Below are 144,179 nucleotides of genomic sequence, written 5' to 3' on the forward strand. Positions count from 1 at the left end.
TGTATTGGATATTTGCCATGCATTTCTCATTCAGTCCTCATAACCCTAAAAAGCAGAGAGTGCTATCTTCCCTATTTTACAGAAACAGGAACTAAAGTTTAGAGAGCATGAAAGGTTTGTCCAAGGTAAGATTTGTTTTTTAAATAGTACATAAGAAGGACAAAACAAAATAAAAAAAATAATATATTGACTTCATCAAATTTAAAAATGCTTGCTCTAAACAACAACATTAAGAAAATGAAAAGACAAGGTAAAGACTGGGAGAAAATATTTTAAAAATATATACCTGACAAAGGACTCGCAGGAAGACTAGGTTTTAAGAACCAATATTACTAATAGTAAGACAAAAAAATTAAGAAATGATTTAAAGATTTGAAAATGCTTTTCACAAAAGAAGATATACTAGCAGACAATAAGCGTATTAAAAATGCTCAACACTACTACCCATCAGAGAAATGCAAAATAAAACCACGATAAGATGCCACTTACGCATCCATAAGAATGGCTATCGTTACAAATGACTGACAATACTAGGTGTTGGCAAGGATGTGGAGCAAATGGAATCTCACACATTGCTGACAGGAAAATAAAATGGTAGTCACTTTGGGAAACAGTTTGACACTTTCTTATAAGATTCAACATACCCCTTCCATATGACCCAGCAGTTCTACTAAGTATTTAACTAAAAGAACAGAAAACATGTCCACACAAAGGTTTCTATGTGAATGTCTATGACATCTTTTTCATAAACAATCTAAATATCTATTAACAGGTGAACAGATAAATTAGGGTATGTCTACACAATGGAATACTATCTGACAACCAAAAGGAATGAACTTCTGATACAGCTTACAGCAAGGATGTGTTTCAAAAGATGCCACATGAAGAAAGCCAACACTGAAGAGTACATACTACATAATTCCATTTATATAACATGCTGAGAAAAGATTGTAGAGGAACAAGAGTATAAGCAGGGAGACCTATTAGGAGGCTGCTGTAATAATCCAAGCAAAAGATCATGGTGGCTTAGACCATGTTGCCCACAAAAGAACTGATAAGAAGTAGTCCAATTCTGCATGTATTTTGAAGATGACACCAACAAAGCTTTCTGAAGAATTGAAAGTCAGCAAAGAATTCTGAAGAATTGAATGCAGGGTATGTGAGAAAAAGAAATCAAAGGGATGACTCTGTGATATTGGACCTGAACAAATGGAAGGATGAAATTGACTTTAATTGAGATGGTGAGGCAGGTGGGTAGAGTAGGTTGGGAGAGAGGGTGAGGACCAGCAGGCCTCTACAATTTGAAATGTCCAGCAGGTGTACAGATGAATATAACAAGTCAGCAGTTGGGTATATGGGAAGAGTTCCAGGCTGTAGGGAGAAATTTGCAAGTTTGAACCCCCTATTTCTGAAGAAAGGGTTGAGGATAGATAGGAAGAATTCAAAAAGAAATAAAAGAAAATGTCTGGACAAATCTTTCTACCATATAAAATTAAAGATCCATTTTTTTTTAAAGGTTGGAGGTCATCAATGACTAGGAAAACAAACTTATTCAAATTTTGGTAGTAAAAATCTTCAGTACTGTTATCAAGACCCCATACACCCAAGTAAGGTTCAGGGTCGCGAAGCGCCTCTGATCTTGCCCAATATTGTGTGACTTGCAACCAAACTGGCAAGGTCTGTGCAACCCACTGCACACCCCAAAGACACAGAGAGAAGAGAGGCTTCCACCTGACAGCCTGTCTCTTGCACTATCTACCACCTTCCCCACAGCAGGAAAAGGAATGGTTCGTCTTCCTCCCACCTTCTGCCTCCAGCTCTGGGTCAAAGCCTTTACTTAATATATTCAGTTTGCACATTGTCTTATTAATGAAATTGTATTTGGCTCTTTGGTTTCTTACTTCTAAGTAAGTAAGTGCCTTAAAAGCAAACTATTAATCTGATTTTAGAGTTGGAACCTTCAGAGATTAAATGCAATCATTGTGGTATGATTTGAAGAAGCCAGGAAAAAAAAATTTTTTTTCTCTCCAGATGCCTGAAATTCCACCATTAGTATCAAAGGTGAAAGTGAAATGCCCAACTTTGAATGGCCAGTACTGGAGACTCCCACAAGGGAACCAGTGGAGAGAAGTAAGGCAGTAGGTGAGAAAAGGGGTCCATAAAAAAGGGAGGTTTGAGAGGCCAAAAAATAAACCCCACCTCACATTTTTGTTCGTGTGAGTTCTACTTGGCTCATTCCCAACACCTGGAACATAGTAGGTCAAAATATTTGTTGAATGAATTCATTCATTCAAAATTAGAGGAAGCAGACCTTCCTTCCTTCACTCCAACAAGCAAAAAGCGTCTGAAAGAAAAGACAAAAGAATCGGTTCTATTAATGCGATTAATTTATTTTAATTCACTAATGGCGGGGAGGCGGGGAATTAAGCAGTTTCCCAGGACTCTTAGAAACTCTCCTCCGGAGATGTTTTCCCCTCCACAGGCACCAGAAATTGCCCGGGAGGCTGAGCATCCATCCCCAAGGCTGATTCAAACCCCAGGCAGCCTACCCCAAACGTGCCGTCTTGGGCCTGGGGCTCCGGCGTGTGTGGGAACTGGGTAAGAAAGGCTGGCAAAGTAGGGCAGGTGGTGAGGACGCGAGAAACCTAGTGGAGCGGCGCGGACCAGCCGCGCGGCGCGCTCTCCCGCTGGGCTTGCAGTGCTAGGCTCAGCCCACGCGCCTCCCTCGGCCCTCTCCTCCGCCCCCCTTTGCCCTCCCCTTTCCCTCCCTTTCTCCTCCTCCTCCTCCTGCCGCCACGGTCGCTGCCAGACCTCGCCAGTTCAGACCCACGGGGCTGCCCTCCCCTGCGCTCTCCCCTCGCTGCCCGGGCCCGGAGCGCAGCGCGGCCGCGCAGGTAGGAGCCCCCGACGCGGGGGTCACACCATTGCGCCCGGTGCTAGCTGGGCCGCGCGCTGGCGAGTAACTGGGGTGACCTGCGGGGTGCAGTGTACCCAAGAACTGCCCCAGACTGTGCAGGATGTCTCAGGCAGAGAGGGAGGTGGAGGTGTGCGGTCTCGGAATGCGATCTGTCAGCATGTGCGAGTACCAGGGTGACATCTGTTTGTATGGGCATGTGTGTGCGCGCCAACAATCATCAGACAGGGCTTTGCCCATAAACGTAGTTTTGAAAATCTCAAGGGGCCAATGTGCGAGATTTAAGACGCACCTGGATTCCAAAGGCGCTGGTTAGAAGCTGGAGCGCTGAGCAGCTCCCGGGACTGCCGCCTGTTAGCCTACTGCTAAGAAAAGAGACCTCACTTCCCTGAGGGCGCCAGGCTGGCCACTTCGAAACTGGTACCTCTGGCTTCGGTGTGGTCCCCTGGTTCCGGCCCTAGGCAGCCCCAGTCCTGAAGGTAGCATGTCGGAAACCGAGGGACTAATAAGGCGCAAGGGTATCAGGCGCTCCTCAACACAACCTGATTCTTTTAAACAAAGCTGCGCGCAGAGGACGGCGTGGAAATACCACTTTGAGAGTTTGTGCTGGGGATGTGAGAAGGAGCTCTGAGGCGCAGGTATTCTACCAGAACTGAGAGGAGATTCCCGCGCCCCCCCCCCCCCCCCCCCCAGGTTTGTTTTAGTGTTTTCTTTCGTTTTTTAAAGTGTGAGACCAAGGTAATTCACATTGGTTCGCAGATATTTCTATTGAGCTGTGCAAAGAACTTTATTATCTGGAGGTGAGCTTATAAAGGGAAAGCTTTAACGTTCAAGGGAATAGGAGATTGGCTGCCCCACCTCCACTCTCGATCAATAAATAAAAACAAATAAATAAGCAAGCCCCATCTTTTTTGAAATTAGTTACCCCCTATTTTTTTACTTCCGCCCCGTTCTGGAGCCTGTTGTGTAGGTGTGGTTATAAAAGGTTGGTTGCATGTCTTTTTTTATATTTTGAGCACAGCCAGATGGAGTGAAATGAAATGTAATTCTGCAGCCCTGTTACCGACTTTGGTGCCTCGTTTGGCCGCGGGAAGGTTGAGAGGGGGGAGGGGAAATGAGAAAGTAGATTGGAAGTTGGTTATGGTGGAGCCTCAGCTTCCCCCGCCCTCCCTTACTCGCTTGTTACTTCACAGCTCGAGTTTTGGTGTTTATCCTGCAGCTGATACTAAGCATCATCCGTTCGTCCTGTGTTTTCTTTGAGATCCACGATGTTGAAAACCCTCTTCCTAACTATGCTGACTCTGGCTCTGGTCAAGTCACAGGACACCGAGGAAACCATCACGTACACGGTAAGGGTTGATGGTATTTGAGATAAGTTCGGTTCAGCGGGATTCTGTGACCCAAGGGGGACTTTATCCACTTCTGTCCGGGTGTGTGGGCTGCACTCTGTAGAGGGTAGTAAGTTAAACAACGTTGTTAGCGTGGCGCACGTTTAAGATTCCTTGTGAATTGCCGGTGGTACTTTAAATAAAGTTCAGTTGGGTTACCAGCTGAGATAGGGACAAAAATGTAATGATTTGTGCAAGGCCCAAAAGCAGGAAACCCTTTTAAAACAAAAACCAAAGTAAGCTACAGGTTTCCAACGCATTCGGTAAATTAATGGGTGTCAGGAGTTGGGAAACCTGGCTTCCTGTATACATGCAGATGAAACCAAAACCTGCGGAGTAAGGTTCAAATCAAAAAGGAAAGTTAAACATCACAAAAGCACTTGGCCTCCTTTGTGCATGCTGCTTATGTTCTCAGGTAAGTGGCCTTTACTGAGTTTTAAAGGCTCATTTTCCTTTATAGTATAACTGATAACTTGTATAAATGCCCTTGAGATAGACTTCATGTGTTACCAGGACATGGTGTTTGCTTGAGTGGTTTCAAAATACATTGTGTGAAACTTGATTTTGCATTTTCTAATTAGTATATCAGATATATCCAAATAATATTTGATTAATTAGTTAATTTAATGTTTACTAAAATATTGAAAACATCATCTGACCTCTCCCACTGCCAGGAATGGATGTGGTGAGAACAGAGGGCATTTCTAGTGAGTTTGCACCTCTGGTTTGTGTTTTCTGCTCTTTAATCAGTGTTGTGAGGCAAATGACATTTGTCCTGGATCAGAGTATGAAAGACATATTTTTTTACTTGTTTCCAATTTAAAATTAAGTAATCCTACTTAAAAGAATGTGAAACATTCTTAAAAATAAAACTCAAAAATGAGCTAATTTCAATTACTGATAATAAACATTATCTCACTTTTTTGGTACCATATGATCCCTAGAATGTTAGGTATTCATCTGGCAAATGTTCCTTGTTATTGTTCAGGTCAACTATAAATCAAATAGTGTTTAATATAAATACTTTGTTAACTTAATGCTAAATGTAATTACTTCCTCTGCTGAAGAGAAATGAATACATGTGTTGTTTATCTTCCAATGAAAATGTTTTGTTATTCAGGCTAAACTTACTACCTTCTTAGGGAGCTAAAATTAAATTAGTGACCCACTTTCATATTCATCTAATAAAAGATTTTATTGCTTTTATAATTGCTTATCTTATAACCTCTTCCCTTTGCTAATCACCTAAATCTTACTCATCTTTAGCAGAGAAAGTTCCCTGTGGATTAAACACTATTGTTTTAAAACTACCAACAAGGGTTCACTATTATGACAAACAGATTTCCCAGATATAACATCCTGCTAAGACTAGGTCTATTCTCTTTTGAATAGTGTGTGCCTAATAATCCATGGTTAAAAGATAAGATGTAACTATTTTTTTAAGTACCCTACTGTGGAGACATTATCTCCTTTCATTCTCACAGCCAAGTATGAGGTAAGCGGCATCATCTTCCTTCTACTAATAGTAGAATTGAAGATCTGAGTATCTCACTTGCTTAAGGTTACACAGTCAGCAAGTGGTTAAACTTAATTCACTCTAGGCTTGTATAATAGTAGATCCGTGTTAAAGGTACTGGAACTAAATACCTAATACATACTTGAGGTCTTTTCTATTAGCATACAGGTTATCCAAGTGAACTGTCATTGAAAGAAACTTTTTAGAAGGATGGGCTCATATCCACAATATAGCATTCCCTGTCTATATTAAAGAGAGGGTACATTCAGTTATTTATTTGCCAAGTATCTGCCATGTGCAGGGAAAAAGAAAAAAAAAGCAGTTCTCATTACTATCAAAAGAGTTTATTTGTTTACTAAGAAAATTCAGACAATAACCTCAGGGAATTTACCCTGGGAAGATACAGTCGAGAACTACAAAGTTCCTAAGGAAGTACGAATAATATTATTATACAGATTATTCAAGTTGCTAAGGCAGTAGAAATGCAAGGAGGTAATTAATGTCAGTGCTGGCATATTGGAGGAGCTAGAACTCTGTACTGGTTCTTGAAGGAAGTAATGATTTCAGATTAATCTAGAAAGGCTGAAGAGGCACCTGAATCAGAAAAAAAAAGTGGCATAATCAAAGTCTGGAAGCGAAAACAACCAAGACAAGTCCAAGAAGTGACAAGGTCAGGTGGCTGGAGCTGGGTTGTAGGGAGAACAAGAGATGATGATAATGGGAGATTAGAGGACTGCAGGCCACTGCCATTGATCTCTTGGATGGAAGAACAGTAGAACCAGGAGAGCAAGAAAGGTTGCCGTGGAGGCCGTGTGCAACCATGTGGAGATACGGAGACCAGCTCAGAAGTCTTGCCTACTCATGGGACCAGGAAGGCCTATACTAATTGGTAGATATAAAAGTGACACAAAGCCAGCATAACTGAAGGAAAATAATTGGGAAAGTCCATGCTGATGGCAAAATTGTAATCCTGGGTCCTGAGAATGGTGGTAGTGCCTTGAACAGTGTTGGGAAACTGTGATGAATAAGTTGGGGAGATAAAGTGAGTTTAGTGTTTACCCTGCTAAGTTTCACATATCAGTAAAATATCTACACTGACCTCTCTGTCTCCATTCAGCCATTTACTTGCCAAGTATCTGTTGTGTGCATAAGCAACTCTCAGCTCTATTAAACAAATTTGTTTATTTCTTTGTTTACTTTATACTTCCTGAAGCATCTTTCTTCTTTTCTCAAGAAGTAGCCCATGCTAAATGAAATAAGCCAATCACAGAAAGACAAACACCATATGATTTCACTTACATTTGGAATCTAGTGGACAAAATAAACTAACAAACAAAATAGAAACAGACTCATAGATACAGAGAACAAACTGACAGCTGTCAAAGGGAAGGGATTGGGAACAGGGTGAAAAAGGTGAAGGGATTAAGCCAAAACAAAAACTCAAAGGCAGACAACAGTATGGTGATTATTAGAGGGAAAAGGGAGTGGGAAGGAAGAAGAGGGTAAAAGGAGGATAAATAGTGATGGGAGGAGACTTGACTTGGGGTGGTGAACACACAATACAATATACAGATGATGTTTTATAGAATTGTACACCTGAAACCTACATAATTCTATTAACAAATGTCACCCCAATAAATTCAATGAAAAATAAAATAAAGTAAAATAGAAAGAAGTAGCTCATAGATGAACTGTATCAGAATCACCTGGGATGCTTGTTAGGATTCAGATCCCAGGCCTCCTACCCAGAATTCGATCTTTTGGGTAGAACCAGGACCCTTCATTTTACAAGCACCCTGGGTGATTCTTAACCATATTACAGTTTGAGACTTACTGACCTTCAGTAAGAATTCAATTCCTGTCCGTCCCAAAGAAAGGCTTCCCAGATTTGGCCTTGCCTACCTCTTTAACCTCATCCCTACCCTCCCAAAACTACCTGCAGCCCCTCCCCTCTTTAACAATTTTAATACTGTAAATCCCCATTCACTTTTGGCCTCCCCAAAGAGCCTTTCCCTCCACCCTGTTAAGCCCACCCACCAGTCCTTCTGCGTGCAAGCTTGTGTCACGGCCCCTAACATCTTGCTCCACCTTGTCTACCCATGTGTCTCCTCTTCTGCCCTAAGAGCTGCTCAAGGACAGGGACTAGGATTCCCAGGGACTAGACTGGTGGCTTATGTAAGAAGGTACTTGACAGATAGATAGTTCAGTGAGTGAAAGAAAGGACCCGTGAGAACTGGAAGGAGGAAGCAAGCCAACTCCTTCCTCCTTCCTCCTAGGGAGGCTCTGGACTCAGCTGAATAGGGATGAAAAGGAAAGCCGGGCTCTGGACTGCTCTAAGAGGATTCAGGGAGAGAAGGAAGAGTCAAAAAAGCTGAAAAAATAAACTTCCTTGAAAAAAACTTTTTATGGGGGAGGGGTACTTACAATGTGGGACAAGAAGCAAATAAAACAAAAAAGAGTAGAACAGTCAGAGAGACAAGAGATTAGTATCAAGACGAGGAAGAATTCCAAGACGATCGTGGGTGACTATACCACACACAACAGTAGAGTTGAGCCAGCTGGTGATTGAGAAGGGATAAGCCTGAAGTGAGACAATGCACGGATTTGTCTTTAAAAAAAAAAAAAAAAGAAAGAAAAGCTAGATAATATTAAACTGCTCATTTCATCATCTATCTAGGAATCTAGTACAAAGATGGTTGCCATAAGAATGAAGCTTTAGAGTGACTTGCTAGGGACCGGATACACTAACTAACTGTCTCCTGGGCCCCTCTTGATGTTTTCTTCACAGCAATGCACAGATGGATATGAGTGGGATCCTGTAAGACAGCAGTGCAAAGGTGAGCCCACTTCAAAGAATTCCCATCTGAACATTGCTTTCTGTGTTACTCTTCATCTCATGTCACTCTTCCTGTCTGGTTTGTATTATACCAAAAAGGCATGAGCATTTATGTACATGTTCAGTTTTCCCCCTGAGAAGATTCCTGACTTCTATTATTACTGACTGCAGATATTGATGAATGTGACATTGTCCCAGACGCCTGCAAAGGTGGGATGAAATGTGTCAACCACTACGGAGGATACCTCTGCCTTCCTAAAACAGCCCAGATTATTGTCAATAATGAACAACCTCAGCAAGAAACACCAGCAGCTGAAAGTACGGGTGTAGCTGCAAATACAGCCACAGCCTCGGTCACAGCTGGGGGTGTATCAGCCAGTGGCATGGCAACCAGCGGAGCAGTGCCTGGGGCCGGGTATGTCGTCAGTGCTGCTGCAGTTGCAGGCCCAGAAATGCAGACTACCCGCAATAACTTTGTCACCCGGCGGAACCCAGCTGACCCTCAACGCGTTCCCTCCAACCCTTCTCACCGGATCCAGTGTGCAGCAGGCTATGAGCCGAGTGAGCATAACGTCTGCCAAGGTAAGCATGACTTTTTATACTAATGAGACGATTCTTGCCCAAGTGCATCTCTTGGTGAAAATAACAACTCACAAATTTTTGACAGCTTCCTACTTGTGCCAGACATTGTGCTAAATGCTTTTCCTGCATTATCATCACAATAATCCTAAAAGGAAGTTGCTGCCCACATAGTCATCATTTTACAAATCAGGAAACCATGGCTCAGGCAGGTTATCAGTGTTTCTCAACCTTCACTGCACATATTTAGAGTCACTTGGGAGCCTTCAAAACCCCTCTGTCCAAGCTACAGCCCAGCCCAATCAAATAACAATCTCAGGGGCAGGTTCCGGGTATCATTATTTCTAAAGCTCCCTATGTGGTTCCAGTGTGCGGCCAAGTTTTAGAACCAGGGGCCACACAGGTGGTGAGTGCAGAGCCTGCCTACAAACCCAGGCCGCCAGGGCCGGAGTCCCAGCTGTCAGAAGGAGCAGTCAGGTTGTTCACGGGAAGATGAAATTGTCCTGTCAAGCTACTCCATAAATATTCTCTTTTGGGTTCTCAAATTTTCTTTTCATTGAACTTGCCACTGACATTTTTTCCTTATTGTGGAATAAAGAAACGGGGCTCCTGCTTCTCAGCATCTTTGAGGGAAAGGAGTCTCACCCTCTCATATTATGTCTTTTAAAGCTCTCATTTGAACACATTTCATTTATATCGCATGCACCATGGCACCATTTGCCTGAGTTATTCCTGTTTATTTTCACAAAGAGTACACATCACTGTGTGTTCTAGAAACAGCTATATTCTTACATGCTAGCAAAGCAGTAAGAATCTTGGGCTTCGAAGACATGTAGGAGATTAGCTAACTGGACTGTGCTAATTCTGTTTCCCTCTCCCTACTTAACAGTCCCTTTCAAATCTGCCTGATGCGGAGATTGTGTTACTGAGACAAAGCATTGGAGTCCCAGACTCCTTTTTCACGTCAGAGCTGCTTGCGTAGACCCCATGTCATACCATAAATGCCTGGGTACGGGGAGGGGGGCGGCAATCAATGGAAAGGGCCCGGGAGTTCCCACCTTCTGCCTGCTCATGCGTGAGGAAGAGATCACCTTCCTCCCTCAACACTGAGGGGTTCAAGTGGGATCAGCTAGCTGCTGCATTAAGTGAAAAAACATCTTCTGGTCCTCTGGGCTACTGCCCCTTATTCACTGGTGTTGAGTTTTATCTTTATAAGAAATAGTAGATTTTAAATGGCTTATGAATAAAGTAAGGAAACCTATCATGCTCTCCCTTTTATTATTTTATATTTTGTGTTCAAATTGAAAGTACCCCACAACAAGAGCTAACCCTTGCTGTGATGGTGTCACTTTTCAGAGAGCCCATCATATTAGCATCTGGTTCGTGTTACTGTCATGAGTCAGAATTCCAATATTGATGATGAATGCCTCAGCATCTGCTTAATATTCTGATATTTAATTTAAGGGTTATGTCAAGGAGATAACCTCATGAGGTTATTTTGTGTATATATATTTGAGGGAATATTGATAAAAATTCCTGATTTTTTTAAAATACCAACTTTTAATTGTTATTGAAATATATAATTATATTGGAAGGTTCAGTGGTATTTTTCCTGAAACTGATATGTTTTGATGAAATGTTTTAAGTATGACTCTTATATACTGAATTATTTTTTACACTTCAGGTGTATATTTCACTGGTACTTAAGAGGAAAAAAAACAGATAAATGGATGGGTTTTTTCTCAAAGTAGCTTATAGTCAGTCCATCATTGACAATTGAGGAATTCAGGAATGATGCCTATAACCGAAGGTGTAAGTTCTAGGATAAAATATATTCAGGACTTAAAACACTCACTGGTTACTTGCAACAAGCATTGGTAGAAACTGTATCATAAAATGTGAATAATAACAATGAAATCCTATTTATATTTTCTAAAAAGATTCAGACTATCTTACAAAATAAGTTACTTTTCACATATTAAAACATTTGTAATTCTTTGGGAAATTTTTATAGTTCTAAACTAAAACTATTAAATACCTTGCTTATTGTAGATGCTATGTATGTACTTACTGATTGCACACAAACTGCATAATTCAACCAATATCTAAAACTTGGTGGAGGAGGTGGTCTGTATCACTGGAAGCAGTGGTCAAAGTTTTTTGGATGACTTATTGCTTAAGTTGGATTTCTTCCCACCTCACAATTTTACAGAGTGCCTACAAATGTGGATTTACTTAATTATTGATAAAGGGAGTTATTTCATATGATAACAACAGGATAATCTGTCTAGGAAATCTGACTAACATAAGTCGAGTCACACTTATGCCCGTTTATTATTGAGCTGATCAAACACACAGTCCAGCTTCTTCTAATTGCCTACAGATGTACGACATTCTCATTCCAGGCCAGCAGCACAAAATAATGTTTTATAACCAATGTGAAATTGTGGGGACCTCTGCTTAAAACAATAATGTGCTCCAAGGACCTCAATTACTGACATCATTGTGGAGTTTGAGGAGCTTTCTGTTGTAACCAAGATCTCCACTCCCTTTTAAATGTTGCATACTTATGCCCAATAATCCAAACACATTTACCATGGTCACTGGGTCACAATAAATGAATGCCTGCAGATGAGTCATATTTGTATTAAAAGTATTTCTTTTTTCTGCATATATTTTTTTAACAGGTACAGTTTATTTTTATATAACCTAAAGCTGAGGACATCTGTATGTGATGGCTGAAATCTGCACTATATTTCAGTGTTAAAGTCAATTGTGCCTTTGAATGCACTATTACTAATCATAGATGGCACCTAATAATTTAAATACCACTAGATATTTTAAAATATATTCTTCTTTATAAATATATAATTAACCAGCAGTCTTTGTTTTAACATTTAATGAAAACGTGATCCTTTTATTCCTTTTCTTAAATTTTTCCAGAGTTTTTCAATTTTTTGCAAAAACAAGGGGTTTAGAATACAACATAACATCCAAATATTGATTCATAGTGAACAGGTTTTTTTTTCAGGTAATTTTTGATAACTTAGGGTAATGCTGGGGAGCCACTCAAACCGAGAATTTCAAATGACAGATGGCAGCTATAAAATTACATGAAGATCATTTCAGTGTAACATACCTGGAGTCATGTATAAATGAAGTTTCTCCATGAAATTTAGTTTCTCCATGAGCTATCATCTGCCTCAAAGACAACAGATACTCATCTACACCAAAAGAAATTTGGATGAATGGAAAATATACTGTGACCCACAAATGACTCACTTTATCTTTCTACATCTTTTTTAGTATATAGTTTTTATGTAACCTTCCTCAATGGAGATGGAATTAGAAATCACTAGATCAAGTTGAGAAAGAATTTTTGAAATCAAATATAACCTTCTAAGAGCCCCATTCTTGGGGGAAGAAAAACCATTTAGAAACTGACAGAAGGAAGCATTGATTGTTCAATTTGAAGGAATTTGTACATGTAATTGAACTTTTGAAAAATTAAACATAGGATATTTTGTATAACTGGTAATTAAGCCATTACTAAACGCATTCAGGATTTAATAGGTATCACTACTAACTTGTTAAAGAATCTGTGCCATCAAAAAATAAACTCAATACAAATGCTTAACAAAGCTGATTATGGAGCCAAATCCAGAATGCAGTGGCTGGCTTGTATTATATAAAGTGAGAAATGTGAAAACATAACCTATGATTTGCCAACATCCTTGTCTGTCCGCGACTGTTCTGGTTTGGAAACTGAAAGCCCCACAGCCCTGGAAATGCCTCATTCCTGGGCAAATGGGATGGCTGACCACCCCAGCCCATTCCCAGTAACCAAATATGCACCCCACAAGTGAGAATCTCAATATTAGAACCATTTTTTTCCCCTCAGGTTCAGGCATTGTTTATCGATGGGACTGCTGGGGTTTTTTTATAATTTGTTTTAAACTTTCAAAGTCTAAACCTCATTGATTTTTATGTACCTGGACAGAGCCTTTCTTTTGAGTTGTCAGAATCCCACTTGCCAGTTTGTCAACGAGCTCATTTGCACATCGTGTAGCTCGCTCATGGAGGGTACCTAGGCTTCAGCATCTGCCTACCTGTCACTGTCACGCCATAGTTAGCTCATCTTACCACATTACTGCAAGGAAAAATTTTTACCACACAGCCTAATTAAATACCATGCTTCAACTAAAAGTTTTGTTTGCCACAAATTTTATTTTTAAAAATTTTTAGCTATAGCTTCAATGACTTTATTTTGTGTTTATCTTTTTTTACCGATGGCATGGAAACAACTAAAAATCTTTTTTGGAATGCCTTTTATAAAGCCTAAAGGAACAAAAATTATACTCAGGGCTAAAATAAACCTACACTCTTGGGAACCATCTATTATCTTCCACACATTTCTTTATATACATAAGGATAACTAAAATACTATTTTGAAAAAAAAGTTATTATCTATACATCCACTTTAAAAAAGAGAAACTTGAACTAACATGTACAGATTCTCACAAGGTAGGGACATCTTTCTTTGACTTCTTTCATTTGAATCTTAAATGATATCATATCCAAAAGAGGATTTATAAATTATAGTGCAATCAAGTGGCTTAGCATACCTAGCATTGTCATTACCAAAGAACATTCAAACACTACCCTTTTTTTGATCCTCACTAATGTCATTAGGGTCTCTGGTTGCTTTTGTTAGTTTGTGAGGAAATGCCTAATTTTTGTTACATATAATTATACACACCCCACCCCAAAAACAACCTTTGATCTCAGAAAATAGATATTTTGCAAAAGGAAGACTATAATCGAGTAAATTATCATTATAACAGAAAAGAAATACAACAAGCAGAAAGTAAAATGAGTGTTTAGTCTTCTTACAGTTCTTTGTTGTTAGTTATCTTCGAATATCTAAAAATTCTCTAAAGCCACATCAATAAATAGGAGTTAAGTTTATAAGGAAAACTTAATTACTTTTTAAATAAGATGATGCAGTATAATAGAAATGATTGATTTCCTCCTGAAAAATCTAGCAGTGTATCATAATTTACTTTTCAAAAAAATGTAGTCATTGAATTTCTAGTTAATTTAAGATTCATTTTGGATATACACCTGTGAACAGTATGTATAGGTATCTGATTCATGCACAGTCAGAAAGTGTCCTTGAAATCCCTTCATAAAAATTGAATGACAGCTATTTGAGGTGGAAGGATGGAAGAGATCAGTATGATCACTCTTCAACAAGCGACTACACTATATTACTGCCAAAGTTAATGATTTCTGAAGTGTGGTCCCAAACTAGAGCCCTGGCATCATACAGCAACTTGTAAATGCAAAATCCTGAGCCCCATCAGACCTACTGAAGCAGAAATTTTAGGGATGCGGCTCAGCAATCTGTGTTTTAACAATCCCATGATTTGGATCCCTGCTCAAATTTGAGAGCCAGTGTTCTGATTTAATCTTAACTTCAGGAAGCTGCATTTATCTGCAAATATCAGAGGGCAGGGTCAGAATGCTTTATATGGAATATGGGAAGTAGTGAAGAGAAAAACATCAAAAGTATACATCCTGCTTCTGGAATAGAATAATATTTGTAGCCTACTTTTCTCATCTTTTTTTATTGTCAACACCATTACTCTGATCCCTAAACAAGATCGGTCATGAGTCCTGGTTAGGACAATATCTCTGGATCAAGGGCATGATATGTGCAATCTAGGGGAATAGGAGAAGAAAGAAGACAGGCGATCTTACATCTCTCTATAAAATCTGCAAATGTGAAATACTGTAACCACCTTTAAATTGTCAGTAGGTGAAACTCTAATTTCTGTTATAGGTATGATAATATGATTGGTGCAAAGAGATCCCCATACACTCCATAAGTGACCTCTTTACACTCTTGATATAAACTTGAGAGATAAGGCAGTGCTGTTAGGAGGTTCAACTCATGAGTCTCAAAAGAGGAGGTTGACTCGGACTTTGGTCTTAAAGCGTCTTCTGGTTATCAGAATACCAAGGGCGCAGCTGACATCTCATTTGTTTAGACTCTATGAATATCATCAGATATTAGAAGAATATTTACGTAAGTATCTGCTCTTCAATTTAAACTTGGTCAAAGATTTACTTCCTATCAAAGACAAGAAAATTCTTGTTAAAACTAATTAACACTTAATCTGTGAAATGAATTTCTCTATCTCCATAGAAACAAAAAGCAGCAGATTAGAGTAGAATTGCAAGCCTGGGTAACTTCAGGAATGTGCACTGGTACTGTACTGGCTCATTATTTCTTTCTCCAGTGGAAAGTTTCAAGCTCTATTCTCTGAAATCAATAAGTTGCCCCATTTGTAAGGATTGCCTTTGCACTTGTTGAATTACTGGCACAATGTTATTCTTTGAAACCAGAGTAAACAAAATTTTCCCCAAATGTGTCTGATTTTGCATGAATGTACAAATAAGCAATTCACGCCACATCTGAAATTCATTAGCCTGCTTCTTTTTCCAGGAGGTAACTGCAAATTGCACACTCAAAAATAAAACTGATCAAGAAAACTGTATTCAAATATTGGCATAAGAAAACGGCTGTCGTTGCAAGCATTTAGCCACAATTGCAGGCTTGTATCTTGAACCTAAATGATTTGTAAACATTTAATAAAGAAGTGAAGAAATGACGTGAAAGGAAGGCGGAGTGCTAGGATATTGGCGGCAGCATGGAAAGTTTATTGCCATCAATTTCATACAACCACAGATTTTAGAAAGGGAGACAGTGAATCAGTGTTATGTAAATGTATACTAAATAGACTAAAAATTTTAGAATTGGGCTAACTGAAATTCTAAAACTTGAACTACCTTTCAAATAAGTGTATATCTATACCAGCCAAAGCTAACCAGGCAATATTACAAGTGAAATTGCTCAAACAGAGCACAAAACCATTCCATTAATGTTCAATAAACTCAATCAAGTTTGAGAACCACTTTCTCTTGTAAGGCACTTCGATAGAATCCAAGTAGAAAGAAGTAGTCGTAACCCTTAGGGAACTTTGTATTATTGACCCAGGAGTTATCAAATAATGATAAAAGAAACAAAGAGTTCAATAAAGTAAACACATGGTGCCCCACAAGAAGTGCATAACAAATTGTCAAAAAAACAGGTAAAAGTAGCATGTGACACCGGTAACCTTACAATTTACTAAAATCCATATTGGGACAAAGTAAAAAACATGTACCCAGAAATATGGTCAAGAGCAAAAGTCTGGTTTCTCCCTGGAATGTCCCATTTAGGAGAGAATGATGAGGGGAAACTGGGAGACCTGATGAGGAAATTAAGATCCAAACAGCAGAGGAAGTAGTCATCCTGGAGCCGAGGAGAACAAGCACAAAGCAGCATTGTGTCCATATCCCTTATGTCTTACAGTAGTTTCCCAGGAAAGTCCCCTAGAAGCATCGTGCTGCTGATAGGAGTGCTAACAAAGCAAGGGTGGCAGTGGGTAGAGGGAGAACGAATCAGAAAGTTCACATGATGTGGAGACACTGCACAGCAAGTGTCTATTACTGGTTCTAGCTTCAGTTCCTGATTCTCCCCAACAAAATATCAACATGTTCACCAGCTCTGCCTAACTAGCTTCTTGAACTGTATCCCACTTTACTTATTAATGAATAGGCATTAAGCAAATGTTTGGCATGTGCATGTATATGTGTGTGTTTGAATAAATAAATGGTTTTTAATCATCAGAGAACTTAGACTTAAAGTTTATTCTGAGTTCTAAAACTATCCTTGAAAATGAGCTATTGCATAGTATATGAATATAAGGTATATTTCTCAACTACATATGTTATCATATTTCTCACTAATTTTAAAGGGCTTAAATATTTTATTCCCATATGAAGCTTTAAGCCACTTGAAAGAAGAAGCTATAAAGTCTATAATTTATATCTTGGGTTGTTAGATTTTTAATAAACATTGGTGCATAAACAGGTTGCTGTTATTCTTAGAGCAAGACTAATAATTGAAAATACTTGAAATCTGTTTACTTTCTGGCAAGACATTTAACCAATGAATGCATCTCTGTGTCAAATATATACTTCCTAGAAAGTTAACTGGTGAATAATGATAATACAGTTGAATTTAGGAAATGTTAATATTTATATTTGAATTGAAAAAATAAGACTGGTAAATATTTATATGAGCTGTCTGATATTGTGAAGAAACTTAAGGCACTTGATAAAGCTCTGAACAGTAAGAGTAAAAATGGAAGAAGGGATCAGAACAATCCATTTTGGTCATTTCCCTCTACTACAGCCCAGAAATTATCTTTTTAAAATTTACTTTGTTTAAATGATAAAGGATAGATTACAGAAATGTCACTTAATTGGGTGTGGGTGACTTAAGATCAGTTCTGATCTGGTCCCAAAGTAGGAAGAGCGGAATTTTAGAGAAGTGAGAAGGAAATCCTTGGATCTCATGAAGAAAGAAACCAGCTTACTGAAGACCCACTGCAAGCTGATAACTAGCTTATACTTGAACTGTAGGTGAAATAAGACTAGTAATTGGAAGTACTTAAAATCTGTTTACTTTCTGGCAACCATTAAACCAATGAATGGATCTCTGTGACGCAGAGAATGGAATTAGAGACAAACATAACATCTATGTGTATAGCTCTACATGTGCCCAGCTAAAGTGAAAACCGTGATGGGAATTGGAACTGCCCCTGTGCAAATAGTTAAATCTCAAAAAGCTCCAGGGACTATAGGGAAATAAATTTTGCACTCTAAAGATCAGTGTGTGCAGCAAGGATATCTAATCCTGCCTCACTGAGTGCAGCTATGGAACACATTCTAAAATGGGAAACAAGAGGTCCTGTTCAGCGTCCACCCTGGAGACCAGGTGTATCGTGATCTGGATTAGGGAATAACTTCTCTTCAATGGTGATTAGTTAGATTTCACTTGTGAAATATATTGCAGGCAAGCCCTTCTTTCATACACACATTAACAAAATGAGTATGCCATTAAATTGTTGTTGACATTTTCACTATCACAGTAACATTTAAATATCTTAATACCTTTTAATACACCAAAATTACAAAGAGTAGTATAAGTCCATTTATCAGAGTCTGCTGATGAATCCTTCAAATTGCTATTGATTTCAAGAGGTTTCTTAGAGAATTAGATCAAGTTTAATCTTTCTCTTAAAATATGTGAGCAATTTAGATATCTGGCATTATTCAATTTGCCAATCTCACCAGTGAACTTTTTTCTAATCATTGTTTTCTATAGTTGAAGCCTAAAGGGACACTGTTCTGTAAAATGGTTTTCTCTCCTTATCCATGTTCTCACCTGAGCAGTTTGTGATATCAGATATACCTCATCTAAAATAGAAAAGGACATTCCAAAAGAAGTGGTTAAAAGACACCTGAGAAACCTGTCTGTACACACTAAATGCGCTCTTTCTTGCTTAGACTTAGTTTATCCTGGCTATTTGCATTCACACACATGCATACATGTACCCACTCAAGTTAACGCCCATATACACACAGGTGCACAAACATAAATTGTGCCATTTTTTCAGTGGCAGGAAATTAACATGTACCAAAATTAAACTGATCAAAACTGATAAATGCTTCTAAAATGATTCAGAACATAGTTCCCCTCTTATTATTTTCGTAAAATTCACACTAGAAACCGTTTTTAAATTCCACCTCTCACAAGAGAATAGGGCACCTTGGACAGCTACTACACTAGTAAATCAAAAAAGAATTTTGTTAAATGGAATACAGAAAGGGTCAACAAAATAGAAGTGAAAGTATTAAGGCCTAACCACTAAGGCTCTAGCCTTACACTCCTGCAGCATCCTGGCCATTTCTTTCCTAATCTTTCTTAGAGATGTGCCTGGATTCCATCCTGACCTACCTTGGTAATCCATAATGAGCAACTGAATTTTTAACAAAACAAACTTTTTAGATAGACCATCATAGGTTGGATTAGAAAATAACTTGTCTGAGTCTGACAATGAATCCCCAAGCTCTTCCATTCTTCAGACTTCAGTGAACTATATAGTCAGGAGATAGCCAAGCATAAAATGCCACTGGACACGCCAAGCAGAAAATTCCAGTCATTTATGATTAATTAAACTTTCCCAGTAAAAGCTGTGGGCGCTTTTTGTAAAAACAGTCCACGACCTGGTGTATCAGGAGAATCCTAATCCAGGGAGGTAGCCAGAGAAAAAAAGTCCTCCCACACAATCTGGCAGAGATTCAGGGCTTTGTTCTGAACATCAAGTGCATGACCTCCCTTCTTTAGTGAATGAAAAAACATAAGCTAATGATAAAAAGAAGCTAAGTGAAAGAAGGAAATTAAACTGTGGTACAATTTAAGCAGGTAATGATTGTCCTGAAAAACCAGGAAAGATTATTTGGTAAAATAGCTCATTTTAAAAAAATGCTAAATAGCAAAACCATTGTAAATTAGAGTTCAATTCTAAGTAAACTAAAAAAGCTTTTTCATTGATTTTTCAATATTGCCAGAAAAATGGATTGTGTAAACATGCCAGAATAATAGTTTCCAATAAGCCAAGCTATCACAGATGGTTAATACCTCAATATAAAAACATGGCCACAGCAGTGTTAGGGTTCTGATGGAGAGTTTTAAAGAATTATTGGAAAATATGACGGTATTATCAAAGTCAGGAGCAGGCAGAATTACACATTACCAAAAGTATTACAAGTCTATTACAAAGTGGTTTTAGTTGTATATTTTTCTTGGTAAAATACACAGTTCCCTGGCCTCATCTTAACAGAATAGTTTATAGTGACAAGAGAAAATAAGGAAGACCTCAATAAGGAAGGTTGCATGAATCGTTTCATTAAATATGAATGGTATTTTGAATTTTCTCAAGAGCTTAAGAAATCAAATAGGCAAAACTAACTGCAAGTAACAGGTCTGCCTATTCCTCAGTGCAGATCTCAAATTAGAAAAAAAAAAAAAAAAGGAATCAGTGTAGATTCAAATTCAGACCAAGTCTTTGCAGTTGGTTTGGAGAGCTACATTTAAAGATCATTCTAATGGATTACACATCACTTTTATGTCAACTAAGTCAGCAGAAGGACAACACCACTTTCCCTCTTCTCTATTACAGTTAGGTGAACATTTTAACCACAAAGATTACAACTGGGTAACTGTAGTCACTAAAAATTCATGATTTAAATGTTGCTTGCTCATTGATTGATTCTTAATTTATATGCCACATATTATCATGAAACTGTGAAGCCAGCTAGTCACAGGACTTCCCTGGACCCTCTGCTTAGTGACTCGAGTAAAAGTGACACCCTCCCCACAACACCAACTACCATCACCACACACCATTCAGTATGGAAATAAGTCATTTACGGGAAAAAACAAAATGCAGTGAACACCTGTTAGGGTAGAGGCCAATGCTGTATTCACACATTTGTGGAGAAAAAAGCAAAGTGCAGCAAACAGCTAAGCCATGTCTTCCTCTTCCAGGAACTAACAGCTCTTACCCTGAGATATAGGAGCAGCTAGCTGTAAGGGGAATGAGAGGCCAGGGGGCGGGGCAGGGGAGAAAGATGCAGAAAGATGGAAGAGAGATAATGAAAGAGCAAGATGGGACAGTAGAGGACATTGAGCAAGCATAAGACTATACTAATCAAAAACAGGTTCTATTGTAGTATCTCTTAAAATAGTATTATAACTACTATGTACATATGTATAAATGCACTTTTTTCCTCAAAAGACTGATGAAGGAAAAAAGAAAAGGTGACACCCAAATAAATCAGTTTTGCTGTTTTTATACAATTGACTATGGGAGTCTTTAGAATGGGATTCAATTGTCTAATATGTTTTGGGAACTCTCCTATATACTATGTGTGGTAGACCAGTGTTTCTCAAACTGTAATGAACATACAGAGTACCTTGCGATCCTATTAAAATGAAGATCTGAAAGCAGTAGGTCTGACAGGAAGCCCAATATTTCACATCCCTAACCATCTCCCAGATTTAGCTGATATATACAGAGCCTGTCTTCCAGTAGCTGACAATTTGTTCTTCCCACCAAGAAGCTGTTAGGTCTAGTGATTCTTCATTCTCTGTTTTCTGCAGTTAGCAAAATGTAGTATAATTTGGATAGATTTGCACATAGTGTTTTCCCCCCAAAGATATTTTTCTCCTCTGGTTATATACTGTTTCTCTGATATAAATTCCATTGTAGCAGCTACAGTTATAATACGTAGATATTTCCCTTCCTTCTTAATTAATAGAATTTCCTCATGTAGAGGAATGTTTTCAATGCTTGAGTGCTGCGGAGGATCCAGAAAGTGGTGTTTGGCAGCAAAAAGTGTCAGAAACCACATAAAACTCAGCAAGAGACAAAGGTTCCCATCTGAATCTTTCCCTAAGTGACTCTGACCATATTAAGTCAGTTAACCTCTCTGGGCCTCAGTTTTCTCAGCTATTAAAAATAAGAGTTTTCCTTCCCAGCTCTTATTTAACATGATTTTAGTAGAGAGAGAGGAAGAGAGGAGAAAGAGGAGAGGGAGAAAGAGAAGAAGGGAGACAGGAGAGGAGAGAATGCACTTTGTCTAGGTTACAAGCCTTGGAGGTGTGGCTGCTATATGGTTCTTGATTGATACTGCCTGGAATTTAAACTGTTTCTATTGATAGGAGTTCTTCTTTGTCTTTCAAATGGCATATCTATCAGGAAAACATACCAGGGCAAGTTAAAATCTGCCCTGGGAAGAATGCAGGTGCATTCTGTGATAATAATAGCATTAATGATTCAGAAACAAAAAGCAGACAGTTCTAATGACTTGACTCTTTATTGACAAAACAGTTCACACCTTGTGCTAGTTGTTTGCTGAAAGTCTGGACCAAATCACTGAAGCTTTAAAAGCTAGGTCACTGGGATCTTTTCCCCAGGCACTGACATGGATAATTATTATAGTTCATGCTACAGCCCAGGACTCCATTGCAATCCTAGCTTATAAAGGAGTTATTTTTATTTTGGTGCGTAAATATATTTCACATGTATTAATATAAACTCCTTTTAAATGTGAAGGTGCCAATACTAAATGTTACAGGCTATTAATTATTTCCTTGATTTTGAATTGATTTCCTACCGTCATTGGGGAACATGAGTACTTCTCAGCAAAGAACAATCTGCTTAAAGTCTATGAGTTTGTGCATCTCACATTTTGGGATTTCTTTTTCAGCCTCAGACTCACACCATGCTTACAACCAAAGCAATCAGTCTTTCCTGAGCTTATGCATTATTATCCATCACATAAGGAGGTCTAATGAGCCAGTTATCTGTTGCCATGTAACAAATTATGCTAAAATTTAGGGGCTTAAAACAACAAACATTTACTATCTCCCAGTTTCTCTAGGTCAGGAATCAAGGTGTGACTGGGTTGGGCCCTCAGGCTTTGGGCCTTTCCCAGAAATACAGTTGCCTTCAGGCTTGATGTGAAGGATCCACTTTCTAGCTCACTCTCTAATGGGTTGTTGGCAGGATTCACTTCCTGCCTCCTTCCCTCAAGAGTTCTCAGTACCTTGCCACATACACCTCTCTTAACAGCATCTTACAACGCGGCAGCCTTCTTCATTAGAGTGAGCAAGTACAGGGCAAGAGAAGATATCAGCAAGAGAGAAAATACTAACAAGGTTAAAGCCACAGTCTTTGTAACTTAATCACTGAAGTGGCAACGCATCACTTTTGCCATGTTCTGTTCATCAGAAACTAGTCACTAGATCCAGCCCACATTCAAGGGCATGAAAGCCAGGAGACTGGCATCCTCGGGAGTCATGTCAGAAGCTGCCTACCAGAATCTGTAATTAAAATCGCCCCCTGAATTGATTCCAACCAAACCTTGAGAGTTAAACCTAGAATTTTAACTAGTTTCTAAAAGCAAAATATGAGTTAAAAAGCAAAATGCACCCACCTCCCCTGGAGTGCAGGAGACTGGATGACTCATTCAGATATGCAGCGTGATGGGTGTGGCTGAAATAGCCAAAGTACCGTCCAAAAGAAGAACCTTGCTGCTTCTAACAGCTCCTTTTGTGTGAATGTACCCTTTTCTTGTCTATGGGCTGGGGATTTCTAAAATGCTATCCATCCTTTCCAAAACCACTCCTAGATAATTATAACTATATCCTTTGATTTTAAAACTTCTTTTTATTAAAATCCTCCTTTACTCCACTCTACAAATAAACAATATCCATGAAACAAAAACTTTATGAGCAAACACAAAACTCTCTTTATTTTTGCAGATTAGCATGTACCCACACGCCTGTTACATAAAAGAAATTTAAACTGTTCTTGCTTCATGTTAACTTTTGGCCTACACAGCTGTGATATTTTAGTTTCTTGGGGAATCATGGAAATGTTCCCCATCTCTCCATAGAAATTTCTGTTCTGTTTTGGTCACATTTTCCTTCCTACACCCTATTCAAAAGCCTGCTCCTAGAATCATCATTTTTATGTTAAAATATGTTTACCTCTTATCTTTTGCCTGAGAAGTCTACTAGAGACATGTGCTCAACATAACCTAAGGTGATAATAAATAGATTGTATAATAACTAAAAATTCAGAAGCCATTAAATCCAACAGGAACTTTCTTGGGATTCTGAGGAATAGTTACATTAATAAGAGGCAAAATAGTGACTTGTTTTTCAACCAGAAGGCCACAGGGAAGTAGGATAGCACTTTAAGGGACAGGAAAAGATAAATTAGGAAAATCAGTGAAGATGGAAACCAAAAAATTGAATCATGTATAAGAGGACCTATAAATGCTGACATGTAGGGAAGGCTACCAGCCACACCCAATTTCCCCTAGAAGAATATTCTAGTAGCCAGATTGTGAATTAACTGGAGGGAAAGAATAAAGTCTAACGTAGCTATAAAAAGGAGTAAGTAAAATCCAAAAAAAGGGGGTTTTTTCTTAAAGACCATGGAAATGGACCAAATGTTCTTAAATTGCTTTTCAAAGAACATAATGCAGCTCTGTATGGAGTGTAGAACATTTTCTCCTTGATTCACTCTCCCTAAGAATTAGTTTCCAGATTTGCACAGGTGTCTCTGATGCCAATACTAAAAACCTCTGTAGGCCTGTTGTGTAGGTAGTAGGATAAATGGGTGCCTCAGTAGCCAGATAGAAGTCCACCTCTGGTCTCCAGCCTGGAGCATCCTGGGGAGACTGGTCTGGCCCATGAAGCCGGCAGTGAGAACTGGGGCAGCCCTCAAGGGGGCTCCCAGTCATATCTGGTTCCCTTTACTGTGAAGTCCAGAGGGGAAAAATGCATTATGCTCGTAAGATTCCATCATTTCTAGCCATCCATTTACTAATAATACATTCTCTTGACATAAGTAGCCCCACTAAATTCCTCTTTCCTCATCACTAACTCTAAAATGACAGTTTAAGGATTATCCTCTCCGCCACTTACCATGAAACACGGCTCCAAACCAGTTTGTTGTAGGTTTCTGAGCTTAACCACATAGCTCACGACTGAGTGGATAATCAATCATTCTTTGATTAAATCCATCTGGAACAAATTTGAAGAAGTGGCCATGTAGGTTTATTGTAAAAAAAAAAAGAAAGAAAGAAAGAAAGAAAAAGAAAAAAGAAAATTAAACTGAAACCAGAGTTGATCTTTTAAAAGGTTCAGAAGAAAAATATATATTATAAAACTAAGCAATGACTTTTCCCCCTGGAATTGGTGCATGCTCTCTGAGTAAGATTGGGTCTGCCTGCTCCCATTTTGCGTTTTACTTAATCTTGCAGAGAGGCAGTCTTCAAATGCTTTGGAGGAGAGTCCACTTCTCAAAGAATGAGGTCATGAACCCTCCTTGGGTAGAAGGAAAGGGAGACATTGCGTGGTCAGGTTCTCACTGTAACTTCATGCTGATCTTAAATTCTCAAACACACAGGGCTCAGTAGACGAATTACAGAACCAAAAGAGCCTATTTCCAGTCATTCTGGCTGGGCCCACTATTTTTTGTCCTGTAGGCATTAAAGGATAATTTCAATATCAAGAGCCTTGGCTTTCAAGTACTCCACCTTTCTTTCCCTTGCTAGACCCCAAATTGTTAGTGTAAATTTAGGAAATATTTTTGATGAATACTCCGAAATCTGCACTACTCATGCATTCATTTGTTCAAGTTTTAGTCTCTTATTCATCAGTCCATCCATCAATGTATTCAGTTAATATGTGCTCAGGTTGTACTAGATGCCTACACACTACCCTTCTTGTAAGAACTTTTCAGTCTATTTGAAGAGGTAGGTTAAGATCAGATTTTTTAAAAATTAAATGATACAAATAATTCAGCTCAACAATTCAAATCAACAAAACTCTAGTTGAGAGCCTCAGTCCTCTGTAACTGATGGTAAATGGTTGTTGGCAAAAAGCACTGGAAGAGTCCAGAGGAGGGACTGGTTGCTGCAATAGGGGCCAGTAAGGACTTTGTGGAGAGAGTGGATGTGATCCTCTGGGTCAAGAAGAATGAACTGGATGTGAATAATCCTGAGAAGAGAAAGGCCGGCTTTGCTGGGTAGAAACCCTGTTTACAAAATAATGCTGACAGTATCGTGTCCTTGTTTGGAGAGGGGAAAGGGGGACTACTGTGGAACAGCAGGAAACAAGACAGGGAAAGCCGCTGGAGCCCTGGCCAGGTGGCTCAGCTGGTTAGAGCACTGTACCATACACCTAAAGGTTGCTCGTTCAATCCCCAGGGCACAAACCTAGGGTGGGAATTCGATCCCCAGTCAGGGTGCATAAGGGAGGCAACTGATCAATGTTTGTCACATTGTTGTTTCTCTCGCTCTCTTTCTCCCCACCCCCTTCCTCTCTTTCTAAAATCAATAAATATATCCTCAGTTAAGGATATTTTTAAAAAGTCATTGGAGGACAGTTATATAGAACCCTGGATTCTTGAATTTTTGGTTAAGCCTTTTAGATTTAATACTGGCATAACTAGTGAAAGATTTTGAGCAAGGAGTGACAAATTGAAAATGCTACTTCCGGAAAGTTGTAGAATGAGGAAGAAAAATAGGTGTACACATATGGTTAAATGTGTTAAATCCTCTTAACAGACTAGGGTGCAGAATGGGGATGGAGAGGATATATCTTAGTCTGATTTATTGGAAGGTGAGAGAGTTTCTCAGGAAAGAATTGTGTTCACTTTCAATTACTGTGCATATAGTGATGTTGCTAATAAGAGGCATAAAAATTAGAGTTTAATCCACAAGGACTAAGTTCAGGATTATAATCATTTGTTTAGAACTATTTTTAACAAGCACATTCATTATTTTTGCATGCAAGTGCTTCTCCTCAGTCAAATGATGATTCTATACAAGTGCCACTCCAAGTAGGGTAAACTGTTTATAATGTTGTTTAGCAATATATTTATTTATAGAATTATGAAGGTAAACAAAAAATTCTTTTTTACTTTTTATTTGTATTGTATTTTTCCATTATCATATTTATCCCCCTTATATCTTCTCCCCTCCCATAGTCATAACCCTGTTGTCCATGTCCAAGATTCCTTTTTCCTTTTTGCTCAATCCCTCCACCCCCAACCATCTCCCATAACTGTCATCCTGCTCTCTCTGAGTCTATCTCTATTTTGTTTGTTAGTTCAATTTGTTCATTAGGTTCCAATATGAGTGAAATCATTTGGAATTTTTCTTTCTCTGACTGACGTATTTCGCTTAGCATAATGTTCTCCAGATCCTAAATTAAGATTTTTTATAATTTCAGGTCCTGCGCCCTATAAAGTAACCAATGAGGAGTAAAACAAGTCGTTAAATGATCTTCTGAACAATCATGCCCTCATCTCTTAAACTGTAGAATGTTCATTAGTCATAATATTTGACTGAAGGAATACAAAGCAAGTCTCTAAGCATAAAGTATGTCTAAACATAGACCTTTAATAGCAGCTACTCTTATTTTAACATATTTAGGGCTGTGACACTGCAAAATATAATGAACACAACCTAAGTAGAGTCATGCCCTGGTTATAACAAAGTTCATGTAATTATAGGAAATTATAGTAAGAGGCAATTATCCATAGGCCCACTTTCCCCTATAAGTCCCCTACCATTTAATTTATACATAAACATGAACTAAGCAATAATCTAATTATAAGTAGAGGAGAGCAACAAGCTCTCCTGATCTGTTTAGGGGAAATGAATTTTCCAGTTAAAAATTATCTTTGTTTAACAATAAGAATTTAAATGGAGTAAAAAAAAAGGAGGAGGAATGGCAGTTCAGGAGTAAGCGGTGAGACTGGACAGCTAAGCTAATGGAGCAAGAACATAAGAATATATATTCAGTTTAGTGTATAGAATAATCCAAAGGAATTTTAACTGGATTAAGCTTCTCACTTCACTAAGTCACGATACTTGTTTTTGTTTGTTTGTTTTTGATGACTTATCCACAACTAGAATTTTGCAAAGGTAAAAAACCTGTTCTGTCCATTTATTGATCCATTTGTGTCCATTCTGGAACACATCATAAACAAGCCATGCCTGTACTTCATTCTAAAGAATGGGGTCTGAGGAGATGATGTGTTAGTCGTTGGATTTACTTTTTTATTTTAATGGATTTGGGAATAATAAGATGGGAGGAAATTTAACATTTGCTTCGTTATTTACAGTTTGAGAGATGGCACAAGACCACAGAGCTAGATCCCTAAACGTAGTTTTAAAGTGTGAGATTACTCATCAAACCTGAGCTGCGTAACTACTGTATTACTCTATATTGTATGAGCAAAACACAGCAGGTGCTAATACAAGATAAAAGCATATAGTGGCTGTTTTTAGAGAGCTCACAGTTTAAGAGGAAGTGGACAGTAATTAGAATGTGGTGTTTTAGATTCCATTTTAGAGACTTCCCAGAGAAGCTGACAGCAGGCCTCAGTCTTAGGAAGTTGTGCGAATTAGCCTTTAACAAACTAGGGGAATAGAAAAAGGGAAGGAAAAAGAACGTTTCACACAGGGAAACAACATTTACTAAGGCTGTAAGTAGAAGACAGAGAAGAAGGGAAAAAGTGTTCTGTATGATTCTGCGTGTAGCACATGAGGGTAGGCAACACTCAAATCATGAAGGGTTCTCACATGTCACATTAAAAAGTTTGGGTTTCGTCTTGAAAATACTGGGAAATGACATGATTGGATCCCTTCGGCACCAAGTGAAAGATGCCCTATATCAACCTGAAACTTACTTATACAAATACAAATGAAGTCTACCCTCTTTGTTCACAAAAGAAGTAAACACATCATTAGCTTTTAAAACTTATTTCAGAATTCCAAACGCGTTAACCCAGTTAAGTAATTTATTGTAACTAATTAGGAGTGGTTTTATTCTCCATTTATAACAGTGCTTCGAAGGCATACTTTAATTCTACATGACTCTAGAATTAAGCATGACTTTAATTCTACAAATAGCACAGCTCTATTTGTAAGCTTAAATCTTTATCAAATATAATGCTGTGGAGAAAATACCTTAGCTCAGGAAAAGCTTTAAGAAAGATTCAAACTCAGCTTTAAAAATCTACTCAGCACTTAGTGCATCATTCCAGGCCATTATTATTTTACCCACACAGAAGATAACTAACTCTTAAAGGATTTTTACTACATGGGGTTTGTTCTACCTGAAAGTTCATACTAAAAGTTAGCAGGAGGCTAGTTTGAAAGTAAAGTTGTAACAGCCTTTGCAGAAGCTACAAAAGGTTGTACACATTCACTTTATTTAAAAATTTGTTGTAGTGGCAATATAATTGTTTAAATAATATGGAAGCATTGAGTGTTATTTGTCTTAGGTGTTTTTGCCACATTATCACAGTGATGGAATTTATACATCAGACCTAAAGGAGAGCTCAACTGGTTTCTTCAACAAACTGGCCACTGATGTGTACCAAGGCTTATCCAACTGCTGGGTTCCTAATGAGGAAAGCCTGAATTCGGTAGTCAAGGCAAACCTTGTTTTGGACCCTAAGCCAGACAAAGTGCCAGGGACACCCCTCCATCCTTAAGGTGGTTCTAGTTAAAGTGAGGTGGGGAGAAGGCATCCAAGACTTTCCATAGATAGCAAGTTTTCTGCTACCCCTCTTTCTTAACAAAGATAATTTGTGGATACAGCTGTCCTGAAGATCCGCTGGACAAGCTATTTTCTGTAGTGATCTTACATTGGCCTGGAAATAGAAGCAGAAAGAGGGTAGATGTGAGCTGGACCTTGAAGAGGAGTCTATTCCATTAAGATAGACAGGCTGCAGAGCGGCTCGCTGCAAAGGCAGACTAATGGTAACATGTATATTGCACAAGGCAGTATGTAGCCTGGCTAATAAGGGAGGTCGGTCATATAAAATGGCATTGATAAGTTGGAATCTAAGGAAAAGACTAGCTTTTAAATGAAACTACTTATGTTGCAGTGAGGTTCAAACCAATCATACAGGACCTCCTGAATTTTATTGATATCTATGTGCATAGTCGTAAGATTAGTTGGCAGACCTTGGAGTCCTGAGGTCCTGGACAGCAGCCCAGCCTCACTGAGGAGATAAGGGTGGCAGGGTAGCCCTGCTGAGCTCCCAGTGGTTGGGGTGCACTGAAGGGCCACAGTGCTGAGCCAGGGAAACCACTGCTGAAGTGCTCAGGCCTACAGACCAGTAGAAGGTGGTTCTCTTACTACCTTGGATGTGGCAGGACTAAGAGCTCTCAAGTTAAAAGAATTGTCTGTTCAATTAGAGTAAAACTGAGAAAGGGCAAATGAAAAATCAAATATTTAAATGGAAAGGAGTCAGAAATGCAGGATGGAGACAGGCAAACAGCTTAACCACTTGCTCATTTGTCATACTACCACCATAAGCATGGTGTTTTTCCTTGGCTTTCAATTATTTCATTTTCTTCTTAATTTTCTTTATCCCCTTCATATGAGAACAAGAGACTATCATATACACATACATCATTTACCTGTGGCTATAAGGAAAGCATTTGAAGGAAGCCTTTTGGTGTTTAAAGAAACCAAAATCAGTTTTCCAAAAGAATATTTCCCTAATATGCCATGGTTTTACTCTGTTACTAGCATAGTTGACTCCAGACGAAACTCTCCTGGGTAATAATATTGAATGAATGCCTCATTAACTACAAATGATGTTGATTTCCATTATGTTTTGTGGAAACTCCTTGGACTTGCTCATTTGAGAGGTTAGGCCTCCAGTCTTTTCATCTTAGAGTCTAACTCTGAGCCTTGCCCTTATAAACAAACAACCAGAAATATTTGATCTGACTTTACATGCCATTACCTCCACTGAATTTGAAAATATTCCCTGTCTGTTCCCTGGTTTCAATTTGTAATTTCATCACTGCTAGAAAAATAATGATCATGCTGTCCTTAATAACATAGTCAACATAAATAAAAATGGCTGCTGAAATTTACATTTTTGTAGCTTTTCATAGATAGAATTTGTTCACACAAAAATTCTGTCTCAGAGTTACATATAGGTTCTAATTAGAACTCTAGTTAAGTTATGCTTGCTAAATAGTCTTTATAAACATTAACACCCCATTGCCATGAAGGGGTCCTATAGTCATCAACTTTCCTTTCATATCACAGCATATTATGAAAAGCAAAAGATGTTAGACTCTTTTGTTTTGCCAGATTCTTTTATTTGAATATTTGCAGTTTCTGTAATGAAAAGATAACTTGAAAAATAAAGGCTGATTTGCTGTTCTTGAATCCATTCATCTGGAATATTCCAAAGCAAGGGAAATCATTCAGTGCTATGGTGTTCCCCTGATTGATCTCAATCATTATGGACCACATTCAAAATACGACACTGAGCAAGGAAATGAAGATAGGATGTGTAATCATATTCAAGTACTAAATAGAAAATCATATTAAAAGATCTGACTTTCTACAGTTTTCTTGCTTCCTTCCATCTGTATACAGTAGAAGTACCAACTTGATACACACCAACTTAGAGTTACTTGAGCACTTAATGTCAACCAGGTACCATTTGGGTTGTATATTATTTCAGCTAGTGCTCACGATAACATGAAATGGGTATTATCCCTACTTAACAGATGTGGTGGTGAGACTCGGAAAGGTTAAATAATTAACCTTTCTGGACACATAATTAAAACATGGTGTTGCTTGAACTTGAACTGAGATGCATTTAACTCAAAAACCCATGATCTTACCGACTTTTCTTTCGCAGTCATACCTCATATCTTCCTGTCAGTGAGTTGCATAAGAAAAAATTTAATTCTGTGGTCCTCGGACTTTCTCAAAAGATCAACAAGTCCTCCCATAAACTCTAATTCCTGGTATAATAAATTCTTGGTGTAGTAAAGCTAGGAAAAAAAAAACTAACATAAGCAACTAAAGAAAGATACAATCTCAAATAAAATAATTTAGACTTTAAAAAGACTATGCAGTGAGAAAATAGAATGATTATTCTAATTCTGAATGCCACAGAAAAAGACCCATAGTTGAAGGTCCCTGACAGAGGACCTCCTTACACCTATCTGGAAGCCTCACAGTCATCCACATCAACCACACATGTGCCCGAAACCAAAGATTTTCATTTAAAGGTTTCCACAAACAAATTATTGCATTTCTAAGGAAAAAATAATTCTAGGCTAATTTTAAAGTTAATAATATGAATTGCTCAATTTTTCCATTTTCTTCTAAAATGAAAACTTGGAACATGATAGACTCCATGGATGTGTTTCATGCAATAACCATTTTAAGTGTCTATAACAGATCTAAGAACATAGACTTTTTAATCTGTGTTTATTCATGCAAAGAAATTCTCTTAAAGGCTGCCTTATTTTGGCATCTACCTGTAGCACATCAACTGCATAACTGGCACAGACCCATCTCTTTTTGCACTCTACAAACATAGAAACCAGGTACAGGGTGTGTTTCCCCATGAGACTTTCAAAGTTGATGCTGCCAAACAGGCATTAAGCTACCCTAAACTCCTGACAAGCATATAACCTTGTGGGTACACAGTAGTGCATTTAACATTGAGGAGAACTTTCTATTCAGCTCACTCTGCTAGCAGAGCCATTTAATTCTGTCCAGAAAGATGAGTCCACTTGAGACTCTTCTTTTATTACAGATTAGAAGGAGGGATAAGTCACCGCTGACAAATGAAAAAGAAAAGAAGATATAGAGACCTGTGATTATGTCCCCCCAAAAGCAAGAGCATGTTATTCAGGTTTCTCAGGATTCAACATTTTAAGTTAGAGAGGGCACAAGAGAGAAAAGCAGGAAAATGAATACTTTTTACAATAGCATCCAGGAAGAGCAAAGTCAGTTTTAGCTTTAGATTCTTAAAGCTAAAAGAGATCTTTGAGTAGATTAGGTCTGTCCAAAAGGTATCCATCCATGTAATAGGAAAAATAGGACATTTATTGAAGAAGATACAAGATATAAGAAATACTGAACATAGGACAATAATGCCTCAGTCCCCTTCAAAGTAGGCACCTTGGAACCTCACACAGTTTCCCCAGTTGCTGTCAGCTGCCCTGTCATATTTTCCTGAATCTCACTGATGGTCTGAAATCTCTTCCCTTTCAAAGGTGGTTTAGGTTTGGAAAAAGCCAGAAGTCACAGGGCACCAAATCTGGGCTGTAGTGGGGCTGAGTCACCCGGATGATTTGATGTTTCTCAAAAGAATTCTGCACAAGACATGATGCATGAGCGGGTGTGTTAACATGATGAAGCTCCCAGTCGCCAGTTGCCCATAGCTGTGGCCTTCCAAATCATCTGAATAGTTTCAGCATAGGAATGTTCAAGCTTCACACAAAATTTTATGCAGATTCATTGCTCTACTTGCTCAGTCATTTTGAATGCGATGGCCACACAGTACACACCTTCATTTAATGGTGTCTACCATCTCCACTGACAACTAGTATAGTGAAGGTGTCATTGTTCAGGCAGGTGCATTTCAGCCCCCTCTCCTTGACTGCTGGGTTACATTGATGTCACACAAACCATTCTCCTTGTATTAACAATGGCTGGCTTTTTCTGGACAGATCATATAGTCCAAATTTATTTTTATTCCCCATTGGAAATGTGAGGTACAATGCCCACAAACTCATTTGAAATCCCAAAGATTATTTTATACACTAACTTGAGAAGTATTTAGAAGTAACACCTTCACAGGGTCCATAGTTTTACCAAACAGTATTTTCGTTTGTCTCTTCCTGCCTTTAGGTACTCCTTGAACTCAGGTGTTATTTAAATGCTCTTCCTTTACAACCAAAAGAATTTTAACTCAGAATAAGGTAGAGAGGAATCCCACAACCTGTGTATGTCAAACACAACTTATCAGCAAATTAAATTCAAGTATGAATGCTAACTCATGAATAACTTAAGGAAAATGGTAACTATATTATCAGTTTGGAACAAAACCAAGAAGTCAAGTCTCATTTACTTTAATGGTATATTAAAGATATGGACACAAGTTGATATTTGCTCACATTAACATTTTGATCACTAGATAATTATATGCCTTAATGTGATGAAGGCTGCAGAGTCTTCCTTTACAAAAAATTCTTCAAACAGGAAAAAGAATAATAAGTCTAGTATTTCCTTTTTTTAAGGCTGCTAATCAATAGACTTTTTTTAATTGAATTTATTGGGGTGACATTGGTTAATAAATTATATAGGTTTCAGAAGTACAGTTCTGTAATATACCATTTGTATATTGTATTGTGTGGTCACCACCCTAAGTCAAGTCTCCTTCCATCTCCATTTATCTTCCCTTTGCCCTCTCTGCCTCCCCCAACTCCCCTTTCCCTCTGGTAATCACCATACTGTTCTCTGGGTCTGTGAGGCCTTTTCTTTCTTTCTTTCTTTCTTTCTTTCTTTCTTTCTTTCTTTCTTTCTTTCTTTCTTTCTTTCTTTCTTTCTTTCCTTTCTTTCTTTCTTTCTTTTTCTTTTTTCTTCCGTTTTATTTTGGCTTAATCCCTTCACTTTTTCACCCAGCCCTTACCCCCCTTTCTTCTGACAGCTGTCAGTCTGTTCTGTCTCTGTGAGCTGGTTTCTATTTTTTGTTAGTTTATTTTGTTCATTAGACATAAGCGAAATTATATGGTACTTGTCTTTCTCTGACTGGCTTATTTCACTTAACATAATTATCTCCAGGTCCTTCCCTGCTGTCACAAAGGGTAAGATGTCCTTTTTTTAAGGTCGAGTAACATTACACTGTCTAAATGAACCATAGCTTTTTTATCTACTCATCTACCAATGGACCCGTGGGCTACTACCATATCTTGGTGATTGTAAATAATGTTGCAATGAACATAAGGGTGCATATATTCTTTCAAATTAGTGTTTCAGGTTTATTTAGATATATTCCCAGAAGTGGGATCTCTGGGTGAAAAGATAGTTCCATTTTTATTTTTTGAGGTATCTCCATACTGCTTTCCATGGTGGTTGCAGCAATCTGCATTCTCACCCACAGTGCAAGAGGATTCCCTTTTTCCACATCCTTGCAGACACTTGTTGATAGTTGATTTATTGATGATAGCATTCTGCCAGCTGTGAGGTGGTATTGTGGTTTTCTTTTGTATTTCTCTTATGATTATTGACAATGAGCATCGCTTCATATGTCTATTGGCCATCTGTATGCCCTCTTTGGAGAATTATCTATTCAGCTCCTTTGCCCATTTTTAATTGGATTGTTTTTTGTTCTGTTTTTTTGGTGTTTTTATAAGTTTGTTATAAATTTTGGATATTAACCCCTTATCAGATGTATCATTGGCAAATATGTTCTCTAATTCAGTGAGATGTCTTTTCATTTTGTAGATGGTTTCCTCGGCTGTGCAAAGACTTTTTAGTTTTATGAAGTCCCATTTGTTTATTTTTTCTGTTTCCCTTGCCTGTGAAGATATAGCAGAAAAAATATATGAGAAATGTCTGAGATTTTATTGCCCATGTTTTCTTCTAGGATTTTTATAGTATTCAGTCTAACATTTAAGTAATTCATTTTGAGTTTATTCTTGTGTATGGTGTAAGAAGGTGGTCTAGTTTCATTTTTTGCATATATCTGTCCAATTTTCCCAACACCATTTATCGAAGAGACTGTCTTTACCCCACTGTATATGCTTGCCTACTTTTTCAAATATTAACTGACTAAAGAGATGGGCTTTTTTTCTGGGCTCTCTACTTTGTTCCATTGATCTATATGTCTGTTTTTATGCCAGTACCATGCTCTTCTAATTACTATTGCCTTCCAGTATAGTTTGATATCAGGTAGCATGACTCATCCAACTTTGCTCCTCTTTCTCAAGGTTGCTGTTGTCTATTTGAGGTCTTTAGTGGTTCCATATAAAGTTTTGAAATATTTGTTCTAGTTCTGTGAAATATGCCATTCATATCTTGATAGGAATTGCATTGAATCAGTAAATTGCTTTGGGTAGCATTTTAATAATGTTAATACTTCCTATCTATTAACATGGTATATGCTCCCACTTATTTGTATCTTCTTCAGTTTCTTTCTTTAGTATCCAATAAGTTTCTGAGTGCAGGTCTTTTACATCCGTGGTAAAATTTATTCCTAAGTATTTTATTTAATGCAATTGCAAATGGGATTGGGTTCTTAGTTTCTCTTTCTTTCTATTTATTTATTTACTTACTTACTTACTTATATGTTAATCCTCACCCAAAGATATGTTTTTTATTGATTTGAGAGAGGGGAAGAGAGAGATAGAGAAACATTGATGTGAGAGGGAAACATTGATCATCAGTTGCCTTCCATATGCACCCTGACTGAGGTTAGAATCCACAGCCTAGGTATGTGACCTGGCCAGGAATTGAAACTGCCACCTTTTGGTGTATAGGACAACACTCAAACCAACCAAGCAACATGGCCTGGGCCTTATTTCCCTTTCTAATTCATTATTGGCATATAAAAATGCAACTGATTTCTGGATATTTATGTTGTATCCTGCTACTTTGCCAAATTCATTTATCACTTCTAGGAAGGGAGGTTTTTTTGGTGGAATTTGCAGGGTTCTTTATATACAGTATCATGCTGCAAATAATGACAATTTCGATTCTTCCTTTCCATTTGGATGCCTTTTACTTCTTCTTCTTGTCTGATTGCTGTAGCTAGGATTGCCAGTACTATGTTGAATGAGAGTGGTGAAAGTGAACATCCCTGTATTGTTCCTGATCTTAAGGGAAATGCTTCTAGTTTTTGCTTGTTGAGTGTGATGTTGGCTGTGGGTTTGTCATAGATGACTTTCATTGTATTGATGTACAATATCTCTATTCCCACTTTGCTGAGAGTTTTTTTAAATCATAAATGGGTGCTGAATTTAATAAATGATTTTTCTGCATCTATTGGTATGATCTTATGGTTTTCATCTTCATTTTGTTTATGTGGTATAGCATGTTTATTATGTGGATATTGTACCAACCTTGCATCCCTAGAATAAATCCTACTTGATCATGGTGTATGATCTTTTTAATATATTGCTGGATCCAGTTTGCTAATATTTTGTTGAGGATTTTAGAATCTATATTCAGCAGGGACATCGGCCTATAATTTTCTTTCTTTGTAGTGTCTTTATCTGGTTTTGGAATTAGGCTAATGCTGACCTCATAAAATACCTTGGGAGTGTCCCCTCTCCTTGAACTTTTTGGAATAGTTTGAGAATGATAGGTGTTCTTCTTTGTATGTTTGGTAAAATTCACCTGTGAAGCCATCCATTCAAGGACTTTTGTTGGTAGGGAGTTTTTTTATTACTGCTTCAATTTCACTAGTTGTAATCTTTCTTTTCAGATTCTCTTATTTTTCCTGATTCAGTTTTGAAAGATTGTATGTTCCTAGGAATTTATCCATTTTTTCCAGATTGTCCAATTTGTTGGCATTTAATTGTTCATAATATTTTCTTACAATTCTTTGCATATCTTGGTGTCAGTTGTTACATCTCCTCTTTCATTTCTGATATTATTTGGTCCTCTCTCTTTTTTTTTTTTTTTTTTTTTTTGAGAGTACATTTATTGAAGCTGGGGCTAGTGAAACAAGGAAGGGCTTAAGATAGAGGAAGCAACACAACAGAGTGTAGGCGGGGCTGCTTTGGCTCACTGGGAAATCAGTGAAAAGACAGCCTTAGAGACAGATTCAAGGGCTTAGCTTGGGATGAGCTGCCACTGCCCATTGCTTCACTGGTTGCAAGTTTCACGAGGACTCTTTGTGTTTAAGAGATGCTGAGAGGGAAGAAAGATGTTGCATGCTCCCAGAAGGGAGAGCACATTCTCTTGTTTTCTTGATGATTCTGGTTAAAGGTTTGACAATATTGCCTTTCTTTCAAAGAACCAGCTCCTGTTTTCTTTGATCTTTTGTATTTTTTTAGACTCTGTTTTATTTACCTCTGCTCTGATCTTTATTATTTCCTTCCTTCTACTCACTTCGGGCTTTGTTTTTATTTTTCAAGTTTTTTTCAGTATTAATTTAGGTTGTTTACTTGAGATATGTCTTGTTTATTGAGATAGGCCTGTAATGCTATAAATTTCCCTCTTAGAACTGCTTTCTCTGTATTCCATGGATTTTGAGTTGTTGTGTTCTTATTTTCATTTTTTTCAAGGTACCTTTTGATATCTTCTTTGATCTTATTGTTAACCCATTCATTGTTCAGTAACATGTTATTTAGTTTCCATGTCTTTTTGTGTATTTCATTTTTTTTCTTGTGATTGATTTCTAGCTTCATATCATTTCATGGTCAGAGAAGATGCTTGATATGATTTCAGTTTTTAAATTTTTAAATTTATTGAGACTTGTTTTTTGTCCTACTATGTGATCTATCCTAAAAAATGTTCCATATAAACTTAAAAAGAATATATATTCTGCTGTTTCAGGGTGAAATACTCAAAGATATCAATTAAATCCATATCCAGTGTGTCATGTAAGGCCACTATTTCTTGTTAATTTTCTATCCCTAAGTTCTGTCTATTGATGTCAATGGGGTGATAAAAATCCCCTGCTATGGCTTTATTTCTGCCAATCTCTTCTTTACACCCATCAAGATTTGCATTACATATTTAGTTGCTCCTATGTTGGATGCATAAATGTTTACAAGGGTTATATCCTCTTGCTAGACTGTTTCCTTTATCATTATGTAATATCCTTCTTTGTCTCTTACTATAACCTTTGTTTTAATGTCTATTTTGTCAGACATAAGTATTGCTACATCAGCTTTTTTAAATTTCCATTTTCATGAATTACCTTTTTTCATCTCTTTACTTTTAGTCTGTGTGATCTTTCATTCTAAGGTGAATCTCTTGTAGACAGCATATATAAATTGCTTTCTTTTTTCTTGTCCATTCAGCTACCCTATGTCTTTTGATTGGAGCATTTAAGTCATTTACATTTAAAGTGATTATTAATAGGTATGTATTTATTGCCATTATATTCTTTTAACTATGTTCCTTTGTACTTCTCCTCCTCCTTCCCCTTCCCTTTCTCCCCCCACCCTTCTTCTTCTAAGAAGAAATTTTACCGTTTCTTGTTATACCAGCTTGGTGCTGATTAACTCCTTTAGCTTTTTCTGGTCTGGGAAGCTCTTTGTTTCTCCTTCAATTTTAAGTGATAGCCTTGCTGGGTAAAGTAGTCTTGGTTGTAGAACATTGCTTTTCATCACTTTGAATATCTCATGTTAATCCCTTCTGGCCTGAAACCTGTCTGTTGAGAAATCAACTGACAGTCTTATGGGAGCTCTAGTATAGGTAATTAACTATTTTTTTTCTTGCTGCTATTAAGATTCTTTCTCTGTCTTTAACCTTTGCCATTTTAATTATGGTGTGTCTTGATGTGAGCCTCTTTGGGTTTCTCCTGTTTGGGACTCTCTGCACTTCTGGGACGTGTGTGTCTTTTTTCTTCAACAGGTTAGGGTATTTTTTGGTCATTGTTTTTTCAAATCAGTTCTCAATTCTTTGCTCGCTCTCTTTTTCTTCTGGTACCCCTATCATGTGGATATTGTTACACTTCATGTTGTCCAAATTTGTCCCTTAAACTATTCTCATTTTTTAATTTTTTTTCTTTTTGATGCTCTTAATAGGTGCTTTCCGCTACCTTTTCTTCCAAATCGCTTATTCAGTCTTCTGCTTCTTCCAACCTGCTGTTTATTCCTTTCAGTGTATGCTTCATTTCAGATATTGTAGTCTTCATTTATAACTGGTCTTTTTTAATGGTTTCCATGTCCTTTTTTTATGCTGTCATAGTTCTCACTAAGTTCCTTGGGCATCCTTATAACTATTTTTTTGAACTCTACATCTGATAAATGCTTGCCTTCATTTCATCTAGCTCTTTTTCTGGAGACTTCTCCTGTTCTTTTATTTAGGACATGTTTCTTTGTCTCCTTGTTTTGGATGCCTTTTTCTTTGTGTTTCTACATATTAGGTAGATCTGCTTTGACTCCCAGTCTTGGTAGGGTGGCCTTATATAGTAGATGTTTTGTGGAACCCAGTAGCACAGTCTCCTTGATCACTTGAGCTGGATGCTCCAGGAATGTCCCTTGTTTGGGTTATGTGGGCCCTCCTATTGTAAATGAGTCTTGGTTGCCATTGACCTGTTCATGCATGGGGTCGACCCTCAGACTGATGAACTCTGAGGACCCACCCTGATCACATTATACAAGCTGCTGTGCAGGTGCTAGCCACTGAAGTGGAATTCACCTCAGCAGATTCTGGTACCTGCCAAGTTTGCCCTTTTCATGTGCTGCCCATGAAGCTAATAAGATCCTGCTCTGATGTTGTCTGAAGCCAGCCTCTGGGTGTATTGGTTCTGGGCCTCTCGGGAGGACTCTTGGGCTGACCAATGTCAGTTGCTGCCTGTGACTGGCCCTGGGCAACCTGTTTGGAGCTACACAGCAACCCACTATTTGTGACTGCTTCTGCTGGACCCAGGTATATGCAGGAAGGACCAAGATGCACACCAAGCCTGGCTTTTACCAGTATGGGACTCAGGGGCAGGTTAGCAAAAGTCCCAAAGAACCCCAAGATCCACCTTTGCCTGTCTCTGCCTGCTGGCTGCCTGTTAGGCTCAGTCACTGAAAGAGCCTCTGGTGGTACTTGAGTTACATAAGGTAGGTTCTCAGTGAGTCACCAGGTAGGGGTAGTTCGTGTTCACTAGATAGACACAGGTTCAAACTTGGTGCCAGTGCTGGGTCTTAGACTACTCAACAAATGTCCCAGGGTATATCAAGTCTGGCTGCCACCTGCTGGGTGCTCACACACTTCTGTGGTGGACTGGGGTCTCGGGGAGTTGTCAGAGTGAGACCAGCCGAGTTTATTAGGTCCAAAGAGACCAAGATTAGGCCATGTGAAGGAGGGCTCTGTACCAGTTGGGCATGCGAGGGAAAAATGTCCCCTGTCCTAGAGCCACACAACTCAGGCTATCCCAGATTCTGTCCATAGCTCAATCTCAGTAGGGCAGGGCCACTGGGAGTCAGGGATGGTGGGGCTAGTGGATCTCTCTTGAGGGGAAGGTGCCAGTTCAGCCTTGGGAGGAGGAGGGAGTAGACCCCTCCCCAGAGCCACACAACTCAGTCCCTGGCACCCCCTGAGCCTATACACCCTGGCCCAGGCAGCTGACTCCTCAGCAGAGCAGAGGGTGGGTGATAGGGAGTCAAGAGGGCGGGGCTATTGTATTCCCCCAAGCATAGGCCATATGGAGGAGAGTGCTCCACCCAAGAGAGATGATGTCAGCCATGTGGGAGAAAGACTCAGGTCAGGGATCCTGGTGGCTATCCCTTCAGCTATATCCTCAGAGCCACAAACCCCAGTCTCTATTCACATGACTGTAGTCTGCTCTGCCCTCCCTCCACTGGATTTGGTGAGTGCCTGCAAAATGATTTTGTGTGTTGGCTTTTTAAGAAGGCGTCTGTGTCTCTAGCCAACTTCTGTCTCTTCCTGGCAAACAGAACTCCCATTGAGTTTCACAGCCAGATATTATGTAGGTGCTTCTTCCTGGCTCTCATGCTCTGGGTGGGGTTGAGACCTCTTGCTCCTCATGGGGAACCATTGCTGCTGAGATATCCCTCTGGAATCTCAGCTGCCATCTGTGGAAGCAGGACCAGCCCTTTTTTCATCTCCACCCTTCCTACCAGTCTTGATGTGGCTTCTTCTATAAAGTTTTGGTTATAAGGCTTCTTTTCAGCTACTCAGGACGATTGCTCTATATTTCAGATGTAATTCCATTTTGGTCCTAGTGAAGGCAGGGATAACATCCATCTATTCCTCCACTATCTTGGGTCAACCAAGTGTAAGATTTCTTCATTGCTTCCTTGCTAAAGGAAGTGGATATTAAAAAATCACTAAAGATGAGATCTTTCCTTACACAGTTTTAAAAAGCATTTACCATCAAGCAAGTTTTGCAGATGTTAGAGGGTAAATGATAAAAGTAATCTTTACAACTACACAAAGATGTATGTGTATACACCACATGTCTGAGAAGTCTAAGATACTAATTTTGTTATCTTCTTTAAGTCATAAGTTGTTTTGAAATGCATGTCTTCTTTTCCAAAATAAGGAGATTTTTCTAGTGTTGTTGTTGTTTCTATCTTTCTGTTTTAACTTACCATTTGCCAGTTTATTATAAAAGGATATGATAAAGGATACAAATGACCCTCCACCTGGACGGGTTGCAGAGGGCAAGGTGTATGGGAAGGGGTCCAGCACTTTCTTGATCTCTCTGGGTAGGCCATCTCTCCGTGTTGTTTTTTCTCTTATTTACATTGTAGTTACAAAATAAAAAATGCATGTTGTAATTTCTGAAATTTATCTAATCTTGCCTTAGGCCAGCATACAGTCATTTTATTTTTAGGTTTCTCTCAATACTTAAAAAGGTTATGTTTGCTTTACAGTGTTCTAGAAGTCAATTATGTCAAAATATTTAATCATGTTATTCATATTTTCTATTCATTTCTGAAAATGTATGCTTATTCTTTGAGTTAATGGAGAGAGGTATGCTAGATCTCTTACTCCAATTGTGTTTATCCATTATTCCCTTTAATTTGATCCACTTTTGTTTTATCTGTATTGAAGCCAAGTGATTAAGTGTAGTTAAATTTAAAATTTCCATATTTTCCTAGAGAACTAAAGCTTTTATTATTACATAGTATTACTTTTTATTCTCTAATAATCTTTTTCCCTTTAAAGTCAATTTTGTCAGATATTAATATTGCAAAGCCAAGTTCTTTTGGTTAGTGTTACCTGATAAATTTTTATCTTTTTTCTTTACTCTATCTGTGTCATTATATTTAAATTGTATCTCTTGACAGCTTATGTAGGTTCCATGTTTTCAATCAACCTGAGAATTTGGGGGTTTTATTAAGAGCATTTAAGCCACTTACATTTAATGTAACTATTAACATGGTTAGCTTTAAATTGCCATTTTATATTTGCCTTCTATGTATTCAGTACATTTTAGTTTCCTTTTTTTTCCTTTCTTGCCTTCTCTCTAAAATGATGGAAACTTTTGTATTCATTTTCCCCTGTATTAGCTTTGTAGTTTCAGAATTTTTTAGTACACCTTAGTGTTTTCTGGAGATTACTTTAATATGCATCCTCAACTCATCAAAGTCTAAAATTAATTAGTAGTTTTACCTCTTCCCAGACATTTCAAGGACCTTGAACTATTTAAACTCCACTCACCCTCTATATGCTATTATTCTTATTCTAGAGATTTTATAAACCCCTGAAGACCTTATTATTCTTGTTTTATGTATTCGGTATTCATTTAGATTTACCTACATATTTATGCTCTCATTGTTTCTCATTGTGCTAAAATTTTAAATGAAAAAGAGAAAATAAAAAGGTATTAGTGCAAATTTGTTGAGTAACCTTTCTCCCCCTTTATTCTCCCTCTTTGCTACATTTGGAATTCAGAAAAACGTAAGGGCCCTGCGGCATATGGGGAAACACTGTGCAGAAACATAAGTAAGATGTAATGAAATGGATAGGAAAATACACACAAGAAGGTAACATGTTCTAAAGGCAAGAGGCACAAAGATATACTTTATTTCAAAAGCCTTAGGCAGTTAATGACTTAGAGAAATATTGCCAAGTTACACTCAGCAAATTTAGTAGTATGCCTCAATTTAGTGAGCACAAAAGCTGTTTATTGTTGAACGAACAAGTATAATGTAATTGGTCTCATACGATTAGGAGGTCACCAAGCCATGCTTGTTATAATTGGCATTGCCATAGCCAGGGGCCTATGTGACCTCAAGTGATGATTGGCCTGAAGGAGTAGGCCAGGAATGTGTGTACTTTGGGCTAGGAAGACTGACTAATCTGGCTGTAAGGACTCAGGAAAAGGGGCCAGGAATCAAATCACAGCACAAAGGCAGGGCATGGTGGACTCAGTTGAATGCAGTCAGTCTCCATTCAGTTCGTCGCTTTCCAGGGGTTTGATCTGGAGCTCAGGATGGGCGGGGGTAGAAGGTTCAAGATGAAGTAGCGGAGCACCAGGAAAACACAATTGAACTGTCAGTGTATAGGCATCCCATAATAAGGTGGGATCCTAATTCCTTCAAAGACCGGTTCCACGGCTTGTATGGGATGGGCTTGAATTTTCACACAGAGGTTCTTTAATTCCTCGTACTGAGCTACCCAGGAACAAAGGCTATGCATTTCAAAATATAGTTTTACCTCCACAAGGTTGTAGATTGATGGCTGGTTGTAAATTCATCCCAAATACTAGGATCATCTTTTACTAAACATTTGCTTAATGGATCATTAAGTTTTAGAATAAAAACGGGAGGTTAGCTGGGTAAAACATTCACAGAGATGCCAGAGAGCATACCTAACAACTAATTATTTATTTGCAGAAAATGTTTTTTCTTTAAGATTCTGAAAGCAATGAGGTTCACTTTGCCAGTATGCAAAAAGACCTGAAGAATGAGAATTAAGGTATTTGTTTCCTTGCTCATTCTCCTGTTTTAGTCTATGACTGACTGGTTCATTTGGTTTGTGCACAATAGAGATGAGTCGTGAGTTGAGTGTTCACATGCATCAGTGGGTTCCCCCCAGCCTACATTCATGTATCCTATGTCTAACCTCATCCAATCATCTTGCAAATTAACACTACTAACTACAGAGGAGACTGGATAATAGAGGATCGATTTGCAGTGAAAATCCATAAATACTGCTGGAAAATAAAACTCCCAAGTACATGTAGCATTTTTTTCCTCTTGGGAACAGCGTATTTCAAGGTTCTGATAGAACACAGTGCAAGGATAAGGACTTCAGGACACTTGACTCTCCAACTTCCCCTTCTAAAACAAAAACATGAACTATCAGGGAGACTGGTATTTGTTGATTTTGGTGATATTTTTGTTTATCATTTAAAGCACACCAAATTATTAAAAATCTGTTTTGCCAGAACAGATAAGAATCTAGAACTATAAATCTACTGCTGGCCATGGATGAAGACAGCCTTCTTGTGTTACTTAATATCAGTATTTATTTTCTCCACTAGCACTGCTTAGCTTGGGTGAATTCTGGTTGATAATTTCAGGCGGGTGTAAAGCTAACTAGAACTGGGCATTTGGCCCAGATAAATCTGATTCCAGTACTATGAAAGAAGCAGCAAGGGAAATAGAAAGTCTTCGACAAAAATTGTTGATAATTGGCTAAGGAGTGGGGAGGGAAACAGAAGACTTGGAGGGCCATGAATGTTATTCTAACATAGAAGAAAGACACGAGGGAGGAATCAAGGCGCTACAGATTAACAACCCCCTCTTCAATTGTAAGGAAAATTAAATATATATAACTACAATAAAGCTGCTGCTATCTAGAACTCTTAGGAAGTCTTTCTGGACGCCTAAAATATAGAGGCAAAAATGGACATTTGGGGTTTGAATTTCTGCCTTCTGTGACCTTGGGCAGGTTACCTCACCAGTCACATTTCAGTGACATCCTCCTGCCTCACCCATAAATTGCGCATGATGAAATCACCTCTTTATTCCCCAGGGCTGAGATGAGGGTTAATTCAGAGGTCTGTCAATCTGACTTCCTAATCAAATAATAGGTGTCTAGGGATTGCCAAGCATTTATCTATTTTTATACCAATTAATTTTAGAATTTTAACAAATCTGCATAGGAAGTTATATAAAATACTACATACCTTCTCAATCAGATTTCAATCAACATAATATACTCAGGTTATTGTTATCGATAGCCATTACTGAACGAGGCAGCAGTAAAACAGAAATGCCCTCAGCTCCTGTTGAAGTAGTTCGTATTCCCAGGATTATATTGGAAAATAAGATGAATACCTAAATAACTATAAGATCCTCACCCAGTTCGTCCCTTTTATTGAAAAAGTTTCATAAAGTAAGTAGAAAGAATACTTTGCTAAGAACTAATTTATTGTCCTGTCACTAAAAAGGATTAGGATCAATCACTTTGAGCAGACGGGTATCTACGTAAATCATTAAAAGTATGAAGAAAAAAAGAAGAAAATAGAAAGAAAAGGCTAGGAGTAAAGTAACTCCTTCTTACAGCAAACATGAATGTTTGACCTTTTTTTTCCCCCTACTTTACTCCCTTTATAAGATTAAATCAGCATGATTGCGGAAAATATAACAAACTTTTAAATCCATAAGAATTTTAAGAATTAGCAGCAACTTGAATTTAACCACTACCTTTTCTTTACAGGAGTTCAAGGGACAGCACTATCAAATAATCTTTCCAAAGCATGCACAGAGTCCCACACAGAACCAGTAAAGATATGGCTATTTTACTCTCAGTGTACAGTCAGGATACAAAGAGATATATTTTAAAGATTCTGAACATTTTTTTAAAAAATCTGTGCACTATCATTAGGGATAGACCATCTATTTTACAGATGGAGAAGCAGAGAGAAAGAGAATTGATACTTGGCCCTGGATCACATAGGTGATGACAGAACAAAAGAATTCCAATCCCCTTCCTCCTGTTTCAGTGTATTCTCATCACTTGTTGATGGTAGTTTATTCCAAAGTAGTTCTGAGTTAGTTATTCCTTAAACCTAAAGCAGTACAAATTAGAAATGTCTAATTGGTAATGTACAGCATTTAGGATACAGAAAATTTTTGCCCACAAAACACACTAAGTGACTCCATGTTGTGGTAAATTATCAAATTGTGGAAAGAACGTTGCAGAGATTAAAATGTTGCATAAGAGAGAGAAAGCTGCATGAGTCAGGGGTTTGGGAAATATGAGTCAGACTAAAGGGAAGGAGCCAAAAACAGAGAGAATAAGGGCCTAAGCAGGGACTTAATGGACATCAAAAAGACGTGGACATAGTTAACTCCACTAACTTTGCAAGAAAACTAGATACGCAGTCGTATAGACTGGGGGTCAGTATGCGAGGAGTGCGAGCTAAGCAAAGATCAAACTATTGTTTAAAGCAGGCATGGTGCCAACGTCAGCAAGAGAGGGACCTGCAATAGTATAAATCACTAGGAGGGAGAACATGGGCACATTTTTGAAAAATGAGGGAATCACCAAATATTGCCATTAGCTATTCTTAATGCATTAGAAAGATGAAATGTGAGTCGATTTACGTGTTGTGATATTTTAGGAAGCACACTCTATTATTTTGTTCTTTAGTAATGCTTACATTAGGCTATGTCCACATGGTTTGGAACTGTTCCCTGTGATGTTCAGTCCAAATTCTAGTCTCACCTTTAAGGCCCCTGAATTTTGTTCATAACTTGAACTACCATTTTATGAGCACCTTCAGCCAGGCACAGCACCAGGCTCCTCACACACAGCGCCCCCAGCCGTGCTGACTCCAGCTGTTGTCTTGTCAGTGTTTTCTAATGCAACCTGCTTTCTGCCCAGAAAGAGTTTCCTACTTCTATCAATCCATGTACCTCACCTTCCTCAAAATGCCACTCAAAACTCACCTCTTCTGGAAAACCATCCACAGCTACCCTTCTCTGATACTGCCTTATTCCGCAGAGCATCTGCATTTTTCAATGCCCTTGCTTCACATCCTTTTTCATTTGCTGACATCTTGTTGATCTTGCTCTTTTTCTCTCACATCTTGCCTGTTAACCCATCTTGTAAATGTTAAGTTCTGTGAAATAAAACACTGTTCCTACTTTCCTTAAATTCTAGACCTCAGTTTTCCGCAATCATGACTCATTCATCCATTTATTAACACGTATTCATTGAAAAACCACCATGTTTTATGCATGCTGCTGGGCACTAGGAATACAGAGCAAAGGTAAGACAATAGGCTCCGTCCTCACAGAGGGTGGGTCCAGGGTCCAGGGTCCAGGGTCCAGGGAATGTGTTAACTGGCAGCCTAACTGTCAAGGAAAAGTTATAGATGGAGTAAATACCAAACAAAAACTTTTCTATCCAGAATACATTTTCTTAGATTATGAGGAAAACCACGGCTAACCTGAGTACTTTTCCTTACGAATGAAGTATTGCTTCTGCCACTACAGATATTCTCACCGCAGAGGTCTTTTCTAGTCACACCTAAGAAAGCCAGAGCTGCTGCCTCACCCACACAAGGGAGGATTTTCTGCTTTGAGTTTTTGACATAGATATATATTTTAGTGGTTTTTCTTATCACATGGAACTTTCTGACATTTAAGACAAATAGGAATGCGTACGAGTAGAGAAGAGAATCATAAAAGATTTTAACAATGTATAACAATTCTTATGTGACTTTGTATATTCATATATAACTTTCTAATATGACTTATATGCTTTGTGAAGGCCATAACAGGATCTCAGAGTACAACTTTCAAAATAATAAAATTGTTTTATTTAAATAAATTAATGAATTGACCACAACATGAAGTCACTTAGTGTGTTCTATATGCAAAAATTTTCTGTATATTAAATGCATAGATTACAAATTAGACTTTTCTAATTAGTGCTTCTTTAGGTGTAAGGAATAATTCAGAACTATTTTGAAATAAGATACAGTTGAAGATAATTCAAAGAAACCCATTAGGTAAGCTGCTAAGAGCAAAGGAGGGGATAAATATTCTAAACTTGAGTCAGAAAAGCCATAAGTAAAAATGTAGTCAATTCATATACCAGCAGGTGCAGCTCAGGAATATGATAAAGCGTGCACTCAACTCCTTGGAATAATTCACAAAGGTGGTTTCATGCAACTGCATTTTATTGCATTTCAGGAGGCACCCCCCCCCCCGAAAGAATTAAAAATAAAAGTGAATCCAGGTAAATAGAAAATGTATTAAAAATGTTAGCAGTCAATCCTAAGTGAGGTGAGTCCTATTGCAGTTCTGATTGCTTTTTTGATAGAGAAAGGAAAAGAATGTAGTTGTAGTGGAGGCAGTGGTATTTCTCTTGGTGTTTTGTTGTTGTTTTCATTTGTTCTTTTTTATCACATTAACTCACCCAATATTTTTATTAAATAATCCTTCTCAGAAGATAAATGGACCTGTTCTTAAGGAGGAATAGGTCCAGGGAGCACACTTTTTATATTTAAAATCTATTTAATGCTATATTAATACCACTAAAAATGTTACTCTATTTATCAAAGAGACTTAGAACTGAACGACAAGAAAGTAGGAAGGAAACTGTAGGACACAAGTAATGTAATTGGGGTGGAGGTAGTTTGCAGAGAGATGTTTCAGAAAGAAGCCTCAGTCACTGGTGAGGCCTCCTTTAGAAAATGCAGCAGCCAGCCGGTCCTTGATCTTCTGCCAGCATGTGCTCAGGAAACTTGCCACATCTGAATCTCCCATTGCCGTATCTCTCTCAGGGCTGTTATCACTGCAAATCCTGGCAAATGTTCTTGACATAAAACAATAGGAATTCTGCTGTCATTTCTGCATTAGCAAGTCATAAAGCTCTGAAGAAACCTCAGTAGAAATGTTTTCATCAAGTGCATATGAGAAAATAATAAAAGACAAAAAAGAGAAAAGATAATCTCAGAGCAAGATTGCTGTACCTTTGCATAGTACCTAAAAAAGGACAGAGTTGTCGTCACTGATTTGAAAAATAATAATGAATTTCAAAACAAAAATAAAAAACAATAACAGAAATAAATTCACCAAAACTTTAAAACCAGGTTCAAAGAATTATGTAAGTAGTTGCTTTAATAGGTTATTATCCAATAACAGCCATATATCCCTTGAGTATTTTTTGTCTCCCCTCCCTCATTCTTTTGGAATCTCTCGTATCATTTCCACACCCAGCTAATTGAAGCCCATATCTGAGGACAACCCTCTTATAACCTGAACTTCCTACATTATTACACTGGGTAGTGTAAGTGCAATAATTCTCCTTGGAAATATTAGGAAGATGGATGGCAACATTCTGAGCTTCTTAAAGAGAAGGGCAGGAATTGAAGAATAAATTCTAACTGATGGTTCATTTTTTTTTATTATTGATTCTTGGCCCAAAGCACCACCCTGGATCTACCACAGTGATGTTCTAAGAACCTCTAAGCTTGCCACAGTTTTTATGCTAAATTTGTCATCAAGGAATTACAAGGCTATATTTTTTAATGACACTTAGAGTCTTAAGTTGTTGAAAGAATGCCAAAATCACATAATCCTTTCACTTGTGCTATTTAACTGCATATTGTGAGAGAGGAGAGAGATCTGAATGATTACAAAGCTGGTGCAGATAAGGCAAAATTAAATATCACTTATAAATTATTGTGTAATATAAATGTATACACACATATTCACATCACATTTTGATCCCAAAGAAATTTATTATAACAGGTTTATTATATTATGACTGAGCTTTTTTTTTACTTTTCTAAAACTATAACCTACCTTTTCCTTAGTTCACCTTTACTCTATTATCCCCAGAATTGAGATGCTTTGGGAAAATACGTGTCGTACACTAAACCAGCCTATCTTTCCTGGAGGAATATGGCCAAATTAAATCCTTTGCATTTTGAAGTTTGCAATGAAAGGTTTATACACACAGTTATGCTACCCTAGAGTTTGAACACACCCACAAACAGCAACAGGGCATACATAATATTAAAGTTTGATTTATACTGTTATTGGGCAGAGTTTTAGAGATTCATCAATAGAAATTATTTCAAATGCAATATATTGGGTGGAAACAACAAGTATCATACAATTTATTTACACTTTAAAACACACAAAACAACACTGTATATTCTAATGGGTGCATCCCTGTATATTAAACAAGTAAAAACATCTCAGAGAAGGACTCATGCCTCCCAGGCCAGTGGTAGGTGAGTGGGGAAAGGAATGAGGGTGGAGTAGGGATTTAGATATGTCTGATATATTCCAATTCTTAACAAAATCAAGTGAGCTGAGGCAAGCAGAGCAAAACATCGGCATTGGTTACATCTGAGTGGTGCATACTGGCATCTATGAAATTATTTTCTGAACACTGAAAATAATTTATCATTTAAAGTATTTCAAATATAACAATATTGCAGAGTAATGTTTTAAAAATAAACTAAAAACTCAGTTTCTTTAAGAAAAGTATTATGATATGCCCTGGCTAGTGTGGCCCAGTGGGTTGAGTGTCAGCCTGCGAACCAAAAGGTCGCTGGTTCGATTCCCAGTTAGAGCACATGCCTGGGTTGCAGGCCAGATGCCCAGTAGGAGGCACGTGAGAGGAAACCACACATTGATGCTTCTCTCCCTCTCTTTCTCCTTCCCTTCCCCTCTCTCTAAAAATAAACAAATAAAATCTCCTTTAAAAAAGTATTAAGATGATACAGAGGAAATATTAACATCTTCACAACCAACTCAAACTCTTTCTGTGTTGTGTGTCTTTAACAGACGTAGATGAGTGCACTGCAGGGATTCACAACTGTCGAGCTGACCAAGTCTGCATCAATTTGCGTGGCTCCTTTGCCTGTCAGTGCCCGACAGGGTTTCAGAAGCGAGGAGAGCAGTGTGTGGGTAAGTACAATGGTGCAGTCAGCAAAGTCCTATCTTGAACATCTTAATTGTTTAAACCTCAGGCATTCAAAACAAGGCACTCAAATTTATTCAGAGAATGATAGCCAACAACTGCTTATGCTTTCATTGAATGCCAATCCATTTTTCACATTCACACGAAAAACTAGCCTTAAAGTTTGAATATATTCTGGATATCAAAGTGTTGGTTACATGTTAGACTAAGCAAAAGCAGAAATTTGGAATATGAATGGGACCATAAAAGCAACTGAGGGAATAATTTTAAATTAGCTATTTGGGGACCATAACATTTAAACAGTGATAATATGGGGTTCATTCACTGGTTTCAGCATAACATAGTCTATAAGGTAAATGGTGAGGTTCAAACCCCATCACCACCCCTGACTCACATTCAGACCTTGGGTGAGTTACTGGAATTCTCTATCTCACTTTTCACAGTGTACTGTCGAGATAATTCTCCCCCTGCTTCAGAAGCTCATGTGTGGAAATGCTTAGAACAGCACCTGGCCATGGGCTGAATAGCTGTGTGCTGTCATTATGTAATGAGTTAACATACTAAACATTCTTTATGCTGCAAGCAGGTGCAGTGCTAAGGATGCAAAGCCAAGTGCAGCATGTGCTTCTACTTGAGAGCTCTCCTCGAGCTCCCTCAAGGCGGAGGCCAGGTCTGGTTTGTGTCACCGCTGTCTCTCCAGTCCTTGAAGAGTGCCCGTCAAGTACGCTCTAGGCATGTTTTTTGAATGACTGAAAGAACACGGTGTGGGGAGGCCAACTGGCAAATAAGAGGAAAACTAAAGTGTTCTGGGCTCATTTATGAGGCCCAGCACTGTGCATGAAATTCTTTAATTGACTCCCTCTGACCATTGATTTATATACCACTTTGTATCATGGAAGTGAAAAGTCCTGATTTTCTCTAAGAAACAGAGGCTCAGGATGTGGGGACAGGCAACCAGCATCCATTTTCGCCTGCAAATGTGAGCTGTTGATGTTAGACGTCAACACTGAGCTCCTCATGGGCCCCAGTGGAGTTCTGCCTGCCACGGGCTGCTCCTAGAGGCTGGGGTTACTGCCCAGCCTCCCAGGAAGGCCCAGGGTTTGCAGTGACTGAAGCTGTGATTTAGGAGAAGATTGTGTGGGAAACTGCACAGACACGAAAGTTTTGTCCACTGTATTAGTGAGGAAAATAAACAATTCAGAGCATAAAAAGCGTAGAAAAAGAACTAACTCAAACTACTGTGGGAAGTACCAAAGAGAATGGACCAAATGTTTATAGCTCTTTTTGATATGGTAGGAAGAGACATTCTTAAATTTAGTCTCATCACGTGGTACTTCTCTCACTCATAAAACCAATCCTACATTCCGCAACAGAGCATATAAGGTCTTCCTTAATCTGATCCTTGCCCAACTCTGAACAACCTTCTCCCACCAAACAAACAAACAAACAAACAAAGCTACTCCAGCTTTATCCCACATACATCACTCAGTGTCACACTCTGGTGCCCCTACGTAAACTCTTTCAGCAGGAGGAACACACACTCCTGGCAAACTCCTATTTTACTCTCAAATCCCAGTTCAGGGTCGTTTCCTCTGGGAAGTTGTCCATGATCTACCCCAATATAATTAGTCACTCCCTCCTCTATGCCAGTATTCCTCAAATTTTCATGGATCTTTTTCGTAGAGTTCCTATCTGTTGCATATTAACTCTTCTACAAACTACAATAAAAATGTGGCAAAATCACATTGCTATTCCTGAACAACTACTCTCATTTTCTGTACTTATTCATTGCAGATTAGTCTAAATAGTCCACGGGCTAGCCGTAGTCAGCAGGCCACACTTTGCATAGCACAGTGCTCCTTCTGTCCCTTATACACCTTTCTATTGTTGATCTTATCATCCTGTGCAGTAATGTGTTTTCATGCCCATACTAGATAGGGATAGAATGTATGCATATTTATCATCATTCTAAACGTGCAGTGCTAAACACAGTGCTAGCAAATAACAATGCCTTGAACATTTTCTGGTTGTAAAGACACACATCATTTATTCACGAAATATTTATTGAGAGTTGACTGCGCGGCAGACACTGTCTTAGGTGCTGGGACATCATGGTGAACAAACAAATGGTACAGAATCACAGCCCTTGTAGAACTATTAGAAAGTACCATGTATACAAATTAGCTGTTGAGACTGGCACCTGGGTATAATACTGGGTACAAGGAAGAACTATTCTAAAATTGCTCTTAGTTGGCATGATGTTTCCATTCATTCAGCTAATGTTTATTGAGCATCTACTATGCCAGGCCCTGTTCCAGGTATTAAGCATACAGCAATGAACAGATAAAAAATACTCTACCTCCACCTCAAGAGGAAGAGATAAGTCTTATCTGCCATGCATTATAGTGAGGGAGACAGACAAGTTGCAAATAAGCATATAGCACAACGTCAAGGAGTGTCCATGGTTACAAAGAAATACAAACAGTATAGGGGAATAGATAATGCAGAAGAAGCTATTTTATATGGATGGTCAGAGATGGTCTTCATAAAGTGACATTTGAGTAGACACGGAAATCAATGAGAGGGGAGGCCATGTGCATATCATTACCATTCATTTCAATATTCAAGTTAAATCAAATAGGTTTTGTAACTTATCAATAATAGCTCCCATTTATTTCTACCTGTTTTGTGTAAGGAGGTTTCCCTGCATTATGTCATGTGATCTTTCCAATAATTCTACCACATTGTTGTACGATTACTTACAGAAGAGGAAATGGAAGCCCCAAGAGGTTAACACTGAGCTAGTAATTGCCAGATGCAAACTCAAATTACCCTGAGGCCGCCTGAACACAATGCCTCCCACACTTTCAGTTATTAAAGTACCAGAAGAGCTGGGCATAAAGTTTTGTTTTCACTTTTTTTTTTTAACTATAAGATTGTGTCACTATATAGTCTTACATTGTACATGCATAATTGTTATTTTAAATTGTGCATGCCATGTTGGAGTTGTCACAACATGTACAGTCATGAATTAATGAAGTTTTATTATACTTCTAAGATGTTACTCCTACTCTGCAAGTTCTCAGTTGAGCACTTGATGGTTGGAAATATTTATATGAGAAGGATACAGGCTGGGATGCCTCATTAATGTGTCAGAAGGGCACTTTTGTTTAGAATCCTCTTCCTTCCACAGTGTTCTTTCATTTGATGCTCACAGAAACGTCATAAGATACACATAACAAGCATTACTGCCTGCATTTCACAAAAGTGAAAACCAAGATCCTGAATGTTTAAATGACTAAGCCAAAGTCGCCAACTAAACAGCAGCCTACCCCTTCTTTCTCTTAGTTTTATGCACATCACTCAATTATCCAATAGTTCTTTTATACTTGTCTTTATAAATAAAGTTTTAATCCTCAAACTGATATTCTCATACATATTTGAAATAGTCTTAACTACTTTTCTCTCTTTTAAATCTTAACCCACCCAGCCAGATATATGAAGTCATTGTTCTTAACATCTCATTTAACTGCAGAATGCAGACCAAAGTATATTTAAAACACATATACTCTAATTTTTTTTAAAAACATAATTACTTTTTTAAATTTAATCTTCATTGTTTTCTTTTTCCATTGCCATTTAGTCCCATTATACCCTTTTCAAGTGAGGGCCTCTCTAGGTAGGTTTTCTAGATAATGTTCTTCTAAGAACTTGAGAACAAACAGCTGTGGACAACCAATAATGTAGTTTTCTTTGTGTGTGTTCCTGGTAACCTAGATATAGATGAATGCACAATACCTCCGTATTGCCACCAAAGATGCGTGAACACACCAGGATCATTTTATTGCCAGTGCAGCCCTGGGTTTCAGTTGGCAGCCAACAATTATACGTGCGTAGGTAAGCCTTTTGGGTACCACCATCCTGACTAACTGATTTCTGTCTTCAAAAAAAGCAAACTCTATGCCACATTGCAGTATTTCTAGTCTTCAGTTTTGCTGAGTGAACTGGTTTCCATCAACTTCCCTGAATAAAGCTGAAAAGACAGCAACCAATCTGTTTCTTAAAACACTTCAAGATGTGAATGGAAAACTTTGTTAATCTTCGTTTTAGTTCTCATCTGTGGTGTACAAAAAAATACAAATCCATTGATATACACACACCAATTAGTCAACAGTGTGTGATATAAAAGCTGAAGGTGCCAAAGGGGTTACAGCAAGTTCAAGTACATAAACTTTCTGCTGAAAGCGCATCTGATTTTTACATGCTTCTTCCCTCCTTTCAGAATGCAACGTCAGAGCACACAGTTTTGAGACTGGCATGACATGGAAAGAATCTGGTGCAGGAAAAATGCCTTTTCACAATATTTTCAGTGCCTTAGAGCATTGCAAAACTCTGTATGGGTCTCAAAGGCTTATGTTATAATTGCAATGGAATTTAACAGAACCCATTTAAAAAGTAATAAATAGCGCAGATAAATCTTCACTACAGCATGCTGAGAGACCGTATCAGTATGACTGTCTTATATCAATTATTTATAGACTTGGCATTTTGCATCTGAACAACAATAAAAGAAAATAGATACTGGAATGTATATTTATTAGAATCATTAAATTCTTCGGGAAAGATTCATCAAACCCCAAAATAACTGTCATTGTCATAAAATATCTGTCATTCTGGTATTTCTAATACGACAGATCTTTGGTGTTGTTTCAACAAATATGAAACCTGAATGGATGTCCTCCAATGAGCTTCTGCAGGGCAAAGAATCCAGCTAGGGAACTACTTATCATCAAATGACATAGGTATGAAAGAGCAAAGATATGTTTAAAGACATAGATATGTAAATGTATATAACTTTTCCTTTCAGACATCAATGAATGTGATGCCAGCAATCAGTGCGCTCAGCAATGCTACAACATTCTGGGTTCATTCATCTGTCAGTGTAATCAAGGATATGAGCTAAGTAGTGACAGGATCAACTGCGAAGGTAAAATATTTTGCAAATAATTTTTAGTAAGACTCCAATCCCTTTGATGGCTGTTCTTTTATTTGATTATGTACCTGTTTATGGAAACAAATTTTTATCCATGAAAATTCTATTCTAGAATCAGTTAATTGAATTGCAACATTGTCTTTTTAGTATGTTATCAAGAAAAAGGAGAAGAAAAAAGTGACTGAAATATTAAACGGAAGGTGGGTTTAATAATTAGAAGTATGCACTAGCGTCTCGCTTCTCAAAGTGTGATCCAGTGGCCAGCAGCATCAGCAGCTCCTGGGAGCTTGTGAGAAATACAGAATCTCAGGTCCCAGCCCAGGCCGACTGAGTCAGATTCTACATCTAACTCTGGGTAACTGGACGCACATTTAAGTTCAAAAAATGCTGACTGCATGTCAGAAACATTAGAATAAAAACCAAGAGACCTGGCCCCAGTCTTATTCCTGCTAGCGTGTACTTTGGGCATGTATCTTAAGTTGCCTAGGCTTCAAACCCATGTAACTAAAGAAGGCCATTTAACTGAAGGGATGACCTTCAGAGTCCACTGCACATGCATGTTCCACTGTGTAAGTTAAAAGACATACGACATCCTGAGGAAGTGCCATCAATACTTGATATTCCTGACTTCTTCAAGGACTCTCCCCAACTGTACTTGGGGCCACAAAGGTCATACTTCACCCAGAGAGGCCTCGCATCTTGCCACGGTGCTCAAAACAAAAACGGGCTGGCTCTGGACACATGCCTCTTCCCTTCTAAGCAAATTATAGGGGCATCGCCATTATGAAACACAAAGCTTTTTTTCCCCTGAATGCCAAACCCTGCCAGGATGTCACCTCTAGAAGCCAGCACAATAATGGGACTTAAAGTTCAAAGATCAGGTGAACTTGGCCTCAAAGACAGACACGCAGTTTCTGAGAAAACAAATATGAATCTGCATCTTTGGTTGGTCTGCAAAGCCCAAAGTGAAAAGCATCAGCTGTAAGCCAGTTCATTCACTCTGCTCAGCTCATCTGGTAGATCCAGGATTTGACAAACTGTCAGCAATGATTGAGTAAAACTGATGGCAAGACAAACTCTTTGAGCTGTGAAGTTGTAGAGAATCATTTTCAACCGGTATGCCACAAGAGGCACTGGTATGCCACAAAAATTTTTAAAACATGCATTACCTGACTATTTAGTCAGCACCACTGATCTTTTCCCTTAGACTGTCAAATCTAAAAAAAAAAAAAAAAAAAAATGACAACAGCCAACACAACAATAGCTGTCTAGTGTGAATCAAAATTATACCTATTTTTTTGTCAGATCAACAAAAAAATATAATGTATTTTTTGGCATGCCACAGAATTTTAGTAATTAGTTTGTAAGTGCCATGAGATGACAAAGATTGAAAATTGCTCTTCTAGAGGAAATGAGCCAATATTGTTATAATTTGCCCTTGAGCTTCTTATAAAGTATTGTATTTCTATTTCAGAGTTTGCAGTGTTTTTATTCTCTTACTTCATCTAAAAAAATATTACCAAAGTAGTTTTTGAATTTTATGTCCTGCTCTTCTCTAATTTAACAGACATTGATGAATGCAGAACCTCAAGCTACCTTTGTCAATATCAATGTGTCAATGAACCTGGAAAATTCTCATGTATGTGTCCCCAGGGATACATAGTGGTGAGAGGTAGAACATGTCAGGGTAAGTTTATTGTTTTCATATCTGCTATTTTCAGTTTTAACCAGGAAGAACAGCGAGAAGTTATAGGATTCTCTACTATAGTCTTTTCATTTTTTCTACTTTGAGTATACAATTTGAGCTCTTTTTGTCCCCTGTTCATTATGAGATACGTACATCTCATAAAGAATGTATTCACCAAAAAGAGAAGGATACTCACTATTAATACCTACTTTCATTGAAATTTAAATTAATTGTTTTGCTCTCTTAAAATATAAATAACTTTAATAAAATATTGATATCCCTTCTATATAGCCTACACAATCTCCATGATATATGTCTTCCAACCATCTACCAGAAAATAATCAATTATTGAAATATTTTACCTTGAGTTAGAGTCCAGAGCATGAGCTTAATATGTGGGTTAGGCATACCTTAAACCAGCCTCAGTTCTCTAAAGCACCAAGATTGTAAATTGAGTAGTAGTTTAGATATTAAGAAAATCATCCTCATGTATATACTAAAATGTGCTTGAATTCTCGGGCAAAAAAACTATTGATTAAAAAATAGCTCATGTCATTAGTCAAAGAATATATATGAATGACCCCTGGACATGAACAATACTGTGGGGATTGACTGTGGGAGTGGGGGGTGGGCTGAGTGGGGGGGGGGGCAAAAGGAGAAAAATGTTAAAAACAGTAAGAGCATAAACAATAAAATATTTAAATGTAAAAATATAGCTAATGTCCTTGGATCCCATTTTAAAACACATTCAAGTGATTTTCACATATACACATAGGTGGAAGAAGCAGCTCTCTATGTGGTATAATTTCAGAGTCTCTCATGAAGATCTGAAAATACCCTCTTTTTCCTACCACCAATGCTGCATGTAGCTTGAAATTTCTTCCTTAATAGGGAAAAGATTGCTCAGATAAAAACAAAAATGTAGGTAACCCTGGAAAAGCTAGTGTAAAACATTTACATAAACAAAAAGAAAATGAAAAAAAATGACTGAACTTGAAGACAGACAGTCTGTTTGAGTCCTAGCTGTACTGCATTCTATCTGTACAATCTTGAAGAAATTATCAAACTTCTCTGAGTCTCAGCTTTCTCGTTTGGAAACGATACTGAGGGAAGGAAATGGAATACCGTTAATACACATAAAAATTATGTGTAAAGTATAAAGCGTATATAATTCAAGGTGTTTTTATGAAATTTACCTAGCAACATAAATGATGAGCAGCAAATCTTTAGAGAGTCCTTTTTAATCAGAATTGATAAAGGGGACACAGGGCAGTAAAATCTTGTTAAGAAAGGAAAAGAACAAGAAAGGAGATCCTGGGGATTCTCAGCCTATATCATCATTTTACAGAAAAATACTAACTCAGAGGAACGTCCATTGACCTGGAGTTCATTAGTATGCATGTGATTATTCAACTAGATTCCAGCCACCAAATATGAGCACAATCAGAATGTCATTCACTGCACAATGAATATCTTCATACCACTTTCCAGGTTACTAAAGACTCTGTAATGTTAATTGTGGGAAAGCATTGCATTCCAATGGTTTTACTTTCTGAACCCTAACTGAGACTTTTAACATGAATACTACATGCTGGAAAATGTTAGTTAGTTATGTATCTTAACCAGTTTCCCTGGAGTCCTTCAAACAAATGTCTATGTGTTTCTCGTCATAAATGGATTTGATACTCAGTAAAAGGCAAGCAAATTAATGTCTGGTGAAATCATACCTGCATGGTCTGTATATACAGAAACATTAATATCTGTTATAATTAAAAGTGAAAACACACTGAAATTTCAAATAAGGGATTCATGAATGTTATATCTTGAAGATATATAGCTTCAGAATGTTTGGCTAAGCTAACTTTTTTTCTTTCTTAAGATTATTTATTTATTTATTTTTAGTTGGGGGATGTGGGGGAGAAAGAGAGTGAGAGAATGTATGGTTGCCTCTCATGTGCCCCACTACTGGGGACCTGGCCCATATCCCAGGCATGTGCCTGGACTGGGAATTGAACCAGGGACCCTTTGGTTTGCAGGCTGACACTCAATCCACTGAACCACACCAGCCAGAGTTGACTAAGCCAACTCTGAAAGCACAAAGCAATTGGTTTCCCCCACTGAAACCATCACTTCCCAACCTAATCTACAGACTAAGGTAACACTGTAAGAGTTTAGATTCTTACATTCCTCCAAAAGGCTTATTTTGAGGTTGAAATAACTTTTCCCTTTCCAATGGTCTTGCAAAAATAAAAATGGGGTGGGGGGTGTTAGAAAAGGGAGAGGAAGACAGAAAAACAGAGACAGAGAATATACATAAACATAGACACACTCATCAAATATTTTAATATTATTAATAATTTCTAGAAAACCTTCCAGAATGATTAAGGTGTCCATTATGCTAGGCTCTAAATTAAATTACTGAAATGCATGAAATTATGTTTTTTCTTTTTTTATTTAAATATTTTATAGTTTATGCTATTATAGTTTTTCAAATTGTCCCCCTCTTCTCCCCCTCCACCCAGCCCCCTGACTCCCACAGGCAATCCCCACACCAATGTCCACGTCCGTGAGCCATTCATATATGTTCTTTCACTAATCCCTTCACCTTCTTTCAACAAACACATGAGATTATTACATAAAATTTCTCTTTGCTGCTGTTGGACTCCCTGTAACAAACCAGTCTTAGTTTTCCCTGTAGCTAAACAGCATCTTTATTTTTCAAAAAACAAAGAAAGAAAGAAAAAGGTGAAAAATATTGAAAAGACAATTCAATTGTGGAGGAATTTCCGTTCTTTCTTTAGCCATAGCCCATCCAAAAGAAGATACTTCTTGTAACTGACTTTTGGAAACCTCAGAGATTTTCCAGTCTTCTTTTGAATTCCAGTTAGCTTTAGTGAGTTTGGAAACTAAAAGAAAGTTGTGTTTTTTTTCCCTCTCTCCCCAAAAGACAAGGCATGGAATTATTCTCATTTAGAGGATGCAATACCTTAGTGGAAAGTTGCCTGTCACTAAATGTGTGAACTTGGATCAGCTATTTAACCCTTATTTGTTTTTTTTCTCCATGTCAAATAGAAATAATGTCTTTCTCACCTATGTCCTTGTGGTTTGTATAAGGAGCAACTTAGTTCATTTTAATATGTCTTAAAAACTCAGGTACCCCCAGTACATTAATTCTAGGTGATGAAGAGATATAAAGATACGTTTGATAGCCCTTACCCTCAGAGAGTTTACAAACTAATAGAGGGGTAAAGACAAACACGGGTATTTCAATAATGCAAAGTAGAAAACAATAAAGGTCCAAAATGAAGAACCTGAGGTGTGGGAATTTAGAAGAGAAAGAGATCATATCCCAGCAATTAGCCTATGCCTGGCTTGCAGCAAGGACTCAATAACTTACTTATGAAATGAGTAAATTAACAAATGAAAATACCTAATTATGGGAAAAGAATGAATCAGAGAAGGCTTATACTGGATAAAACCTAATCACTATTCAAATGCAAAGGGAAATAGACATAAATAAGGATATGGATAATAATATATTTGTTGTTGTTGTTAATGTAATGGCTCTCTAGTGAAACTGTTCTGTCAGATGTTACCTGGGAGCTCCTAATTCCTAAATCTAAAACCAGCCTTTGTCCAGCCCGGCCTGTCCACAGCCCTCCTTCCCAGGACTTTCTCCCACTCGGACTTTCTTGCACTGCTTTTTCCTGGGTTGCCTGTCACTACTGACACCCCCTTTCTTAGTTCCTCTTCTTCCACACTGAATTTAAATAGCTATGCTCTACAAGGTGGACTACTTTATAGCTTCATTCTTGTGCCATGCTCCCTCTGGAGAATAAAATCCACTCCCAGAGTATCAGCTGTCCACCAGCATGCTATTTATTGTTTACCGGAACCACATCTCTAGCCTTTACCTTTCTCCAGTTTCTGAGACAATAAACTGCCCTCTTCATAGTTTCTGCTTGCTGCTTTCTCAGCCTGGGAAGGCTCTCCATCCCCAAACCATGAAAATCCCATTAAACCACTACCCTTTAAGGCCAAGCTGAGATGCCCCCTCCCTCCTTCAGCCTTCCGTAGTTCCCCAGGTAGAATTAATCAGTTATGCTACAAATCTTCCAGTGCCCTTATCAATTTCTTATTTAATTCCATTTTATTTTAGAGTTAAATGTTGTCATAGGTTTATTCCTAACTAAATTATAACCTCCCTGAGGGCAAATGATGTCTTCTACTTTTCTATAAGCAGCATTTGGCTTTAAATTCAACACGTAAACAATAGGTGCTTGATAAAATATTGTGAAAGACACATATCAATCTGTCTGCAATGGCGTAATGAAATGCAGTAAAGGCAGGTCCCATCCAGTCTTGTGTCTAAAAACTTAAATGCAGATTCCCAAACACCTCCTTCCTTGAAAACCTGAATCTGTCACTTAAACAATTTACTTAGATCAGTAAACTCTTTGACCCTATGTTTCTACAGATATAAATGAATGTGAGACCACAAATGAATGTCGGGAAGATGAAATGTGTTGGAATTATCACGGTGGCTTCCGTTGTTACCCGCGAAATCCTTGTCAAGAACCCTATGTTCTAACTCCAGAAAAGTAAGAAAATTAAAATTTCTGAAAGTGAGAATTTTCTGTTCTTATCAAGTCAAACTGTTGAATATTTTTGTTTGCCTTTACAGCCGATGCATTTGCCCGGTCTCAAATGCGGTGTGCCGAGAACTCCCCCAGTCCATAGTCTACAAATATATGAGCATCCGATCTGATAGGTCTGTGCCATCAGACATCTTCCAGATACAGGCCACAACTGTTTATGCCAATACTATCAATTCTTTTCAGATTAAATCTGGAAATGAAAATGGAGAGTTCTACCTAAGAGTAAGTATCCTGAGGTCAGCCTTAGGTGTGAAGAAAGGTTCAGAATTGTTGTTGTTGTTTGGTCATATTCACATGGAAAGAAAGCTAATATTTAGAGTTTTTATATGCAGATATTCTGTAAGGCATTGTGTGCATTATTTCATTAATCCTTTTGGTAACACTGTAAGATATTAAATATATACCTCCATTTTTTTTTTTTTTTTTACAGAAAAGAGAGACTCAGATTAAGTATTTTCTCTAAAGTCACTCTGATAACAAGTTGTAAACTTCTAATGTATTGTTGTGACCACCAAAACAAGCCTACACACACAAACACACACACTACAAATAGATACTACAAACCAGTGATAGTTATTTTCTTGTACCTAGAAAAAAATTCCTGGAGAGCGTTTCAAAAATCATGGATTCCTTATTGTTACGTTCACAGGATTACTAACATTTTTACAAAGTAAAACCAGGAAGTCTCTACAAAGTGATCCCAACCGCCTCCAACGTACGTGTCAATAGTCGTGTCGCAGACATAAAAGGTCACCATTGTGTTTTCCCTTCCTTTCATTGCCTATATGAAGTCTTTCTGTAAATTCTGCCATTTCTTTCTTCACCGTGTCTCCTGGGTTATTTTTGCTTCCCGATGCCCCTACTTCTCTTCCTTTAAACTTCCTTCTTTGCACATTCCCCACCCCCTGCTACAGTCCCTCCAAGAGACTCCAAGTATATTTCCCTGACTCTAGTGCCTCAGCCTTCTAGTCCCCTCCCCCTCTACAAAATCTCAGCAAGTTTATTTTAAGTTAAAATTCTGACATATTTTAAATATGGCTCACCACTTCATGTGAAAACGATGGCACCCCACCAAGCAGTTTACAAGGTTACGGTAACTGTTTCACACTAAGGATGTTATTCATCCAGTTTTAATTTTCTCAAAACTCCTTTGGGCACTCTTCATTTTTAATCAAATTTTAAAGTCAATATTTCAGTTTGAGAATATGAAAAGTAAATTGGGAAATTCATCCCTGTGGTAAAGTTTACAGATTTTTAATGTTTACACATTTACGCTGTTCTTTGCTAAATCAAGTTCCCTTCCAGCTCCAGAATTATGTGATTCTGTTTCTTTGCCAGTAAATTAGAAATGATTAATTTCTCATGACCAACTTCTGAAGAGAAAAAACAAACCCAAAATACAATATATTACTATTCTTCTTTTTTAATAGCTAACAATAAATTTCTGTAACATTTGATGCTTTAAATTTGAGATAGACTAGACAATGTAAGAAGTTTACTCTAAATGGATTTCACACAGTAAATTTAATAATTCTAGCCCACACAAAGAATATTGTTTGTAACCCATGGCAATAAAATAGGTTCATCTAAAAATCTTCTTTAAAAATAATTTTCCATTTTAAACTTTTAACTATAATTTAAGAAAATAAAATTTCCTAGCAGTATCAACAAACAGTGAAGTAAAATTCCAGCATGTTTTTTCCTTGCAATAAACATGGCACTCTAAAAGTTTTATGATTCATATCAGTGCATTTATCGAGTTGATGTTTTCAAATATACTTAGTGTTTCTCTCAAGTAAAATCCTTTTTTTTAATGAATGATCTAAAACATTGCCAATTTTGATAATCCTAGAGTTAAGTAATATTAAATTATTTGAAACAAAAAACTAAAATAAAAAGACATTTCAAAACTACTTCATATCACATAATTAAAAAAGTAGTTGGATCAAATCCTACAAAATTTCTCCACTGAAATTTCATTTGTGCAGAAGGCATTTAATGCATAAGAATCAATAAGCAGTCCTTAATTAAACATCTATTATGCTCAGCTCCATGCTATGTACATGTAATACATAGTTCCTTATTTCAAAGAACTTTAAGCATTACTATGCGGTAAAAATTAACATCTATGAAAAAAGAAGGGGAAAAGTTTGAGTTTTAATCCATGGTCCAAGAATTAATATGGACTGGAATAGTCAAAGAATATTTATTCATGGTCATGAGACTGGACCTGCACCTTGAAAGGATCTGTGGTATACAGGATTTTATGTATATTCCTTTGGGGAGAATACTGAGAAAACCTTCTTCCCTAGAAAAACGGACATATTGTCAGGAAGTACTACATGGAAATGAAGGTAGAATACCATCTTCCTCCCATCCTGCCCAATATCTATCCTCCCTTACTGAGCCTTATTTTTCTTTATAGACTTTATGAACACTTGCATAATATTCATTTGTCTGTGTCACCCACTAGAATATGAGTGAAATAAGAGCAGAGACTTTAGCTGTCTGTTCTCGCTTCTATGCACAGCACATAGGATGGTACCTGGCACATAATAGGTGCTCAAAAATATTTTTAAATGAATACTTTTAACTCAATTAATTAAAAATATTCCATCAACACTTCCAAGATATTAATGTTACCTTCAAGGGGCAAGCACCATGCTAGGTCCTCAAGACACAACAGTGAATAAAACTAAGCCAATTTCTGCCCCAGTGGAGACTATAGCCAAAACATCGAGCAAGTGCTCACAAGTTTGCTGAATGTTATAACTGAGCACTGCAAGTTGCTCCTAAGTGCCTAACAAGTTGACCTCTGACCAAAGCAGGAGCAGTCTTTGAGACTCTCAGAAGAAGTTGATTTAAGGTAAAGACTAGAAATTAGAGACCAGCAAATAGAAGGAATGAAAAGAAGACGAGATGGTCTGGAAATCCAAGTGCTGTAGGCAGAGTGGTTTGAGAGGACCCTGGAGAGATGAACAAGGCCTAGATCACACAGTGCCTTATACACCATATCAAGGGTTTCAAGTAGAGGTGTTCCTATCAGAATTTTGTGTTAAAAAGGTGTGTGGCTACACTGTAGAATCTGGATTGGAGTGGAGCAAGAATGGAAGTGAAGAAACCAGTAAGTAATGAAGAAACTAGTAAGTAATTTACCAGTATAACTAGGGCTATAGCAGTGAGTCCAAAAGAAATGAATTGTCTTATAAAGATGTAGGAAGAACTACATGACTTGTTAACCCATTTGCTATGTGGAGGTAGAGGAAAAGGAAGCAAAAAGAATAACCTCCAAGTCTGTCATGAGCAACAGTAAATGGTGATGCCATTTGCTAAGAGAAGACAGAGCCAATGTAGAGAGGAAGGTGAAAGTTCAGTTTGGACATATTGATTCCTGGTCCCCATGAGACATCCAAATAGAGGTGAGTAGTGTTAGATATGTGGGCTTAGGATTCAAAGTACAGACTTTCAAGTCACTGACAAATACATGATAATTGAAACCACGGCTATGGATAAGATATCTCAGGGAGAATGTGTAAGGAGTAGGTGAGATCACCCAGAAGAGGAGAAGACCTGGGATAAGGAAAAGCTAGATTATGAAGGGTTTTCCTTTATGTAACCTGATTTTGGCACTATTGTAATCATCCAGTACCTTAGCCTACAATTCCCTGGCCATGTCAGCCCCCCATGATGTTCAGCTTCATGCCACTCTGCCAGCAACCCCATGGCCACACGCTGGACTTTGTTAGCATTCAGAACAGTTCCCTATCAGGATCTTAGCCTCCAGTGACCTACTCAATGACTGACTCTCCTTCTCTTTCATGCCCTCACTCCCACTCTATCTTCTCCTCACTCTTAAAGTGATACTAGTCCCCTGACCTCTCACCCTCCACTTTATGCCAGTCTATTGACTGTTTGGGGGACCCTTGAACTAATCTGTCACCAACACATCAACTCCCTGACCAGCAACCTGGATCAATCCCATAATCCATATCTATTTTCACACCCAGCTTGTTGTCGGAGGGGGCGACATGTTGTGGGTAGCACGGGGCACAGATGCTCCTGAATCTGAGGGTTACTGTCCAGAGCCAACTGAGGAGGGAGCAGGGCTCTGAATCCAGAAGAGCCTGTCCCAGGGTTGTCATGGATGCAGGGAATAAACACGAGTTGTCGCAACCACTTCTCTGCCAGGAGAGAGGACATGGGTCTTCCCTCTAGGGGAGAAGGCCCTGTACCTCCAAGTTCAAAGGCTTTTATTGAGAACCATATGCACAGGGATGCAAATCTTATCAATCAATATCAAAAGGCTGTTTACAGAAAACAGATCATAGATAACAACTAGAGAAACACAAGAGATCTGCCTCAGTTCAGGGTCTATGAATAATGTAAATCTCCCTCCCAGTTATGGTTATCATAACTTTTGAGAGAAGAACAAAGCATACTTAGAGGAACTTACCTCTAGGCCTGATGGTCCCCAGGAAGCATCTGATCCAGTTTAGGGCTGTACCTGCCTTTAGTATTGTTTCAAGCCTGAGCCAGGTGGGCAGGGCAGAGCCACAAAGAGATAAAGAAACTTCTTTCAGATAGAATGAGGCCATGTCCCCGCTGAGCCAAGAGGTGTGGGCCTTTTTGCCCTTTCTGCATGTCCCCCAAGTCCTTCTCCTGTGGCCCATACCGGCCAATGTCTGTCCTACGTCATCTCTCCTCATGAGAGGACTTACCTGTCATCAACAACTGACCATCGCAGGGCCAAGCAGGGTGATGTGAGGGAGGCAGGGGCTGTGCCCCTGCCAGGGGGACAGGTTTTGTCTTCTTAGTGGCCTGTTTTCCCAAGGCCTCCTTGATTAGCTCGAGCCTTGGGGCCATCTCGCCTGCCGGCGAAGCTACAGTCCCTGAAACCAGGCAGGGTATTTCCCAACAGCTTGTCAGCACAGAATGGTAATACTATAAGTTTTCAAGTTCAGATGGGTCTTCACTATGCTCAACAATCCTACTTTCTTTCATTTCTTCTCTTCAGCTCCTGATTACAATGTTCTCACACTTTTTAAATCCTTACACCCATCATTTTCAGTAAGTGACCTCACCTCCTAATCTTCTGAAACCCCTGAAGCCAACAGGCATGAATTACCAGAAGCAGGCATCCCATTCCCTGCAAATTTAAGTCCATGTGACCCCTTTTTACAACTTCCCTCAAGTTTTCCAAAGGCAAGGTTTCACGTCTGTCAATCAAGAACAACTTTATCACCTGTATTCTTCATTCCATCTTCTCTAAAACTTTGTTGTGTCAAACTCTAGTCTACTTCCTACATATTGAACTTGTTTCTTCCTCTAGATGTTGCCCCTCTCTCTTTCCCTTCCTGGCCAAGGTTCTTAAAGCACAGTCGATAATCACATTCTCTGCTTTCTCACTTCCTATCCCATATCTCTATTGTCTCTTCCTGCTACCCTACTGAAATTGCTCTGGGAAAAAGCCAACAACAACATCCATACTGCTAACTCCAGGGGGGTATTTTTCAGTTTCAGTCATGCTCATCTTCTCTTACTCAATTGGACACTGCTGGCCACTCATTTGTTTTCCACTTAATTTTCTATTTCTTCACAGCTTCCTTCAATGCCTCTCCTCTGCCCATCCCTTAAGTGTTAGCCTCTGTCAGATCCAGTTTTATCACATATATTTTCTCCCTTGGTTTAATGCCATCCATTGATGTGACTGCTAAATCTTAATCCACTGTCTCTATTCCTGCCCTCCTCTTGGTTTTCAGATTCACACATTTATTTACCTGTCCCTCCAACCTCATCTCCCCCCAACTCTTTACCCATCACATTCTTTATCAAAATGAATTTGTATCCAGTTCTTCTGAACATAATTCTATAAAATTTCCACCTATTCTTGTTGACTCTCCTCACTCATTCAAAAGGCTTCCTTCAGTTTTTGAGGGTCCCTCTTCCTTTTCCCTGTGTATATAAACCTTTGTGTATCTTCATAGATATCTTGTGTTTCCCCATATAAATTAGCATTTGCAACATTCTATTGAAATTAACTATTTACATGTCTCTTCATCTACAAGAATATAAACACATCCACAATGTTGAGAAGTGAAACATGAAAACTTCATTCACCAGTTAAAAAAAAATTTCAAAAAGAATGAAAAAAACTTCATTCTCCAGTCTCTATAAAGGCTGGAAATACTCAATAAAAGTGAAGACAACATTAAAAGAGAGGAGCAAATAGAAAACAAATGAAAAATCAGTCTTCTATAAATTAGAACTAATGACTGTGTGTGGACCAGGAATAAGACCTGAAAAGGATTGGAACTAAGAAGAGACTAAAGAGTGACTTTTATCTCACCCTCAAAATTCTTCCCCTAATTCTTATAGGAGGTATACTCATAAAAAAATAGAAACTTCAATCCAAAAAAAATTAATTTCTCCCTTCCTCTTTTTTCTTTTGTTTCAGCGAACGAGTTCTGTTAGTGCAATGCTTGTGCTGGTGAAGCCACTAACAGGACCAAGAGAATATATCGTGGACCTGGAGATGCTGACAGTCAGCAGTATAGGGACCTTCCGTACAAGCTCAGTGTTAAGATTGACAATAATAGTGGGTCCGTTTGCATTTTAGTCTTTGAAAAGAGTCCACTTTAGGCATTTAAATCAGCCAAAGAATATTGTTACCTTAAAGCACTATTTTATTTATAGACATATCTAGTACATCTACATCTATATACTGTACACTCACCAATAATTCAAATAATTACACCATGAGTATAAAGTGGGCATTTAATCTGTAAAGATTCAAAGTTTGTCTTTATTACTGTATGTAAATTAGACATTAATCCACTGAACTGGTCTTCAAGAGAGCCAAGCATACTCTATCCAGTGAAACTTGGAATCTTTTCCGTAAAAGTGGGACCAAGCAATGATTTTCTTCTGTGGTGCTTAAGGAACCTTACTATAGCCCCACTGACAGTCTCATAAGGAGGCAGCCATAATAACATTGAAGCGCAAGTTCAACGAGTTTTTTAACTGCTTTGTAAGAAAATGGAAAAAAGTCAATAAAGATATATTTCTTTAGAAAATGAGGATCTACCACATTTGTGTTTATTTTCACGATCAGTCTTAGTATAGGTGTTTATTACACAGCAATAAAGCATTATTGTAGACATGCTGGTTTCTGTAGGGTATTTTAAATTTTGTCAGAAATGTTTGACTATGAATGTAAAAAAAAGTAAGCAAAATTCCCAAAATGAATAAGGTATCCCCTAGAAAATTATTGTATTGGGAAATCTATAGGGAGGAGCTAAGAAAACAAATACCTTCTAAACCGAAGAACCAAACACAGTATCTTAGTTTGAGCTGCTAGGACAAATTAGAGACTGGGTGGCTTATAAACAACAGAAATTTATTTTTCACAGTCTGGAGGCTGGCAGCCCAAGATCAGGGTGCCAGCATGGCCAGGTTCCGGTGGGAGCCCTCTTCTGGGTTACAGACTCATAACCTCTCATGGTGGAAAGAGAGAGGGAGAGCTCTCAGAGGTCCCTTTTCTAAGAGTACTAGTCCCATTAATGTGGCTCTCACCTTCATGACCTAATGGCCTCCCAAACACCTTGCCTCCTAATTCCATCATGTAGGGAGTTAAGATTTCAACATAGGAATTTTGAGTGGACACAAACAATCCAGAATACTGAGTAAATATAAGTCTTGAATTTGGGATGAATGGAGCAAAATGAAGAAAAGGTATTTTACTGAAAAAGTTTTAATTTATGAATAAAATTAAAACCCTAAAACTTTTCTAACTTATAACTAAAATTTTCATCTTTATATTGATGCTCACAGAGGAAGAAAATGATAATGGTCCTTATTCTTGGCCTTCAGACTGACAGTGAACTAAAGCAAATTACCCTCCCTCCAACTCTGTGAGAAAGTCTTCAGTCTTCTTGTTTAAAAATGTAACTGCTTCACTTTGACGTATCATAATTTTAAATAAAAACGAATATTCTTTTAGAGGATCATCCAATCTTTGGAGACTTTTAAATGTAACCTATAACAGCCAATATAATTTTTATGCCTGGGGAAAAATAGTTGTAGCTGCCAGAGCAAAAACAACCATTTGATTTTATTTTAATTAATAATCCAGGAGATGGGGAAACAAAAAGACTTTAAAATCATGCCACAAAAAGGTGTTCAGCCAATTTTCTCTTGCACCCTGTTTCAAAATACCTGTGAATAAACTCTGACACCAGATAACCTTGACACTGAAACAAACGTCTCTTGGGAGTTGACTAAATGTGCGTAATTGTCAAAAAGAGAGTTCACCAAGAGAGGAAAGATCAAAACACAAACTTCTTGTGGAGTAGAGCATCTTGTGGATGGGCTTCTAAAAGTTGAAGGGGCATAGAAACAATGACGAGAGCAGGTCCAAACAAGGATGCGACAAGGAAGCAGAGTCAACAACCAGCTACATACAGCACAGCAGGACTGCGAGGGTGTTTCTGTCGCCCTGTTCACCTGATTACCTGCAGTCCAGGTAAATTAAGGTTTAATCTAAACTCTTCCATTTTAAATCAATGTAGTGATTTTTCTACATATAGACACAGTTCTCAAATCAGAGTTAGGAAGGGTAAAGTTTTGTTTGTTTGTTTTTTTAAGCCTAAAATCTTCTTAAGATTGTTCACTCTTAAACAAGAAGACAGGATCTTATAACTCCCCAGAGGATTGTAGAGAAAAACAGGAATCTCTCTGAAATTGCTATACATAAGCCCTGACTGCTAAACATATATATTATTATATAAGTATATCAAAGATAATTATATTATTGAAACTTACATATATACATATATGTATGTGTGTGTGTGTGTATGTGTGTATATATATATTCTGGATCTACAGAAACCATTAACTGCAGACAAGATTGTTACCACTTAATCCCACAGCCTAGTTCTATTCAAAAATCAGACACATGGAAAGGGTAAATGTACTGAATAATCACTGATGCATTTTCTTTTTTATTTAAAAGGAATTTTATGTGTATTTTACAAGTGTACAGCTCAGTGGCATTTAGTACAGGGCAATGTTATTGCAAATATCACCACGATCTAGTTCCCTAACATTTTTATCACTTAAAAATAAACTCCATACACATTAGCAGTCACTCCCCATTCTCTGCTCTCAGAAGCCCCAGTGGGAGTTACCACTAATCTACTTTCTGTCTCTATGAATTTGCCTATTCTGGACATTTTATATCAATAGAGTCACATAATAGGTGGCCTTTTGTGTCTGGCTTCTTTCACTTATAATGTTTTCAAGGTTCCTTCATGTTGTGGCATACATCGCTACTTCATTACTTTTTATGACTGAATACGACTCCATTGTGTGGGTATACTATGTTTGTTTAACCATCCATCAGTTGATGAACATCAGTTAATTGGTTGTTTCTACCTGAAATTCCTTTTTATCTTGAGTGTCAAAAAGGAAATTGATTCCTAGATTAATTTCACAACCTAAATTACCCATTTCTAGTTTCATTTTTCAACTAAAAGGAATAGCAAGTTTAAAAAGCCTTCTTTTTCATTCACAGAAGTAAAATCCTGGAAATGCATGAGTTCCCTTTCAGGTACAACCATTCTCAGTTAATACAACAATCTTATGCTTTCTTTTAATGTAACTTGAAATTCAAAATACAGTAAATATCATTACTAAGAACATACCAAAGCAGTAAGACAAAGCCCTGCTTTGTTTTCAAAATACACATGACTCCCACCTCCCTTCCTCCATGAGAATTACTGATTTAAACCAGCTCCCAGAGATGGGGATTATGAGAATAATTTATCATCAGAGTCATTATTATTCAGCAGCAAAAATTTATTGAGTAACTTCTATCAGCATGATGTAGTATAGGAGAACCAAGATTCTAGCCTCAGCTCTAACATTAATCAGCTGTGAGAATTAGCTTTGTGCAGACTTCATTTCTTTATTCATAAAACTAGGCTATTAAAACAGGATGTTCTTTTTTCAGTTTAATAAAGTATAACTAATCCCCACCTCAGTGCTGCATTGAGGGAAAAGATGGCTCTATTTGCCAATATTTTTAAGCATCCGAGTATTCTTTGCATGCAGAGGCTATTTTGGACATTGGTGGAAGAGAAAACTAATAGTTCCCTCCCCAAAACAGGTCTTCACAATATGATTTCATTATTGGGGCCAAGGACATGAGAAGTAACCCAATTGGGCTATAAAAATTTTTAAATTACAATTTAATAATTTTTATAATTCACTGTGTTAAATTATGACTGTTTTTGTGTCTTTCCACTGATACTAAATGAAATATGATTACTCATGCTAAACTGAAAGTCATTTTATCTTGTTTCACCAGTGAAAAAGTCAAGCCACAGGTTCCCACACTTCAAACATGCTTCTAGGGAAATACATGTGTTCTTATTCAATAATGAGAACTGAGCTAGTCATTCCCATCACTGCACCATTCTAATGCCCATGCCTGGGCTCTGAGTCTTCCATGATATCTGGCTGGACAGAGTTATTTTCTGACAATGATTAGAAAAGCCCTCTTCATTGTCAAGAAGGGAAGGAGAATAACTTCCCTTCTGCTGCCAAATTTCTCTCTTAACTAGTTTCTTTGACCACTTGCAACCTCTATCCTCTCCAAACATAAAATCTCCTATTATTGTATATATACTGCTTTTTAATAATAATAGGATTCTAAACTTAGGGCTCTACATTTGTTTTATTCCAAGTAATAGCGGTTCATGCACCTTATTTGTTGAATGAGCCTTGTTTTGCCCATTGATTTGAAATATCAATTTAATCATATATTACATTGTTAGATATATATGTTTGTTTCTAGAATGCTCATTATATTTCATTGATCTACCTGATTATTTCTGTGCTGGTGTCATATTGTTTTAATTGCTGAGAATTTATAATGGTTTTAAATTTTTTAATATTTTATAATTGACTTTGACATTTAAAAAATAAATAAAATCAATCTGTATTTTAAAAAGAAAGAAAAGAAAAGAAAAAAGGAAGGAAGGAAGGAAGGAAGAAAGAAAGAACTCCTACCTTTTGTGATAGCATGGATGGAACTGGAGAATATTATGCTAAGTGAAATAAGCCAGTTGAAAGACAAATTACGATATGATCTCACATATAGGTGGAATCTATTCAACAAAATAAAATAACAAACAAAATAAACCAGGCATGGAAACATGGAACAAACTTAAAGTGACCAGAGGGGATGAGGAAAGAGGACAATGGTGGAAAGAAGGAGAAGGGACTAGACAAAGAACATGTATGAATGACCCATGGACATGGACAACAGAGTGGGAATTGACTGTGGGAGTGGGTGGGTGGGGGTGGGATGGTTGGAAGGGGGTAAAGGGGGGAAAATTGAGACAACTGTAAAAGAATAAACATGATTTAAAAATTTTTTAAAAAACAATAATAATAATAATAGGATTCTAAACTTAAATGCCACCTCGTCAAACCACCTTCTTTTTTTTAAATTTTATTTTATTTTATTTTTTCAAATACATTTGTCTCTGCCTCCCCCCCCACCACTTTCCCTTGCCCCCTCCCTCCTTCCCTCCCTCAGCTCTTCCCCTTTGGTTTTGTCCATGAGTCCTTGCTATATGTTCCTTGACTTTCCCCTTCCCTTCCTTTTCCCCGCCCCCCTCCCTCCTTCCCTCTTGTCTCTGTTGGTTTCTTTTCCTTTCAGTGTTGCTGGTCTTATTTTCCTTGCATCTTTGTGTTGTTGGTTAGGTTCCACTTATAGGTGAGATCATATGGTATTTGTCTTTCACCCCCTGGCTTATTTCGCTTAGCATAATGCTCTCCAGTTCCATCCATGCTGTCACGAAGTTTAGTAGTTCTTTTTTTCTTTCTGCTGCGTAGTATTCCATTGAAACCACCTTATTTTTAAGACTTGCTCAAGGATACATTTTGTTGAGCAAGGACACCGTGCCTAGAATGACTTAGTTTAGAGCTCTTTGTTGTCCATACTCCTAATTCCAAGACCAACAATCATCCTTTTCCTTCCAAACTTCTTCTGCACAGTGTCCACCTGTATCACAGACCAACCTTGCTTGTTGCCATGACCAGTTGTCACCACTGCTGATACTTCCATGCAGTGAAGTTGAAATAACACAGAAAGCGACCTGATTGTGATTTACTCGCTTAAACTTCAGCTGATTTATTCTCTTTAAAAACTCCACAGAGCGAAAGTAATTGTGTTACACAAAATATTGTTAAACTCTAGACACTGAAATTCAAGAACCAGTCATGTGGACGTCACTATACTTGAGAGGATGGCCATTTCCAAAAGAAAAAAAAAAACCCTGTCCCTAAAGATCCAAATGGAGCTGTCGGATGGGGGAAATGCACGAGTCACAGTGGTGAAAATGGAGCAGGGCTGACTCTTCTGGGTCAGAAGCTGGATCAGAGGGCTTACGGAGTCCTTCCTTCAATCGGAGGCGTGTAAGGTAAGGAGCTAATGTGAAGATCACCGCCATTCCTTGACGCTGGTTAATGCTCATTAAATGATTTTTGAAGGGGCAAACAATGACCGTGTCACCTCAAGGGTTCTCGCTTTAGAGGCCTGGAATAAGGTAGGATACATTTTATTAACACCTCAGTTCTCAAGGGGGCTTTTAGTTTTTCCCAATATGTTTAAGTGAAAATGACAAGAATAAGTAGGGTTTGTTTTTTTTAATGTGATTTAAAAAGATAAATACTGGAGGGTAGAAATCAGCTAGAAACCATTCCCCATATCTAATAAATGTACTCATCTCATCTACTCTGTCTCTACAAAAAAACATGTTTTAGTGAATCAAAATGATGGAAATAGATTGTCCATATCCTAAGACCACCTGAACACAGCCCAGTGGGATTATTATCTGGGGAGAAGCTTCACAAATACAAGTTTATTGTTGAATCTTGTTTCCATGACTCCAAGCAGTTGCTTATGTTTTGAGTACCCATGAAAGCTTCTAACTTTCTAAATCTTCTTTTAAAATATAGAACAGCTGTTAGCCTACTCATATGTTGCGCATAAGAAGCCCACAAGGGACAAAGCCCTTCATTAATATGTTGAATTATTTTTAACACACTTATATTTCTATCCTGAATCATCATCTCAAAAAGATGGCAAGTTTCCATCTTCCCAGCTGGGGGGAGCACCTGCAAAATACAAACCCAAACTGTGACACATCTGGTACCAAAAAACCAATCTTGTTTCATCTGGCTAGCAGACTAAAGTATCAGGATCATTGAACAGAAACAAGGCAAAAAGTTAACTGCCTCATATGCAGTCAACACAGATGTCTAGTTAACCTGTGTATATTGTAAGCGCATGTATATGTTAACAGAGCACAGAACCCTTTAATAAGCCAGAGTTGGAATATAAATGCAAGAGAATTTTAAAGACCTGAATGCAATAATTCTATTCTTTTTTTTTTTCTTCCCATAGAAACTAAATTACTTTTTTCAGGATTTTAGCATTATTTTTAAACAGATGCATATAACACAAGCAGATATTTTGTTGAGTTTGTGGAGGATCTCCAAATTATTTTCTTTAAAAACTGTAGTCCATGTTTTTATATTTTAATATTTAGGTTATGTTACTTTAAATGGCAAATTACTTAAGCCAGGTATCTCGGTTTGTGTTATATTCCCCAGAGCAGACTCTGACACAAGAACTGAGTGTGGGTAGTTTGAGAGCCTAACTCAGGTAGCCCTGAAGAGGAAGTAGGGAAAATGAGTCAGGAAAGGACCTATGACAGTAAGTGACCAAGGTAATGAACTGGTCATTTCTGTGGGAAACCAGCACTCAGTTTCTCTGGGAATCCTCTGGAAAAATCATGTGGAACTCACCTCAGAAGCTGCCTAGGCTGGTCCATTTATCCACCAACGTCCATCCACCCTTGTGGTGAGGGCAGCCCCAGGGGCACCAACGCTGCACTGCCTTATAACTGCCTGCAGGGGGCGAACTCTCTGGCACTGAAGAAGGTCCTCAGGCGGAGGGAAGGAGAGACATCGGCTTCATGTGGGATGCTATCATTGAGCTAGAAATTTCTACTGCAGCCCTCAGTAAACTCAAGCAGCTGAGGGGATGTGTGGCAGGCATCAACATTTGCTGACTGACCAAGGTGAACACACTGCTGGATGAGTCAGACACCTGAAGCAAGAGTAACAGGCCTGAAGCCTTCATACCACATGAACCTCTTCTTTGACCTTTTTCCTATTGGTTCTCCATCTTTTTTTTTCTCTCTTCCTCTATCTTTCCCTTCTTCTACCCTGAGTTTCACTCACTTAGCAAATCAGGTACCAATTGTGTCTAAGACATATAGATCTGAATTATTCAAAGATACATTAGCTATTACATAAAGTGGCATCTTATAGTTAATACCATGAGCCTATCTGATTCCAGAACACATCACAAGTTCAACTACGAAGCTGTATAAAACTGGTTGTCCTTCAAAGGTGAACTTTCAGAGAAGCTAATGAAGACAAAAAGCCAAGGCCCTTCACTTGCACCTGTTGATTCCAAGGCCCTGAAGGGACCCTAGCAATGTGTTACATGGTCATATTATTTTTGTTAAATTTGCAAAAGTAACACACTTTAGTTGAATTGGTTAGGATCACTCTTTCCTCTTAGGTCCCTCCTTGTCCCTCCCCGCTGTCACGGCACACTTCTCATGCTGGATGGGACAGGAGTAATCACAGTACTTTCAGAAATCCAGCACAGGGAAGTTGAGGTAAGAAGGTACATTTGGTTTGGGTTTAGTGGGATATAGCTATGTGATTCACAGTCTATGTATGGTTTAGTTCCTGTCTGTAATAGAAATAACTTCTACTAATAATCCTACCACCCTCAGTGTTGACCTTATCTGACAGCATGCACAAAGATTCAAGGCAGGGTTCCTATCAAAATATAATATGTCCCTCAGAATCTAGCACCAGTGTAGGTAGTAGAGGAAAAACAAGTTTTGATAGTCTAGAAGGGCAGGATGGGGAGGGGTGCAGAATGGATGCATGTTCAAAGGCTATGCCAGCAGCCCAGGAAAAATTGATATGTCACCTTGGACAAAAGTGTTGGTAGAAAGCATGAAGAGAAGAGAACAGATTTAATATACACAGGAGACAAATAAAGGACTCTAGGATGGATTGGATATAGAGTGAGGAACATGGACATGTCAGAAATGACCCGAGGTTTCTGTCTCCCATAACCCAATAGACAGGCAATTGTTTCTAAACACAAATTCAGGAATCCAAGCTTCTGACATTTAGGTGCTCTACCATCTTCAAGGTCATTGTGCTCATCTACATCAAGAGGTGGGTCAATGGGAGATGGAATGTGAGAACGTTTTATGGGGCAGGCCTGGAAGTGGCTTACATCTACCTGCTCATCTTCCTGTGGCCATATTTGCGAGGAAGGCCGAGAAATAGAGTCTAGCTGTGTGTCCAGGAAGAAGAGCAAAGAGATTTGGTCACTAGCCAGCAGCCTCTGTCTCCATGGGGAAGCTAGAGAATGAGTATATTCTTTAGTCTGACTGCAGCAGAGAACAGTTTTCTAATTCCTAGATTTATTTTTCTTTATATCACTTCTTTTTAATGTACTTCTTGTATTCAAGGATAAGTAGAATTCTTAGTTTCACACTTCCATGTATTCACTTTTAATGAGGGCACATCATTTTTTTAATACTTTATCCACTCAATAGATATTTAAGTGTCTATAATTGTCTCAGCCTACTTTACTCCCAAACCAAGGAGAGCAGAAAGAAAAAATACTATTATTTTACACAAATAAAAAGAATATTAGAACTGGATTTCAGATTTATAAGAAAAATGTTTATGCACAATTATGATTACTTTAGTGTCATTTCTAATAACCAGTTTAAATGAACAATAATTAAAACTATGATACATATATGTAACAGAATATTATGCAGTGATTAAAATGTTTATAAAGAGAGCTTTTTATGGAATAGGGACTGTTTATGATACAGTACTAAGCAGAAAAGGCAGGAAGTGCTATTTCAGTTGCATAAATATATGCACAGAAACAAAAAAAGTACTCCAAGTGTTAATTTCTGTGATAGGGTTAAAAGAACAATGTATTCTCTTCTCTCTGTGTTTTTCTATATCTGCAATTTATCTTTTTTTTTAACAATGATTTTCACATCAGACTAAGAAGTTTTCTTAAAAATTGAAAGAAAACTCAAGGAATCAATAGGAGACTTGGAAATGTGACAGGTAATTGCAACCAAGCCATTATTAAAGCTCCCTAAGCAAAATGGGCATTAAACTGAAATTGGAGGCTGAGTCCAAAATCTGGGAGTAAGTCTCCAGAATCTCCCATAGGGATGCTTGTTCAGTAGAGTTTTGGTACAGAGATCACCAATCCCATTAATGAAGGATTTTAACATCTTGGTATCCTATATGCAACCCACAGGATGGGTCCATCATTGCTGACCAGGTAAGGCAAAGCCAAAATATAGAACTGGCTCCAGATGGTCAACCCAAATAGATGAGGTGGCATAACAAAGCCAGACCTCCTGGTGGTAGAGAACCAGAGGAGAGACCAGACTTTGGCTATCACAGCAGCAGAGGCAAGAGGTAACAGATGTCAAACAGTAGATGCAACAGGTAAAGCTGCAGGGCCAGGTTGGATTCAGATGTGTTAAGTGAGGATCAGGAGCAAGGATTCGGGTCTTGGGCAGTTCACATTAGTCTCCTAAAATGGAATTTAGGCTAGTGCCTCGACTGAGAATTTAAGGCATGCTTTCAAGCATCTTAAAGGTATACCTTATGGTAGCCTTTCTCAAGAAAGGGATTTGTAATGCCTAGATACTTAAATAATAATGAGAGCCAGCATTTACTGAGCACCTATTATATGCCATGCATTGTGGCCACATACTGTGCTAAACATTTGATGTTTGTAGGGTAGATGGAGTCAGTCGGGCTCCTTCACCCAGATGTCTGGGCAATTAAGATAAGCAGCATTTTCACAGCCTTGAGACTGGGCCCAATAAGTATTCCCATAGCCTTGAGAATGGGCCCGCATGTGCAGAATCATGTTTGTTATACCGTATCTTGGCACTCTGACGGCTTTGTGTACATTTAGTATATAAGTAAGTTGGGACTCCCTGCTGTGCAACAGGCAGCTTGGGCAGCATGGATCACCCCAGCCTTGAATAAAAGCATGTCAGGCTCCCCCACGGCTCTGTGAAGTTTCTTCCAAATGCAGAGTGAACCTGCCTGGCCTTGAAAGGCTACAAGACAATGTTCTTTACAAAGATTATCTCACTTCATGTCATGGGCATTTCCATTCCATTTGAAAGATGATGAGGCTGAGCCTCAGAGAAATACACTGCCCAAGTCACGCAGGTAAGAAGTGGTGGAGCCAGGTCTGTAACCCAGGTCAGTTTGACTCCAAAGCCCATAGTCCTAATCACCTCATTTCTGTTCAGTGACCATTGATTTTATCTGTGCTTCATTTTTAAAACACGCCATTAAACTAAAAACCCCATCTACCAGGGGTGAGGCTAGTAGATACCATAGGTGAGTAAATTGCATTAAGATCTTTGATACCTGTTAAGGAATAGTACTAATAAAAGACTATTGCATACTTGAAAGTTGCTAAGAGAGTAGATCTTAAAAGTTATCACAAGAAAACAATTCGTAACTATGTGTCGCGATAGATATTAACTAGACTTATTGTGGTAATCATTTCAAAATATATACAAATATTGACTCATTATGTTATACACCTGAAACTAATATAATGTTATTATATGTCAATTAGACCTCAATAAAAAAATAACTGTATGAGAGTTAATTTGGGAAATAAAGAAGTGTTCTTGGCACCCTTAACATCACACCATGGGGTCTGCATATGACCCCTCTTCCTCTCTAGTCAAGGTAATTATGGAGTAGATGAGAAGTTTATACGAGGGATGTTTGAGGCAGCTGCAAAAATCAGAATAAATTCAGGAAGTATCAAAGTGGAGTAAGTAAGGGATTAAGCAAGTAAGATTTCTAATTAACATTGAAAGCACAACACACAACCCTTGTGTGATTCTTCTTTGGATCACTGAAACATACCCACTTCAGACCAAACAGCTAAAGAGTATTTTAAGTATATGTTTCTTAAAAATTTTATAGTGCTGTAAACAGTTCTATGAACTAAAAAATAAATCAATTGTGCAAGGTTGAACAATGAATAAAAAGAGTAAATACTCCTTTGTTTGCTTCTTATCCATTAATGTAGAGCAGTTGACTATCAGTTGCAATTTCAACTTTGCAAACAAACTTGCAAATATCAATTGCAGTTTGTTTTTAATAGTTCAAGAAATACAAAGCTACTTAGAAATACTTAGCTCTGCTAGGTGCTTTTGTAGCAAATAGGGATCCCAGCAGGTCAAATGCATGCTGTTATCTTCCCAATAGCTTCAATAATGAACTATTTAATATGGAAGCCTGCTTGGGCCCTGACTCTTAACAGTTTTATAGCCCTCGGTCAGAGGTTTCAACAGCATTGTGGCAGGTGTGACTAGGCAGCTAAATTACACATACTGACTTCCCACTTGCAGATACACAATGTTTACTTTTCAGGGTGAGCCTGTAAACCAGCTACCCAATTAGGCTGCAGATTCTTCACGCCTCATAAAACTAAGCAAAGACTGTGAATATAAAAGCCTCAGGAACATGCAGACTGAACTTTCCTTTAACGTCTTCATATCACCTATATGAAAAAGAATGCCAAGCCAGTAGCCTCCTTCTACATCAGAGCCGTTGACCCACATTTAGGCAGCAGATACGATCAAACTTCAGAAACTCAGGCAGTTTTACAAGAAAGCTCCTGAATTCCTCTGACCTTTCTGTCATTCAGCCTATCATTCAAACCCTTCCACAACTAATTTGCCAGCTTTTTAAACAAAAATGTTCTTCAGTGAATCCTCTCTTCTACTCAAATTGCTCTTCTTATGCTTCCCTAAACATGTGGTGTGTACTCCTCCTTCTCTGCCTCTGCTGAGAGCACCGCCCCTCACCTAGAATGTCATCATTCCTCCCTCCCTATCTCTTCTTCCCACACGAAGGTCCCACACCTCCATCTAGACCCCACTCAGAAGCCACCTCCTCCATGAAGCCTTCTTGGCCACAGTGATTTCTCTCTTCTCTGGTTTCTCTTAGTATCAACTGTTCATATATCCATTTTTGATACTCATACTACTGCATGGCCATCTTCAAATCATTATATAGCCTTATTTGTGTATATTTTGTCATCCTGAAAAACTTTTCAGCCGTCTGTAAGTCACTTCTACTTGAATGGTCACCATCCTGCAAATTCAACAAATCTATCAAGAAGCCTATATTCTTCTTAAACTCCTTTTATCAGCACCACCATTCTTAGATTTCAGCCAGGTTCCAAGCCTTGGAGTAACCTGTGAGTCTCCTTCCTCTTCAGTATCTCCCATATTTGATCAGTGGCCGGGGCCTGTGAGTCCTACCATTGTCATGTCTGTTGCAATCAACTACCTACCCTTTCCATTTCCACAACCAACACCCTCACTCAGGCCTTTATTTCCTTACCTGAACTATCTCAAAAGTTTTCCACAGTCCTCTCTATCTCCAGTCTCTCTACCTCCAATTCAATCTAAGCACCTCAGCCAGATTAATCTTCCTACGGATCTGAATTTCAACACTTCTCTATGTAAACACCTTCAATGGCATCCTAAGACCCACCAAATAAAGTATAAATTCTTCAGTTTGGCATGAAGTATGCCCAGTGTCATAGATGCTGTGGTGTGCCACCCAGATCCGCTTTTGGTACCAAGGCATTCGGTCCCCCAGCTGCCACAGTTGGCTTCTGATAGGCCATGGTTAAATTCCTCCCCAGAAATTGCTCTGGCCAAAAGGAGCTGTTTGGCCCAAGTTTTGCTCCCTCTCCAGAGGCAGCCCATATCCAATGACTGATTTCTATGGGTATACAATGACCCAGCCATGTTGTCTCAATTCAGGACAACTTTACAGGGTTATGCTAGGTTCTGCATGTCACATGGGATTAGCTGAGAGCTCCACTGCAACTTCATTTCAGCTCAACTCCTCTGTGTGCCAAATCCTGCCTTCCTGAATCCCTTACAAGAGTGGACCCCAAGAGCATTCCCCAATAAACTTACTGCACTGAATCTTTATCTCAGAATTTGCACTCAGGGAACCCAACCTGATACCTAACCATGTTTCTTTCTTATCTTTCTCTCCTATCCTTCATATATCCTACATTCCATTTAAACTGAGTTATCTTCCATTCCTTAAAGATATCTCATGCATTACCACAAACTCATGTGTCAAAAAAATATCTATTGAATATCTAAAATGTTCCAAGCTGTACAAGAGGTATTGACTGACCTAAGGGAATATAGACAAGTACACGGGCTATTAGAATACAGTATGAAGAATGATTTCCCAGCTGAGACCATAGAAAAAGCAAGGGAAAAGAATGTGCTAGACAGGGAACAACATGCACAAAGTCCTAGAGATGTGAAAACTCACCTGGTGAGTCGCTGAACTGCAAATGCACATCACCAGGGCTGAAGCTCAGGAAGCCTAAGTGGTGGTGGCAAGAGATGAGGTAAGAGAGGTCAGCAGGGCCAAAACAAGAAAGACAAGTAACCCTAAGATATGATCCTTAAGGCAAAGGAGAGCTATCAGAGGGACTTAAGGGAAGAAACAACACAATGATCATATTGTTTTAGAAAGATTCATTTGACTACAATGTAAAGAATTAGCTGGAGAAAAGGTATAAGATAGGTGGCTACTGCTGTCATCCAAGCAAAAGATGAGCAAATGATGACCTGAGGAGGTGGTAATGGAAATGAAGAGGCCTGGACAGAATCAGGAGATATTAAGAAACTATAATATAAAGGGCATGATGGTTTATTATAGGGAGAGGGAGGACGGAATGAAAGGTTATATCATGTTTCTGACTTGAATAACTGGATGTACATTGTTTACTACGATAAGAAACACTGAGGAAGATGCAGAAATGGGGAGAAAGATAGCGAATTCAGTTTTGGACAGGCTGGACTTAAGGTACCTAAGTGAGAATTGGATATGTGGGTGTGGACAGCAGAGAGCTAGATAGATAGGCCTGACCTTTAAGAGATCAGCCTGGCTAGAGGCATAGGCCAGACACCCTCAGCATCTACCAGGCCATAGAAACCTGGGGGTAAGATTGAAAAACAAAACCTGTCAGGAAAAAAGGAGGAAATACAGTGGAATGTGGTGTCACAGAAGCCCAAGAGGATCCTTCAAGATGAAGCAAGTGGTCAACAGTGTCACACATTGCTCAAATCAAATAAAATAAGGACCAAAAGAGTGTCCACTGACTATAAACATTGCTATGCCTTTCCACAAACTACTCCATAGCCAGAAACCAGAGAAACTTTTCCATCTTTCAAGGACCTGCTCATATTGGCCTCACATTTGCATAGTGATTTGCTAAATATCATCACATGTTACCTCATCTACTGACTCTGGTTACTGGGGGTTAAAAACACCCCTTATGTGTCTTGGCATCCTTCCTAGCTCATTAACATGTGGATGCTGTAGATTCAGAAAAGGGGCCAAATTTGCAGAAAACAATTCATAATAGAAGAAACTCTACAGATAGGAATAGCCAGTCCACAGACCAGAACTATTGCTTATGCCACAACTAAGACAAGCCCATGTCCACATGGGAAGAGTCATGAAAAAAAATGCCCTTGATTGTTTAGGAAGGAACACTGAGACAGTCTTCATCCTTATATACAAACTTGGTGACTGAAATAACAGTGATGAGGCCATCCTACCTTTTCACTGTGACATTAACTTCAATGGCCAGTTTAGTGCGAGATCTATAGCAAAATGTCCGTGTGTTCCAGACTCTGACTGCTCTCTCTCACCCCAAAAGAGAGGCCACGAGCAGCCACTGATAAAGAGGCATTCATCTTCTGACTGTTCTTTTTTTCCAGAGTGTGAACATCTAAAAAATTTTTTAAAGTCTATTTGAATAGGTGCAACTGCCAACTTCACTTATCCCTTCAAATTTAATGAGCCTATTTTGTTTTATGGGTGCTTCAAAAGAACTAACAGAAGAGGTGGCTATAAATGGAAAACATGAAGGAACTTGCTGAGACCTCATGGTGAGGTTGATGGCTTGCCTTGTCATGCCTTTGCAGACCAACATTTCCATAATTCCCTTTTCAAACAGAGATCAACACTCAAATGAGAAGAGGAGAATTCTTGCTCTCCAAAATATCACCATGAAAGAGTATTTCAAGGCAGTTTGAGGGAGATGCAGCCACCAACACAGTTAACAGTTAAAGCAGTAGAAAAGTGATACATTTTTTGGGGGGGAGACATTCAGCCCAGACTTCCAAAATTCACTGCACAACTGCAGAGGCAGAAATTATTCTGCCCTACCCCTACCCCTGGCTAAGCAACATTCCTCTTAAGTTCCCAAGAGGCCCTGGCATTTAGAACATTTGCAAATATTTACTCAACACCCAGAAGAGTACCTTAAAAATGGCGGGTCCTTGATGGCGGTGACACTCAACACCAGTAACAGATAGCCCTGTAAGGGGTAGGTTTTTATAAACAGTAAGAGGACAGAACAGTAAAGATGAAAATTAAAGGTAAAAATTCATAGCAGCTTCTATCTGGAGTACGTTGCCTAAAGAAATTTCAGCTCAGTAAGATGTTAATAAATGCCTATAAAATTAAACAAGCCAAGGCATGAGGAAAGGTACTTTACCAAGTTCATGTAGTTATAAGTACCTTCTCAGAATTAGCTTTATGCTCTGTGCATTCTTATTGTTTTAATATCTGCAATATTAGATTCATATCACAAAATAATAGTGTGCTACATTTTATAATATTCATAACCCTAAGCATGCTCACACACACACACAGAGCCCACAGCTATTTAGGCTTCATGAAGAATGTGAATGTAGAGGTTAAGAATGATTTAGGTAGGAAGGAATATTTTCCAAACACCAACTATATATTAAATTGAGATGAAGCCTGTTTAGATTAAACCAGTAAATCCTCTCTTGAAGCTAATAACCATAATCATAATAATAAATAATAATAATTAGAATTTTTTTAGATGCTTATACATCTAGTGCTGGCAACAATTCTATGAAGTAGGATTATTATTATCATCCTAATTTAGAAGTGAGGAAACCAGGGCTCAAAGAATTTAAGTAGTTTTCCCAATTAGTCATAGGTCCTATGGCTGATAAATGAGAAAGCAAGGATTTGAACCTTAGCTGTCAGACTTGAGAGGCTGCCACCTCAGTCACTGCTATTACACTGCCTAGATTTAGGCCTCATATACCCAACCATAAGCAACACGCATGAGACTGATCTGAAGACAGATTTCCTGGAGCTTAAAAAAAAGACTTGTTCTGCATACAAAATTTGAGATTTTTCTTCTCTTGTAGTATACCTTAGAACTGCTGACCTAAAACATCAGGATAACCCAACATCTCACCATTCTCAAGCTGCCCTTCCCAGTGATGTGTTGCATTTCATTCAATAGCTATTTTTCATAACAAATTAATGTAAGATTGCATCCAGTTTAACAACTGTAGCTATGCACAAATTTTCATGTTTTTCAAAAACTTGGAATTTTGTTCTAGAAGATTTTTTAAAATTAAACATTTAGCATCTGTATCTTTTGGTAATTATTCATCACTTGTTCCAGTTCTCCTACTTATTAGTGGAAATTATGCTTGGTTTTAGAACAACCCATGCAAATTGTTAATGGGGTTCTTTCCCACTATAGATAAATGAAAGCTTCCAATAGTTACTACATATTCTACCAATGGCAAATTAACTACAACTTCAGGTGAGCCCTTTTTGAAACAGAACCTGAATTTTTTAAGTTCAAAATAGGAGATGGCTTCTTTTCCAAATACTTACCTCATACTTTTAAGCTGATCAGAATTCTCAAAAGTGTCAAATTATAAATCACTGTCATAAATTACAAATTAAATTCACTATCAATTTACAAAATAATTTAACTCAGTAGATATAATTAAATAGATTTATTAGGTGACTATAATGCGTCTGGATAGTCAGTAGCAGTCCAAAACAAGTATCTATATTATATACAGGCAGAAATAAAAGGGTTATTTATTGATTAAGTGTAAAAGATCAACCTCTTTTTAGCTCTTCCATTCCAAGTAGCATATGGTCCCCAACAGTTCATTTTTATTCACTCATTTTTCCAAATAAAGTAAGTGGAAATCTGACTTGAAGAAAAAGAATGAAAAACTAAGCATATCATGTATGGTACATTACTTTAGTAAGGTATTTATGATGAACAAGACCCTACAATAGATGCTAATAAGATATATAAGAATGTGAAAACAGTTCCAAAAATAAATTTACCCCACAGATTTGATATAGTTATTTTCATTCTGGGTTGTTTTGACCACATTTTTAAGGAGAAAGACACATCCTAAAGAAAATGTTACAAAACCATTATAATTTTTTTTACCAAGGTTCTATACCTATGTAAAGTATTTCTAGTTTTTCCACTTCTATTTTTATTTTATAATACTATTTACAGGATCAATTCTTTTTGTGCTAAATTCTACAATGAAGATTTTATCACTTAGGAGGTTTTCATCTGACCAAATTTTACTGACTATGCTTTCAGCCATTTTGTGACAATTTTCTCACACCAAGTAAAATATTGCTACCTAAATTTTGTGAAGACTATTTTATTCTTCTGTTAAATTTGGTAAATAACATATTGTATCATGTAAAGTTTTAATTATTGTCACTGTTATTTCTTATTGATTATTTACACCTGTGATATTCATTATGATCTTAATTAAAAATAACTGAATATTGGTTCATGATAATATTATGAGTAATTTCTCTCAGATAATCCAAGATTGACCTGTCATTAAGGGTTAGCCAGTTATATGGTTTGTATACTTCTAATCACTTCCGTCTTCCAAGCACTCACTGTCCACATTGTTGGCTGAATGATCTTGGTCAAGTTATTTAACCTATCTCATTGTTTCTCAGTTTTCTCATTTATAAAATTAGAGTTATAATAGTACATACTTAATTAAATTGTTAAATTATAACAAAAAATAAGTGTAAAACACCTTAAAAAAAACCCTTGGCATCTAGTTATCACTCAATAGATATAGCTGTGATGCTTTTTGTTGTTGTTGTTGTTGTTGTTGTTGTTGTTCAAGAACAAGTGTCCCCATTTTCCCCCCACCAGTTTCCCGCACCCCACACATCACCACCTTCCCCCTCAACCTCACCGTCTTTGGCTTTGTCCATGTGTCCTGTCCTTTATACATGTTCCTTGATGACCCTTCCCCTATTTTCCCCTATTATCCCTCTCCTCCCTCCCCTCTGGTTACTGTCAGTTTGTTATTTCACTTTTAACTATTGTTATTAATGGCATAGAATAGATAAAAGGGTCAAAATGTCTCTGATGTCAATATGATAAAGTCAAATGGCAAGACCAAAACAGGGAGATCAAAAGATGAGACCAAAATATCCTGTTTTATTTATACATAGTATCAACTTATTTATAAGTCCACCCTGAAGTAGAGAAAGAAGAAATTTTATTATTACACCCCCATCATCATTTAGTGATTATGACCATTTTGCTTTTTTAGGAAGAATTCTACAAGGGGGGACAAACAAAAAAGATAATTATCTTCTGGGGGATGAACCCTTATAATTAAGTATAGGCTTCCCCCACAAGATGAGCTCTAGGAACCCATCTGTATCAGGGAACCAGCTGGCCTTGTTGTGAGAGGCTACATTTGGCTTCATTGAGTTTTGGGGGAAGACTATTTCAACATGTTTGCCCATCTCATGATGGCTGACACCTGCTCACAAGGTGCTGAGTGTCCAGCAGTTTTTGACCAATAATGGCATGACCCCCCTGCCCCACTTCCCTATTCACCCGATCTCAGCAAATGGCTTTTTTTTGTTTCCTGGATGGAAAAAGTACTCAAAGGGAAATGTTTTGTCAATGTGAAAGAGGCAAAACAAAAAAAATGGCAGAACTAAAAGGCTTCAAAGTCAATGAGTTTAAAAACTGTTTTGAACAGTGGAAAAAAGTCTCGATAGGTGTATTGCATTAAATGAAGAGTACTTTAAAGGTGGGTGAAGTTTAAACATGTATAAACATGTAAGAATAAATACACAAATTTTTATAAGTAAATTCCTTTTTTTTTGAGTCCCCCCTCATATACTAAGTTCATTTAAGTAAAGATACAATACAATACCATTTAATTCATAGCAAAGCTGCTACTGCCTTATGTCTTTTTTTTTTAATTCTTACATGATTACTTATCTTTTAATTATATTTTATTGATTAGGCTATTACAATTGTGCCAATTTTTCTCTCTTTGCCCCTCTCCACCCTGCACCAGCCATTCCCTCAGGCAATCACCACACCATTCATTGTCCATGCCCATGGGTCATGCATATATATTCTTTGGCTGATATATTTCCTATGCTATACTTTACATCACCATGACTATTCTGTAACTACCAATTTGTGCTTCTTACTCCCCTCAACGTTTTGCCCACTTCCCTAAACCCCCTCCCATCTAGCAGCCATCTAAATATTCTTCATATCTATGATTCTGTTTCTGTTCTGCTTATTTGCTTAGTTTGTTTTTTAGATTCAATTGTTGATTTATTGCCATTTTATTGTTCATAGTTTTGATCTCATTTTTCTTAAATAACCCCCTTTAACATTTCATATAAAATGGTTTGGTGGGGATAAACTTTACATTGTTCTTGTCTGGGAAGCTCTTTATTTGCTCTTTGATTCTAAATGACAGTTTTTCTGGGAAGAGTAATCTTGGTTGTAGGTCCTTGCTTTTAATTCCTTTGAATATTTCTTGCCATTCCATTCCAGCCTACACAGTTTCTTTTCAGAAATCAGCTGATAGCCTTATGAGAACTCCCTTGTAGGTAACTACCTGCTTCTTTTAAGATTCTCTCTTTACATTTAACCTTTGGCATTTTGATTATGATGTGTCTTGGTGTGGGTCTCTTTGTGTCCATTTTGTTTGGGACTTTCTGTGCTTCCTGGACTTGTATATCTATCTCCTTCACCAAATTAGAGAAGCTTTCTTTCATTATTTTTTTCAAATAGGTTTCCGATTTCTTGCTCTTTCTCTTATCCTTCTGGCACCCATATGATGCAAATGTTTGGTAACTTGAAGTTGTCCCGGAGGCTCCTTATACTATCCTTTTTTTTTTTTGGATTAGTTTTTCTTCTTGCTATTCTAGTTGGTTGTTTTTTGCTTCCTTATGCTCCAGATCACTGATTTGATTCTTGGCTTCATCCGCTCTATTGTTGATTACCTGTAAATTATTCTTTATTTCAATTAGTGTATCTTTCATTTTTGACTGGAGCTTTTTTATGCCATTGGGATACTCACTAAGTACCTTGAGCATCCTTATAACCAATGTTTTGAACTCCGCATCTAAAAGACTACTTATCTCCATTTTTTTAAGTTATTTTCCTGCAGTTTTGATCTTTTCCTTCATTTGGACCATGTTTCTTTGTCTCCTCATTTTGGCAGCCTCCCTGTTTTATTTATTAGTTAGAGCTGCTATGACTCCCTGTCTTGGTAACATGGCCTAATATAGTATGTGTCCTGTGGGGTCCAGGGGCATAGCCTCCCAGATCACCCAAGTTGGGACTTCAAGGTGCACCACTTGTATGGGCTCTTCTTGTAGTTCACTTGTATGGGCTCTTCTTGTAGTTCAGACTTGATTGCTGTTGGCACATAAATGGAGGGATTTACCCAGGCCAGTCAGCAACAAGGGCTGGCTGTGACCACTGACCACCAACATCCACCCTTTGTGGAGGATCAGTGTGCAGCAGCCCACTCCACAGAGCAGAGCTTACTTCAGCAGGGCCCTGCTGCTTGCTTGTGTTGGGGCCACTTGGCATAAGCTACAAAGTGATCTGCAGCTGGCTGCTTCTTGTGCTGTGCTTGGAGGTGTTCTAGTGAGGCTAGGCTATGAACAAAGGCCAGCTGCTGCTAGTTCCAGGCCTGGGGCCACTTAGCAAGGTACGGGGGGCTCACCAAGGCCAGCTGCTGCTTGTTCAAGAGGATTTAGGGAGATCAGAAGCACAAGCCAAAATAAGTCATTCAAAAGGAAAAGGCACTGATAACCACTTGGGTGGGCCCATAAATTGGGTTGAGTGGAGTCTCAGGGAATCACCAGGGTGGGCAAATAGTATGAGCCAGATTGATGAAGTCTCAGATATGGTGCCCGCCACACTCTGTGGCTCTGTGTGAGTAGTGCTCATAAAAGGAACAATGGCCTCTGCCTGCCTTTCTGTCTGGGAGAAAGTTGTCCTGCAGCTCCTGTCCTGATGTCAGGCCCCCTGTATGCCACTGGAACTTTTTAAGCTGCTGCCCTGGTGCTGGAGTTCAGCAGGTCTGAGTCTGAGTTAAGTCTGTGTGCAGGCCCTTTAATAAGAACTGCTTGGGAATCCAACAGTTTCTTCCACCAACTAAATCGCCACTGGTTTTTACAACCAGAAGGTATGAGGACTTATCTTCTTGGCACTCAAACCCCAGGCTGGGTGGTCTGGTGTGGGGCTGGGACCCCCCGCTCCCAAGAGGACCCTCCCAATTTTTATCCACCACACATGGGTGTGGGACCAGCCCATTCTGCATCTCTGCATCTTTACATCTCCACCCTTCTTACCAGTCTGGATGAATATGGTTTCTTTTTTAATCCATGGCAGCAGGACCTCCATTCAACTCAATTTCTGCCAGTTCTGAGTGATGGTTTTTCTATAGTTTAGTTGTAATAGTGATGTGGTTGTGCTAGGAGGCAACTCGTGTTTACCTAGGCTGCCATCTTGGAGATCTTTCTTTTTTGTTTTTTTTGGGGGGAGGGGCTGTAATGACTGCTCACCATTCCAAAAAATTACAATATCTGTGGTAACTTGCTTATCAATCTACCCTTCTCAATACGTTTTCACAATCATTGCTTCAATTAAGACTTATAACCACTCTAGAAAGTCTATGAGGGTGTAACACTGGTATGATAACTGGGCCATGGAGAGAATATAAGATTTGTTCAAAGAACACAACTACTTAGAAGGTGAGCCAGAACTCTATAAATTAACCCTTCAAAAATATATCTCAAGCATATCCTGATACCAAAGCCAGACAAATACATCACAAGAGCAGAAAGGTACTGGCTAATACCCTTGATGAATGTAGGTTCAAAAATCTTCAACAAAATACCAGCAAACCAAATACAATGGCACAGTAAAAGGATGATGCAACACATCCAAGTGGAATTTATTCCTGGGATATAAGGATGATTGAACATATGAAAATCAATTAACATGATATACCACATCAACAGAATGAAAAATAAAAATCACATAATTGTCTTAACAGATGCATAAAAAACAGATTGAAAAAATTAAACACCCTTGCATAAAAACTCTCAGTAAACTAGGAATAGAAGAAAAATACCTTGATACAATAAAAACTATATATGAAAAGCCCAAGGATAGTATGTGCAATGATAAAGAGCTGAAAGATTTTCCCCTAAAATTGAGGACAAGGCAAGGATGCCAACTCTCCCACATCTGTTAACATAGTACTGAAAGTCCCAGCCAGAGCAATTAGACAAGAAAAAATAAAAAATAAAAGGCATACAAAGTGGAAAGGTAAAAGTAAAATTATCCCTGTTGGCAGATGACATAATCTTAAATACAGAAAACTCTGAAGATTCCTTTAAAAACTGTTAGATTTAATAAAGGTGTTCAGTAAAGTTACAGGATTTAATATCAACATGCAAAAATCAGTAGCATTCTTAGAACCTAACAATGAACTCTCTGGAAAATAAATTAGGGAAGATTTATATACTGAAAACTACAACACATTGATGAAAAAATAAATTAAACAAGACACAAACAAATGGAAATAAATCCCATGTTCATGAGAAGACTTAATATTATCAAAATGTACTTACTATTCAAAGTGATCAACAGATTCAATGTAATCTCTATAAGAATCCCAAAGGTATGTTTTTTTCAGAAATAGAAAAACAATTCTACAATTCATATGAAACAAGAGACCACAAATAGCCAAACCAATCCTGAAACAGTACAAAGCTGAAGGCATCACATTTCCCTGATTTCAAAATAGATTATGAAGCTACAGTAATCATTGTACTAGCACAGAGACAGACATATAGAGCCATGAAACAGAATAGAGCCCAGAAATAAATCCACACACATACAATTAATTGATCTTTAACAAGGGTACCAAGACTACACATGTGGAGAGGATAGTCTTCAACAAGTGGTACTGGGAAAACTGAATATCTACATGCAAAAGAATGAAATTGGGCCTTTCTCTAATGCCATAAATGAAAATAAATTCAAACATATGCCCTAAAAGTGTGAAGCTCCTAGAAGAAAATGTAATGGAAAACCTTCATGACATTGGTCATGGCAATGATTTTATGGACATGACACAAAGGCACTGGCAACAAAAACAAAATTAAACAATTGGGACTACATCAAAAAAAGCTTCTGCATAGCTAAGAAAACAACAATGAAAAAGGCAATCAATGGAATGAGAGAAAATATTTGCAAATCATACACCTGAAAAGAGTTAATCTCCAAAATATACAAGGAATGCCTACAATTCAATCACAAAAAAATTAATAATCTGATTTCAAAAATGGGCCTAGGACTTGAAAAGACATTTCTTCAAAGACATACAAATGGTCATCAAAGATGTGGAAAAAATGCTCTTGTCACTAATCATCAGGCAAATGCAAATCAAAACCACAATAAGATGTCATCTCATACATGTCAGAATGGCTATTATAAAAATAAAACAAAAGGCAGCAAGTTTTGGTGAAGATGTAGAGAAAATGGATCTCTTAAATACTGTTGATGGGAATGCAAAATGGTGCAATAGCTATAAAAAATGGTATAGAGGTTTTTCAAAAAAAATTAAGAACCAACTTCCAGCAAAGATGGAGGCTTAGGTAAATATACTTTGCCTCTTTGCACAACCAAAAGAAGGACAACAACAAATTTAAAAGCAAAAAATAACTAGAACTGCCAGAAAATTGAACTGTATGGAAGCCCGACAAGCAAGAAATTAAAGAAGAAACATTCATCCAGACCAGTAGGAGGGGTGGAGATGGGAAGCAGGGGTGGAGAGGACTTGTGGCAAGGCAGCTGGCAGACCTGGTGGTCCCACATTTGCATGAGGATAAAGTGCAGGAACAGCTGGGGAGCGAGACAGACTGCTCAATCAAGGGTTTCAGTGCAGGAAAAGAAAGCCTCAAAACCTCTGGCTATAAAAATACCTGGGGGTTGTGGCAGCAGGAAAAACTCCCCACCTCACAGGAGAGTCCATTTGAGAGACCCACAGGCTCCTAGAACATACACAAACCCACCCACCTGGGTATCAGCACTAGAAAAGCCCATTTTGCTTGTGGGTAGCGGGGGAAGTGACTGAAAGCCAGCTGAGAGCTGAGCAAGCCCCATTGTTCCCCCTCAGATGCCTCCCCCACATACAGCATCCCAACCCAGCACCCCCGATTGCGTCGGCTCAACCCCTCCCAACATAACAGGCGTGCTGAGACAAAAAATATGGCCTAAATGAAAGAAAAGATCAAAGCTCCAAAATAGAACTAAGGGATGAACAGATAGCCAACGTATCAGATACACAATTCAAAATGCTGGTAATCAGGATGCTCACAGAATTGGTTAAGTATGGTCACAAAATGGAGGAAAAAATGAAGGTTATGCAAAATGAAATAAAGAAAAAGGAAGCAGAGGAAGAAAAATTCGATCAAAACAAAATGAAGAAGCAAGAATTCAAAAAAATGAGGAGAGGCTTAGGAACCTCTGGGACAACTTTAAATGTTCCAACTTCTGAATCTTGGGGGTGCCAGAAGGAGAAGAGGAAGGGCAAGAAATTGAAAACTTATTTGAAAAAAATAATGAAGGAGATCTTCCTCAATCTGGCCAAGGAAACAGACTTCCAGGAGATCCAGGAAACTCAGAGAGTCCCAAAGAAGTTGGACCCAAGAAAGCACACACCAAGGCACATCATAATTAAGTCACCCAAGATTAGAGATAAGGAGAGAATCTTAAAAGCAGCAAAAGAAAAGGAGACAGTTACCTACAAAGGAGTTCCCATAAGACTATCAGCTGATTTCTCAAAAGAAATCTTGCAGGCAAGAAGGGGCTGGCAAGAAGTTTTCAAAGTCATGAAAAACAAGGACCTCCATTCAAGATTACTGTATCCAGCAAAGGTAGCCTTTAAAATGGAAGGGCAGATAAAAGTCCTTCCCAGGTAAGGTCAGGTTAAAGGAGTACATCATCACCAAACCCTTATTATATGAAATGTTAAAGAGACTTATCTAAGAAAAAAAAGATCAAAAACTATGAAAAGTAAAATGACAACAAACTACAACTATCAACAAGTGAACCTAAAAAAACAAAAACGAACTAAGCAAACAACTAAAACAGGAACAGAATGATAGAAATGGAGATCAGAGGGGAGGGGAAGGAGGAAGAATGGGCGAAAAGGTACAGGGAATAAGCAGCTTAAATAGTAGGTACAAAATAGACAGGGGGAGGTTAAGAATAGTATAGGAAACGGAGAAGCCAAAGAACTTATATGTATGACTCATGGACATGAACTAAGGAGGGAAGGAATTCTGGGGGGAGGGGCAGTGCAAGGTGGAGGGGAATAAATAGGAGGAAAAAAATGGGACAACTGTAATAGCATAATCAATAAAATATATATTAAAAACATTGACTAAAACTACCAAATTATTCAATTTCACTCCTATGTATATACCCCCAAAAATTAAAATTAGGATCTCAAAGAGGTAATAGCACTCCCATATTTATTGCAGAACAATAGTTAAGAGATGGAAAACACATAAATGTCCATTAAGAAAAGAATGGAGGGAAAATGTGGTATATAAAATACATACAATGGAATGTTATTCAGTCTTTGTAAAAAAAAAAAAGGGGGGGATTCTGTAAATTCTGTAATATTTAATAATACGGATAGACCTTGAGGACATTAGGCTAAGTGAAATAAGCTAGACACAGAAAGAGAAACACTGCATGATTCTATTGATATAAGGTATCTAAAACAGTCAAATTCATAAAATCAAACACTGGATGGTAGTTACCAGGGGCTGTGGGAAAATAAGAAGACATTCATCAGCAATCATAAAGTTTCAGTTAAGTAAGATAAATAAGCTCTAGAGATCTGCTCTATAATGTTGTGCGTATAGTCAACAACAACATACAGTTAAAATTTAAGAGGATAGATCTAATGTGTTCTAATCACAGTAAGTTTTTTAAAATATATATCTTAGTTGTAAATGGTTTACTTGTTCTAATAATTCATAGGATGCTTATTATATCTACATAAAATATTTTTTTATTGCTTCCCATTATTCTTAGGATTAAAGACAAAAAAATCGCCCACAACATAGCCTTTGAGTCCCTGGATGCTCTGGGCCCTGCTGTCCATCCTCGTATTGGCCCCTGCTGCTGCCTCATTCTCACTTTGCCCCGCTGCACTGGCCCTCTCTCTCCGTCCCTCCTATCACAGAGCTTTGACACTTGGCTACCATCTCTGGGGAACTACTCACCTCACTCACCAACCAAATAAATCCTCCTCTTCCTTCAGATCTTCACCTCCCATTCCACAGCTCTGTCAAACCTACCCATTCTGTACACTAGTAGGTCTATGTACTTTGCTTTTTAAGCACTTATTACTGATAACATTTTAAATATATTTAAACATTTTAAATAATGATAACATTTTTTTTAAATGTGTGATTACTGCCTGTCATCCCACCTGGACTCTATACTCCATGACGGTGGGAGCCCCATATCTGTCTTTTCTCATCATTGTTCAGTTTAACAGTGTACCTGGAATAGATGCACTATGAAACAAATGAACAAATATTATTTTGCCTCAACAAAATAGGTAGATTTCAATTTGTGCTTATCACTGTGGCATACAACTTTGCAGCCTTCCTTGTCAATAGCCCCTATATTGGGCATGGTCCCACTAAAGCAGAAGGTTTTTCACCCCAGATAAGGCCTTCCTTACAGAAATACAAGGAAGGGCATGGAATGCTACAGGTATCAATGAGCTCTAGTTCCCTTGGGATGATATAAAGTTACCATACAGGTAGGGAGGAGCCAAAATGTGCCAGAGAAAGACCTGTTACCTATGTTAAGAATTAATCTCTCAGCACTTACTCTCCTTTCTGAAAGTTAATCTCCCAGATATTATAAATATTTCTGATCATCTGACAGTATTGATTTTTGGCCTCTCTTAAAAGAGCCCAATTTTTTTATTGCTTAGAAATTTTTTGTATCTTTTTTTTTAGCTCAGTATAACTTAACTTTAAACTGTAATATTTGAGTTGGTGACTCTTAATGCACAAAAAGAATTTACCTGATCCACCAGTCCCAAGAGTATCTCTTCTTGGATTCCTGGGGTCCTAAATGTGGAATAGATCTAAGAGAGCTCCTAACCCATCCCCTTTCACACCCACGGTTCCTGGGCTTTCCACGCCTCTCACTGGAGCCTTTCCTTGAGCTAGGGCAATTTGTTCCACATAGTTTAAGTAGACTTGGAAGAGAATCTAATGGAAGTTCTGTGATAAAAGAACAAAGAAGGCTGTATCTCTCCACAAAGGTCCAGACAAACAGGAAGAAATGGTGGGGAAAATAGGAGATGTTTGGAAACAAGAGCTGGGAAATGAATAACAGGAAAAATAAGAATGAGGGAAAATACTGAAAATGAAAAAAAACTTCTGGAAACAAGCCCAAATTGAGATAGCCCAGGATATGAGTCAGAAGAGGTTTGGGAAAGAAAGAAATGAAAAGGCAACCAAAGAAAAATCAGAAAATGAGGTTGGTTTTGCTAATTTTGTCATTTTTATTCTCATACAGACATTAGTTTACAGTTACTAAATAAAGCAAAAGTTAGAGTTGTTATAATGTACTGTATGTGTAGGTAACAAAACTTTTAAGGTAAAATATGGTATATATGCAAATCAAAAGGAAATGTTAAAGATACAAAATAAAGCATATCTTCCATTTGTTTTTAAACAAATCACATTGAGCAGCTAAGATCTTTTCCAAAATGTTTAATTTTCCTTTTCTGTACCAGCTTCCTCGGGGCATATTTACCCACACATCCTGATGTTAGTGGCACATAAATCAAATCTTCCATAAAAATCAGAAATAAAAAATGTGTCAGCACAGGAGGTTCCTGATATTGGCAAGACTCCCATCCGCATATACTACGGGGCCTGATCCACTAACATTTTTTAATTAAATTTATTGGGGTGGCATTAGTTAATAAAATTATATAGGTTTCAGGTGTACAATTCTATAATATACCATCTGCTGATCCACTAACATTAAGAAGCCAGTTTGTTCTTAGTTCAGTAATGGGAAAGCAGCTACCAGCCTTAATTTACATGTACTAATGTATTCTCTATAAGGAGAAAGATGTCTCCAACAAATTACTTTACAATTGTTATGTGAGATATTGCTGTAAAATGTGCAAACTCTTTCTGACTACCAATTTGCTACCAGACTGTGACTAAAGTTATCAGAAGATTTGGAAAATCTGGCTCAATCTACAAGGTCCAGCACAAATAACGTCCCTTTTTCATTATAAAATCTTTTATTACAAAATCATAAACATGTAACTCTGTAACATAACAATATTACACTCAAGCATACCATATGACATTTTAGGTAGAATATTCAAATTAAAGCTATAAATTATTACACCCGTATTATTACCCTACCAACCACACTCAAGCAGGTGTTACTTCTGCTGGACCCTGTATTTGTGACCAACTGCAGTGTAAGTGCTTAGGAAACGATGTACCATTGTATGGGTATGACATCTGTAGCAGCGAAACCATCTCTTAAGAAACTTGCATGTCACACAAGACACTTGGCACCTCAGGGACATCTAGTGCTGATCAATTATAAGCGAATAAGGGCTCTCTCCAAGCAAACAGAAACTCTTTGGAAGGGACAATCTGCAGATCATATAGAATAATCTTAGCTTTCAAAATGTGAAAGAGGAAGCACAGTAACTCCCTTTCTGCCAAAGTCTAACTCCCTGGGAGGGGCTCCCAGAGCAGTCTTCAAGTCTGTTGACTTGTTTTTTTCAAGCTATTAATGTAACTCGCAGCTACGTTGGTTTGTTTTGTTGTTGTGACATGGTCTCCATAGATGTGCATTGAAATTGTGCCCAGCTGCACTGAAGCCAAGAACCATGCAATCTGGAGGTTGTGCAAGCAAGATTACAAGGCTCCAAGGTATCCAGTGCCTGCACTGCTCATCTCTCCTGCTTACCTCGAAGCTTGGCTTGTCCAGCCTGGGCAACAGAATGCTGCATTGGCACCAGACCCAAATACTTGAGGAAAGTGGCTACATTTGCAGAGATTTATCTTCACATCAGGGCTTTATTTGGTTGCATGTCTAGGAAATGGTCGAGAATAGCCAGGACCAGTTTGGTGCTTGTTTGTTTTTAGTTTTCCTTCTTCCTCTCTGTAGATAGCCCAACTTGCTCATCTTTATTTTCTCAAGAGTCCATTACACTCAGGTTTTTTAATCCCTTGTCCTTCTCAACAAATAGATTCTCAAGAACTAGCTTGATAAATTCATTCACACCAGACTTAGCAAATAAAAATACAAGATGTCCACTTAAATTAGAATTTCAGAAAACAACAAATTACTTTTTGGTAGAACTATGTCCTGTGAAATACTTGGGACATACTAATACTAAAATTAGTAATTGTTTATTTAAAATTCAAATTTAACTGGTTGTCTTATATTTTATGTGGCAATCCTATACTACAGAGTAAATGACTTGTGATGTTTTTACCTCTCTTAAGGCATTTAACTTAAGATCAAAGTCCCAATAGTTTTAGGCAAATTAAAAATTAGGAGGTTTTAGCAACAAATTAGAAGAAAACTATTATCAGGTAAGTGATCACTTATTATGCTTAGCCATACTTTTTTAAAAAATTGCCACACTGTAATTCAGAGACAGAATTCATAGCTTACTTCTCACCCACTTGGACTTAATGTTACTGATCAACATTTACTTCAAATCAGACAATGTGATTTTGATGTTAATTGGTGTTCAGTTCTTCTAGATGGAGAAAATATGATTCAAAGATAGAATCTTCTGTCCCAGAATATCTATTCCCACTGTGTCTTGAGTGGCTAGAGATACAGGTGATGTTAGTTGAGTATCCTAGGCCTCAGCTCACATCCCATCAACACAGATTTTTCACATGTCTATTAACAAAGCCGAGTATGAAATATACCCTCTTCGAGTTCTCTCTTACTATAGGAGACCTATAGTAAGCATCAGGTAAAGTGTTAAAATAATGGTTCTCAATGAAAAAAACAGGGAGCAGAGAAGAGTAAAAGAACCTCAAAATTTAAAATGTAAATAGAGATCAAAGAAACTCAATATAAAAAATGTAAACAGGGAGCAAAGGGGATGTTTGAACCAACCCCAATTACCTAGAATATGTGGTTACTCCCCACTATGAATTAAGGATTTCTGGAAAGAACCCTGTGGAAGATACTAAAGAAGAGCCCATTGAACACCTATCCTAACCTCCCTCTGGAATGCCTTCCTGTATGTTACAGAGGCTGGTAAACTAAAAACTGCTTTTTCCACAATTCCTTCTAAATAGGGTACTGGGTATGATGCAGGCTCCATCATCATATTCACTTTCAGAACGTGCATTCAGACTGAGTGAAACAAGGAGGAAGCCTGGACACGAGGCATGGCTCTGCTGCTGCAGATGGAGTGTTGACACCTCAGTTTAGCAGAAGTGTCTTTCTGACCACAGCTTCTCCATTTGACAGACAGTGAACAGATCAAGGCAGCACAGCAGTTCCTTTGATGGCTCAGTTGTGGTGTGGCTTCAGGATTCATTTTTGGAAGCTCACCAGCTTGGAGTCTGTTTCTTCAGCCCACAGACCAGTTCTGTAGGCCAGTTAACACATTTCAGCTTATGCCAGCTAGAGTGGGGCCTGTTCTCTACAATTGAACACTAACTGATATACTCTGTGGCTCTCAAAATGTATAGTTCACTAGCCTAATGGTTCTCAACTGGGGATAATTTTTCCCTCTGCCCAGAGGACACATGGCAATGTCTGGAGACATTTTTGGTTGTCATAACTGGTATGGAGGGGGTGGCATGCTAATGGCATCTAGTAGATAGAAGACAGTGATGCTGCTAAACATTCTATAATGCTCAGGACAGCTCCACCGCCACCACAAAGACCTGTCCAGTCCAAAATGTCCATAGTGCCAAGATTGAGAAATCCTTCCCTAGCCCAGAATCCAATTTGAAAATTTACCATTAAAAATGCAATATTTTGGTTTAGAAAATACCCTCTTTCACAATGCAAATAACCCTCAAAAATTACAGGAAAAGTTTTGCTCTCAGCCAGTATTGTGTTAAGAACCATAATCTCTCTATTTTAAGATTTACATGATTTTCAATTCTTATAATTCTGAAACCATGGTATGACCTAAAATTAAGGTGTGTTTTTAACATGATGTTTCCTTTTTTTTTTTTTTTTTCAACTTAGAACTGATAGCATCTGCAATCAAGGAACTAGGGCAGGTTAAGTAGGTACTTTCCTGAGGGCAAACTTACCAAACTGCACGAGGCGGAACATCACTGAATGTCGGCAGGCACACCATCGTCTCAACCCTAACGTACAACAGAGTCACTGCAGCGTTTTTCATAATGGTTTGGGCATGAGGCCCAGATGCCAGGATTTTTTCAATGCTTTCCAGGGTCAAAAACCATTATTTGGGGCACCTCGAAGAATTTGGACCCCTGCAAATAGAGAAGAGGGCATAAAAGAGGTGCCATTATTAGGAAAGATATGCAAAAACATGATGGCGGATAACCAGACAAACTTCAAAACCTCACTCTTCTGCCCAGGACCAGACTTCACTGCTATTGCCAGACAATTTGCTAACACTCCGGCCTTGTAGTTGTTGAGTAACTTTCACAAGCTCTCTGGGACCCAAAGAAAATCACAACCAGAGAATTTAACTAGTAATGGATCCTGACAAAAAGAAACGGAAGGTGCTTTCATCTACTCCAAAATGGAGCACATATTTAGAAGCACGGGGTGTCTTACATATATATTTTCTTTAACTTGGGAACATTTCATTCTCCTATAAAGTCTAGCTCCTATCTTGAATAAAGAGGTGCTCAGGAAATATTGTCTGAAATGAATTAAGTCCACTGCCTAAAAGTGTTACTGACTTAAAATGTATGGGGGAGAAAAATAAATTCCATTTAAAAGAAAGAGCAAAAATTCAACAGACAACAGTAGTGGGAATCAACGCAACTCGCCCATTCCAATACCTCTTCTCTCCAGTGGTGGGAAGAGATCTTCACTGGTCCCAGTAAATGTTGCCTCACAAATTTGCTGCCAATCTAACATCCCTATTTCTTTGTTAAATTTTTTCTTAAAGTCAAAATTGACACAATAAATTCTACAGTGTCCCCAACTTCCTGAAGATCGAGAGTATGGACTTCTAAAGCCGGATCCTGAATAAGACCCCAAAGTCATGCTCTGTTACGCCCCAAAATTGTGTTTAGGTGACAGGCCATAGCAGAGGAATTAATCTCCAGGAAAAAAAAAAAAAATCTGAATCCTTAATCTATCTCTTTAGAAACAATCACTCTCATTATTCCAGCAGAGTCAGTTTTCCCTTATTTTAAATTTATTTATTCAGAGACTTCTAAATATATGCTGGTCTGTTGAAACAGCCTCTGGGCCCTAGTACAATAAAAACATTAATTAAAACACACGATTAGAAACACCCAGCAGCAAGCTTGGAACAGCTTCAAATGAGCTCTGCCATTACGTGTCGGTCATAGAAGATAAAGCCACCTGCGGGTGACCTGTGCCGTGCCCCTTGGCTTCCTCACGGATTCCTGACCAGCTGATGGTAAGGCGTGTGCTCTCTGCCGATAGATGGCCACACCCAGTTACCCCACTTCTCTCCTAACTCTTGATTTGGCACAGTATCTATCTGCCTCTCCTTTCATTCTGCAATGGACTAACAAGAAATTCACAGAAACCCCAATTTTGGCAGAGATCTGGGCACGGGAACCTTACATAACTGTTGGGCTTTGGCAGGGTAGGGCTAAAGGGCTGGGTGCCCTCTGCTGAAATGTGCCCTGCACTTTGTGGGCAGTGGAACTCTCCCTGAGGTGGTCTGCCCTTGGTTCTGGCTCTGAACACTTCTGAATACAGCAGTCACAACCAAATTAACATAGAGCACACAATGTAAGAGTCAGAGGGAGCCCGTGGAGAATAGCATGAATTTCAGAGAGTGCAGACACTACAAATGGGGGATGGGGGATGGGGGATGGGGGATGGGGGATGGGGGCGGGCGGTGGCGCAGGAAACCCATCTTCAAAATAGATGATAAACCTTCACTCCCTTGTGACATAGAAAATTCCCTAAGATCCAAATTTGTTTACACAGCTAATTAGGCATGAAAATTTTGAGTCTAGCACAGGCCTGTTAAGAAAATCTTGTTAAATGCAGACATCTTCTGTTAAGGGCACATATCCAGTAAGGGATGCCATCAACGGGTAGTATGACTTTATTTTAAGTTCTACCCTTTTCTTAAAGGTTCACAAGTAAAACAAAAACAAAAGATCTTGGCTTCCTTCTTTTATGTATGATTTTCCCACAAATCTCCCATCTTAGAAAAATAAGAAAAGAGATTTGAAAGAAAACAATAGCAGATCAATGTTAGGTAGGAATAGTATTACAAAAGCAGTGGGAATGTATTATTTGCTGTTCCACTGAATTCTGTATTATTCATTCCTCTTTTTTTTTCTTTAATGACAAATCTACCCATATCTTATTACAAAGAGGCTACCACCTAGGAAGATAAAAATGTCTTTTATTAGACATCTGACCCAAATTATATCTCTGGAACCCCTTTACAATCAGCCATAGTGTTTTTCACAATTTTGTGATCTCGCCAAATTGGCTGAATCTCATGTGCTGCCTGCTACTACATTCTGAAGTGCCAGGCTGGTACCTAAGAGGAAAAATAACATTTTCCTTCACTCTTAACCCACATTCTGACTTCTCAGGCTGAATTCAATCCCCAGCTAATTAGTTCAAGAGCAAGCAACTTTAACCAAGATTCGGTATTGCTTTCCTGTTTCTGAGAGCTGGGCTTTCCCCAAATGTAGCTCTCTTGTTACCCTTTGCATTTTAAATAAGCCATTTTGGAGCATGGTTCTTGTTTTTTCTCTAATATATGCGCACCTTGGGACTGCACGAAAGCTTGTGATGGCTCTCTGCCGGCTGTCCGGGCCACAGAATGTCTACGAGATCAGGCTTTATCCTTCAGTGGGCACCCACTGTGCAGCCCCAGCTGAACAGGGAGATTGCAAGTTCATTTTCTCAGAAATGCAGGGTCTCTAGTATTCTGACATAGAGGCCTGAAGCACATAGGTTCCTCCATTTTGTTTCTTTGAAACATGCTGGAACTTTTCCATAATTGATGGTTCCTGGAACAGAGTATTCCACAGGCGTCAATTTTTCAGATAACTGGAGACTTTTTAATGTAAGAGTTTGATAGAAACTTTCTAAAATGTTAATTAGTTTTTTTGGATCTCAAACAAGAAATGCTAAATGTATTTGACTTTTTCTTAATGATTTAGGGTTCTCTTTAAACTATTAGTTTTTACATTGGGGTATAAAACAACGACAGATGCGCGGAATTATTTGCCCCTACATTAAATAGGCTACTATCCTTAGTTACTTAGGCCAATTTTTATTTTTATTTTTATTTCTGTCTCTTTCTATATGGTCAAATTTTCAGTGGTCACTTTGCACTGACACTCATGTCAGACCCTAGAAGCAAACTTCGGGTTCATTGCTTTGCAGATGGCTAGAAATCAAAATAAGTTTGTTGTAACAACATCTACATTAAATGTAAATCAGTTCTGGATTGCACTCTGAAGCTTAGCCTTCTGATCTAAATGCATAAGCATCAGTGCACAAATGTAAGGCATCAATTCCGGCTGCTGAAAGCCCTTTGAGCTCTTCATCAGCTTTTCATTCGTACCTCACAGAAGAGGGATTACCAGATACTTGTTCTGGGGTATTGTACAGTCAAGTTCAGCAATCAGCAACCAATTTGTTCACTTTAAGAGGTCCGTTTCCTTCTTCTTCTTGTCTTCTCTCCATTCCTCTGATTTCTGCTTTGAGCCATTTTAGTAAGCATTCAATCATCCACTATGAGGAAAGAAATCATAATAGAAAGGACACAACTTTTTCTTTTTTTCTTTTTTAGTTACATTTAACATTCAATGTTATATTGGTTTGAGCATAGTAGTTAGACATTTATATAACTTATGAAGTGATCCTCCAACAAATCTTTTAATCTATGCAAATTGAACTCTGATTTCAGGGGGACAGAGGTTAAAGGATTGGTGAGAGAGGATGAAAATACATCAAAAGGAAAGACTTTTACTTTTTAAATTTGCCTCCCATCAAAATGGAAGCATAAAGTTTAGCTATACTCACACAGGCACCTGCCACTTTTATATGTAGCAACCTTCCCCAGTTATAAAGTCTCAACAACTATTTGAAATTCCTACCCACGGTGACTCAAGCAAAGTTGGTGCAGAGTATCCAAAGAGCCCCCTGCCAACAAGATGAAAGTGCTTATTCAGCACCACACTATATGACGTTGGTACTGGTGTGTTTGTTGAGGACCATCCTTGTTTTGAAACCCAAACTCCCACATCTAGGGAACCTTCTCGGTCCTATGCAAATTAGGTCATTTTTCACCCTAGTTGGGGATGATCCCTGAATGGTTTCTCATGTTTTCCTGTAGGGGGTCACCTGTACCTTCTAAGCAAAACCTTTTAGTCTCATTTTAGCATTTCTAAGAATTTAAAGACTCCTTCCCCTTTCCTCCTTCTGCCCAGGCAGTCTAAATAATTCTTTCTTTGTAACATCTCTAGTGTCAACCTCCTCATTTTTTATTGCCACCAACTTGGACTTTATCGCCTATTCCAGAACTACTGTAAAGTTTCCATGAAGTCTCCCTGTCTCCACTGCAATGTGTGTGTGTCTCTCTCAAATTATTCTTTTCAAAACCCTGTTTTATGCGTAAGGTTCAGTTGAAGTCCCGCCTCCTCCATGAAGTCTGATACCTTCCCCGGCAGGAGGGAAAACGTGAGTAGGATGGGGGAATGGAGGGGCAGGAGGTGTCAGCTGCTCAGTGCTGGTAGAGTGCTGTAGGGCCAGAACAGGCTGTCACCTCCCAAGAGCGGCAGAACAAAATCAAGACAGGCTGCAGAGGGCAGAGACAGGCAAAGCACAGTGGTCAGTAATGTGGAAAAGGTTGTCTGAGAGTCAGTCACCAAGCCAAGGAGGCCTAGCCACAGACAGAAAACCCAGTGTCCATGGGATATCCAACAGCCAGGATGTGCTGGACTGGGCACACTAGAAGCAAGACGGTAACACCAAGCAAATCCCTAGGACAGCAGACTTTGCCCCTTAGCAAGTTCGAGGTGCGGTTGGCTGCATGAGAAGGGAAAGGGAGCTGCAGTAGCTGGAACTGCCAGTGCCGTTCTTTCTGCAGTTATCAGGTTCTAATTTGGAAAAGCTGTTAATAGTTCAATGTAGTCATCCTTTAAATGTTGACACTACATCTTCTCTCTCGCTATATTCTCCACACCTAGCAAACTATGTAGACAATAAATATTTGACTTAAATAATAATAAAATATGTTCCCATGTTCTAAAGACCATGTGCATGGGAAACCACGAGCAGGTTACAGCAACTACACTGCTCTTCGGGAATTCTGGAAGCCATCTGCCTTGTTTGGGTTTAAGACGAACTAATCAGCAAGTATAGAGCAGACACAAATCCTTCCTTTTCTCTTTTTAAACTTCAGAGCAAAGCATCAACTCTTACTTCTTTTTCGTATCTTAATTCAAATCCTAAGCACAAAATATAAGTAAATAAAATAACGAAGCAAACTCCTGTTCACTAAAACTGCGAACCAAGCCCCAAACCGAAAATATCCTCATTTCCATGCCACAGTGCTTATTAGTACTTGAGATTCAATCAGAGGGAATGAAAAATTGATCTAGTTTAGTTTCTCAACGTGAGAGTTCTCAGCACACATGCTAAATCACTTCTTGAGCAAATGCCATGGTGTGTTCATGCTGAGAATACCTTTAAAATGGTCAAGTTTTAAAAAGACTTTGCTAAGAATATATTTTTCATTCAATAACATTTAGGGATAAAATCCAAGTTAAAATGAAGGCTTATTATGTTAGCTTTATAAATGCAATCACCTTCCTTTATTCACTGATTTATGAAGTCTCTTGAGTAAATAGGGGGAAAAAGTGATAGTTAAGATTTATAAATAATGTACTATTGGAAATGCTTCAAGTGAGAGCTGTGTTTTAAGTGCCAAAGTAAACACCTGCAACCATAAAAGGGGGCTGCTGTATTTTGTTTTCTATCAAACAAAACAGTGCCCGTTGTAATTTCGGAGAGTCTCTGGGGGAGACTAAAAGGAGGGCTTCAAAATGAATCTCTGATAGGAATCTACAGGAGATACCTAATGCCAGAAGTATTACTCACCTAAAGAAAGTGATTATCCTAAATTATATAAATCATCTAAACCAGAATTTCTCAAACTTACGGCTAAATGACACATAATGTCTTATGTCTTCTATGAAATATTTATGTTTATTTATGTTTAGTGAATGGTAGAATGTATTAATTGACATTTTGGACCAGGGAATTATTTGTCATGGTGGGCTGTCCTGTGCATAGTAGGATAAAGCAGCAGTTCTAGCCTCAGCCTCCTAAAGCTGGTAGCAGCGCCCCCGCCGCCACCACCAGTTGTGACGACTGAAAACATGCCAGACACGGCCACGCGTTCCCCAGATGGCAAAACCACCCCCAGTAGAGCACCACTGATTTAAACTAGAGACATTTTTTTTTAAGTGAAGGGTCCTAAAACAACAGACCTGGGAGGGCACAGCAGAGAATCAGTGATGCCAAGGGATCACTAAACAGGATCATCAGCTCAGAAAAGTGATAGAAATAAATGCACAGAGCTAAATACACCTGAAAAATGCATACATAAGATTTAACCTGCAAAAGCAACAATGGTATGCCAAAGAAAACCAGAAGAGCCAGCATTGGTGAAATATTGAGAAAATATTTTTCTTAAATTTCTACCTGAAAAAAAAAAACCTATCTGGATGAAGAAAGTCAATCAGTTTCACTCAGAAACAGCCTGCAAAGAATGACAGCTCCCCTTGCCCCCAAAAATTGTACTTTCAATTATTTATCATGTGAAAAATAAGATTTTACAAACTTCCAAGCAATCAGTACCAGTTTGGGAAGCTATTGATATTTCTATGTATTTATCCTTGAATGAAAAGATTAACTGAGAACTCTCTGTATCCTCCACACTTAGCAGTATAAGAACTGAATAACTTTTTGATATGAACGATAATAAAATGTGCTTTCATGCCCTAAAAGGTATTAAGAAGACATTTAGAAGTGTTGTAACAGGAACGATTTTGAACATCTTATCTGTAAATAAGAAGGGCTATATGGAAAAACCCAGGCAAGGTTCAGCAGAAATATCTGAGTGGGAAAAGCAAAGGTTGGAGAGTTGCAATATCTGAGTTAAATCCCAGCCACATTGGCCCTGGATATGTGGCTCTGGGTCTGTTTACTCTATTGTACTCTATCAAATGAGTACAACAATCATACATGAAAGAGCAGTTAAGATTATAATATAAGATAGAGTACTCACAGTAAGAAAAACGGATCAGCTTTCTTGAACTCCCTCTCTAAGAAAATGTAATTCTAAGTTAACCTTTCTTTTTGAACTCAGAAAAAGAGAAATCTCAAATCATTGGAGACCTGAAACAAAGAGTCAACAAAGTCCCACACCAACAATAATAATGCAAAAATCATCAAAGATTGAAAAAAAGATGAGAGACACTTGAGAATAAGTGGATAAAATATTAACAGGTTACTATCACTGTCAAGGCAATGAGTAAATTTGGTAATCTTTTATGGAATCTCTAAGGTACGAACAGAAAAATAGAGGTAAACAACACATAATCTCTTACCTCTTCTATAAAGTATTTATGTTTATTTAATTAATTATAGAAATTATTAATTTTTTAAAAAACAGCTGTTGGTCCATTTTTTATAAAAAGAAGATTGATTAAGTTGAAGTGCTTGGTTAAAATGGGCTTCTAACTTTGCTTTTAAAAGCATTTAAACTGTAGGTTCTTTTTGAGGTCATGGAAACATTCTATTTCTAATTTGGTTATTGGTCAATGTTTGGTTATTAGTTATGACCAATGTATATAGGTATATACATTGGTCATAACTAATCAGTTGCTCATTTAAGATCTTGCATTTCACTATATCTGAAAAATGTCATATTATATATGTATATTTGTGCACATATACACTTGTGAATGTATTCATATATATGTATCTGTATATATATGTTTGTATGTATATTTATATAAATAACTTTTAAATTTTTTGAAAAATATAGCTGTAAAATTTGTAGGATCCAGATCTTTTTCCTGTACTCAAACTGGTCCATTTTTATAAACCAATTTTAGTTGTCAAAGTAATAAAATTAGAAAAAAAGGAAAACATTAATTAGTTCACAGAAATAAAATAAAAAGTACATAAAGAATAATCATAATAGCCTTAACTCACAAGACCACTAGCTATACTAAAAGATAAGATTTACTTTAGTTTTTTTATTGTTGTTATTGTTTATTTTTATTTGTTGTCTGCAAAATAAACACCTCTAAGTTACATTAATTGTGGTTCTCATATATTTGGGAGTTAGATTAAGGACCCTTTGAATTAAGGTGGGAAATGCATTAAGGCACATACAGAAATATTCAGAATACAATTCTAGACACCTTTTGGCTAAAATAAAAGCTTTTCAACTATAAGATACCAAATGGTCAAAGGCCTGTCACCTCTGTATGACATAAGAGAAAGATAGGTCATTATCCTGGTAGTCAATAAAGGTGATTTCTTTGTACACATTATTAATAAAAATAAATAGTTACTATATAGTGAAAATATAGACTAATAATGAGACCTAATAATACTGCATGTATCTGAAACTGCATAACAAAAGCACATATTAAAGAAAATTTGACAAACTAAAACAAGAAAAAAATGAAATAAAATTATAGCTGGCAGACAAATAGTCAAATAAATTATTTTGTAAAAGAAAATTTAAACATAAATGATCAAGGGAATGATAATGAATGTGAAATATCAGTTATTTAAAAAGTAAACATTAGTTCAGGTTTGTGTCTTTTCTTTTCCAGAGAGTTAGAGAATAAACAAACAAACAAATTTTTGAATGAAAATTTTAAAATCTCAAAGACTTAAATAAACAAAATTGTAAAAAAGAAGAGAATTGAAAAGACCAAGAGTTGGCTGCTTGCAAATAGCCTTTCCTGAACCACTTCCAGTAACCTCATCAGCCTCATTGTCTCCTGCCCCAGTCAAAACAAGGTACCCCAAGCACTGAACTATTTTTAATGCCTTACTCTTTTTTTTTTTTTTTTTAGATAGAAGGGAAGAGAGAGAGAAAGAGAGGGAGAGACACATCAGTGTGTGAGCGAAATGTCAATCAGTTGCGTCTCACACGTCCTCAGCTGGGGACCTGGCCTGCAACCCAGGCACCTGCCCTGAGTGGGAAGCAAACCCGTAACCTGTTGGCTCATAGGCCAGCACTCAGTCCACTGACCACACCAGCCAGGGCAATGTCTTACTCTTAGAGATAAATAAATAGCCAAATATTGCCAGATACTTGAAGTAAAGCTCTAGTTAAAAAGAGACCAAGACAAATTCTGAAGAAAAATAATCTTAAGCATCTACCTATGTGAGGGTAAAACAAAGTCATTTACAGACATACAAATAGTCTCATGCAGAGAAAGGGAAGGGAAGGGGAAAGTCAAGGAACATATAGCAAGGACTCATGGACAAAACTAAAGGGGAAGGGCTGGGGGAGGGAATGTGGGAGGGGGCAGGGAAAGGAGGTGGGGGGAGGCAGAGACAAATGTATTTAAAAAGTAAATAAATTAAAAAATAATAATAAAAAAAATACAGTGCTGTTCTAATAATAAAAAAAAAAAAAACAAATAGTCTCATGCAAACTCCTAGGCACCCTTTCTTTGAAAGCTACTGAGGAATGTGTCCCACTAAAATGATGGACTAAACCAAGAAAAAGGAAGATTCAGCACCATGATGTCAAAATGAATTCTAGTAAACAGATGTATAACAGGTATAAAAAGCAACCAATCCTGAATGAAAAGGGAAGATTAAAGGTGACAGGATAGATTTCTCTAGAAAAGAAGTAACATAAAACTGCAGATTATCTTACAGATTTTATCATGCAGAGGTTTTATTGAGAGCCACTTTATAGAAAAGGATCAGTTAAAATTCAAAATATATAAAATGTAAGCAAATGAAAATATAAAATAATTATTATTTCCAAAGAAACTAAAAAAATTGTAAAAGACATGCAATTATAGCCCTGACCAGGTGGGCCAGTTGGTTGGAGCATGTCTTGTACACCAAAAGGTTGCAGGTTCGATTCCCAGTCAGGGCACATACCTAGGGCAGCCAATCAATGTTTCTCTCTCACATCAATATTTCTCTCCCTCTCTCTTCATTCCTCTCTCTCCAAAGTCAATTTAAAAAAACATGTTCTTGGTTGAAGATTAAAAAAAGAAGTTCAAGTTCAATTATATAATATAAATATATGTTTTAGTATATGTATAAAGTTCATATGTATATAAATAAAGTTTAACTTTATATAGTATATGTACACTACAATATTCAATAGTATATAATATAGCTTATAGTGTAATCTATATAGTATAAACTATATAAATGTATTTAACTACATAATATAGTATATATTGTATAAACTATAATATAAACTATACATAGTATATGTATAATCTAACTGTATGATTATATATACACAGTATAAACTATATATATGTATCATATATACACACAAATTATATACTTATATACTATATAACAGATGTAATAAATCACTGAATAAGGATTTAACTTAAAATTGTGATTCTACTATTCTGAAAGGATTGCAATGGGAAAAGGAGTTCTAAGTAAGTCAAAATAAATAATGTCTAAAAATATTAAATCACACAATAGCAACACATACATAGTATTTTGATACAAGAAGTCAATACTGGATAAAGATTTTGAAAATGGTTACCTCAGGGAGGCCATGGCAGCCAGAAGAATGAGAGGCAAAGTAGAGTGGAGGAATTAAGAAAACACTGGTTTTTCCCTAAGCCTCTTAGCATTATTTGAGTTTAAAATGGTATGCTCATTATACATTAATGAAAGAAGGAAAATATTAACTTTGTATAAGAAGGAAAAGAGAAAAGAATAAAGTAATTACATTTAAAATAGATTTATATACATACTGGAGTAATCTAAAAATACTTATACAATTATTGCTCTAGGTAGTGCAACTCTAGAAAGCACCTGCTCCCAGCTTTTCAGTTAATAAACTCTCTCTCATCATTAAGGTATTCAAGTTCAATCTAAGTGATCATATTAAGTCCAAAAACACTGGCTCATGGGAAGTAGGAAAGAACCGTGGCCATTAAGGTTTTAGTTACAGTTACTTCCTCACGCCCTTCCCCGTATGCTTCATGAGAGCTTGGATCACATGTTCCCAAAGGGACTGAGGACCTAAGTCACATCTACTGCTTTGGCAATTCTCACATTGCAGTATACATAGTAAATAATGCAAAATTTTAATTACAGGGACAGGAAGGTTTAGATAAAGCTATTTAATTAATGAAGATAGGAAAATTAAAATTAATATCTTATTCATAGGGATGATGTCATAAAATAACATCATCATAAGCATCCCCAAGGATAAATATTCATGCTCACTACCCAGTATCCAGAAGCAAAACAAACCCTCTGTTACATAACTCTTATTTTACATTTCTTAATCTTTGAGTAATTAACATTGAAAAAAGTGTTTTCTGGGCCACTCCACAGACAAATAGTTTCCCAGCAGAAAGAGTCAAGCAAATAGGCCTGAGCATGTGATGGCCTTGGAAAGCAAAAAATCTTAACAAATTTGCAGCTGAATTGTTGAACTGTTAAGACTTCAGAGTTAAACAGAAAAGATTTGGATGGGTAAATGAGGTTTTGTTACCTTTGCTTCTTTGCTAATTTTGTTTGTTGCAGCTGCTTGTTGCCTAGAGCACCAAAAGTTATGACACTGCAATTCACACTGAATATTTTTATTTGGAAAATAAGGTTTCATTTACATAGCTGAGGTTCTTCAACCACACGAACTGGGAGTGGGACATTTATACACGCACCATGCATTTATTTGCTAAACTACTGATCTTATTTATTTTTAGATGAACTACAAAATGGTGCTTCTTCAGTTTATAGAATCTTTTCACTGATTTATTCAATGAATATTTGTTGAATATCTACTTACTATGAGCTATGTGCTTCTATGTACTATGTGCTCTGGGCGCTGTGTTAGGGCATAAAAATACAGCAATGCAAAACGGAATTTACCATCTAGTGGGTTGGTTACAATTAAGCAATTAAATAAGCAATTATAATAAGATGATTTAAATGCTTGGAACACATATAATAGAAACACTCGATATATCCTAGGGCTCAGGGGTGGAGAGGGTTTAGTCAGGAAAGTTTCTTACAGAAAGTGACTTTGAGTGAAACTTGAGGGATGACTAGAAGTTATCCATGCCAAGGAGGATGAAAATGAGGCAAAAACACCGAGGAAGGCCAGCAGCCAAGGGAGCAATGAGGAGGCCACTTCTATAATGGACGGAGAGATGGCGGTGGCCTGGACTTGGGTGAAGACAGTGAGTTAGAGAAAAGGAGACGGGTCTGAGAGCTATTAAGGAGATAGAATTGGTAAGATTTCATGACTTATTAAATGTGAGGGATGAGGAAGATGAAAGAATGAAACACAACTCCAGGGTTTTGGCTTGTACAACTGGGTGCATGGCAGCACATAGATAAGGTAGGTACAGGAAAGAGATAATTCAGTTCCGAAAAAGTTGTCCTTGTGGTATATGGCAGACACTCAATTAGATTTCTAGTTGGCAGTTAGAATATAGAATATGAGCTTCAGATATGGAGGTGACAGTCATTATCTCAGGGCAGACGGTTGAAGCTACAGGTTTAGATTATATCATCCAGAGAAAGTCTATGGAGTGAAAAAGATAGGGGCCAAAGAACAGGCCCCTGGGAACTGCTCACCTTTAGTGACCTAGACAAGGAAGGAGAGCAAGAAAGAAGCCTGAGGAAAAAAAACAAAAAGAAGAGAATTATAAAATATCAGATGCTACAAAGAGGTCAATTTAATTCAACAAATATTAATTGAGCACCTACTATGGACTACTGGGAAGTGAAGATAGAGTAGTGAAAAACACAGACTCAGTCATTATCATCAAAAGGAGAAAAAGTGAACATGGGATTTGGGATTGTAAAAACATATCAATTTTTGCAATAAGAGTTTCAATGAAGAGAAGGTAAGAAGCAGGGTTATAGTGCATTGAGGAGAGACTGAGAGGTAAGGAAGTGAGGCTGGCAAATGGAAACAGCCCTTTGAAATAGCATGACCATAAGCAGAAGCAAGAATGAAGGACAGTAACGAAAATAATATTAAATGTAAACTATAATTTTTAAAAAATTAAAAAAAAAACAAAAACATTTTCTACATCCCTAGGGCACTAGTTCAAAGTGTGGGGCAGGAAGGTCAGGAGAGAATCCTGCCTTATATCCCAGGTACGTGATTAGGCACACACATGCACATGCACGCACACACACACACGTGACTTCCATATGGAACATACCCTATTCCTCACCTTACTTTGAAACAGGCTTCCTAGCATAATCCTGCTTTGCCTGGTTCCTTTACCATTGCTATTCTGCAATTCAAAGTCATTTCTTATGCCAGGCCTCCACAAGAATCTCCCTTTGGGCCTCTAGTACCAATTTAGAGCTGGGCCACATGTACCTTACTCCTGTTTGACCTTCATTCACCTTTCCTCTAGCTCCCTCATCCTAGCTCTCACTCTCCTGGGTTCTCAACATGCCTTAAGGCCCGGCTGTGCGGCACCTCCAATGGGATTCTAGGGCTGGTAAGGAAGTTTGCAAGGCCTTGACTCTGATGTCAAAATGTACACTAAGGCTCAAGTGAAATTCCCTCCGTTAGTTAGCTTAAAATCTGGATTATTACATACTGTCTGTCTGTGTTGGTAATGAGCTGAGACTTGATTAATTCTTAATGGTATAAAGGAAAGAACACCCATCAACGCAGCCTGGGTTTCCACTTGCCATTTAGTGATTCTGTGGGATTTGGCAAGTTGTTCAGGTTCTCTCTGTCTTTCTTTTCTTATCCGCAAAACGGGGATGATTACAGACAGTATTTTGTGTTTATGATGTCCTAAAAATGTTACTAATGACCTCCCATAATTCTCACAACAATCTCATAAAGCAGGCTCCATTATTAACAATCAGTACTTGATGAAGAAGTTTAAACCAAATAGCCTTATTCCAGAGCCTGCCCCATTAACCACTGTGCTCTACTGAGCTGATAGTACCTTCCTCCCACTTTTAGAGAGGAGCCTAAAATATGAAATAATGTATAAGAAATACAATCTATTATTGTTAATGGGTACAGAGTTTTAGTGTTGCAAGACGGGAAGAGTTACAGAGATGAGTGATGGTGATGGCTGCACAACAACATAAATATATTTGTTGTTACTGAACTATACATCTAAAAGGTTAAGATGATATGTGTATTTACCACATTTAATTTTTTTTTAATTTTTAAAAGAGACAACACTTGGTAGATTATAAAGTGCTACACATAGGCAAACTATTAGCATTTTAATTCTTTTTTACTTGTAAAATAGTGGGTCTGCCAGAAGGGGAGTTTATGTGGCTCACTTAATTCTCTTCTGAATATCTAGAATAAATGATGAAAAGAGGAGAAGCCTAGTGCAAAATGTCAGTGTTTGTACTTCAGGAGCCACAAGGACAGAATAGAAATGAGGGGGGTAAAGGAGGTCGAGATTGGCTTTTACATAACAATCTGCAAGTTCCAAACGTGGCTGCAAATGCATTCCCTGGCCACCCTTTGTACTGTCCAACCAAGAATAGAATATGCTTTCAAGAGTTAGAACCATTTTCCAAACGGACAGACCAAAGCTGAGGCTAGAGAGATCACAGCAGTGATCAGGTCCATTCCTCTTCTCGCTGGGTCCAAGAGTCCCCCAGAGATTGCCACAGTCACACGCGGGTGATGCCCAGCAGTGTGTTCAGTCCCTACCCTCACCTATACCACAGAGGTCCTTACGTCATTAACTATGTTTATGCCATTGTATTCCCTCTATGTTTTTCCTTTCTTATAAAAATAACTTTTCATTACAGAAAATTCAGAAAATATAAAAATCAAATGTTGTTGACTAAGTATTAGAAGTTGGCCCAGTAACTCCAAAAACTTGTTTTCTGATTCTCTACAGAATCAGAAAGTGAAAAAAGTAAAACGTGATTGGAGAGGCTATGCCACTGGACCCTACAGGACACCTATTACATGCTACTTAACCAGGGAGTTGTATGGCAGCTCTACCTAATAAATAGAAACAAACACAGGAAGGCTGCCAAAATGAAGAGAAAAAGAAACATGGCCCAAATGAAAGAACAGAACAGAACCCTAGAAAAAGAACTAAAAAAAGTGGAGGTAAACAATCTATAAAATGCAGAGTTCAAAACACTGGTTATAAGGATGCTCAACAAACTTAGGGGAAGAGCAGGTAAACTCAGAGAGAACTTCAAGAGGATAAATGAGGGCATGGGAACCATAAAAAAGAACCAGTCAGAAATGAAGGATACACTAAATGAAATGAAGAACAATTTACAGGGAATTAATAGTAGAGTGGATGAAGCTGAGAATTAAAACAGTGATTTCAAATATAAGGAAGCAAAAAACAACTGGTAAGAACAGCAAGAAGAAAAGTAACGCCCCCAAAAATGAAGACAGTGTAATGAGCCTCTGGGACAAATTCAAGCATAGCAGCATGCACATCATGGGGACGCCAGAAGGAGAAGAGAGAGAACAAGAAATTGAAAACCTATTTTAAAATATAATGACAGAAATCTTCTCTAAAGTGGTGAAGAAAATAGACATACAAGTCCAGCAAGCACAGGGAGTCCTAAACAAGATGTCACCAAGACACATCATAATTAAAATGCCAAAAGCTAAATACAAAGCATCTTAAAAAACAGCAAGAAGAAAGCTGTTAGTTACCTACAAAGGGGCTTCCATAAGACTGTTGGCTGATTTCTCAAAAGGAAGTTTGCAGGCTTCAAGGGAATGGCAAGAAATATTCAAAGTGATAAAAAGCATGACCTACAACCAAGATTACTCTTCTCAGCAAAGCTGTCATTTAGAATTGAAGGACAGAAAAAGAGCTTCCCAGACAAGAAAAAGCTAAAGGAGTTCATTACAACTAAACCTGAATTCCATGAAATGTTAAAGAATCTTCTTTAAGAATAGGAAGAAGATCAAAACTATGAACAATAAAATGGCAATAAATACATATCTATTAATAATTGAATCAAAAGAACAAGCAGAACTGAAAAGGATCATAGATACAGAGAACATTTTGATGGTTGTCAGATGGAAGGGGGAATCAGGGGAATGGAGGGAAAAGGTAAATAGACAAAGAAGTACAAATTGGTTGTTGCAGAATAGTCACAGGGATATAAAGAACAGCATAGAGAATATAGAAGCCAAAGAATACACAGGAATGACCCATTGGCATGGACAATGGTGTGGGGATCACCTGGGGGGGTCTGGGTGGAGATGGGGTAAGGGAAAAATTGGACAACAGTAATAGTATAAACAATAAAATATAATTTAAATTTTAAAAAGTGAAGTTCGGTCTTATTTTGTGGTGAATTAAGTCCCAATGTTTTCCTTGAAGGTTTATTATCTGGCACTCCGATTGCACTCCTCCTTTAAAATAATGTCATGGCCCTGGCTGGGTAGCCCAGATGGTTAGAGCATCAACCCAATATGCCAAGGTTATGGGTTTGATCCCCAGTCAGGGCACATAGAAGAATCAACCAATGAATACATAAATAAGTAGAACAACAAATTAATGTCTCTTTCTCTCTCATCAATTTAAATTTTTTTTGAATAATAAAACAGTATCATGAGGGGCTATTAGATTTCCAGGTCAGCTAATAAAGACCTACTTAATTTATAATGGAACTGAACTATAGCATGGGTAAAGCTATCACACCAAGCCACCTGACTTGAGGCTCCTTCTAGGAGGTAGGGACTTTGCCAGACATTTCTGAACCACCAGCACTGGCACATATTGGGCATGAAACAGTGATCACTTCTAACTTTGACTTCACAAATAGGGAGGACCTGGCTTTGTGGGCATCTCCTCCCTCAAATAGCACTAAGAGCACCTAAAGTTTCCATTTGAAAGTAAGATGAAACTACCTGAGGACAGAAATCTTTAGTGTATAAAGATCACTGGTAGATTGAATAGTAACAAATTGGGGACTTGTTTGGTAGGATATGTTGAAGTATGATCTCAGCGTCTCCAATTTTATTAGTGATACACACAGTCAACAGCCAGTCATATTTATTAGATGGCTATCTTCTATTTATTTGCCAGCATGTTGGTATTAAGAAGGAACACAGAAGTATTTCTGAAGGCAACAAATCCCCTGACTCCAGTAAACATTCTCCTTTCTGGGTCTATAACAGCAGGCACAAAAGGACTGAAGAATAGTGACTGTGTAAAGCGATATAGTTTAATATAAAAATAATTTAAGTAATGCAATGCAATGGGTTGATTTATTAAAATTTTGGAGTTCATTCACTAATGCATTTCCTTTTTAAAAAAATCCATTCAACAAATATTTGCCTATAGTTTCTATGTTGCCTATGTTCTAGGCAAACAACTGTACTCCCAGCCCTCATGAAGTTTCACACTAGTTAAGTCAGAAGACTGGCAAGGAGCAAGGACCAAACAAATAAATACACTTTTCCAATCTATGATAGATTCCTATGATAAGGAGTAACAGGAGGGACCTACTTAAAGGGGAAAGAAATGAAAATTATTGTAGGTAGTGGAAGCTACCTGTAACACACCTGAGTGTACTCAAGGAACTAAGAGAAAGAACAATGTGGCTGACAAGTGAACAAAGGGACAAGTGTCATGAAACAAGGTTACAGGTTGGCAAGGCCAAATAACGTAAGACACTGAAGGAGTCTGGATTCCATTTGAAGTGCAAGCGAAGCCACTAAAGGTCAAAGCCAAGAGGGAAATAACCTGGTTTATGTTCTAGAAACATCACGTTGGCTGCCAGCTAGATTTGAGGTTTTAAAAGTGGAAACCAGGAAATCAAATGGAATCTGTTGCCTTTAGAGGAACCAAGTTTCCTTGAAAAAAATAATAATCATAGATAATAGAAATATCCTGTCAAAATATTTCCAGGTACTATGGGAAGTGGGGCTTCTTCATGTTATTATTATCTGATATTGTTAGATGTTTATTAATTTATATAATTGTTTATCTTTTCATTATCTGTCTTTCTGATTAGAAAGTAATCTTGATGAGGGTAGGAAGGTTGTCTTGTTCAATCCTATATTCTCATTGCATAGAAGAACAGTGTCTGCCACAAAATATATATATATATGTATCTTCAAACAAACAAATCAATCATGTATTTAATCCTTTTACGAAGCAAAAGAGCCTTCTGTAAAGCAAGTCATCATCCTTTTTCTTATCCACTTTGATATCTGGATTTTTATACATCAACTGAGAAGAACTTGAAGAAAGAGTAAATCAAATCAAATAAAGTTTACTGTACTAAATGGAATGACCTCACGGAATGTAAATCGCAGGAAGACAGAGACCCTGAATGTGCTAACATATTTTAAGGAATAAGTTCATGAAATCAAGACACAGTGCACATTTCTGTAGTTTCCAGAATTTTGCTCTTTTAATAGATGATTTTAAAAACTTTGCATTTTTAGATGGTATTTCAGATATTCATCAAAGCGTTTATTTAAACTCATCTGATTTGACAGCTCTCTTAGCAAGCTGGTTGGCATCAGTTGTGGAATAAAAGGTTTCCACTCATTTCAGGAAAAAAAGCAGTATCATCATGACACTGTCTGCCATAAAACTAGTGGAATGATTCACACATTCATCCATGTCAAATTTCTCTGCCCCTTCACCCCAGAAACTCAGACCTCAGAAGTAAAAGGTAGAGGGTCATCACTGGATGCTAAGGTCAGCAAGTTAGGAATTTTTGGACCCCTTTGACTCAAAATTGCTTCTTGATTCAAGCTCTACAGGACTGTATTAGCTTTCTGCACTGCTGTACCAAATTACTACAAACCTGGTGGCTTAAAATAACAGAAATGTATTCTCTGTCAGTCCAGGAGGGCAAAAGTCCAAAATCAAGGTGTCGGCAAGGTTTGGTTTCTTTCAGAGGTTCTAGGGGGAAAATCCATTCTATGCCTCTCTCCTAATTTCTGGTGGCTCCTGGCATTCTTGGCTTGTGGACATATCATTCCAATCTCTGCCTCCTTCTTTACATTGACTTCTTACTGTGTCTTCTCCTCTATATTTCTTCTCCTCCTCTCTTCTAAGAACACTTGTCATTGGATTTAGGGTGTATCCTAATCCAGAATGATCATCCCAAAATCCTTAACTTAATTGTACCTGCAAAGACTCTTTTTCAAATAAAGTCATATTCATGCATCCTAAGTGAACATACGAGTATTTGGGGGTTGCGGGGGGAGACAGAAGGTTTTTTAAAAATGTGCAATTCTAATGAGGTAGCAACCTGAATTAATATGGCCAGAATAGGGGAAGAAGGGAAAGTTGTTTTATTTTCTTTTGTTTTTTAGCATGAATTCACAGCTCTGAATTTTTCTTTTTTCTGAATAAAAAATAAGAGAGAAAAAGTAAGTGCCAGATTATTTAAATAATTCTGACGAATCAATATCAGAGTCCCTTGAGGGGTTACTCAAATTGAGGGGGGGAGGCCTTCCTGGAAGTGGGTAGGTGACAGAGGAGGACTTACCAGGTGTTCTAGGCAGATCTTTGGGGCCTGTCGAACGCCGGAGCTCTGTATTACATTGCTTCCCCTGCCTTCATCTCTCCAAACGCATTTTGGAAAAGCCTTCTCCAAACCTTGAGCTTTTCTCTAGATCCTAAGATACCTAACTAGCAATGAAAATCTGCTCTAAAAGATGTTGACCTCTTGTCTAACCACTCGATTTTCAAGGCTTGACTGTACCCTCACTGTGATGAACCCTCAATAGCAATCCAGACAAAATAACTGATCCCTTCCCCTATCAACCTCCACACCCCATTTTTTTCCTTTTGATATGCCCATGCAGTAGATTGTCCCATATTCGACAGATGCTTGTGCATTGTCCAGAACCTTTGCACACTCGCTGGCGACCTAGTGTGGAAGAAACAGCCAGCCTTGGCTGACAGCTTGGTCGACATTACAAGGCACATGAGGCGGGAAGAGGCACTGCCAAGATTTCGTTTCTGTTTTTGCTGGTCTCTACTGTGGTTTCCAATGAAAAGAACCGTTTTAAGAAGGTAAGGTTGGCAGGGCCACACCATGTCAATGGGATGCTTTGAGGAGCAGAGCTTTTTTTTCTTTTTCTTGGGGTACAGTCTTCTGGAAGGTTGGAATTTATTTCTGGCATAGTACTTCACTAGAATCAGTTGCGCATGTTTAAAATTGTGCTTCTAATGTTATTTTAAGTACCTATTTTATAATTTCAATAAACTACACTCAAGCATGATGTAATGCTGATTAACGACACTTCTCCAGTACACCAAGAGCCCTCAGTTCTGCCTTTGGGCCTCGGTTCTCACCCGAGGCATCCCATTAATCATTGTTGTGCCACAGTCTGTCCTATCATATTGCTTAACTACCATTTCTGTTACTCATTCATCTACTCTATTAATCCCCACAGAACAAATTCATCAGATCCTGAGACCCTGAAGCCATGGTGTTCCTGGTCTTGCCAGAACTTAGTCCGAGAAGCAGCTTACCCATAAAAGGTGGAAGAATCCCAAGTCTCTTGTTATTCAAAAAAATTTTTTAATTAAAAAATAATAAACTTAACACATATTGTCTACATAAGGGAGTCTTGTTTCTCTTCTTTGCAGACCTAAAACTTACCCATGTTTCAAGGTTCAGCTAAATTCATTCATTCTCCATGAATTCCTCCTTGGTTATAGCTTTTATTATCAATATCAAAATCTACATCACTTAATTTTATTATTTATTCTGTTCTTGGTGGTTTTGTATATGAATATTAACTCAGTTGAACTGTTAATTTCCTTAGGATAAGCTTCATGTTTAATACTCTAATAATAAAGAAGAATAAGAATTAGACATAATAATAGCTATTGACTATTTATTATGTACCAAGTACTATGCTTAGTGGTTAACATAGATTATCTCAATTAATTATATCAAATTATACTCACTTAACAAGATGAAATTGCCCATGTGCACACAGCTATTAAGACAGGTATACAAATCCAGGCAGCCTGAGTCCAAAATCCAAGTGCTGGACCACCAAGCAGCACTGCCTCTTTTGATAGCCTTTACAATGCCTTGCAGTGTACTAGGCACATTATTAATTGGCTTAATTGTTTCATCAATTAATTAACTTGGATGAAAATCCCTATTCTTCAGAATGGAAAGAAAAGAAAAAATGTAGGTCCAGATTATAAGAGCAAGAGAGTGGACAAGTCTAAACCTGAAATACAAATGATTGGCAAGTATTTCAAGGAATAAACAATATTCAAGACATCAGATGTACAGAATTCTATGTTCTACAGAGACATTTCCATATAAAAATTTAAATACAATTTTGAAATCTAATAGGAAATGGTGAAGCCATAGTATAGTTTCATGATATAAAACTCTATTTTAAGAGACATAATAATGACTGATAAACTAGAATCATAGATGTTTCTAGTCACTTCCATGAACGATACCCAACATTTCCTAACTCTTCTCCTTATGTAGTCAATAAGAACCATACTTACTATCTCTCCTAAAGGAGAACTAAGGGCAAAAGCTAGGTGTCTGTTTTCTTCTACCAGAATCTGTGCAGTAAGATGTACCAAAATAAAAATGGATTTTTAGTCTTAACTAAATTATTTTCTAATATGTGAATAATCAGAAATAACCCTTTGTATTTCAGAATATTTATAAGACAAATATATCATTACATCACAGAGGATAACTGAATACAATGTACTTTAAGTTAATGACCCTGTTATACAAGATGTCTCACTGATAAGCAAAGCAAATTACATAGTTGCTGGAATAGGCTTCCTGCTGGAGGACTACAGGTCCTATTTTTGTGTATATGTTTTTATGTATATGTGTATAGGGAAGAATCTTCACCAAAGTGTTCATAGCGATTATCTTTGGGAGATGAGATTTAGGATGTACTTATCTATACCATTTGAGTTTTTACAATGATTGTGTTTAAATTTTTACAAAAATAGTACATCTTTTTAACTTTGCAGCTTTGGCTTAGGAGCCAGTTGAGACTATGTAAAGAAAACCTGGTGGAGATCAGGAACGTGTGAGGTCAGCATCAGTCACATATGCTTTATTGTAAAGGTTGAGAGAATGAGATTTGTCACTGAACAAGAAGACTTTAGCTATTGGGAGTGAGCTGAGAGTGAAAATACAAAATGGAAAAGGACCCATCATGCTGAGTCCGGAAACACCAATGACTAGCCTTGCCAATTTCATATTACTATGTAAACCTGTAAACTGACATTGTCAGAAAAAATGAAGTGAGGATATTCAAACTCTAATTCAGATTCCAATACTCTTTCCAAAATCATTGAATTTTGAAAACTAGAGCCTGTGAAGCCAAACAGCACACTCTAAGTGAATGCCAGAGGAGCATTTTTACCATCTCCTTCCTCAGTTCAACACACTTTCATCTATTTGGTATATATAATTGTTGTTTGCACATGCTCAAAACAGGAAGACTAATTATTCACATAGTCACTCAGTATTTGGGTTTTACATTGCTTCTTGCATACAGGATTTTTTTTTCTTTGCTCTTGTCTTTAGAACTGAATTAGATATCAGAAGAGAGCATATTTGCCTAGGATTCCTCACACTGGCTACAGGAGTATACTGGCCAACATAAGAAACACACAGTAAATACCACTCTTCCTTGACACCTTAGGAAAAGAGTTTATGATCTCTCCAGGATCAAGAATGAGGAAAAGAAAATCAAAGGGAAAATTCAATTCCGCAAGCAAGTGCTATAGAGCTAACAAGGGCAAAGCATTGTGCTGTAGCACCTTTCTGTAGCACCATCCTACAGTGGTGATGAAATGCTTTCCAGACATCATGGTAAGGTCTACAGAGCACTCTTGTAAGGCAAATAATTAGAAAATGCCATGAGGATCCACAACAAGTAGCATAAGCCAATAAAGAGAAAATGTGTCTTGAACATTTGAGGACTCATGGAAAATTGAGGGCTCCTATCTTCCAGGTTTATTTCTATCCACTTCAGAAACCTTCTCCAATTCCAGTTCTTATTCCAAAGTCTATCCCGGGAGTCATTTATTCCTAGTGACTCCTGACATTGGTATAATTAGAAAGCCCCTGGAAAAACTTCCAAACATTTGACCCTTATTCATAAAGACCCATTCAGAAGACTGATTCTAAATGCTGGGAGACTTTGCTGATAACACATTTATTTTGTTTAAATTATTATCCGATGCTCCCATATCCACAAACTTGGCTTGAACCTTCTATGATTACTGCAGCTACAAAACAGCCTTGGATTAGCTAACGTGTGCCATCTAAAGGCTATAGTGAGAACCTCTTTGACCAAGAAAAATTAAAAAATGAAATAAAATAGAATAAAATAAATAAAATAAAATTTTAAATAAATGAATAATATTCATATCAGGATTTCTACAAGATGAATTCAACAAAGCTCTTCTGGGTGGGGCTAAAATATAAAACAAATAATAATGAGAAGATAATGGGAAGATATTATTGATAACAAGAAACTTCTGAGATCTAGTCTCGGCTCTGTTGCCAACAAGCTGTAGGACCTTAAGCAAGTTATTTAACCTCTTTGGATCTCATATTTCTCATCTATAAAACAGAAGGGTTGAACATGATTTCAAAAAACTTGACAATATGATTTCTTAATTTTATGAAATGAAAAATTGTATAAAGATTTACATTAAATTCAAGAAAATGAGTAGATTTAAAGAAGGGTTAGTGAATTAAGAGAGCAGTAAAATAATTCAGAGGACTCCAACTATTCCTCTTTATTCTGGGCACATAGAAGTGCGCATTTTCCAGGCTCCCTCACATTTAGGTTTTGACCATGTAACTGAGTTCTAGTCAAAAGAATGTTAACAGAAAGATGGGTGCCTCTTCCATTTTTATCCCTAAAAACCTAGCATGTATGACACCCATAATGCTCTTCTCCATGCTGACACAGATGTGTGTGACAATGTTGAGAGGAACTAAGCGTCTGAATTACCATTAGGAGTAGAACCACCTATTTCCCAGAAATACTGATTTGGGCATTTACATGAGCAAGAAACAAAACTTATTTCATGTTTTAGCCAGTATATATCATTGGGTTTTTTACCAGTTAGCTATAACTTACTTAATAAAACAATAATTTTTCATTCAAATTGACCAAGAACAGATTTGTGTTTACTCTTTGAGATCCCTTAAAAAATACCAGACCAAAAATCATGTGAGATATATAGCTTCTAATTTTACTTGTGCTGTAAACTTAAATAAGAATGTGTAAACCTCAGTTGTTACCTCAATGAGAAAGGAAGAAAGGAAGAAAGGAAGGAAGGAAGGAAGGAAGGAAGGAAGGAAGGAAGGAAGGAAGGAAGAAAGAAAGAAAGAAAGAAAGAAAGAAAGAAAGAAAGAAAGAAAGAAAGAAAGAAAGAAAGAAAGAAAGAAAGAAAGAAAGAAGAAAAGGAGGTAGGGAAGAAGGGGAAGGGACTATGAGCCATGATAAACAGGATAACATAATCAAAGCTAAAAGGTAGAGACCACTTCCATAGGTAGCCCTGAAATATCTCAGTACCTAATAAAATATCTTTTGGTACATAGCTGTTGTTCAATTTTTTTAATGAAACAATGAGTGAATTAATGAATGAAAGTTCCACAAATCTATGAGTCATTTCTAAAGTGGAATATGACAAAAGAATCTATTATCCATGCCATAAAATGGCTAGATTTACTTCACTCATGACCAGACTGTCATCAACAATGTCTGCAGTGCAGAAGAGAAATTCTAATAATTATGTGTACTTTACTAATTTGTCTATTCACCAAGCAATGGGATATTTGGACATTCATTCAATAAACTCAACGTAGGCTTCTACCACAAGCCAGGCTCTGTGTTCTACCCCCAAGAACTACATGTCTTCTGTCTCTAGCATAGGTCCTCACTCAGAGCCTGAAGATTACCCACGAGACCTCAGCCGGCTCCCATCTTCCTCTGGCTTTTTCATTATTGACACCCCCATTCACAGAGCAGGACTAGTACAATGCTTGGGAACACGGTCTCGGAAAAACAAACTCCTGGCTAAGAACCTGCCTCTGAAATTTTAATCTTGGGAGTTTGGGAAAGTTTCTTAAGCTCTCATCTTCTATAAAGGGGAGTACTAATCATATCCATTCTTCCAGGTGTTATGAGGATTCATTGAGGAAACTATATATTTAGCACACTGCTTGGCACATACTTAGTTAACTCTCAATAAAACTTAGATACTATTATTTTTTTCTTTAAGGAAATAAGGTGTTAAAATGACAGGCACCAATGGAAAGAACATGAGACAGAAGATCAGAATTCCTAGATTGTAGGTGCAGTTTTTTGCTAAATAGATATTTTAACATGAGCATGTCACTTAACATTGTGAGTCTCAATTTTCGTATCTTTCAAATGAGAGGGATGGCCAGATGCTTTGTATTTTCCCTTCCGGACTCTATGATTTCATGCCTTATATCTTATTCAGGTTTGTGTAATCCAATGCTCAATACTTTGTTCTGCACATAAAGTACAGGCAGACAATTCCATAACCTCCCTCTGACACACACTCCAATTATTTTAAGACATAAGACTTCACTCCTGGCATCGTTGCCATATGGTAAAGTGTGTAACAGGAAAGGCAGGTGGAGTCAAACAGGACTCAGATGACCTATCAAACACCTTGAGGGCAGATGTTATGGCCAAGAGTGTGGGATCCAATAGACACATCTGCAGAGAACATCAATAATTCACAGAGGTTGTCACATTTATCTCCTAGCAAAGCACCTCAGGGATAAATAGCAGAATTCCAAGCACAGGAGGAAGACAAGAAATATTTGTTGCTTTGCTTATTTATGTACAACCCTCATTTCATAATCTGAAAGGGCATCTGAAGGCAAAAAAACATAGTATTCCTTTTCTTGCTTCCATAAGGGATTATATGTATTAATTCCTTGGGCCAGCACAAAGTAGATTCTCAATGTTTGTATGTTCAATGAATAAATCATTCTGGATCTTCTAGTTGTATAGTTCAGGAATGCAGGCTATGGAATCTTATAAATCAACATATATTTATAATTTCCCCTAAAGTGGCAAATCATCATAATAATGCCCCCCAAGAAGTCACTTCTCTCCGTGTCTATGTCTCTTTTGCAGTATGATATTGTTGCTTCTCCAATAAAAAGTGGAGACTCTTCTTTTACCCTTTGAGTCTGGACTGGCCTCGTGACTTATTTGGACCTTTAGAATGACGCAGGAGTGATATTATGAAAGTCCCAGAGCTTGGATCTCAAGATTTTCTTGTGGTTTACACTTTTGCTCCTTTAGTACTCAGCCACCATGGAAAAGAGCCTGGCTCGAATACTGATGAGAGACAATATGGAGAAAGAAATTCTAGCTTTCCAACCATCCCTGCCAAGGTCCCAAACATAAGAATGAGACCATCTAGACTCTCCAGCTCCAATAAACCTGTAATGGGGGAGTCTGGGCAAGACCAGCAGAAGAAATGCCCAGCCAACCCAGAATTATGAGAAACAGTAAACTGTCATCGTTTTAAAACACTGAGTTTGGGGTGGTTGGTACACAGCAGCGCATAGTTGATAGAAAACTATTTCTGAACCAGAATCAGAATAATCACGCAGTAAATAGTTTCATGGAACTCCTTATTTGCATGAACATATTATTCATGAAAATAGAATTATGTCAGCAGTTCTGTCAGAAGGGGGAAGGGGAAGAAGGAGAAAATTTAAATATTATGGGTGATAAATGATATAATTCTAGATTTTGTGAATATGGAAATTATGCCGGAAATGCAAGGCAGAGATCAAATACCACATTAAATCTATTCATTGGTTTGGGGCCCTGCAAAAAACAGTTTCCAAACAATAGATGCTTTTTTAGAATTAATTAATTATTCATTAGCTTTCAGGCATTGCATTAGTTACCTTTTTCTGCATACCAAATCACCCAAAAGTTTAGCAGTGAAAAGGACAATAGAGCCAAGCAGCTTTGATTTAATATAGAAGGAGACTACACAAAGGCAAGGATTATAACGGGTCCTCTTGGAGGCTGCTTCCACAATCACGTTGCCAAAAAAATTGAGAGCTTATCCTGAAAATACATATGCAATAGGATTGTGAAAAATAATGTTAGAAAGTGAAACCAGAAACCATAAAGAAGCAAGAAGGAAGCTAATTCTGTCTGAGCCTTTGGGTAAGATATTTATCACAAGTCCACAATCCTTTAACAGAAACCCTCGAGGCCAGATATGTTTCAGAGTTCAGAACATTTTATTTTAGACAGTTTAGAAGGGAAGCAGGTACATATACCACATATTGCATATGCTCTCCAGTATTGTGTGAGCAACAGCCTAAGATCAACCACACTGTTACATATGCCACAAAATGTATGAATTTTCAAACTGAGTGGGATAAAGTCTTTAAATAGTCTCCTATCTATTTAGGTCAGGTTTTAACAACAAATCGTTTTTAAAGTCTGAGTCTTTAGAGTTTTCTGGCTTTCCGAATTGTGGGATAGGGATTGTGAGCCTGTAAAAGTTGCAAATTCACAGGATCAGAACCTGTGGCTGTAGATTCCCGCTAGGTTATTTGCATCCATCCCCATTTCCAGGCCACCCTGCAGCTCTCTTGTGCTGCTGATCAAATGTGTCCCACAAGCTCAGATCCTCAGAGCAGCCTCATCCCTAGTGGAAGTCTCCAAATGATCTTTTTTTTTTTTCTGCCTTGGATTCCGATTCAGGGGCTGGGTTTTCATACTTGCCCAGCTTATCTCCAGCCTCTGTTTTCAGGTTTGTAGCTACCTTTGCAGCACTAACAGCTCAAAGGAACTATCACATAGCCTAGGAAGTAGGCTGGTCACCACATTTGATCCATAGATTTAGCTGTTTCCTGACAAGGTGAAAAATGAAGCTTAGGTGTTCAAGAGAAACCACTATGTTCCTTGTGTCAAATTCTGATAGGAATTTAACCAAACATACTACTAAAAAGGACAAACTTCTCATCTGAGAGTGGAGGCATTCAAAGCAAGATACAAGACCCCCAGAAGTCACAAAGTCAAAGATTTTTAGATTGTCTAAAATCAAAATGTGAAATTTCTAAATAGAGTTCAAAGACAAGTGACAGACTGGGTGGAAATTTTGCAACACATAAAACAGGAAGGATTAATGAGAACTCCTACAAATTAATAACAAAAGAACAAGGGCAAATGAATAGGAAATTCACAGAAAAATACAGGGTCCGGCAGAAGTAACACCTGCTCGGGTGCGATTGACAGGGTAATAATATGGGTGTAATAACTTATAGTTTTAATTTGAACATTTCACCTCAAATGTCAGAAAGTGTGCTTGAGTGTGATATTGTTATAATATAAAATTACATGCTTATGATTTTATAATAAAAGGGGCATTATTTGTGCCAGACTCTGTATATTTAAATGCCTAAAAATATATGAAAAGAGTCCTGACATTACTAAGAATAAGGAAAACACAATTTTAAACTGTGAAACATGATTTTTTTTATTCATCAGATAAGCAAGAGTTTAAAAAGTTTGATATTATTGAGTTTTTACAAAGGTATAGAAAATAGCACTCTCATACACTATCAATAGGAGTAAAAATGGTACAACTTTGCAAAGGGTAATTTGGCAATATCTGTTTCCATGTTAAAAGTAAATATCCCTTAACCATCAATTCCATGTCTAGAATTTAATTGGCATACATTAACAAAGACAAGAGTAGTAGAATTTTTCATTGCAGCATCATTTAGCATTATTTGAAATAGCAAAAAAAAAAATGCAAACAACCTGTCAATTAATAGTGAACTCTAAAAAAACATATGGTATAGATCAGAAGTTTGCCATCTATAGGACCCTGGGCCACATGCAGCCTTGACCTATTTTTTATTTAGCTTGTAAGCTAAAATGGTTTTCAAGTTTGGAGGACTGAGGAGAAAAAGGAAAAGAATAAGGGAAAAAAGAATAGGCAACAGAGACCTTATGTGACCTGGAAAGCCTAAAGTATTTACTATCTGGTCTTTGCAGAAATGGTCTGATAAAATCAAATTGTGGCACACTAATCAGACCATGAAGATAAAATAAGGGGAACATGGGTAGAGCCAAGCAGTGAATATGACAAATCTATCCTATCCTATCGTCCCTCAGGCCTCTGTACCAATTCTAATAGTACACACACATACACATATTAATTTTAAAAGACTTTCCACATTGATCACTATCACTAGCAAGTGATTATCTACTTCCCTCAATTAACCGATGTTGATATCCCAGAATTATAGCTTCACAGGATCCAAAACTCCATCTAAGTTTTAATCTGATGCATGGATCCCTCCACAGCTTCCTTAGCTAGTGGCTGTCAAGAACTTGCAGAGATGATGACCCATCCAGCACAGGGCAACATTAAGTGTTGTTGGAGTGGTACATATACACCGTGTATAATCAGAGACTTATGAATTGCTTTCACATTTTAGTTTATTGAATGATAACATAGCAGGCTCTAAACACCTGAAATAAAAATAATGGCTGCTGAAGGAATTTTCGTTGAAAATCAATAAACAACCTGGTTCTGAAACTGAAGGATTTATCCAAGTGTTCTGGATGTGGTGACCTGGGGCCAGCAGATGCAGTGCAGATGTTTGAACATCTGTTAGAGGGAACTGTTATGCAATAGCCTTTTACTTCAGAAAGCTTTAGTTATCATTTTAGATTGAACACTGTGGTTAATTTAGAAAGCCAGAGAACAGATTATGCCCTGGTCATGGAATGCTAAACTAAGTGCTCCTATAGAAAAGAGACATCTCCAAAACCAGCACTTGCTTTGGTGTTTACAGTGGGAAGATCATTGTACTCACAGGTGGTTCTACTCTCTCCTCCATCTCTGTAGCACCCCTCTGTGACCTTAGGCATATTGTATTACCTCCCAGTCTCTGCTTTATATTGAAAGTAGGAATAAAACCTTGAGTGCCCAAAAGTAAGACTGAGCCAGATCTAGCAATAAGACCTATGACCCTGGATCAAACCCAAAAGTTATGGCACTTTTTGCTTCCTTGCCTCAAAACAGGAATCATTTATATTCTTTCCTTGTTTTAGTTCCATGGCACCCTAAGCAAGGGAGTAGACATGGGTTATGCTGACTACCCATGTCTTCCTTGTGCATGCAGCTGTGAATTTTAACTGTACCACTTTCGAACAAGATTAGGGGATTAAGTAAAGTGAATGTCAGTGGGAAAATCCTAAATTGTGTTCTTTCTACCCCACTGTAAAACCAGGACTGACATTTTCTTATTCAGTAATTACACCATGCCTGTTACTAGTGCTTTTCCATTGACAAAGTCCAGGCAAAGCCACCAGCGGTATCTCTAGTTTCACATGTGAAAACTATGGCTAGCTCTAGAACCCAGATCTCTTGACACCTGGGAGAGCTCTCTCTCCATTATTTTCACCTCCAGGCTTCAACTAAATGATCCTGAACTATGTAAATAAAAATATAAAGAGTTTCAGAGGTCGGGTGGGGGAGGGGCTCAAAAACCATCCTAGCTACCATTGTGCTGAAAAGAACATAAACCTTGGGGAAAGGAAGACCTGGTGTTGAATCCTGGCTTCCACAATCTCAGTCATCTTAAATCCTTCTAATTCTGAGTGGATTCTAAATGGGTTTTACCTATAAAATGGAGAGTATAATACCTCCTTCATGTGGTAATTAGCAGAATTAAGCAAAATGATATATGTAAAATATAGAAAGATAGTGGACTCTGAATTGGTGCTAAATCCCTTAATCTCAGCATTCAAGAAATTCTACCTTATTCTGAGTTTAAATATTTCCTGCTACATTCTATCCATTCTTTTCTCACTATGGAAGAATAGATAGATAGATAGATAGATAGATAGATAGATAGATAGATAGATAGATAGATAGATAGATAGAGATAGTTTTTCTACATATGTAAAATCTTCAGTGCCTCAATGTACTATAAATTTTAGACTATGAAAAGGAGGAAATCTGAATATAAAGCCTACATCTAGTTACCGATCTTGATCGTTACCTTAGTGTAGACAGAATGGTACTACTATATAATTATTACAGAAAAATTTATCTGAAACACCACAGTTATGGGAGGCTCATTGTATTATATCAGTTGTCTTACCCAAGTATCATGAATACACACTGAAGGAAGCCCATTTCTGGAGCTGAGGTAAAAGATTTCACTCTGAATAACCAAGAAACAAAGAGAAGCAACCTCAATCATTTGTTTTAATAATAAAATAAAGTCTTGTTTGTTTTTATATTTGTAGCAAGATAAAAATTGTACGATTTCAATACAGGCAAAATATAACCATTTACATTATGCACAGCATTGCTTTAAATCTGAAAACAGGAGAAATTGATTCATCTGCCCTGTTTTCCCATGCTAGCAGCAGTTCAAAAACTAAAAAACAACTAGACTTGACTCTCACAAATAGTTTTCTTGAAAGCCTTGCAAAAAATCCTAAGGGTTTTCAAAGGTCAGGCCTGACTTCTTAAAAGCAAAATGATTTTGCAAAGGCCAAGTGTGATTTTGTTGAAACTACCACAGCCAAATTAAAACTCTACCAATCTTTCAGGAATTAAAGCAGCAGCATAGCAGCAAACCAAGCAAGTGGCAAGGCTACAGTAAATCTACTTACATTTGGAAAATAATGACAGTTCAGAGTTAAGCTTTATCCCCAAACAGAGATTCATTAAGCACATAGTGTACTAACCACAGTGTACCCTTCAGGGATAAATTCAGAACTCTTGGCATATGAGATGTTAGGGCTGGAGCAACTCTGAACTTCTTTTATAAAGGCATGAAAAACATGAGAAGCATGTCTCTGAACCAGAGCCAACTCATAAGGCTGCCATGCCCTCCTGTTTTGGCAAAAAAAAAAAAAAGTGAAAAATGTTTAAGCTCCAAGTGGTTATCTGTCCTCATCATGTTATTCTAATCTGTAAAATTCTGAAGTTAGAAAATTAAAGATAAAGCTTCAGAAAACATGATTAGTCACTCTGGATGAAGAAGACCCTATATCTAAATCTAAGTTCACATTATCAATTATTTATCATTAATTTTATTTCTCCTACCTCACCTACCAATAGTCTTCAGCAAATACTGTATATTTATTTGCAAAAAAGAAAAAAATTATTGCATAGTCTTATTTGAAGGGAAATACTGTATTTCAGGAACAAATGATACAAGGTAGTAATGCTTGCTGAAAAAAACACAATAAAAAGAAACAGTAAGAAGGTAATCCAAAACTAGAATAAAGTGAATGATGAAATCATATAGTGGTGAAATCCATAAAGCAGGATTAGGATGTGCACATAAGGAAAAAATAAAAAATAGAAGAAGAACGGGAAAGCAAGAAGCAAACAGAGTAAATAAAAAGAATGATGAAGAAAGGAGGAGAGCAGAGAAAAGGGCATAGTACAGCAGGGTTGGAGGAAGTAAGAACAATCACTCACAGGGCAAGAAGAACACACTTGTGGCCATCTCAAAAAACCCCTGGGCAATGTGGCAAAACGATCTTGGAAAATGTCTACCTCTGAACTGTTTTATATTTGCATTGTTTGGTCCTGTATTAACTGCAGAGTATTTTTAACTGTATACTAAGTAGTAGAAGTCAAATCTTTTAAACTATTAATGTATAATTATGCCTCAGAATTTTTTTCCTACTGAGCATATAAGAAAGTAAACAAAGTCAATACAAAGGTACACTGATAGAAAACATGATGTGCATTAAGGAGTTCTGTGGGGGTAAATATGCATGAAGGGACACAGAAACACACAGCATACCCCTTAGAGAAATGTAAGAAATTTTACATAAAGAATATAATCTAAATGTCAAGCAAGCTTAATATGTTGGCCTTATAAATGATAGGTGCAAAACTAGCATCTGAATAATTCTTTACAGTGTAATTCTGTCAGTCATATAGTCACCTAAAGCTAAAGCTATCTTAGTTACAATTATTCTAAACAGGTAAACTTAGAGACTCTAACCAACCATGTGAAAAACTAAGAACACATTAGAACTTCTCATGATGTTCTACCAAAGCAAACTTTGAAGCCAGGATTTCTTATTTAACTTCTAAAACTCTAGAGTAGGCAGAATTTTAGCCTCTACGATTTTTCATTCCCCGGCATTAATCTTATAGTTATGTTATACTGCATGGTAAAAAGATGCTGTAGATATAATTGAGACTACTAATATAACCTTAAAATAATGAGATTAATCTGGGTCACTAAAATAAACCCAATGTGGAATTTAAGGATCTAAGATGGCGGAGAAGTAAGTGGAAGTTACACTAACCTCCTCCAGGACTGATCTGGAATTACAACTAAATTTTAGAGAAGATTGAACACTAGCTGTAGAGAAGCCTTAGAACCAAGGACAGAAGAAAACATTTCACTACAAGATTGATAGGAAGTGTGGAGGAGGTATGCGAGGGCTGGCTGGGCTCCTATGGACAGCAGCTAAAGTTCAGGAGGGATATTTCAGCAGCCAGGGGGGCCCCTCTGAGACGTGCAGGGTCTCAACCCCAAGCTGGCTCCCCAGCCAATAGCACCAGAGCCAGAAAGGAACCCAGGTAACATCTGGCTATAAAAAGCAGTAGGGTTTTTGTCTGTCAGGGAGAAATGTCTTGAGACACAGAGAACCTCTTAAAGGGCTAACACACAAAATTTCATTTGTAGCCACTTACCCTGGCTCTGGCAAAGGGAGGGCAGAGTGGACTAGAGAGGGTTGAGGAGAGTCTGGGGTTAGTGGCTCTGGGGAGAGCACTGAAGAAACAACCACCAGGATCCTTCTGCTGAGTCATTCCCCATACTGCAGAAGCCATCCTTCTCAGGCAAAGCATTCCCCGCCACGTGGCATTAGTCTAAAGGGAAGCAATAGCCCTAGCCACAGGAATTACTCTTCCCCACCCTGTAGAGCTTAAGCCCAGCTGCTTACAGCTTGATTAGTTTAACAACTGTTTGGTTTAATAGCTGAGGCAGAAAATACAAAGCAGCAGCCAAAATGGGAAGACAAAGAAACAGACCCCAAATGAAAGAACAAGAGAATTCTCCAGAAGAACTAGATGGAATGGAGACAAGCAATTTATCAGATAGAGGGTTTAGAATAATGATTATAAGGATACTGCACAGCATAAAAAAGGACATAGAAACCATCAAAAAGGACCAGTCAGAAATAAAGAATGCAATATCTGAGATAAATAATACACTGGGAGGAATAAACAGAAGGTAAGATGAAATAGAGAATCAAATCAGTGATTTGGAAGACAAGGTAGAAAAAACACCCAGACAAAACATCAAAAAAAAAAGAAAGAATTTTAAAAAATGAGGAGAGCTTGAGAAACATTTTAGATAACATGAAGCATAACAACATCCACCTTATAGGAATACCAGAAGGAGAAGAAAGCAAGTAAGGGTTGGAAAGCCTATATGAAGAATAATGACCAAAAACTTCCCTAGTCTGGTGAAGGAAAAAGACACACAAGTTCAGGAGCTCAGGGAGTTCCAAACAAACTGGACCTAAAGAGGCCTACACCGAGACACTTCATGATTAAAATGACAAGACTTAAACACAAAGAGAGAACCCTAAAAGTCACAAGGGAAAAGCAGGGAGTACCAATTAGACTGATATCTGATTACTCAACAGAAATATTTCAGACCAGAAGAGACTGGCATGAAATATTCAAGGTGATGAAAAGCAAGGGCCTACAACTAAGGCTACTTTACCCAACAAGGCTAACATTTAAAATTGAAGGAGAAATAAGGAACTTCCTGGACAAGAAAAAGCTAAAGGAGTTTGTTAACACCAAATCAGTACTCCAACAAATGTTAAAGGGTTTTCTTTAAGAAGAAGAAGGAGGAGGAAAATAGAAAGGAAAAAAAACAGAGGAAAGCAGTCTAACAATAAAATGGCATTAAATACATGTCTATCAATAATAACCTTAAATGCAAATGGCTTAAATCCTTCAACCAAAAGACGTAGCTGAATGGATAAGAAAACAAGACCCATATGTATTCTGCCTCCAAAAGACCCATCTCAGATCAAAAGATACACAGACTAAAAGTAAAGGGATGGAAAAAGATATTTCATGCAAATGGAAAAGAAAAAAAAAAAAAGCTGGGGTAGCAGTACTTATATCCAACAAAACAGACTTTAAAACCAAGGCTGTAAGTAAGAGACAAAGAAGGTCACTACATAATGATAATGGGAACAATCCAACAAGGGGATATAACCCTAGTTAACATTTATACATCTAACATAGGAGCACCTAAATATGTAAGGCAAATCTTGATGGACATAAAGGGAAAGGTTGACAGAAATACAGTCTTAGTCAGGGATTTTAACACACCATTGACTTCAATGAATAGATATTCCAGAAAGAAAATCAACGGAGAGACAGTAGCCTTAAACAACACACTAGATCAAATGGATTTAATTGATATATTCAGAGCATTTCACTCCAAAGCAGCAGAATATACGTATTTCTCAAGTACACATGAAACATTTTCTAGAATAGACCACATGTTAGGACACAAAATAAGTCTCAATAAATTTAAGAAGGTTGAAATCATATCAAGCATCTTCTCTGACCACAATGCTATGAAATTAGAAATTATTCACAAGAATAACACTAAAAAACATGCAAAGACATGGGAGCTAAGTAACATGTTATTAAATAATGAATGGGTCAACAATGAGATCAAGGGAAAAAATCAAAAGATACCTTGAAACAAATGAAAATGAGAACACTACAATCCAAAAGCTATGGGACACTGGAAAAGCAATCCTAAGAGGAAAATTCATTGCATTATATGACTATCTCAAAAAAAAAGAAAAGAAAAAACTCAAATAAATACTCTAACTTTACACTTAAAGGAACTTGAAAAAAAAACAACAAAGCCCAAAGTGAGTAGAAGGAAGGAAATAATAAAGGTCAAAGCAGAAATAAATGAAATAGACTCTTAAAAAAAGATACAAAAGATCAATGACTCCAAGAACTGGTTCTTTGAAAAGATAAACAAGATCGACAAACTTTTAACCAGGTTCATTAAGAAAACAAAGAGAAAGGACCCAAATAAGTAAAATCAGAAATAAAACAGGGGAAATAATAACTGACACCAAAGAAATACAAAGGACTGTAGAAAAACATTATGAACAACTATATGCCAAAACACTGTATAAACTTGACAAAATAGATAAATTCTTAGAAACACAGTCTTCCAAAACTAAATCAGGAAAAATCAGAGAATCTGAGTAGATTACACCTAGTGAAATTGAAGCAGTAATCAAAAAACTCCCAGCAAACAAAATCCTGGACAGGATGGCTTCACAGGTGAATTTTACCTAACATTTCAAAAAGAACAAATACCTCTCTTTCTCAAATTATTTCATAAAATTCAAGAGGAGGGAAGACTCCCAAACTCATTTTACAAAGCCAGCATTATCCTAATTCTAAAACCAGATAAAGACATTACAAAGAAAAGAAAATGATTGGCCAATATCCCTGATAAACAGAAATGCTAAAACCCTCAACAAAATATTAGCTAGCAAACCGAATACAGCAATGCATCAAAGAGATCATACACCATAACCTAGTGGGATTTATTCTGGGAATGCAAGCTTGGTACAACATTTGCAAATCAATAAATGTGGTTCACCACATAAACGAAATGATGGACAAAAACCACATGATCTTATCTATAGAGGCAGAAAAAGCATTTGATAAAACCAACACCCATTTATGATTTAAAAAAAAAAAACTCTCAGCAGAGTGGGAATAGAGGGAACATAGCTAAACATAATAAAATCCATATATGACAAACCCACTGCCAACACCATACTCAATGGACATAAACTACAAGTGTTCCCCTAAAGATCAAGAACAAGATAGGGATGTCCACTTTCACCTCTTGTTAGTCAACATGGTACTGGAAGTCCTAGCTATAGCAATCATAGAAGAAGAAATAAAAGGCATCCACATCAGAAAGGAAGGGGTAAAACTGTCATTATTTGCAGATGACATGATACTGTACAAAAAGAACCCCAAAGATTCTGCCAAGAAACTACTAGAACTGATAAAAGAATTCAGCAAAGTAGCAGAATACAAAATTAATATCCTGAAATCAGTTGCATTTTTATATGCCAATAATGAACTAACAGAAAGGGAAATTAAGAAAATAATTCCATTCATAATAGCTTCAAAAAGAATAAAATATCTAGGAGTAAATCTAAGGAAGGAAGTAATAGACCTGTACTAGGAAAACTATAAGACACTGAAGAAAGAAATTGAAGAAGATACAAATAAGTGGAAGCACATCCTGTGTTTGTGGGTAAGAAGAATTAACATCATTAAAATGACCATACTACTCAAAACAATCTATAGATTCAACACAATTACTCTCAAGATATCAATGACACATTTCACAGAACTAGAACAAGTATTTCAAGAATTTATATGGAACCACAAAAGGCTGTATAGCAACAGCAATCCTGAGAAAGAACAAAGTAGGAGGAATCATGCCATCTAATATCAAAATATACTATAAGGACATAGTAATCAAAACAGCATGGTACTGGCATAAAAACAGGCACATAGCTCAATGGAACAGAATAGAGAGCCCAGAAATAAACCCACAGCTTTATAGTCAATTAATATTCAACAGAGGAAGCAAGCACATATCATGGGGTAAAGATAGTTTATTCAATAAATGGTTTTAGGAAAATTGGACAGATACATGCACGAAAATGAAACTAGACCACCTTCTGACACCACATACAAGAATAAATTCAAAATGGATCAAAGACTTAAATGTTAGACCCAAAACCATAAAAATCCTAGAAGAAAACATAGGCAGCAAAATCTCAGACATTTCTCCTAGAACTTTTTCATCAGATAAATCTCCCCACGCAAGGGAAACAAAACCCAAAACACTAATTCAAAAGAATATAAGCACCTTTATGTTCATTGCAACATTATTTACAATCCCTATATTCATTGCAACATTATTTAGAATCTAGGTTTTATTATTACTTAGATATGATGAGGCCAAGAAATCAAGAGACAATTGCCATTGAAAAGATAGTTCCTTACTCACAGTTGCCACGAGGAAGGGTACACCATACCGCACAAGGCACCAAGATTGGTCAGGAGGCAGAAGCAGCCCAAGAAAATGTGGGCAATTGCTTTTACTGTGGTTTCCATGGGAATGAATGACAAAGGCAGGGTAAACAGGTTTAAGAGGGACTCCTTTGAATAATTTCAGCAGGCTGGAAGCCTAGGTTAATACCTGGCCCTGATGCGATTAGCACAAACGGTCTGGATTGGTTAATTTGCATATGAAAGGCACCCTTGCAGACAAGTTAGTTACTATCTCTAGAAACTGGCTATCCCCCTTAGGGGTAGTTTCTCCACAGTCCACAAGGTCCCAGATGTGAAAGCATCAGAAATATAGAAAATAAAAAAACACAATTAATGCAGCTTGAATGAGGATTCTTCCCAGTAACAGCCAGAAGGAATGCAGCCCTACCAACACTTTGATTCTGGCTTTGTGAGACTGTGAGTAGAGAATCCAGCTCTTCCAGCGATTTTCAACATTTTTCATCTCATGGCACACATAAACTAATTACTCAAATTCTGCAGCACACCGAAAAATATACTTTTTTATTGACCTGACAAAAGAATAGGCATTAATTTTGATTCATTCATACTGGACAGCTATTGTGTTGGCGCTTTTCATTTTTTTATTTGACAATTTAAGGGAAAAGAAGTCAGAGCCCCTGACTAAACAGTCAGGAATTGAATGTTTTAAAAATTCTTGCGACATACTGGTTGAAAATCACTGAGCTATGCCATGACAGACTTCAGTTCTACAGATCTATTAGATAACAAATGGATGTTGCAAGTTGCCACATTTGTGGCCATTTGTTACAGCAGCAAGAGAAAACTAATACATATGCCAAATCTTCCTTGGTGGCATGTTTCTAATTAATTCTCTGGGCATGTTATATTCTGCAGAACCTTCTACTGCAGTACATTCACAATACAATCACATAGAAAAAGGCTAATTAGACGAGCAGTCTTTGATGACTATTTTTGGCAGGTTTCCACCAAGCTAAATATAATGTGAAATTTTTAATGTTATCTACCATTAAGGCATAAAAGAAAATTAAACCAAGATATGCTTAGGAAATTAGTTTGAGTTTGTGGAACTGAAATTCTTAAAACTTTAAAGCATTTTAAGTCTGTGTGAGAAGTACTAACAACTGCTATATGTACTGTCCATCCTTATTAGAAAAGTATACTTTTTGGATCAAGATGATGCTGTAATTTCATGCTTTGAGCCACTCTCCACCCCAAATAAGTGTATAGCAATGAAAGATAAAATGCAAAAAGTAAAAAAATTATAGCCAAGCTTAGAAAAAGCTAAATATCTTTGTGGATTAATAACCAAACATTCATTCATTTAAAAAAGCTTTTATTCCTTGAGCTGTTCTTTATGTCTGGTATGTGGTTGATTTTGTTAAGTGTTGTGTATGTACTTGAATAAAATGTGTTCTTTGAAAACTACAACAAAAACAAATAAAAATAAAAAGCTTTTATTCCCTGCCTACTACATGATAGACATTGTTTTAGACACAGGATACTACACTAAACAGAACAAAGTCTCTGCCCTTATAGAACTTACAATCTAACAGAAAAAAAATTCTAACAGAAACACAAAAGATAAACCAGATGGCTGCAGCAAGCAAGGGTAGCCAGAGGCTTATATTTTTATGGGTGATGGAGAGTAAAATGCCCTTTCTGAGGAAGAAGACAAAAGTCAATCTGACAGCTTGAATTAAGAGACTGGGATGGCAAGGAAGCTGGAAAGGTATATAACTGACTGTTGCCTGAAGCTACAGCTTGTATTAAGCTCTGTACCCATCCACAAGGGACAAAAGCAGTTACCCTGACAGTCAGGGCCCACGCTGAGCTGCCAGCGGCTAAGTGATTGGATCTGTGCTATTCCCAAATCACCGGCAATAATGGATGTCCTGAGTTATCCTTATAAGACCTGGTCCTGAACAGGGGCCCATGGGAACTAAGTACAGACAATTGTATGAAAGTAGGGAGGGAAGAATGAACAAAGACAAAGAAAAAAAACTTGCCCTCAAGATGAGTCTACAAATCAAAATTTTATAACACATGAGGAAACTAAGCAACAAAATGAAAATAAAAGAGGAATTGTGACATACTTTTGAATGCTTGAAGAGATCAAGGAATAATGCCTTTATAGAAAAAAAAGATATTATGAACTAAAACAAGTAGGAATGACCATGGGCATTTAAAAAATAGAAATCTTGGAAATAAAAAATTAGAGTTAAACTTTAATAGGTAAGATGGTGGTAAGGGAATTAATAAAATGGAAAAGTAGTGAGAAATTTACCTAGAACCTATTACAGATTGATAGGAGTAAAAACTTAATTAATTTTACCTAGAACCTATTTACAGAAAGATAGAGGTAAAAACATAATTATGAAAAAGCAGTTTAAAAATATAGAGGATCAGTTGGGAATCTCCCGCAATGGGGAGTCTATAAAATATAGCTAGTAGAAGAGTCACAGAGAGAACATGAGGAAATAGCATAACTTTTTCAAAATAAAAGACATTCAGGAATCTTCAGATTAGAAATACCAAGTATTACACAGTATAAGTGGATATATTTTGGCCTGGAATTATTTCATTGCAATAAAGATGCTAAAGTTAAAAAAAAATCCACCTTTAGAATGCACTATTTATTTTTAAAAATCTTTAGAAGTCTAAACATAAGAATTCATACATTGATTTAGTCAGTGTATGTTTGTTCCTTAGCAGCTTTGAAAATCAATGGAAGACACATGTAAGTAAATTTGGAATTTCTAATTAAAACTGTTGTAAGAATTGTATTTAACAATATTAAATTATTATTTCCTCCTAAATTGTCTTCTGCATTTCTGTGGAGGAATAGATTTGAAATTACCTAAAAAGCCAAAAATAGTGAAAAAATAAAGTTGAGGATAGGAGAAATGAAATTTAAAATATACTTGGTCAATCTGGAAAAAAGCAAACAAAGAGAGAAAAAATGTAGACCAGATGTGTCAAACATAATGATAAGAATTTCAATTACCAGCCAGAGATTTTTTTTAAATTTATTTTTAGAGAGAGGGGAAGGGGAGGAGAAAAAGAGGGAAAGAAACATCGTTGTGTGAGAAACAGTTGCCTCTCACACATCCCCAACTGGGGACCTGGCCCACAACCCAGGCATGTGCCCTGACTGGGAATGGAATCAGCAACTTAGGAAATCAACAAACAACAAGCACTGGTGAGGTTGTAGAAAAAAGGGAATCCTAGTACATTGTTGGTGGGAATGTAGACTGGTGCAGCCACTGTTCAAAACAGTATGGAATTTCCTCAAAAAAATAAAAATGGAACTGTCTTTCAATCCAGCAATCTCACTGCTGGGACTATACCCTAAGAATCCTGAAACACCAATTCAAAAGAACCTATACGCCCCAATGTTCATAGCAGCATTATTTACAATAGTCAAGTGCTAGAAACAGCCTAAATGCCCACCAGTAAGTGAACTGATTAAAAAGTGGTAGTACATTTACAAATGGAGTACTGTGCAGCAGAAAGAAAGAAGGAACTCCTGCCCTTTGCCACAGCACAGATGGAACTGGAGAGCATTATACTAAGTGACATAAGCCAGGCGGTGATAGACAAATACCATATGATCTCACCTATAAGTGGAACCTAATCAATAAAACAAACAAATGAGTAAAATAGAACCTGAGACATGGAAATAAAGAACAAACCTTCAATGACCAGAGGGGAGGGGATGGGGGGTAACAGGGGGAAGATGGGGAAGAGGCAAACAAAGGAACATGAAGAGAGGACTCATGGGCATGGACAATGAGGAGGACTGAATGTGGGACTGGGCAGGGGAGAGCAATGGGGGAAAAGGCAGAACAACTGTAACTGAACAACAATAAATAACAAACAGAATTTCAGTTATCAGAAAGACAATTTTAGAATTGTATACACTTGATAAAATGACTATAAAATATGTAAAGCAAAAACTGAAGTATGAGGAGAAATAAACAACTCCACAATTATGCTGAGAGATACCTTTCTCAGTAAAGGAAATGAGCAAAAAAGGAAAAAATATTTGAAGAGCACAAATAACAAACTAGCCTAATAGACATATATAAAACATTGAATTTAACACCTGTAGAGTGCACATCACAATGGTATGCTTTTTTGAAGTTCCTGAAATAAATTAGAAGTATTATAGAGACAACTTTAGAATAAAAAGTTATCCAATAGTGTAGAATTTTATATTAAACAAGTATCTTTTAAAAATACTTCCAATAGCTGCTTAATTTTTAAATTTAATCAAGAACCTGATTTATAGTGAGATAAATTCATCTGAGGAACTATTAAGTATTCTTATTTTATCACAAAAGTCATGAAAATATTGAAAATTTCTAAATCTCTTGTTAATTTCAACTCATTATTAAGCTGTTCTAAAAAATGAAAAGAAGTTTAAGTGTAGTTTAAGACAAGAATAAAAGAGTAGAGAAACACTTCATTAGTCTTCTACCATGTTTTAATCAAACCAAAGAATAGTAAAATGTTAATATGTGTAAAATAGCCAAGTGAAGCTAATCAATTT

General features: G+C 37.6%; 1 protein-coding gene across 2 annotated transcripts; it reads left to right on the plus strand.

Annotated features, from left to right (window-relative positions):
• The first annotated feature begins 2,784 nt into the window (after positions 1–2,784).
• EFEMP1 (EGF containing fibulin extracellular matrix protein 1) lies at positions 2,785–69,535 on the plus strand. Of its 2 annotated transcripts, none has more exons than XM_054575423.1 (11): positions 2,785–2,894; positions 4,108–4,263; positions 8,607–8,655; positions 8,826–9,236; positions 51,024–51,146; positions 54,937–55,056; positions 56,027–56,146; positions 57,720–57,839; positions 62,317–62,440; positions 62,524–62,719; positions 68,952–69,535. In XM_054575423.1, exons 2-11 carry the CDS (start codon positions 4,183–4,185, stop codon positions 69,111–69,113), a joined length of 1,506 nt encoding a protein of 501 aa, XP_054431398.1. In that variant the 5' UTR covers positions 2,785–2,894; positions 4,108–4,182; the 3' UTR covers positions 69,114–69,535. The 2 variants fall into 2 exon arrangements, with proteins under 2 accessions (XP_054431398.1, XP_054431399.1); XM_054575424.1 differs by having other exon boundaries at positions 4,176–4,263.
• The last annotated feature ends 74,644 nt before the right edge of the window (positions 69,536–144,179 follow it).

The sequence above is a fragment of the Pteronotus mesoamericanus genome, unplaced genomic scaffold, assembly GCF_021234165.1.
Source record: "Pteronotus mesoamericanus isolate MK-2021 breed Mesoamerican mustached bat unplaced genomic scaffold, CSHL_Meso_final contig_291, whole genome shotgun sequence".
In the NCBI taxonomy this organism is placed as follows: Eukaryota; Metazoa; Chordata; class Mammalia; order Chiroptera; family Mormoopidae; genus Pteronotus; species Pteronotus mesoamericanus.

Coding starts and splice junctions, on each gene's coding strand:
- EFEMP1 (XM_054575423.1), top strand. CDS start 4,183: ATGTTGAAAACCCTCTTCCTAACTATGCTGACTCTGGCTCTGGTCAAG. Junction 4,264..8,606: donor AGGAAACCATCACGTACACG/GTAAGGGTTGAT, acceptor TTTTCTTCACAG/CAATGCACAGATGGATATGA. Junction 56,147..57,719: donor TGACAGGATCAACTGCGAAG/GTAAAATATTTT, acceptor CTAATTTAACAG/ACATTGATGAATGCAGAACC.